Here is a 124,996-nt window from a genome sequence, read left to right as displayed (position 1 = left end):
AGGTGAAACCAAGATAGCACATGAGAAGCCAGGAACCAATACCAAAGGGATTAAGCAACTGTTAAGCCTGGAGAAGTAGTTAACTGTTAAGCCAAAAGGGTGGGACTCTGGACTTTCCTGGATGTGAAAATCCTGAATTTAAGGGACAGAAAGGCAACCAGCTGGCAAAGGGGCTAGATCCATGTAAGTTAGGTGTATATTTAGCCGTATTGTATCCTTTTGTAAAAGAAGGGATCATCTGGAGCAGAAGGGTTGCCTGGAATTGCAACTCGACAGATGAGATATTCAAGATTGAATAACTCATAGTTTGAGAAAAGTGTTGAGAACTATTAGGATTACCTTAGTCTAGCTGTGCAGTTTGCCCCTCGGCTGTGTGTGTGTGTTGTGGGATGGGAGATAAAAGCCAGGCCTTGCCTGTAGGTAATGGATGGGAGGATGGGATCTCCTCTTGAACCACATGGGGGCTGTAGGCATGCCTCAGGGAAACAGCCAGGTGAGAACTGAAGGAGCTCCTACAGCTTAGGGCTCAGGGATACTGTGGGGATGCAGGAACTACTGGCTTTTGGCAATGACAGGACATGGCAGCACCATCAGGGAGTGGGTCCTTTACTGACCTTCTAGTGATTGAAACCAGGAACAATCCTGAACTAGTACAAAACCCAGAGAGTCTGGGGGACTCTTGAATGAGGGATGCCCATCTTATCCTGGTTTGTGGGAGTTATATTCATATGAACACTAAAAGAGATGGGAATAGCAAAAACTAAAATGAAAAGAAATTTTAACAAGAAACATATACCTTTCATGTGATGCTCAGTGGCTTAGAGCAAGAATTCTGGCTTGACCACATCTGTACTCTTAGCAAGAAACTCAACTGCTCTGTGCTTTATTTAACTTTCCTCTTCTGTAAAATGGGGGATAGTATTACTGTTGTGAGGATTAAATGAGTTGGAACTGATATAATGTCAAGATGTTAGAATAGTGCCTAGAATGAATGAATGAATGAATAGCTATAGTAAAGAAAAGGGAATCTAAATGACACAAACACACTTGAGAAACAGGAGGAAAAGAAGATAAAAGTAACAAAATTGTAGAAGCTTCAAAGCAGATGGGCCAGTGGATGAGAGGAAACTGATCTGGTGGACTCCTAAAATCTGAACATTTATTCTGAAGTTAGGGATCCCAGGAAGCACACACTTCACACCATGAAAGCCTCTGAAACTAGAGACTTTGGGAATCTCCAAAAGTGGAAGTGAGGTGGGACTAAGAACAAGAAGACCAGACCCCCTTCCCACTCCCGTGCTGCTGGTGACGGCCCCTCAACACAACCCAGCTGAGGGCGGAGATGCTGTACCCAAAACCAGATTCAGAAAAACTCATATCCTTAACAGTGGGACCCTCAGAGCCCACCCTACTCAGCCATCAGACTGTTTGCAGTGAGACTTAGACCCCCAGGCAGGACTCGTAGGGAGAAAAGATCTACACACCCTAACAGGTGGGGTTCACGTGAACGGCCCAGCAAGATCCCCCTTCATTGAAGCCCCCCAGTGACAAGGCTGCCCACACACAGAAAGCTTCCAGTCACATTTTCAGGACCACTAGGGAACTCCCTGGCGGTCCAGTGGTTCGCACTCCACACTTCGACTGCAGAGGGTACGGGTTTGATCTGTGGTCTGGGAACTAAGATCCCACATGCTATGTGGTGTGGCCAAAATAAATAAGAACTTCACTAAATTTGAGTCTCTAACATAAAAGGCAGAGACCAAAACCAACAAACAAGAAGAAATGATATCTGGAGAAAACAGGCAAAATTCAGGGAGGAAAAAAAAATTTTTTTTTAACTATCATTAATGTCCTGGATGACATAATATAGCATACTGCATCACTAACATGAGAATGGGTTGTTATTTAAAAAAAAAAAAAAAGACATTAAAAGGATAAAAGAGGATCTTTGGAATTAAAAATATGAGAGTAGAAATGGAAAATAGAAAGATCAAGGGATATTGTCAAGATAAGAGAGAAAAAACTAAAAGAAACTAGAAGAAATTAAGGGCAGTATAGGAGAAACATGGTAGGCTGATGCCCCTTGAGGGGTCATGCCCCTCATGCATGCATGACCCTCCTGGCCTCACCCTCCTGCAAGTTTATTTTAGCCAGGTTTGGTTGTATTTGGATGTCTTTTGGGGGAAACAAGGGTTTTGGAGCTTCCTAGACCATTTTGCTGACATGAATAATCTTAAGTAAAGTTTGATTGCAGCAATTTTTGTTCCCCCGCTTTAAGATGTATTTTAGAAGCAGAGAATAAATTTCTTAAGGCAGATTTATACATCCTTTTAAGAAACCATGCTGTTTGGGAAAAGTATGTCAATTGGAATATTGTTGCTCTCTCATTTGAAAATACTTTAGCAGAAGAAGTACTCTAAAGACACACAGATGGGTCTGGAGCTGGCACAGGAATGAATCCTGTAGGTCAGAGGGCCCTGTCGCCTTATTCTCAGTTTTATCCCTCACCTACCCAAAGGCTACATCATCAACATCTTAACTGATAAAACTGCACTTTAGGTACCACTTTGGGTAAAGGCCGATTTTCAGATGCTAAACTTCTAACCATATCACAAGACCTAGGGACTTTCCACCCAGGGCTTCCCAACAACAGTGGGCACCCTCACTGTCTCTGGACCTCCCAAGCACCACCCCAGCCACAGCATACATCATCCATCTCTTTAGTCAGGGATGGGAGGAGCTCTCCCACTAATAATTTTTATCGCCCAGATAGGTGTGATGACTCCAAAACAGGTGATGGCATCTGTTAATGAGTATTTTAGTACAACCAATTTCTATGAAACAAAGCATGATACACATTGTATTACATAAGCGCCCACTCCTTCCCCCCAGAAATAATAATCAGGAATACATATCCCAGGGTTTACTCAAATATCTCCCTAAAATTAGCCATTTCTTTATATGTCTGCCTTGCTAAACCCTGGATGCTCGGGGAGTTGCTGGGATACAAACACCGCAGTCTTCCCCACAATATCACATACTCTTCCGTTTTCAGTGGGGATATGATCAGGGCCATGAAGTTGTGGAGCACAACACTTCTCAGAGCCATCACTTACAGTGATATAAGTCCAATCTCTCAGGTGGTCTTTGCCCCTCCATACGTCAGGATTTGTATATTCAAATGCTGTTCTGGAGCTTATCCTGGGTTCTTGACTCCCAGTCTCGATTTCCCTCCCCACCCACCTTCTTCAGAGAGCCTGGGAACATCCATAATGTCTCACATGTCCAGTAGGTACTATCAGTGCTGGAAGATCATTTGGGGATAAATTTGTGATAGGTACTTAGAAAACCAAGAAAACAAATTTTAAAAAATAGAGAAAGAGACAGAGAATTATTAAGTCAGAGAAAGACAAAGAAAATGTAATTGTAGTACATTACATGATTCAGTTCAAATGATATATAGTTTTTCAAAACAATATTACCACTAAGTATTGATTTCACTAAATATTATGCCATAACTTTATTGGGAGGATGGAAGGAGGAAAAGGTGGGGTGAGGTCTTCAAGCTAAACCTTCATCTTCAGATGAAAGAGATCAACAGACTGTATCTAAAATAAAAATAATCAAGAAAGGGCCTTATATGCCATTTAATTAGAAATTTAGGCTAATATCAGAAACAACACCTGAAAACACTGTTGTCACTGGAGAGTAGGGACAGGAAACAATTATTTTTTATGTAAATTTTATAGAATTATTTGTATTTTTAATTTCTTTCTCAATAGATACATATATTCATACGTACATAAGTTTAACTGTAAAAAGCATTAAATAAATTTTAAGCATGCCCATTAAAATAGAAAAAAGATCACTGATCTTCTACCTCTGAGAGTGGAGGAACTTATAAATATTAGGAGCATGATTTTTTTCACCTAAGAAGAGTTGGCATTTTTAAAAAATATGTAATGAAATCCAACCATAAAATAAAATTTTTTAAGATTTTAAAGTAAATCTAATCAATCACACTGGGTGTTTTTACACATAATAAAAAATTTCTGTGTTATTACAGATTCTTTAGGAGCATACTTACCATTGCTCTCTAGTTGGACACTGGAATTTTTTTTCTTGGAGAGATCCATGAGCAATGTAGTGCCTAGAACAGTGCCTGTCACATAGTGGGCACTCCATAAATGATGAATAAATGAATGAGAGATACTAATTCATTAAACACTTGTGAACATCTAGTTTTCTAGATTCAGAGTTCAGTGACTCTAACCCTATCTCTGAGTGAGAAGGAAAGAGTTCCTTGAAAGCAGAGACAGTGTAGGATCTATTTTGGGGTCCTGATCTAAATAACTAACGTTACCCACTCTGTGTCTAGTACACCCCTATTTCTACAGGGAGTTTATACTAAATAGGCAATGTAAAGTGGTATAATATAGCAATTGAAGTACAAGAAGGAGAAGAGAGAGAATGAAGCAGAAGAAATACTGGAAGAACTAATGACTGAGAATTTTTCAAAATTCATAACTCCAAAATTCACAAATCCAAAAGCTCAGAAACATCAAGCAGAAAACAAAAACATCATACCTAGATATATCATTTTCAAACTTCTGAAAATAAAAGATGAAAAGGAAATCTTGAAAACAGTCAGAGGGGGGGAAAAGGCATATTACATTCCCTGGGGAAGACGAGAGACTCTCAAAAAGTAGTCAGAAACATCATTCCAGTACCTCTTTAGAAGATCATCAATCCAAAATTTTAAAAAAGAAAAAATAGAATTGACTTCACCAAACCTGGAGCATCTGTTTTGCAGCAATCTTAACAACTTTAATAACATGACTTTTGAGCACAAGACATTAGAGAAGCGCCTTATTCAAAATAATCCAGGAGAACAACTCCCCATACACCATACACTTCTTTTACCAGTTTCTTCATCAACCTGCCTGCTCTGCCCACCGACCCTGCAGGTGACTTCTGAGCTGTTCCCCCACAAGCCCTACAGAGGGGCACTGGAGAACAGGACACCTGTAGGCACATTCAGCTTCAGGGAAGGAGACTAAACATACTGCCAGGTGGGAATGACCCACCCAAATGTCTGGAAACAGGCTGGAGGGGGCCGGACGGGGATTGATCACACCTGCTCTCACAAGAACTAGAGCGCTCACTGGTGAAGAGCCCGGGAGGTATGGCAACAGGGATGCTGGTACCAGGGCTGCTGGCGATGTTGATCAGCTTCAGCACCTGCGATCTGGTTTCCACACCCCCTAGGAGAGGGCTTCCCTCATAGCTCAGTTGGTAAAGAATCCACCTGCAATGCAGGCGACCCCAGCTCGATTCCTGGGTCAGGAAGATCCACCGGGGAAGGGATAGGTGACCCACTCCAGTATTCTTGGGCTTCTCTTGTAGCTCAGCTGGTAAAGAATCTGCCCGCAATGCAGGAGACCTGGGGTCGATCCCTGGGGTTGGGAAGATCCTCTGGAGCAGGGCATGGCAACCCACTCTAGTATTCTGGCCTGCAGAGTTCCAGGGACTGGATAGACCATGGGGTCGCAAAGAGCCAGACACGACTGAGTGACTTTCAGTTTCACTTTCACCCCTGGGAGAGAAAAACCAAAGCAACAGAAAAAAAGAAAAATTGCAATAATAGCAAACTGAGTAGAAGACACAATCAAGAGCACAGTATCAGAATAAAACAAGTATGTGTTTGCTAAAGAAAAGCTAGATGTGAGATGGTAGACCGGGGTCTCCTGTATTGCAGGCGGATAAGATGGTAGACAGGAAAGTTGAAAGATAAAATGTATACCATGACACAGAACAATTGAGTGATGGGACACAGGTATGAATGTGTGTTAGGAGGAGAAAAAAGAAATGAAGAACTGACAGGAAGAAAGCATATGTTGTTCTCGGGAAGGTGAGTGGATACTCTGGAGCAGAGCTGACTCACAAAAGCACGGGGATACATGTTGTTGAAGGAGGGGACCAAAGAGGGAAGGCAGGAAAAAGGGTGGTGATGCCCATGTACACAAGTGATTGAATTAGTCTTCTACCCCAAATCTCTTTTCACCTAAAATGCATGGAGGAAAATTATTAACGTGCTCACAATTGATCAAGAAACTGATGATTTAAATGATTTGTAGGTACTGATTAGCAGTCATAGCTTCCAATATCTTTAAAGGTGTGCAGAAGGGTTTTAAGGGCTCTCTGCTGGATCAAGGCTTCCTCACTTTGCCAAATAACTTTATTTTTAAGGACTGAGTCCAGTTCATTTTCCAAACTACCTCCAAAGCCCCAAATGGCACTGATCGTCACAGAAAGGGGACTTCCTCCCTGAAGCCATTCTCCATTCCATTTGTTCTCATGCCAAATTTTGCATCTTCAATACATTAATATTTTAGGGAAATTCATATCCCCAACATAGTGAGACAAAGGGTCTCACTTTGGCAAAAAGGACCAATTAAAATTAGGCCTGGGTTGTCAAAAATCTTTCCAAATATGGCAGGATGTGATGGCCCTGACTACCAAGTTAGCACTGGTGGGGCCTGGAGACTCTCCCAGGGGGACCAATAATGCTGGGAGACTGCATGTGCTATTAGCCTGTTTTCACTCTGAACTTAGCAGCTACTGGACAGGTGATAGTTCTCTGGAAACTACAGAGTGATTTACTGGATTCTTTTTGTCTCCATAAATCACTGGAGGAACTGGGATTCTCTCACTTACCTGAAAGATTTCTTGTTACTAATTAGAATATTAAAATCTTACGGAACAATAAGGTGACCAAAGTCTGAGTTTGAAACTCTACAGTGACTAGAAAGAGTTAGTTACTCAGAAAGAATTAGGCAAAGCATTGTTTTGAATCTTCAGATTTCAATTGTATGTGACAGAACACAGCATTGCATTAGAGTTCTATCATCCAAGTAAGAACATACAGTCCAGGTTTTATGAGACCCAAATTACGATAAACATTTACTACACATTATTAAATTTTTACTTCATATCCTCTGCATGCCTGCCCTTGTTTTTCTTTCCTGGACCAATTCCCAGTTCCCCAGTGAACTTGAGTGTCACATGTGTTGGACAAATCCATGGAGGATGCTCTGCTCAGGGTCCTGTTTTCACCTGCAGTGAGAGAAGACAAGTGGGCCTCTGCCCTGGGGAAGACAAGAACCCCCTCCCTGGGGTGAGCATCTCCACTACATTTGTGGAAAGGAAAGCACCTCTCCTGTCAGGAGCTCAGCTGGTTTCTCTAACCAACTTTAAGCATCTGATGGGAATGGTGGGCTCTCCCAGGAAGCCAGTACTTTCTGGGTTTTGGGAGCTTCCTGACCATAGTTCCAGCCTGGCAGACAAAATGCTGGCTATCAAGGTGCAGATGGGATGCCCCTCCCCCAAAGAATCATCTTTCAGGTACCAATGAATTGCACTTTCATTCACTAGTGTTTTCTTGGTGTTAGAGGTGGATTGGAGCTTTCCTGGTGGTTCAGACGGTAAAGAATCTGCCCACAGCAGGAGACCTGGGTTTGATCCCTGGGTTGGGAAGACTTCCTGGAGAAGGAAATGGCTACTCACTCCAGTATTCTTGCCTAGAGAATTCCATGGACAGAGGAGCCTGGTGGGCTACATCCCATAGGGTCACAAAGAGTTGGACGTGACTGAGTGACTAACACACACACACACACACACACACACACACACACACACACAGGTTGAACCATGTCCCTCACAACAAAATATATTGAAATCCTAACCCCTACTTCCTCAGAACATGACCTTGTTTGAGATAGGGTCTTTACAGAGGTATCAGGGTAAAGTGACATCATTAGTTCAGTTCAGCTCAGTTCAGTCGCTCAGTCGTGTCCAACTCTTTGCAACCCCATGGACTGCAGCATGCCAGGCCTCCCTGCCCATCACCAACTCCCGGAGTTTACTCAAACTCATGTCCATTGAGTTGGTGGTGCCATCCAACTATCTCATCCTCTGTCGTCCACTTCTCCTCCCACCTTCAATCTTTCCCAGTATCAGGATCTTTTCAAATGAGTCAGTTCTTTGCATCAGTTGGCCAAAGTATTGGAGCTTCAGCTTCAGCATCAGTCCTTCCAATGAATGCTCAGGACTGATTTCCTTTAGGACTGACTGGTTGGATCTCCTTGCAGTCCAAGGGACTCTCAAGGGTCTTCTCCAACACCATAGTTCAAAAGCATCAATTCTTCGGCGCTCAGCTTTCTTTATAGTCCAACTCTCACATCCATACATGACTACTGGAAAAACCATAGCCTTGACTAGACAGACCTTTGTTGGTAATGTCTCTGCTTTTTAATATGCTGTCTAGGTTTGTCATAGCTTTTCTTCCAAGGAGCAAGTGTCTTTTAATTTCATGGCTTGCAGTCACCATTTGCAGTGATTCTGGAGGCCAAAAAAATAAAGTCTTGTACTGTTTTCATTGCTTCCCCATCTATTTGCCATGAAGTGATGGGACCAGATGTCATGATCTTAGTTTTCAGAATTTTGAGTTTTAAGCCAACTTTTTCACTCTCCTCTTTCACCTTCATCAAGAGGCTTTTTAGTTCTTCTTTGCTTTCTGCCACAAGGATGGTGTTATCTACATATCTGAGGTTATTGATATTTCTCCCAGCAATCTTGATTCCAGTTTGTTTTTCATCCAATCCAGCATTTCTCGTGATGTACTCTGCATATAAGTTAAATAAGTAGGGTGACAATATACAGCCTTGATGTACTCCTTTCCCTATTTGAAACCAGTCGTTGTTCCATATCCAGTTCTAACTGTTGCTTCTTGACCTGCAAACAGATTTCTCAGGAGGCAGGTCAGGTTGTCTGGTATTCCCATCTCTTAAGAATTTTCCACAGTTTGTTGTGGTCCACACAGTCAAAGGCTTTCGTATAGTCAACAAAGCAGATGTTTTTCTGGAACTCTCTTGCTTTTTCGATGATCCAACAGATGTTGGCAATTTGATCTCTGGTTCCTCTGTCTTTTCTAAATCCAGCTTGAACATTTGGAAGTTCACAGTTCACATACTGTTGAAGCCTGGCTTGAGGAATTTTGAGCATTACTTGGTTAGCATGTGAGATGAGTGCAACTGTGCGGTAACTTGAGCATTCTTTGGCATTGACTTTCTTTGGGATTGGAATGAAAACTGACCTTTTCCAGTCCTGTGGTGACTGCTGAGTTTTCCAAATTTGCTGGCATATTGAATGCAGCACTTTCACAGTATCATCTTTTAGGATTTGAAATAGCTCAGCTGGAATTCCATCATCTCCACTAGCTTTGTCCATAGTGATGCTTCCTAAGGCCCACTTGACTTCGCATTCCAGGTTGTCTGGCTCTAGGTGAGTGATCACACCATCGTGGTTATCTGGGTCATGAAGATCTTTTTTGTACAGTTCTGTGTATTCTTGCCACCTCTTTTTTAATATCTTCTGCTTCTGTTAGGTCCATACCATTTCTGTCCTTTATTGTGTCCATCATTGCATGAAAATTTCCCTTGGTTTCTCTAATTTTCTTGAAGAGATCTCTAGTTTTTTCCATTCTATTGTTTTCTTCTATTTCTTTGCATTGGTCACTGAGGAAGGCTTTCTTATCTCTCCTTGCTATTCTTTGGAACTCTGCATTCAAATGGGTATATCTTTCCTTTCCTCCTTTGCCTTTCACTTCTCTTCTTTTCATAGCTATTTGTAAGTCCTCCTCAGACAGCCATTTTGCCTTTTTTCATTTCTTTTTCTTGGGGATGGTCTTGCTCACGGCCTCCTGGACAATGTTATGCACCTCTGTCCATAGTTCTTCAGGCATTCTGTCTATCAGACCTAACCCCTTGAATCTATTTGTCACTTCCACTGTATAATCGTAAGGGATTTGATTTAGGTCATATCAGAATGGTCAAGTGGTTTTCACTACTTTCTTCAATTTAAGTCTGAATTTGGCAATAAGGATTTCATGATCTGAGCCACAGTCAGCTCCCAGTCTTGTTTTTGCTGACTGTATAGAGCTTCTCCATATTTGGCTGCAAAGAATATAATCAATCTGATTTCGGTGTTGACCATCTGGTGATGTCTATGTGTGGAGTCTTCTCTTGTGTTGTTGGAAGAGGGTGTTTGCTATGACTAGTGCATTCTCTTGGCAAAACTACGAGCCAAGGACAGACCCTGGAGTGATCCTTTCCTCACAGCTCTCAGAAGGAACCAACTTTGCTGACAGCTTGATTTGAAAAATCAAGCTCAACAAGGGCCAAGCAGTGTTATTAGCAATTTTATAAGGGATCTGGTCCCTTATAGGGGATTGAGTCCTTTGACCCAAAATCTAAATGTAACAGACACACAGACTGTGGGTGCGTGTGTGTGTCCTATAGGATAGTGGTTGTAAAATGGTTACCCAGAAGTGAAGTCTCCAGGAGGCTTCCACCAGGCTTTGTACACAGTGGTATGTACAGGTGGCATCATGAATTGCATATTTCTGCCCCACCCAACAGTCCTGAGTAGCCTGGTCTCCAGTCAGAAAGTAAACCTCTCTGCCAAAATTACAAAGCACAAATTTGCCTATTAAAATAAGTTTACTTTGGCCATCTGATGCAAAGAGCTGACTCACTGGAAAAGATCCTGATGCTGGGAAAGACTGAGGGCAAGAGGGGAAGGGGACGACAGAGGATGAGATGGTTGGATGGCTTCACTGGTCAATGGACAAGAGTTTAAGCAAACTCGGGGAGATAGTGAAGGACAGGGATACCTGGCGCTCTGCAGTTCATGGGGTCGCAGAGTCAGACACGACTTACCAACTGAACAACAACAATATAAAAACATTAAGCTTCTCAAGCGGAAAGGCTCCCATCGACATAAAGGGGAGTAGCTTTAGCTGAATTCCATGATCTACGTGATTGGTTGTTTCTTTTTTAAATCTGTTAAGAAAGCTGATGGCTTGGGAGAAAAGTCACAGACAAAACTGTACTTGAGTTTACCTGAAACAAAACAGAGAAAAAATGTATTGAAAAAAAAAAACTATCCAGGTTTTTACAAGTGGAGTTTAAAATATATAGATAAGAAGACATTCAAAAGAACAGAAATGAGTATCTCTAGTGTTGAGAGCTTCACACATTCTTTCATTCATCTACACCTTTCCCTTCCTCCCTCCACATAAATTCATTCTTGGCTAGTTACCAGAAAAAATACAGGACATTCAGTCAAATTCAAATTTCAGAGAAATAAGAAACACACACACATATACACATATACATTTAGTATACTAAATGTATATTCCTGATACATGTATATTTATTAAAAATGTTTATACGTATTATGTAATATATTTAGCATATTCTCCTAAACACATAGTATAAAAATATATAGTTAAATACATTTCAGTATAGTTCAGTTCAGTCGCTCAGTCGTGTCCGACTCTTTGCGACCCCATGAATCGCAGCACGCCAGGCCTCCCTGTCCATCACCAACTCCCGGAGTCCACCCAAACTCATGTCCATCGAGTCGGTGATGCCATCCAGCCATCTCATCCTCTGTCGTCCCCTTCTCATCCTGCCCCCAATCCTTCCCAGCATTAGGGTCTTTTCCAGTTAGTCAACCCTTCGCATGAGGTGGCCAAAGTATTGGAGTTTCAGCTTCAACATCAGACCTTCCAATGAACAAGTGTGTACCAAATATTGCATGAGACACACATCCTAAAAAAATAATCTGTTGTCTAACAGAAATTCAAATTTACCTGGCATTCTTTTGTGTGCATGCTAGGTCTGGCAACCCTGTTCCTGGCCCCAGAGCCAGGCCCCTCACAGCTCCGAAGGAATGCATTTATCCTGGGGGGTGGCTGTATTTTCTCCCTGCTCTAGCAAGAGACCCCGAAATTCACTGGGTCACCGAGGCAATGACCGCAGGAAGCTGTCGGCCCTCAGGGTAGGGGGTCAGGGGCTGGGTCCTGGGGACAGCGGGGAGGGGGCAGACCCCCTGGGGCAGGGCGCCAGCCCTAACCATCCGAGAGACCAACAATCAAAGCGACAGTGACTCCCTTTTGCTTCCAGGGGTCCGAGGAGAAGCATCTGGGGGTGGGAAGTGGGGACGCCGTCGCGACTCCGGGCCGCCCGGACCTCGGGAGTGGCGGGGGCCTGGCCTGCGGCCGTGAGGCGCCGGCAGAGCTGCAGGACCGCAGCGGCGTTCCCGCCACAGAGGTTCGGGCAGCGGGCTCCGGAAGGGGCCCCGGATGTCCCGGCTCCTCCTCGGCCTCCTCGCGCCCCCTGGCGGCCGCAGCTGGACACGCGGCGCACACTGCACTGAGCACCTGCATTGAACGGGGAGAGTCCCGGGGGAGCCAGTGCTTCATGGGACAGGGCAGAAGAAAGTGACCCTTTCAACCGAAGGCACCTCTTTCAGGGTCTTCAGAGACAAGGGAATAACTGAGCTCCTGGTCAAAAGTCCCCCAGGGACAACCTCGCTACTTCTGAGAGCACCTTTGCCCATGACTTCTGCAGGTATTGAGAGCTTCCCTGGGGGCTCAGACGGTAAAGCGTCTGCCTACAATGTGGGAGACTCGGGTTCAATCCCTGGGTTGGGAAGATCTCCTGGAGAAGGAAATGGCACCCCACTCCAGTACTCTTGCCTGGAAAATCCCATGGACGGAGGAACCTGGTAGGCTACAGTCCATGGGGTCGCAAAGAGTCGGACACGACTGAGCGACTTCACGTTCTTTCACGTCCTGCAGGTATTAGACAGCTTAATGCTCTGCTAGCCCCACCACTCAGAATAACTCGCGTTAAATGTGATGAGGAATCCATCTTTTCAAACGCAAGACTTGCCCAAGTGTAAGAAAGATGTAAGTGGACATCTTGCTCACTCAGAATTAATAATATCCTCAGGCTCTTGCTGCAAACTCAAAAAGATCAAGGTCTTGGGCCTTGTTTTACCTGATTCACACAATGAGTCCATCCTCTCCACTTCCCACAATGCTGTGTGCAGGTTCTCGAAGTGGACAGAAAAATCAGGAGGCAGACCTTCTAGTGAGAAAACCGAAGGCAAGAAGCCCTAGCAGCCAACTGACTATCTCTCTCCTTCTCCACCCCAAGCAAGTTAATTGACAAATACTGTCAAAGTCTTCACAGTGAGTGGTAATTTTATGTGTCAATTTGGCTGGGCCAAAGGACTCATATTTCAAACACGGGTCTGGATGTTGCTGTAAAGGTAGTTTTTAAATGAGATTGCCAGTTTGATCAGTAGACTCTGAGTAAGGTAGATTACCCTCCATAATGTGAGTGGATCTCATCCAATCTGTTGAAGAGATCAAAAGGGGAAAGATTGACTTCCCCCAAGGAAGGTGGGAATTCTGCCTCCAAACTGCCTTTGGACTCAAGGCTGTACCAACCGTTCCCTGGTCTCTAAGGCTGCCAGCAGCCACCCTAGAGATTTTGGGCCTGCCCAGCCTGTACAGGGGATGAGATGGCTGGATGGCATCACCAACTCAATGGACATGAGTTTGAGTAAACTATGGGAGTTGGTGATGGACAGGGAGGCCTGGGGTGCTGCAGTCCATGGGGTCGCAAAGAGTTGGACACGACTGAGCGACTGAACTGAACTGACTGAACTGAGCCTGTACAATTGTTTGAGCCAATTCCTTAAAATGCCTGTCTGTCTCTCTCTCTGTCTCTCTCAGATACATAGATATAGAGATGTCTGTGTCTGGCTGGCACCCAGCTCAGTCCAGACCCATTCCTCTCTTGTCTTGTAAGTTTTTCCTCTCTAGTAGATGATCTCCTTCTGCATAAAACACACTGTTACTTCTCTCATCTTAAAAAATATCTTGATTTAATTTCTCTTCCAGCCACTACACTCTTTGGTCTTTTTTGTAACAATAGTCCTCTAAAAAGAGTTGCTTACACTCTTTCTTCAGTTCTCTCCTCCCATTCACTGTTTGCATTTTTTATTGTGAAATACAACACATATACAAAAAAGGGGGAGAGGAAGGTAAAAACAGAACCATACTGCTTAACAATTTATTTGAAACAAATACCTTTGCTAAAATAGCACAGAAGCCTTCCTCAGGCCCCCTCCCACTTCCCTGTCTGCCCCTAAAGGTAGCCACCATCCTGACTTTTATGACCAACACTTGCTTGATCTATTTTATTGTTTTGCCTTTTAGGCATGCATCCCTCAACACTGTAGTTTTACCTGGTTTTTGAACTTTAACAGTAGGATAATAAAAAAAATGGCTTCTGATGCTGGCTTCTTTCATGCAGTATCATGTTAGTAAAATTCACCCATGTTGACAAATGTGACTGCATTTCATTTATTTTCATTACTTTATAAAACCCCATTGCGTTAGTTATCTATTACTGTGCAGTTATCTATTGCTGTGTAAGAAATTACTCCAAGATTTAGTGGGTTGAAACTAGCATTAACTATATCACCTATGTCCTGAAAGTCAGGGATCATTTGTGGCTTAGCTGGGTATTCTGGCTTTGGGTGTCTCGCGTAGCTGCAGTTAAGCCGTCACCTGAGATTATAATCGCTGAAGACTTAGTCTGAGTTGGAAGATCCTTTCCCGCTTTCACTAACATGGCAGTTGACAAGAGTGTTGCCACATGGGCCTCTCTATAGGGCTACTCATGACATACATTCCCCAGAGCAAACAGTCCAAGAGAAAAAAATGTGATTGGAGGAGCTCCCAAGATGGAAGCTCCAATGGTTTGTGTAACCTAATCTCAGAAGTGACACACTGCTGCTCTATGCTGTTGATCACACAGATCCTCCTGGCCCAGTGTGGGAGCGGACCACCAAGGGTGTGAGCACCAGGAGGCAGGCATCGCTGGGGATCATCTTGGAGGCTGCCTACCTCAACGTTTGTATAAACACAGAAGACTTGATTTATCCATTCTATTATCAATCAATATTTGGGTTACTTCTAGTTTGGGACTGTTATGAATAGGGCTTCTGTGAACATTCTTATACACGCCTACTGGCACATATGTGCATGCGTTTCTGCTGGATAAATACCTAGAGGTGTAATTTCTGGGTCACTGTCTGTGCACGTCAAGTTCAGTGTGTGTGGGGGGGTGGTGCTCAGTCATTCAGTCGTGTCCCACTCTTTGTGACCCTATGGACTGTAGCCCACCAGGCTCCTCTGCCCATGGGATTTCCCAGGCAAGAATACCAGAGTGGGTTGCCATTTCCTCCTCCAGGGGATCTTTACCACTCAGGCACTGAACCAGCATCTCCTGCGTCTCTTGAATTGGTAAGTGGATTCTTTACCACTGAACCACCTGAAAAGCCCATCAAGTTTAATAACAAATGGAAAACTGTTTTATATAGTAATCTACAAAGTTACAAGCCTACCAGGAGTAGATGAGATTTCCGGTTGTCCTCAATATCACTTGGCATTTTCAGTCTCTTCAACTTCTGCCATTCTCATGGGTCTGTAGTGATATCTCACTGTAGTTTTCATTTGCATTCCATGATGGCTAAAGGGTTTGAGCAGCTTTTTGTGTGTCTTTTTGGACCTTGGGATACAGTGTTTTGTGAACTGTAGTAGATACGGAGACATGGTACTCATCTCCTTCTTCCAGGAAGGACTTACTGCCCAGTGGCAGGAAGTGTGGTCCCCAGACAGCCTCCAACCAGCGGCTTCTTCAGGGTCAGCCTCAACAGCAGAGAACCACCTTGTCCAAGGTCATGTTCTTCCTGGGAAGCTCACACTCTGGCTCAGCAAGGCACAGCTGCATCAACCTGACACAGGACGCAGGACACATCAATGAGCAACCTCCACTGGATTAGCCCGGGCTTTGCTGGGCCTGCCTCGAAGTTCAGCTCCTTTCTCCTCCCAGACCTGCTTCTTCTCCCTTTTGTTCACAATAAGCATCTTGATTCTTAATAAACATCTCATACCACAAACTCCTTCTCATGGTCTGCTTCTGAAGAACCCAGTCTGTGACACAAAGTGTCTTCTTAAGCCTATTGCCCATTTTCCTACCTGCCTTTTTTTCTTACCAATTTTGTCAGCATTTTTTATTTAATATGGATACAAGTCCTTTGTCAAATATATATGTGGCAAATATCTCTCCCACTATGGGGCTTGCTGTTTCATTTCTTTATTGTGTCTTTGGACAGAAGTCCTTTATTTGGATATGATTCAGTTTCTCAATTTTCTTTCCTTTTTAGACATGCTCATTGTATCCTACCCTAAGGTCATGAATATATTCTCTTATATTCCAAAAGCATTCGTTGTTTTGCCTTTCAGTTTTAGACTTACATGTAGCCTGGAATTAATTATTGTATAAAGCATGAGACAGAAGCCTTGCATCACTTTTTTTAACCAAATGGATTTCCTATTGTCCCACCACCATATTTTGAAAATGCTTTCCTTTCCCCCATTGTCTGCAGTGCCAAGCTGTCACATATATCAAGTGTGTGAGTCTATCCACACGTGTGGGATTGTTTCTGGGTTCCCACTCTGAGTCATTGGTCTTCTTGTCTGCTCTGGTCCCAATACTGCACTGTTATAATTCCCATTTGGAATTTCAAGCCTGCTTGGAATAGGGTTTTTGTCTCCATTTGTTCCACTGAAATGGCTCTTATAGAGATCAGCACCTTCTACCTTCAGAATATGCACATCCCAAATCCAAACACTGCACCCCACCTCCATATGGCTGCCAGCCCACAGCAGCCCCCACTTGGACAAGGGGAGAGCTATGCAGGCCTAGGGGCTTCCCTGGTGGCTCAGACTGTAAAGTATCTGCCTGCAATGCAGGAGACCTGGGTTCAATCCCTGGCTCAGGAAGATCCCCTGGAGAAGGGAATTGGCATCCCATGCCAGTATTCTTGCCCAGAGAATCCCACGGACTGAGGAGTGGGGCTACAGTCCATAAGGTCATAAAGAATTGGACGTCACTGAGCAACTAACATTTCCTTTCCTTCATACAGGCATACCTCGTTTTATTGTGCTTTTTTAATTTTTATAAATTGAAAGTTTATGACAACTCTGTTTCAAGAAAGTCTATCAAGACCATTTTTCTACAGAATTTGCCTACTTCATGTCTTTGTGTCACAATTTGGTAATTCTCATGATATTTCAAGCTTTTTCCCTATAATATTTGTTGTGATGATTTGTAAACGTAATCTTTGATGTTACTACTGCAAAAAGATTGAGTCACTGAAGGTTCAAATAATGGTGCTTTAGCAATAAAGTATTTTTAATTAAGGTACATATGCTTTTTAAGACATAGTGCTATTGCACACTGTTACAGTATCATGAAAATGTAAGTTTTATAAGCACTGAGAAACCAAAAAAAAAAAAAAACCTTGTGACTCACTTTATTGCGATACCTGCTTTACTGCAGTGGTCTGGAACGAGGCTGCAGTGTCTCTGAGGTCTGTCTGTATATTACCCATTGCCTCATAACACATGTAAAAATTCCAGGGAGAATTCTTCAGTAACCTTCTAATTGGTCTTCTTACTTCAACCCCTCTTTCCTTCGTTGGTTGTTTTTTTTTTTAAACACAATAGCCAGAGGAATCCTTTGAAGACATAAGCCAGATCCTGTCACTCCTCTGTTCAAAACCCAGCAGTGGCTCTTCCTTCACTCAGAGTAGAAACCGAAGTCCCAAACAAATTTCAAGGCCTTTCCTGCTGCGCCCTTGACCTTCCCTGTCTCTCTGAGCTCATCTCCTGCTGTTCTCCCCTGACTCTGCTCCAGCCACTTTGATGTCCTCTTTGCTGCTCCCCACGCTTGCCAGCTGCTTCTGTCTTACAGCCTGTGTGTCAGTTTTGCCCTCTGACTAGAACACTTCACCCAAACATCTGCATGGCTAACTTCTTCACTCCTTGACCCAAATGTCAGCTTTGAGATGAGACCCGTCTTGACCACAAAAATCAAAACCTGTCTTCCATCTGCCTGCTTTGCTTTTCTCTACTTTCTTTTTCCCATCACTCTTATCACCATCAATGTGTGCGTGCATGCTCAGTCATGTCCAACTCTTTGTGACCTCATGGACAGTAGCCCACCAGGCTCCTCTGTCCATGGGGATTCTCCAGGCAAGAATACTGAAGTGGCTTGCCACTCCCTTCTCTAAAGGATCTTCCCGACCCAGGGATTGAACGGGAGTCTCCTGAGTCTCCTGCGTTGGCCGCAGATTCTTTACCACTGAGCCACCTGGGAAGCCCTATCACCGTCAGTGATACTATATAAATGATCTATCAGTTATGTTTATTGTCCATTCTTTCTCCCCTTCTAGAATGTCCCCAGGGATCTTTGTCTGCTTTTTTTCTGTGTTGCTCTCTTTGCATCCCAAGCACCCAGAACTGTAAACCACAGTCCACTGTTCGCGTGTTTTCTGCTGCTCCCCTCTACCTCAGGAACCTGCGCCTGCAGCCCTTGAAGGAGCCCAGGCAGTGATGGGCTTCTGGTCTCTCCCTGCTATTGGAAGCAGCGGTGTAAGTTGAGACACGGGGATTGTTCAATGTAGCCTCTGTGGGGCAAGGTGCCTGGGTTCCAGCTCCAGGTCTGTCACCATCTGTGACGAGTCACTTCTCTTACCTGCATCTTCATTTCCCTGTCTCTCCCTCAGGTCAATGCCCTGCCCTCTGTGGGCGCAGATGGGAGTGCGACTTACTCCAAATCAGAGCTGCAGACAGGGGGCCTCCCAGGGCCTCAGCACGGACACTCATGCTGTACACTCAGCACATACACTGTAATGCCACCCGACGGAGGTAGCGCCAACGCTAAAATCCATGGATTTTGTTTCCATACCTATATCCCAGGCTGTTTCATTGGGCTGTGGAGGGGGTTGAGGGAGGGGAGGTGTGGGCAGGCATTTGGTTCAACTATATTGTAAGCATCTAGTACTAAATGCAAAGAAAACTTTACAAATCATACCAAGGGAGATGAATTTTTTTTTCTTGTTCTAAAAATTTTTCTTTCAACACACCGAAACAGTCACAATTCTACTCAAAATCCAAACCTAAACTCATCTGAAATGTGCTGTTCCTGAGGTGTCATTCCTGACACTCAGAGCGATATCCTGTCATTAAGTCAGAAGGCTTGAAAGGTGTGGGGGCTCAGTGTATAAAGAAATAATGCTGTGAGTCATAACACTGGTTTCATCTCCAATTCTCAAGAGCACCCTGCTGAAAATCGCATTAATCCTTATAATTTCCATGCTAATAGACCCAGATCAGCACTTGGTGAGTGGGGTAGGGTAGGTGGAGCAGGATCTCCTCCTTGGGATGGTGAAGGAACTGTGGAGTTCTGAACGGGGACTTGGTGGTGGGGAGAGCTGCAACTCCGATACTTGGAAGGGATGCCCTGCTTCCCTTCAACTGGGGGCACCTCTCTCGGTGTTCCCCTTTCTCTCACTCATATATGTGTTGTCATGCCAAAAAGAGGAACTGTAGGCTTCTGGATAAATTTGAAAAGTTGATGTACAGCATAGTCGGCAACTGGAGTTGCAAGAAAAGTGGCAGAGAATCAAGAAATTTAAAAGCTGGAGACACTGTGGATGTGATTATGAAGTAGACTAATTTTACAAAGATATAGATGTGGATTAATTCTTAAAAATAAGGGAGGCTATAGTTACCTCCGTAATATTACTGAATGTCTCCTTGGGAGTCCTCAGATGCACTTTAAATAAAAATCATGATTTTTAAAAAGTCACTCATTGAATTTTAGTCACATGCTTAATTTTTCATCGAAATAATCAGCAAATGTGACTACCCTCCCAATTTATTTGCATCATCTCTAAATACTTTTCACAGGAAAAAAATAAATATTCTTTCAAATGATCAGATGCCAGCACAACTGTTCAGAAGAATATTTCAGAGGTCCCTCGATTATTTCAATCAAAGATGCTCCAAAGACTTCTTGGACTTGGGTAGCATCTTAGGAAAAAGGAATGGCAGCCGTTCTACAACTCACTTGGAGGCACACTTTCTCTTTGTTGGGAAGAGTGTGATTTAGGAGAGAAGGTGGATGGGTGTCAGCAAAGGATACGTTTTGGGTTGAGGTTTTGGGGAAAGGCACAGAGGCAATTATCAAAAGATTTTATGGTTACAATGTATAACAACTATAGTGTCCATTTTTAGACACTCGTTTTTCCACTGTCACACTGCTCTGGATTCAATTTGGAAAATTCTGGACCTTTTTTTAGTTGGCACACATGTTAAGTAAACTGTCTTCAACTGTAACGTAAAATTATCTTTGACAGTAAAACATTTGCGAGAGGTTTATTGTCAAGGAGGATGGTCTCACTGGTCCTAATTTTCACTAAATAGAACTCATTCTGTTTGAAAATAAGTACTGCATGTGCTCAGTCACTTCAGTCATGTCTGACTCTGCGACCGCATGGATTGTAGCTCACCAGGCTCCTCTGTCCATAGGATTTTCCAGGCAAGAATACTGGAGTGGGTTGCCATCCCCTCCTCCAGGGAATCTCCCTGACCCATGGATCAAACCCAACTCTCTTGTGTCTCCTTTATTGTAGGCGGATTCTTTACCTGTTGAACCATCCGGGAAGCTCATGTCTTTGTAAATAGAGATACTATATATTTTGAATCCCAACTTTTGAGAGACAATTTTCTATAGCTATCTCATGTTTCTGCAAACCTTGTGAGCAGAGGCACATGGCTTTTGTTCCAAACTATCCTTTTATATTTGCATAAGGTACAGCCTTGGAAGAAAGAGTAACTCCCTCTTGGACAGCTTTGCTTGCATACACTTTAGAGAGGTTTCTTGAGCTCAAAATTCCTCAGCATATGCAGCATCCACCTGGCTGCTCCACATCGGCCCCATAGAACTTGGGGGACAGAGGAATAAGTAGGCAACAGGAAGCTGTGATGCCTCTGACTTGGGGGTCTCCTGTCTTCTGCCAGCATCCATGACACTGCACAGAGTGTTAGCTTGCACAGAGTCAGACCCTTTCATGGTTTTTGACACTTACCATCCAAAAACTAATTTCATACAATAAAAGGATTTCTTTGTCCCACCCGACTTCCCACTTCTCTCAGGCAAACAATCTGATACAATTCTAGCACAATCAATAAATGCGGATTGTCTTCTGGAGTTTGCTGCAAAGGGGATCAATGGATCAAGCCAGAAAATCGAGAAGTTTAATATATTAAAAGACACATATAAGAAAGAAAACACTAAGGGGGAAGGAGGTAAGCCTAGAAGGTGATGATAGAAATAAATTACACAGCATGTCTTTAATTTTGGTTGTCTCACAAGCTAAACCACTCTTTTGCTAAAGAAAATTATAGCCCTATCGCCCTCTACCAGAACCAAGCTAGAAACTACAGGAAAATGGTTTAAAGTTCTTTCTGAAATTTGCTCATCCCCTTTGTGGTATCCAGGGGTTTCCCAGGTGGCTCAGTGGTACAGAATCCTCCAGCCAATGCAGGAGACGTGGGTTTGACACCTGGGTCAGGAAGATCCGCTGGAGAAGGAAAAGGCAACCCTCTCCAGTATTCTTACCTGGAAAATCCCATGGACAGAGGAGCCTGGCAGGTTACAGACCATGGGGTCGCAAAGACAAGGACACGACTTGGCAACTTAACAACAAAGTGGTATCCACTGCAGCAGTTACACAGACTTTAAAACGTAAACTGCAGGTGTTTATGAAGGTAAAAGGTACACAGCTCCCTTTGCATACCAAGCCTGACAGGTTAGTGCTGGACCATCTAGTGCTGAAGAGTGGACAGCCCTTCTCACACTCACCTGCAATTTGTAGCAGCCACTGACTGCAGGGACCACTAACACAGCTGCAGACTTTGCTGGAAGTCCCTGGAAGCCGCACCTAGCACTTCTGCCCTCACCTGTTCCACATTCATTCCGTGGACAACAGCTGCTTAGAACCCTCTGCTCATCTATTAACCCTGTCACCACACCTACTCAGTTCCACCTCAGAAAATAACCACTTTGTTACACAGTGAATGCTGACCCTTCGACTCCAGCAAAGGAGCATCATCTTGTGAACTCAAATGGTTAGTACTAAAACCCCAAACCTTAATTTTTTGCTTAAATGGCACTATACCAACACTTTAAACGGCACTACAGCAATACTTGAAAGCAGCATATCCAAATATTTGATCAAGCATTGAAATCAGAAAAGAATGTCTAATACGCCAATAAATGTATTTATTTATAAATTATAGAAGTGTACAACTGTACAATATATTATGTACATTATAAAACACACAAAAATAGAAATTTAAAAGGTTGAGATTAAATACAAACAACCACTTTAACATTCTCCCAATAGACTGATTACTGCACACTCCTGGGAGGTACACATTCCCACCTAAAACCACAGCCCTAAAGCATGCCAATGATTGCTAGATTTGAATTTTTAGCTAGTTACAGAAAAATATACAAGATCACAGCTTTTTTAAGTTTTGCAAAATAGCCTGAGCATCTAGTTTAAATGTGAAGATGCTTGATGCTAACTTTTTAAGACATAATTGGACTAATCACTGCGCAGCTGGTAAAATGTCACATTACAGTTCACTGATAGCTGTCTCAGTTATCATAGGGCAGATTAAACTGGGGATTCTGTGAAGTTTAATATTTGGGGAGGAAATGCTTTAAAGAAACATTCAAAACCAACAAATAGCTAGCACCTAAAAAAAAAACCTCCTCTGCCTACAGTGGAAAAACAAACGGAAAAAATGCTTTCCAAACAATGGCCATTAAAAAGCAAATGGATTAAAATAGATTGCCATACATTTGCCTGCCTTAATACCTGTAAGCCATAAGAACACGAATTCTTTTTAATAGCCCCAGTGTCTGATCACAGAACTGGACACACTGAAATTCAGTAAACAGGTGGTGAACAATGAATAACTCCTTGAAAAATATGTGAGATGTGGAATTATGTTTGGAATTACAACTGTTGCTAAAGACCACTCCAGTATCTGTCTTTGCTTGGCTGAAGCAAATAACTGGATAAATGTTGTGGTCAACAACAACATGCTCAGAGCCTCTTTACATTCCTTCACACGCTTGCTCCCCTTCCCCACATCAGTCCGTTGGTGTCCGCCTGCTCTGCTTCTACCCAGGACTTGGGCTTCCTCCCTCGCGGGGGAGGCCTGCAGCCAGACAGGCTCATCCTTCTCCAGCACGCAGCGCAAGCTGGGATAAAGAGAACACAGTTATGTTCCACACAGAAAACCTTATCCATGTACTTCTTAATTTTAAAAAAATTCACAAAATTTTTTTTTTAATTTTTAAAGGATATGAACACCTGACTTTGAGATTGAGATATGCACGTAGGGCTTCAATCAAGTTGAAGTAACAAAAATCAATCAAGTAACAAAAATTTATAACTGAAAGACTTTCACTGATGGTCTCCTCTGGAGGAGTACCTTTTAATAGGTACTTCACCAATTCAAAAAGATAAAAATACTACACAATTTAAGTGGCTTAATTTCATAAAAAACCACTTTCACTTTACATACACACACTGATGGTTTTCATCTATATGTTCATCTATTCTGTTGACAAAATGTCAGTGTTTCTTGATGGGACCAAATTGAAACTACAGTTAATGAAAGTTCCATTTGATTAAATGCACACAAGGGTAAATTAGCTATTATATCGCAAAAGAAGGAAAGAAGGGATGCAGAGTTCAGAGACTTGCTGGAGAGAACAGAATGATAAAATGAAAGCTCAGTCATTTCACTATGGCAATATGGAAAGAGCTTACTTAAAGTACTCATTAGAGGAAAATGTGTTATTGGTTAAGAAGTACATATACATCACACAAATGGCAAAGCAACACAGACCAGTAGGATTTCCTAATGAGGCGATGCTATTTTTTTTTAAGCATTGTGGTGAGTTACTAGGTTGTGAAATCATCCTCTAGTCTTAAAAATTAGAAAGCAGCCAGTTGTTTGAATAACTTATAAAACCTCTTTAAGACAAAACAGCCACTAGAATAAGTACTTTTCTTGAAAAGTATCTTTCAAGAAAACCAGAACTACACTTGGTTTCATTTGCTCATTTCCCTTGCCTTCACACCACTGCGGTTTTCTCTAACCTCTCCTTTCCCTGGATGCTACTGGTTGGCTCATTCCCTTCCACCTCACTTAGGTGACCAGCAGCTTTCCAGCTAAACCTGACTTGAAAGTTAAACCTACCCTCTACTTACAAAATGAAACAAATCCTCACAAACAAATCAGTGGCACTCCTGCTTGCCAAGGAAGGGTCTCACTAACACCTTTAAAACAAAAACAGACGATGGAGGCTCCCGAGAAAAAAATCTGCTTTGACCATATTATAGGAAATAATACATCCCCAATTTAGAGCCAAAAAAAAAAAAAAAGAATTCATGCTTTGGTAAGTTTCAAATTTTATTTCAACTACTGCAGCAAGAAAATACCAGTGGTAGTTCTGCATGGCAAGTGGCAACCTGTTAAATAAACAAGGCCACAAATTAGTATTCCAACAGCATTTGGATCTATGGGGATTTTGATAGGGGAGGATTATTACCATCAGTACTATAATATAAACTTATGTTTCCTCCGTATTTAGTAACAAAAATATTCATTCTACCTCAATAATTCATCATGTACACATTTCTCCTCTTTGTAAGCATGATCCTTGCAGGCAGTACTGTGTCAGAGTGTGAGGGGGAAGTTCCTCCTAATCACAGGTTTTTCTATAGTATACAGAAATAGCAGTCACTTTAGCAGTCATGGACAGTATTACTAAATTTTTAGTTGAAAAATAAAAGAATGAGTTCTCCTATTATATCCCTTTCTGGGAGTAAAAAGACACACACCATTACAAACATAAAATGAGTCAAACTTCTATTTTATTGACAGGAGTCCAAAATGAATACAAAAAAATGCCTCCTTTGCATGTTATATTTTACCTTAAAAGGCTTCTGATAGAGTCAGGTAGATTAAAAGCTAAGAACGTATTTCAGCTTTTATAGTGACCTTTTTAAAAAGGTTTAGTAACATAAGTCACCAATATCAGAAAACGTATGGTCCCACAATCATTTTTAAATCTATAGCTTATAAAAAGAATTAGATCCTGCATTGATCTGCTAAAATAGAGGCTTAAAAATGTTTTAAGCCATTAAAAGCCATTTTTATAATCTATCTGGTAACTCTGGGCAATTAAGAAAAGGAAAATCCCAAACTGTAGCCCTCTAGATTATGTGGAATGTGACAGAATGCCAACTTATGACCAAGACAGGCAAAAATAAAATGTTTAAAGCTATGAATGGAGCTGTTATAGTCTTGTATCACTGCAAAATGTCAGTAAATGAATAATAGAGCTTATTAAGACATTAAAACTTGAGCAGATGTCACTTAAAACATTTGTGGTGTTTATCATACATACTGTAATGTTTGTTAAAACTAAAGCTAAACAAAGAAAGGTCACTCATTTATAGATTGTTTTTCATATAACTTTACTTTTACTGGGACCATAGATGATCAGATAATACATAGCCCACACTTCTGGACAGTTATAACAAAGGGTTTATTATCATTTGCAAATGAAATAAATGCACCATCCCATACCTGAAAGGCTTTCACAAACCTTAAGCATTTTTCAGACTGTACCAAGGCATCACCACTGCCTAGTTATGTAACACACCCATTTCTAGTAACACTTCCCTCAACATCAGTTCTGCACTGCTTCTGGTTTATTATACACTTCCAAACAGCAAAAATTTGCAAATATGTGCAAATATTGTGGTCCATGCGTATACTGCTTAGTCATCATCTTCCTCCTCTTCTTCCTCTTCCTCAAAGCTGTCTTCAAAGCCCTCACTGTCCTCCTGGTCTTCATCCCCCTCTATTGCTGTATCCCACTGTGGGTGATTTTCTGGCACAGGCTTAGCCTCATGAACTTCCAACTAGAAAAAAGAATTAAATGCAGACATTAGAAATCTGGGGAGGAATAATGGAAGAAATATCTGGTAAAGAAAAGGTTTTCTTTGACAGCAGCACTTGAAAAGAAAAGATTACACCTTTTAACTTTAAATTTAACACATTTAAGAACAGATACTCATCCACAAAATAAAAACGTGAATCTAGTAACATGTTAGTATAGTTAAGTTTCTAGCGTAGTTTAATAGTATGATTTTATAGGAGCTATATACTACTATTTATTCTGCGGCATGAAAGATGAATAATTCTGATTCTTCAGCAGGAACACTGAGTAATGTTCTTAGTAAGTCTTCTGTGGATGGAAAAAAAGTTCAAATGTGACTTCCAAAGGGGTATTTGCAGCCTCCAGACTACTCATTGACGTTAACATCCTATAGCCAATGGAAAGAAACACAGTGCCCTCATGGGGAAAAAAAGCCACGCCTCTGCTGGCTCCTTTCAGTTGAGTCCCCAGTACACAGTGCAACACTTCTTCAGCACAATCTCTCTAACACAATAGCATGCTTTTTATAAAAAGCTCAGGAGACTTCCCTGGTGGCTCAGCGTCTGCCTACAGTGTGGGAGACCCAGATTCAATCCCTGGGTCGGGAAGATCCCCTGGACACAGCCCACAGGGTCGCAAAGAGTCGGACACGATTGAGCGACTTCACTCACTTTCGCTTTCACAATTGAAATGGTAACATCGACGGGAATGTGGTTCAAATGATACTCGTGTCCACAAGTGTATCCTCTAAAATGAAATACATGTGCCTTTCTAAAGAAAACATAAACCATCTAGTGAGACCCTATAAAGGTATGGCATATTATAGTATACTAAAATTATCACGCTGGTAAGTTATACTTAAGGTTCTAAATCATCATACTCCTTTAACACAAGTTTATTATTGAGAGCAGTCCATCAAGTGTATTATGTTAAACTATGAGATGACCTCTTTCCCTGTTATTCTACATTTCAAAATTAGAAATGCTTCCCTAAGATGTAATATGCTTATTCAAATAGACAACCTTATTTTTTTAAGTTCCCTTTATTACCTCAAAAATTTTTTTGCATGGTTTGATTCACTCTTTTTCTCTGTGTATCTCTCTTCTTCCTTCCTTCTCAGGTATTTGAAAATTTCTCAAAAAGGAGAAAGTGGTAACTTCCATTTCCCACACAAGTATAATAATACAAATCCATACCCACCATAGATTAAAAAAAAAATCCATTTTCAAAAAAACTTTATTATTACTAGAGTATAGTTGATTGACAGGGTGTATAGCAAAAAGAATCAGTTATACATATACATAAATCCACTCTTCTTTTTTTTTAAAAAAGATTCTTTTCCCATTTAGGCATTACAGAGTATTGAGTAGAGTTACCTATGCTATACAGCATGTCCTTATTAGCTATCTATTTTATATACATAGTAGTATGCATATGATCAATCCCAATCTCCCAGTTTATCCCTGCCCCCTCACTTTATCACCCCAGTAACCTAAGTTTGTTTTCTACATCTGTGACTCTATTTCTGTTTGGTAAATAAGTTCATTTGTAGTTTTTTTAGTGTGCACATACAAACAATATCACATGGTATTTGTTTTTCTGTGTCTGACGTGCTTCACTCAGTATGACAATTTCTAGGAACAACCATATTTACTGCATAGTCATTATTCTTACCTTCAGTGGTTTAATCTGATCCAAACCCATATAGGAGTCTGATCTCAGAAACACTGTATATTGATAATTTCCAGGCTTGCCTGGTGCAGGAAACTTCAGTTCTACCTAGAAGATAAATCAGAACTTAAAATCTGTATTTTGAAGGGTGGAAGAAATAATAGCTCCCTCCTAACATATTTAGACCAGAGAGTATTTAATAGCCAGTGCTTACTCAGATGACAGACGAGGTCCTAACACATGTTACAAAAGTTCTAATGACAACAAATATATTTACATATATGACATTTGTGTCATATATATACTATGTAAAAAGGAAATAAAAATAGGCAGAATTGATGGGGGTAATTTCTATCTCCAGAATTCAAAGAAACATATTTAAAGCAACCAAGTTCTATCTTGATAACGTGAAGAAATGAAGCCGGGTATAAAAGTAAAATAAATGAAATGTTGAACTAAAACAGACTTCACCGAACAGGAATAGTTCTTGCCAAATTTTCTTATTTCTAGAACAAATGTTGAGAGAACAGAAAATACATTCATCATACATACATATATAATATGTCTCTGCCCTCAGTCACAGGCACAGGGCTCCTCAAATCCCTGTACTTCCAAAGTGACAAGAGCTTATAAGGAGCATCTTCTGTTCTAAAATTTAGTCTTTGGATCTGGTTCCTGACACTGAGATGACAGATACCTTGGAATTTCCTGGATGATAAGAATGAGGTCTCTTCTAATGAGGCAACTCTTGGTCTCCTAGATGAGGACCAGTCACCAGAAAGCCCAAGCCATGAGTAGAAGCCTGGAAATTTTAGTCCCACCCCCTACTCTCTGGAGAGAGGCTGAAAACTGAGTTAATGATCAATTGTGCCTATGTGATAAAGCCTCCATAAAAATACCCAAACAAGGGGTTCAGGGAGCTTTCAAACGGGTGAACATGCAGAAGTGCTGGAGAGCGGATTGCTCAGAAAGAGCATGGCAGCTCGATGTTCCTTCCCACATACCTTGCCCTATGTATCTCTTTCATCTGGATATTCATCTACTTCATCATACTGTTTTCATAATAAACTGATAAATATGTTACCCTGAGTTCTATGAGTGATTCTGGCAAATTACTGAACCCAAGGAGGGGATCATAGCAACCATGATTTACAGCCAGTTGATCAAAAGTACAGGTGACAACCTGGGACTTGCAACTGGCATCTAAAGATGGACAGTGAGGCAACGGCAGTCTTCTGGGACTGAACCTTAATCTGAGCTGTCTGGGGAAATAGTGTCAGCACTGAGTTAAACCACAGGACACTCAGCTGGTGTCACAGAGAAAAAGAAAGAGGTCAAAACCCATGGATGAATGGCCTATGGGGGCATGATAATATGCCTGCAACATTTTTATATATCTCACAAACTGAGAGGCAATGAACATACTATACTTGAACATTCTTTCTCCCTATGGAGAAATAAACATTTAACAACATTTATCAAAATTATAATGTACAGAGCCTCTAATTCATTAATTCTACCTCTATGAATTTATCCTATAGATGTGTTTGAATATGAGGTTACTCACTGCAGCAAAAGACAAGAAACACCTTGTAAGTCCACTAAAGAGCTGAGCACTGAATAAATAAACTTCCACACAAAAGAATATCATACAGCTGTAAAAACAAACAATGAAGCTTTTTTTCTGTATCAATATGGTACAAATTCCAAGTTTTATCACTGAGAAAAAGGTAAGGTGCAGAACATGATGTATGCTACTTTTTGTGCAAAACTGGGGAAAATATACCTATATATATGTTTGTACTTTACTACAATATGACATGAAGAATACATAAAAATTTGGTAATATTGATGGTTTCCAGGAAGTGGAATGGGTGACTGAGAGACAGGAATACAAGATGTTTCAGTGTGTGCACTTCTGTATATCTTCTGAAACACTAAGTAGGCAAATGTATTATCCATTCAAAAATGGATAAAATTTAAATTTTAAAAAATGTTAAAATTACTCTGTGAAAGAGATACCTGTAAGTTGGCACTATCGCTAAGTGTCAAACAACAGTAAACTACTTTAAACATTTACTACTTGGTTAGAAAGGTAGGAAAAAACTTTTTGGATTTAAAAATCATCATTACAGAACTCCCTTGAAATCCAAAAGCTTTGCTCTTGTCCACCAAGTCCAGGTAGACTTTCTCAAATAGTAACGTAAAAAAATCAAGAAGAAAAACAAGGAAATCCAAGGGCAAAATATGTTCATCACAATGCTATTTAAGTGATGTCACTGACAGTGGACAATGCAGGAGGTGGAAGGGGGGTTCTGGAAGGGGAAAACATGTACACTCATGGTGGATTCATGTCAATGTATGGCAAAACAAATACAATATTGTAAAGTTACAAAATAGAAAATAAACTAATTAAAAAAAATTCCACTTTAAAAAATGAATCACTAGCACTTACATTTGTTTTTAACACAAAAGCACTAATTCAATGAGGATACAAACCATAATTTCTGAGCACTAATCCAACAAGGATAAAAGTAAGTGTTTGTAGAACATAACTAAAACCTGGAGATATGGTAAGGCAAGTATTCTTAAGACAGTAACAGTGAAAACTCCCCAAAATAAGTTGAGAACAAGGTTTTAAAAGACCACCAAGTTGTCTACCTTTAACAATTTAATACTCTATAAATTTCCAATGAGCTCCCTCCAAAAGTTGTCAGAGAACAGTTATAAAATGTGTTTTAAATAAAATGCAATAAGCCGTATATGATAAATGGATTTCTATATTGTTTTCTATATCTAAATAATGTTGTTGGATACTTACCTCTTCCGTATCTTTTAGTGTACACACATGATATGGCATAGATATTAATGTCTGTTCCTTCCTATCTGCGATATAAAGCCACCACCATTCTTGCTTTTCCTGCAAAGAAAAAAAGAGAAGAGTATAAATAGCCAGAAAGAATTACAGAAATAGTTTTCCCTTATCTCATTTTAGGGGTATGGTTACTCCTTGGTACCTGAGGTGGACTGATTCCAGACAAGTTCCCCTTTCACCCCCACAATGCGGATACCAAAATCCATGAATGCTCGAATCTCTTACATAAATTGGTGTAGTATTTGCATATAACCTATGCACATACTCCTGTACACCTTATCCAGCCTCTAGATTAGATTACTTATAATATCTAATACAATGTAATTGCTATGCCAATACCCAGCAAATTCAAGTTTGCCTTTTTGGACTGTCTGGAATCCACCCCCCCCACACTTTCAATCCACAGTTGATCAAATCCATGGATGCAAAACCCACAGATGCAGAGGGCCAACTGTATTGCCCTTTGGCCACTGCTGTATCCCCAGCACAGACACCATGGTTGGTACAAAATAGATGTCAATAAACATTTACTGAATGAATAAATTGTTCTTAGAGCCACTCTCCAACAAAAGAATTTTGTATGTAATTTTGGGGTTTCAAATGGCCCCTTAAACCCTATTGATGAACCTCTTTAAAAACTCCTGATTAACCTTAAATGATAAAAGATATGCTAAAAAATAAAACAGTATAAGCTATCACGAATTCATCTAGCAAATAATTTTAGTAATCTTACCTAGTAATAAGCAAAAGTCAGAAAGTAGGGGTGGAAGGGACTTGGGTAACAATATCAGAAATCAATACATTAAAACACGTTACTTATAAGAGAGCATCTTAGATTCTAAGAATCTATTTGTACCATTTACGGTACATGATTTCAATAAGCTCAGCATTTTCAGTTGCACTACATAAAAGATTAGGAACAGAAAAAGGGCTGGGTAAAGAAATTGCCACCAGAATGCACAATAATAGCAGGAAACACTGACAGGAGGCAAAAATCTATTAAAAAAAAAAAAAAAAATTAGAAGACCAGTCTGGGAGCACCAAACTTCAGTGTGGCCAGCAACCACCACTGCATTACAGCACAGATCAGTAACTTTTTATTCATCTGCTTTGCATCCACTGTTTAAGAATGGGATAGGGAAGATACCTTTCTAAAATGGCTTAAAAAAAGTTTTGGAGCTAAAAAATAAAATAAATTGTAGGATACTCCAATTAACCAAAGCAACACTAGAGTCAATTATCCTAGAGAAGTTTAAAAAGTAACTTTTTATTGAAAATAGTTTCATAGGAAAAATGTCTGTATCTTTAAGCAAAATCATTTGTACTTTCTATTTTATTTCAATCTTAAGACATTAAAATATGGTTTATTATCTTCCTAGTAATGGTACACTAAGCTAAACTAAAAGCTTTTGTTTAAATGCCTTAAACTACAAGGCAATGCAACATTAATAAGCAGGATAACAAATCATAAGTGGATGACTAACTCAACTTCTGCTTAATCCAAGGGTTAGGACTACAACAAAAGGTATAGGTGTATACATATGTCTTTCTATGTGTGTTTTGCACACACACAATGGGTAGAAACAGACTCAAAGTGGAATACTGTTATACTCACAGGAGATTGATTCCAGGACCACCCTACCTCCAGAATACCAAAATTCATGAATGCACAAGTCTGTTACATAAAATGTCATGGTATAGTTAGCCCGCCACATTTGGAGATGCAGAACCCACAGATTCAGAGGGCCAAAGAGTCTGCTGTAACTACTCAACTCTGCCATTGTATTACAGAAAGAATGAGTGTGGCTCTGTTCCAATAAAACTTTATTTACAATAATACTTCATTTATAAAACAAGCTGGGTGGCAGATTTGTCTGCAGGCAGTAGTCTGCCAATGTCTGTTTCAAAGTCATCCAGACCCAATTATTTCACTTCTTGAAACCTCACCTTTTTTCTCTGTTAAGTGATGAATGCCTACCTCAAGTTGTATTGTGAAGATAAACTGAGATAATACAAAAAAATATCTGTTAAAATGCCTAGGACACAGAGTCCAATAAAATTACAGTTACATCAATATAGCCACTCTGGAAAACAGTATGGAAGAGCCTCAAAAAATTAAAACTACAAGTACCATATTATTCAGCAATTTTACTTCTAGCAATTTACCCCAAGAAAAAAAAAACACAGACACTAATTTGAAAAGATATGTGCACATCAATTCATTGCATCATTATTTACAATATTCAAAATACGGAAGCAACTGAAGTGTCCACTGATGGATGAATAGACAAAGAAGGTACATATAAACAATGGAATATTACTCAAGCCATAAGAAATCAAAATTTTGACATCAGAAACAACATGGATGGACCTAGAGGATATCATGTTAAGTGAAGTCAGAGAAAGACAAAATACCATGATCTCGTTTATTTGTAGAATCTAAAAAACGAAACAAAATAACATGAAAACAGGGTCATAGATACAGAGAACAAATATGCGAGAGGGGTGGAGGTGGTGGGAGAAATAATGAAGGAGATTTGGAAGTACAAACCTCCAGCTATAAGATATTAATAAATAAGTCATGGGATGTAATGTACAGCATAAGAAAGATGATCAATAATATTATAGTAACTCAGTATGGGAACAGACGGTTACCAGACTTACTATGGTGATCATCTCATAATGTGTGCAAATATCAAACTACTAGATGGTACATCTAAAACTAACACAATGTATGTCAACTATATTTCAATAACAATTTTTAAAGTTATGATTATTAATGAAATGATGTAAACATTTCTATATTTAAGAAGTCTAACATTTCATTTTCAGAAATATCATTACTAGAACATACATGTTCAAGAATGTGCATTTATTCTTTATCTCTACTTAGAGAATGCCTCCCACTTACCCCAAATCTATTTGATTAAAATGAGATTCATTCAAGAAAAATAAACATTAAGAAGCTAGTGATTATCAACCTATGGCATTGCACCCAGATTCTCTTGATGCACATGGTTAAAGTAGAAAAGAGTCTCTACCATGAGTTATTTGCACTCAACTGGTTTTTTGTTGCGTGGGATTCCCAACCATTCTTGTTAAATATATGAGTTTCAATAACATTTAAGTCAATTATTAACATAAAACTTCAAGTAATATAAGTGGTTAGTGTGGTGGGTAGGTAGGTACATGAGAAGGTAGACAGGAAGAAGTTAGGAAAATCCCAAATAAAGTCTATCTGATAAATGGTACTTCGAGATGTTTACCATGCAGATAAAATTACAAGAAGGCACTTTCACTGCTAAAATGTTCTAAGGGAGTAAATGAATGCTTTGCCTATTAACTAAGCATGGTCTAAAATGAAGCTGTCTATTATAAGGGTACAAATTATGCAGGTTACAGCACCCCATGGTACTTTTAAAACCAATCAATGAATGAAATTTATTCACTTGATTTCAGGAGCCTTGGTGTTGGCAGACTATACTGCAATGGGCGAAATGCCCCTAACAGATGGGCTATAGCTCAGGACATGCCAGAAGATCAGTGTGCATAGTAAGATGGAATCCTGGGCTGACTGCTCTCCAAGTCAAAAAACAAAAGTCTGTGCATAGCCACTCATTTATTAGGAGAGCCAAATTACTTAGGAACTTGCCTTCAGCAGCCCCCAGCAACTATAGATTGACATTCTAGAGCAGAAAGCATATTTATACATGAAATCACCCGCCAAACACAAGTAGTGAGCAGAAGGTTCTGTGGTAAAGCTGCGAAACAGTCTGTGGAACAGCTTCCCTGAACTAAGAGGCAATAGTCCTTGACCTCTAGCCACAGAGAATTATCTGCAAAAGCAATATGTCAAAATCTCAAATTGATCTCAACTTCATCTGAAAGACAAACAGCCTATCAAAGAGATCAAAAGCTGAACAGGCCACAGCCACAAGGTAAACAAGCACAGGGGAAGAAAGAACATCGCAGTGATCAGTCTGGAGCTTGGGGATCAGCTCTTACTAAACCTAGTGGGTCCCTCAGGCCTGGGCTTGCCTTCTTCCCATGGATCAGGGCAATTATCAGAACAAGTCTAGTGTCTCCAGATGGCCAGTATAGGACCCTCAGAAAAAAATCCATGAGCAGAATTTAAGAACATTTTCATCCTATTCAAAACATGGTAGAAGTATGAGACTCACAAAAGCCACACGAAGTCACAGGCAAAATATGCATTTGTCTGATTAAGACTGCCTGAACTGCAAATGAGAAATCATCAGTAAGCACAACCCTCAGTAATCCAGGCACAGAAAATACAGAAGCCCAGGACAACAACAAGTTACTTAAAAAGTTGACAATCCTCCTTTTAAATAACTCATTCACTCAAAGTAATGCATATTGAAATATATGCTTCAAAAATGTGACATATCGATAATACATCACATTTAGCGCATCTGAGTCAGTACATGCTACAGAGAGGTAACAGTCAATTCACACTACAGAAAGGATAGAGAGCAACCAAGAAATATTTGACTAGAAGAAGGAAAACACTAGGCTGTGGATGAATAACTCACCTCAGGAAAGTAAAGACTATAGACAGGATGTGTTATCTTTGATTTGGTTTCCAGTAGTGCTCTCTCCTTTCGCTGAATACTTTGTTGTAATTCTTGCCACTCCTAGTAAAGTGAAAATCAGAAATGGAAATCAAGCATGATGGCATTCCTGACAATGCTAAATACTAGAGTTCAGTCCCACAAATCTGATCACTTCCCTGCTCAAAACTTACAATGCTTCTTTTCATAAATCAAATCTAACCTGTTTAGAATGAACTACACACTGCCAATCATGACCTGGCCTGAGCCTGTCTCTCCAGTCTCCTGTCACTGCTTTCCTCTCTTCACTTTTTATTCTAGTCATTTCAAACTGCTAGACTTCCCTGACCTCACCAGCTACTTCACTCTTAAACCTTGTTTGGATTTTTGCTTTCTTTTTTCTCTACCTGGCAAATTCCTACTCATTATTTTTTCAGGAGCACCTGAAGCCTAAAGTACGAGTTCCTGGGTCCCACAGACCATCCTCTCAGAGCTGAGTTGATCACTCCTTTCTTTGTGCCATCACTGCCCCTTACACAATGTGCATGGTCTCTTTTGTACTATAATGTTTATTCACTAGTCTGCCTTCCCCTTTAGGCTACTATCATTCAAGAGCAGAAACTGTTTCACATTTGGCTTTGTACTCCTATTAATATTTGTTATTTGTATAATTATTTGTCAACTGAATGAATGAATTTTTGGTCATCTGAAGAAATCAGTTTATCAAAACCCTAAAGTCACCTCTACTAACCCTAATATAATCAGAAAGAAACATGTCAACTCTCTGTCAAAGCAAGGATGCTGTGTTTAGTCGCTCAGTTGTGTTCAACTTTTCTGCGACCCCATGGACTGCAGCCTGCCAGGCTCCTCTGTCCATAGGATTCTCCAAGCAGGAATACTGGAATGGGTTGCCATGCCCTTCTGCAGGGGAGCTTCCTAACCCAGGGATCTACTGTGTCTCCTGCACTGCAGACGAATTCCTACCCACTGAGCCATAATCAGAAAGAAATCTGTCAACTCCATCTCAAAGAAAGGGAGGGGTAATAATTTCTTTGATAGGTTTTAATTCCATGGCAACCAACTTAATTCTCAAACTGCAGAAACACTCAAGGGCCAGCAATTGCTAAAAACAGACATCCTTATTTTTCTCCCATCCCAAAGGCAAGTACTTTATCTCCTTACACTTTTATCCTTTGCCCTTTCCCTCCCTGCCCCCCCCTTTTTTTCAGCCTCTGCTTTTGCTTCAGAGGCTATTCAGGGAATCTCTTTTAAATTCCTAAACCACAGGAGTTACTTTTAGACCAATGACCCAGTCAAGAACAACACAAACATTTAAAAAAAAAAAAAATTGGCTGATCAAGTTACAGTTCATCTGCAGTGAGCATCTATGGGCCATTATTTGTTCAACAAATATTCTTTTCTGCAGCCTTTTCATAAGTCATGTGCAACTTCATGCCATGCCATGAGATTTTTTTCTATTTCCTATACCCTCACCATATTAATCCCTTAGTGACTTTCCCTTTTAGTAAATGTCTTATATACCTCTTGAAACAAGGTGGCATTCTGTAAATATTAGCTTTTCCCTTAACCAACCTCTTGACATTGGAGCCCACAGTAATGTTTCTTTACCCTAAACACTGCCTGGAACTTTTGAGAACCTCTTCTAAGTAACTGCTACCTATTTCATAACCCACCTTTCCTTCCTCATATTTCCAAAGTCATTTCCAACACAAAAAATTGCCTTAGGAGAACAAGCTGAGTTCACCTCAGACCCAGGTCTTACTCTATCTAACAATATAAGATTTAAGAAAATTAGGATTTCCAGTCCTTGTCAGAAATAATTTTTCTTCAAATTACAACTACCATCTCTCAAAAACATTGTCTGAAAGTAATGCAACAGTATAAAATATACTAGTATTGTGTAAAACAAGCAAAGAAAGTAAGCAAGCAAAAGAAAAACAATAACAAAAACCAAAACTATCATCAGAGGTATAATTCCAGTTATTTAAACCTATGTCTTACTGCTTCATCATCCTTGTTTTGTTTTTCATCTTGTTCTCTATCAGAGTCTCTGTCACTACCATCATCTTTTTCACTCTGAGAGTCTCTATTGGTTTCTTCTTCCTCAGAGTCACTGCCTTTGTCAGAAACTTCTTCTTCATCTTCCTTTACTGCAGCTTCCTAAAAGGAAAAAGCAACCACCAAAGTTCTGAATCTCTCCGTGAATACATCCTGAGTCCCTGAAACTAATCTACGGTCATTATAATTAAACTGGCTCAAGACTACAATTTCACTATTGATATAGAATTTTAAAAAATTTTTATAAACATTCTTATATGTGGGAGTCAGGCTGAAGAGGTTTAATGCTTGACTTATTTGCTTATTTGTCAGTTATTTTATTCATTCTTCATAGCTCATAAAACAAAAATTTATTTCTATTTGCAATATACTACGACAATGGCTAAGCTGGTTCATTTTTCAAAAATATCAATTATATAATATTTTACACAATACAATGAGAAGTTTACAGAAAAGTACTGCTTTGGGAATTTAATATTATCTTCAATAACTAACAGTATAATGCAGAAAGGAAAGTCAATGTCTCAGACAAAATACTTAGTCCATTTCAAGAAGCAAGAAAAAGAACAGCAAATTAAATGCAAAGAAATAAGAAGTAAATAATACAGATCAGAAATCAATTAAAGAGAAAGCAGATATAAAAAAGGGAAACTCAAACGAGACTAAACGTTGGTTCTTTAAAAAGATTAATAAAACTCATAAATTAGGAAAGACTGATAAAGGAAAAGAGACAATAAAATTACCAACATTAGGAATAAAAGATACATAACTACAGATCCAAAAGACATCAAATATAAGGATATTATGAGACATCAAAAATAAGGATATTATGAATAACTTTGTCAATAAATTTGACAAGTTAGAGGAAACAAAGTCCCTGAAAAACACAATTTACTAAAACTGATATGAGAAAAAAAGTAGACTATGTTAAAGAAATGGACTCTATAACTAAATTCTTTTTCAAACTCCAAGCCCAGATGGCTTCTCTATGTAATTCTTCCAAATAAGAAACAAATCCAATCTTACACACCCTTCCAGGAAAAAGAAAGTAATCTCTAACTAATGAGGCCAGCATAAATGTAATCCAAAACCTGGCAAGAATATTACAAGAAGAATGACAAACTGATATTCTCTCCTAGAAATAGATACAGGAATCCTAATCAAATATCATAAACCCAGATAAATAGTTTAAAAATACTATGTTATAACAAAATGAGATCTGTTTACAGAATACAATGATAATTTAACTTTTTAATTCATCAGTATAATTAACCACATAAACAGAAAGGAGAAAACTCATACAATCATTCCAATATATGGAGAGAAAGTATTTAATAAAATTCAGCACGTGCTCATAATAAGAAAACCAAACTGAGGGAAAACCTCCTTAACCTGATAAATATTATAGATAAAGTGTATCTACAACAACTCTATAGCTAACATCATACTCAGTGGTGAAATAATGTATGCTTTTTCCATGAGACCAATAAGACAAGGTGACTGCCATCTTCACTTCAAATCAACTACTGCAAGTTCTGGCTGGTACCAGTAAGGCAAAAAGGATGAAACAGTATAAAGACTAAAGGAAAGCTGTTTTCATTCCTAGATGGCATGATTGTGTATGTAAAAATCTGCAAATTGTTACAATTATTGTCAATTCATCAAGAATCCTTGATACAGGGTAAATATTTCTGTATTTCTATATACTGTATTTCTATATACCAGCAATAAACACTTAAGAATGAACTTTTTTTAATGTTGTTTGCAATAGCACTGCTGCTGCTGCTGCTGCTGCTACTAAGTCGCTTCAGTCGTGCCCAACTCTGTGCGACCCCATAGACAGCAGCCCACCAGGCTCTGCCATCCCTGGGATTCTCCAGGCAAGAATACTGGAGTGGGTTACCATTTCCTTCTCCAGTGCATGAAAGGGAAAAGTGAAAGTGAAGTTGCTCAGTCAAGTCCGACTCTTAGCGACCCCATGGACTGTAGCCTACCAGGCTCCTCCATCCATGGGATTTTCAAGGCAAGAGTACTGGAGTGGGGTGCCATTGCCTTCTCCTGCAATAGCACTAGAAAGCATCAAATACACAGGAGCAAATCTAATGAAAGGTGTGTCATTCTCTGCCAAGAGAAATCACAAAACACTGCCAAGAAAAATTAAGGGGGATAATAAAGATAAAGCATAATTATGAATAAAAACTGTCAATACTGTTAACCTGTGAATTCTCCCCATATTGCACCAAAGATTAAACACAATACCAGTCTAAGTGCCAGCAGCTTTTTTGGGGGTGGAAATTATCAAAATTATTCTAAAATTTTAGCTGAAAATGCAAGGGATCTAAAATAGTCAAGACAATTTTGAAGAAGTAAAATAAGAGTTCGAGGACTTACATTATTCCATTTTAAGACTTCAAGACACAATAATTAAGACTGTGGCATTGGCACAAGAAGAGACAAATAATCAATGGAAGGAGAGCCCATAAAGAAATTTCCACATATACAGTTAAGGTAACTCATTTTACAACAAATTATGACTGCAATTCAGAGAGCTTTCCAATAAATGGTGCTAAAATAAATGGCCCATAATCCCAATCTCACACTATTCACAAAAATTAAAGATGCATCTTAGAGCTAAATATAACAAGTAAAATACTGTAGTAACACTTATAGAAGGAAACAAAGTATCTACCTCTCCTTGTGTCCTTGGGATAGGCAGAGATGTCTTAAACAGGACACAAAAGCACTTAACCATAAAGACTGATGAAACAGACTTTATTATTAATAAGAATCATATAAAACTCCATTAAGAAAGTTAAAGAAACACTTATCCACACTACATAAAAGAATCCTACAAAACCGTCAGAAGACAAATAATCCAAAAATAATGAGGATATCCAAATAGCCAGTAGGCATGGGAAAAGGTGTTCAATACTATTAGTCATAAGGTAAATACAAAAACGGCCACACACAGAAATACCAACTACAGATCCATTACAGTGGCTAAAACAAAAAAAACTGGTAAAACCAAGTACTGGTGAGAATGTAGAACAACTGGACTCATATTTTGCTGGTAGGAGCATAATATGGTACAACTTTAGAAAATGGGCTCTTTCAGCAAGTTAGACATACCTCTATTTTATGACCCAGAAATTTTACTAATAGGCACATATCAAAGAAAAATAGATGTTCACAAAATGACATGTATCAAATCATAACACCTTTATTCATAACAGGCAAAAACTAGAAAAGCCTGTATGTCTACCAGTCACAGGACAGACAAACTGTAGTATATTCATATAATGGAATCTCTCTCTCTCTCTCTCTCACACACACACACACACACACACACACACACACACTTGGTGCTACACATAATACAGAAGAATGTCAAAGACAATGTTGAATGAAAGCAGCCAAATGACTCTACTTACATGCATTTTAAAAATAGGCAAAACTAATTTATGGTAATAATAGCATAGTGGGGAAGGGAGTGGGGTTGGATGGAGGGGTCACTGACTGAGAAGGGTACCAGGGAGCCTTCTAGGGTGCTGGTGGGTTTTATATCTTGATCTGGGATCATGGGTATATACATTTATAAAACTTCAGGAGCTGATAAGATTTGAACATTTTAGTGTACTTCAGACCTCAACAAAGATGATACTAACGACAGTCTCTACATGAGATAATAAACTTACACTCCCAACGACTCCATTAGCCTGTTTTTGTTTCTGCTGCTTTGGTTGAGATAAGGGCACAGGTGTAGGCTTTTTTTTTAAAGGTTTCTTTTTTTTTGATTTAGCCGTTTTCTTGGGTCCTTTACTCTTCTGTTGCCATCCTCCTTTTGTCTTGTTCTTGTTAGTCTCACCCTGCTATAAATCACAACACACGTACACACTCAGATGTTGTAGCAATAGTTTCATCAGGAGTCATAGGAAATTTTAGATGGAAATGGCTAAACTAATAAAATGTTTTAGTAAAGTGAATTTTCTCCCACAGCAAGATAAATCAATCAGAGAACTAAACAAAACAGTTCTTTTACCAGAAAAGATAGATAGGTAAACTCAAGTTTTTACCCCATCTTCTGCTGGCTGTTCCTCTGCAGCACAGATGGACTGCTCCTTTTCAAATACTTCCTGGAGTAGAGGGAGCAAGAAAAATAAAAACTTTGTTCAACTTATATTTAACTTTCATATAAAACAATCTTTCAATATATATTATCAGTAAGTTTATTTATTTTTGGCTGTGTTGAGTTTCGTTGCTGTGCAGGCTTTCCTCTGGTTGTGGAGAACAGAGGTTACTCTCTCGTTGCAGTGTGCAGGCTTCTTACTGCAGTGGCTTCTCTTGTTGCAGAGCACAGGCTTTAGGGCGTACAGGCTTCAGCAGTTGCCCCACGTGGGCTCAGTAGTTGTGGCTACCAGGCTCTAGAACATAGGCTCAATAGTTGTGGCACACGGAATTAGGTGCTTCATAGAATGTAGGATCTTCCCAGATTTGGCATCGAATTCCTGTCTCCTGCATTGGCAGGTGGGTTCTTTACCACTGAGCCATCAGGGAAGCCTTATCAGTAATTTATTAACTGCTGACAATTACAGGAGGTGGGGACAAAATGGCTAGACAGGAGGCTTTTAGCAATTACTAAATGATGTATGTGTGCAAATTTGGCCATCACTAAAGGACACCTTAGAAGTTAACTTCTGAAATATCTCACATCTGTCTTGAATATATTTTGAAAAGTACATTCTACTTAAATTTATAAATGCAATGCTTTAAAATATGTAAAATTATTATAAAGTCAATCATTTCATAACTTAAATTTTTACTTTTATTCTAATAGTAATCAGACATCACTATTTTAAAGTTATGAGAATCTGAATACATTACTCTAACATCATAACTTTATGAGATCAATATTAGTTTATTTATGATTGTATGCAATACTGCTAATATAACTGATATAACTTACGTATAACTAAGTAGAACACCAAGAAAATCTACATATCCAAGATATACCCACCCACCTAATAATCTATTTTGAATCAGTAGAGACACTATAAATTTAGAATTTGAAATCCGGTAAGAATTCAGTGTGACTCTATATAGAACAGGACAAGTGGGTTGTTCCATAAACTCCCCAGAATTATTAAAGCTAACAAGTGAAAACAATAACGACTGGGCTCTAAACTGTTGGCCTAATGCAGGGGCCAGCAAACTATGGCCCATTTTTTGCTTTTTAGACAAAGTTTTATTAGAATACAACCATGCCCATTTGTGAGTTCAGCCATTGCTAGAGAGACTGTATGGCCTGTAAAAACCAAAAATATTAGTATTTACTGACTGAACCTTGAGAGAAAAAGTTTGTCATCGCCTAGCCTAACTCTATCATCTCTGCTCATTTCTTCATTTGTTAGTTGAATTCTAATAATTATACTGAAATACAATCGATCCTAGAACTAGAAGATAAATACTTGATTCTTCCCCTTTCTCCAGGCCACATCTGCTTTTTCTTCTACCAATTACCAGAGAAATGTCAACAGCCCAAGGACAACTTTGTGCTCATTTCTTGGCCTGGGAATTCCAAAGCACGTAGGCAGTGTAGTTTGCATTCAAAACCTAACCCTGGCCACCGGCTTAGAGCAGCCTCATCTCCCAGGAGGCACCTCTCATCCAGAGTCCATGATACATACCAATGCTTCCTTTACCACCTGCTACCATATCAGTATCTTTGTTTTGATATGGCCTACTGTGACTCATAGAATGGCTACCCACTCCAGTATTCTTGCCTGGAGAATCCCATGGACAGAGGAGCCTGACAGGCTATAGTCCATGGGGTCCCAAAGAGTCCAACACAACTGAGCAACTAATACAACAACAACTACAAAATATGCTTTTTCTACTAGAGGTTTTAGACATGGGTTTTAAATGCAGCATATTTCCTGCAGATGCCCATAGACCTCAGAGTAGAATAGGCTAAAATCTACCACTGGTTCAATAAACTGAGCTGAAATACTATAGTTTAGTAAAAATTAGTTACAACTATACTTGCAACTTGCGAGGTGCGCTTAGCTTGGGAGGTAATATAAATATGTAGCAGAAACTGAGAAAAACAAGGTGCAGGAAACATACATGTGACTAGATTTAATGAAAAAGAATGAGAACAGTACCAGCATACATATATATGCATGTACATATATGCACTGAAAAGGTCCAGACAGTAAACATGACCATGGAAAAAGATACAAAAGGATTTACATAAGGCTGAGTTCTGGTCATCTGGGTCTGACAAGGTGGCTTCCTAAGGAAGCAGGGGTGAAATAAGGGATCCATGTTATCAACATCATTTTAATTCTGTGGGTATTCATGCATCAGGCTATCTAAAGGGATGAGCTTCAAAACTGATGATCTCAGAGTGGTAGAATTTTAGGTGATTTTAATTTCTTCCCATACTTTTCTGCATTGCCTAAATTTGTTTCCCAGACAGCATAAATTTTTTACATAATTAGGAAAAGAGCTATTTTACTGTACTTTTTAAAATAAAAAATAAAAGGGAGTAAATTCTCTCAAGAACTGATTAAAAAGGAGTAGGTAATGAAATCCTCAACAATAATCAATAATCAATCTCTGTATAACATTTTTTGGCTTAAGAAAGATACCCAGATTACATTATAATGCTTTATAGGGAATTAACAAATCATCACCTGAAGAATTCATCTATCTTCCAACTTTGTGTGTGTGGAAACAAATGAGAAAATCGAAATTAAAATTTCAAAACGGCTAACAGATTCTGCAAAATTAGATTTTCAAAACTATATAGTTTTGACTTTGAAAATGTGTAACTGAAAATGAGAAAATAAACATAAATATCTTAACATATAAATTCTCAAAGCATAAAAATACAGACTACTTACTGCCATTGTTTGCCTTGTCAATTTAACCAAAACTGTAACTAAGGATCCTACTGTGATGTTGTTGCTATCTTCATCATCCAATACTGTAAGATATAAGAAAAAATAAATAAAAATCAAGCTCTATGTCAAGACAAACAGCAAAACTTAACTTATCCAAATCAATCTGAGACTTTAGTATTTCAAACATATACAATTTTAAGGCTACTAAATAAAAAATAATTTACTATCTGCTACTGCTACTGCTAAGTCGCTTCAGTCGTGTCCGACTCTGTGCGACCCCATAGACGGCAGCCCACCAGGCTCCGCCGTCCCTGGGATTCTCCAGGCAAGAATACTGGAGTGGGTTGCCATTTCCTTCTCCAGTGCATGAAAGGGAAAAGTGAAAGTGAAGTCGCTCAGTCGTGTCTGACTCTTAGCGACCCCATGGACTGTAGCCTACCAGGCTCCTCCGTCCATGGGATTTTCCAGGCAAGAGTACTGGAGTGGGGTGCCACTGCCATTTACTATCTACTCTATATAAATTTCTCCAGAAGATGTCTTCAACAATGTACTCATTTAATCCTTAAATTAGCTCTATGAAACATTATTATTATTTCTTTAAAGAGACTGAGGTTAAGGAATAAAGTAAAATGCTCAAGGCCACAAAATGGCTATGCTGGCACTGCTAAGTTTCAAGTCCAGATCTTTTAAAATATAGTATATTGTGAGGATTACCATAGCTTTCTCTCACAGTGATATAAAAGAGTGTCTGTCACTCTATTAAACTGTACAAACTTTATACTCACAAGATTTTACCTGTATAATCAAATGCCTGCAAACTGTATTCTAAATAATGTTAAAGATATTTTTTAAGGCAAGAACTTTAAAATATTGTTTATATGAAAAAGCACCTTAAAGATGTTTTCTGCAATGTTTTTGCATTGTTTGCTTTTTTAAAACACATTTGCTACATACATCCCCAAAAGTCTTAATAATAAAATGAACTTAACTACAAGCCCTTTAAAAACAGGAACGATTCCTAACACATCCTTGTATTCTTGGTCCCACAAGAATATTCTAACAACAGCAACTTAGCAAATGCCAAAGCTCAGAATAATATCACAATGAAGGAATGGAGCAGAATAATCTCTAATCCTATCACCATTCTAAAATATCATATTCAGTTGTAAAATGGGAATTCGTAGGACAATTATGTAAGTAGAAAAATAATCTCTATCTCTTTTTCCACTCCAAGCAGACATAAAGACAAAAGTAAGTCAAGAAAAACACACGAAATGTGGCACAGAGTGTGGTGATTTCAAAGGCTTAATATGTATAAATAAGTTAGGTTTTTTAAAAAATTAATTTTAGAACTAAGCAGCTATTTTATACTAACAATAGAAATATTTCAAATATCTTCCATTACATTTGAAAATCTCTTCCATTCTTTGAAAAGTTAAGATGTTCCTTAAAGTTGAACTATAGAACAAAAGCGTTCTCAAATCAAAACTACTAACTCTACAACATCTTCCATCACAGCAAATCTGACAGGTAAACTACAATTCTACAAAGTCTAATTAAAAGCTATGAAGTGAAGTGTTTTGAGAACCTTGACCCAAATAAACAAGAGCCAGTCCACCAACAGGGAAACAACAGGAAACCTCTCACTTACCCTGTGACTTTATGTCCATAGTCACATACGGGAAACTCCCAAGGACAGCCATAACCTCCTCATATTTTTCATCTTCAAGGAAATGCAACAGATTGTGACGATCTGATTCTTTTAAACTCACCAAATCCTGGATAGTTTTAATTTTGAACTAAATTTAAAAGAAGACAGAAAATAAATCTCAAAGCCATGCAACTCTTCATAAACAGAAAATTACTAGTATGTTTACTAAAACAAAATCCAAAAGCTTTTAGAAAAATGTTAAAATTATATACATTTCAAAGCAGAAAATATAACTATACTGCATTTCACAGCCTCCAAGGAAATTTAAACAAGAATTTTTTATTACAAAGTTAATACACAGTTATTTTTTAAATTAGAAAAAATTAAAGTTGGAGGAAAAAAACAGTAACATTCATATAGACTCTTGATCCAAGCAGGAACTACTGTCATTTAATTTGTTCAGTTTGCAGACTTCTATTTTTAATTTTAAAGATAAAAACCTTTAAGAATACGAATTTATCTGCAAGTATATAGCTGCATGTACTCTTTAGGTTTTACTATGCAATATTCTTTTAATTTTCTTTTTTTAGAAGAAACTAAAAGACACTTGCTCCTTGGAAGAAAAGCTATGACCAACCTAGACAGCATATTAAAAAGCAGAGACATCACTTTACCAACAAAGGTCAGTCTAGTCAAAGCTGTGGCTTTTCCAATAGTCATGTATGGATATGAAAGTTGGACCATAAAGAAAGTTGAGAGCCGAAGAATTGAAGCTTTTGAACTGTGGTGTTGGAGAAGACTCTTGAGAGTCCCTTGCACTGCAAGATCAAACCATTCAATCCTAAAGGAAATCAGTCCTGACTATCCATTGGAAGGACTGATGCTGAAGCTGAAACTCCAATACTTTGGCCACCTCATGCAAAGAACTGACTTACTGGAAAAGACCCTGATGCTGGGAAGATTGAAGGCAGCAGGAGAAGGGGACAACAGAGGATGAGATGGTCGGATGGCATCACCGACTCGATGGACATGAGTTTGACCAAGCTCCGGGAGTTGGTGATGGACAGGGAAGCCTGGCATGCTGCAGTCTATAGGGTCGCAAAGAGTCGGACAGGATAGAGCGACTGAACTGAACTGATGCAATATTCTAATCCTTATTATTTTCTAAATATAGCTATCTGTTACTGCAGTAATACCAATCCTGGCTAAATGAATGCCAAGGAGAAGGATTTTTAATTTCTGAGTATTTGCTGCTAGTTATTAATTTTTACTTTCATAGATAGGGATTAGATCATGAGGCATGTGAAATGCCTGCTTCTGAATTCTGAAGTTTCCAATTATGACTTTAAATGTGATCAAGTTTAAAACAGCAACACACTTACTTGCGAGAAGAGTGTTCTGATACAAATTTCTAATACACATTTACTAGTTCTACCTTACTACTATCAAGTCCAATGTCTTTTTTCCTCTTTGTCTAATATATACAAAGTGATGTTTAAAATTATAGTCTCATTCCATTTTTTCCTATATTTCCTCAAGTTTTTCATTTATACACATTTTTTGCTGTGTCTTTTAAGATTCAGTCTGTGGGGTTGCAAGAGTCGGACGCGACTTAGTGACTACACTACTACTACTAAAATTCGCATTGGAGAAGGAAATGACAACCCACTCCAGTATTCTCGTCTTGAGAATTCCATGTACAGAGAAGCCTGGTGGGCTGCAGTCCATGGGGTCACAGAGAGTCAGACACAGCTGAGTGACTAACACACACACACACACACACATACACAAGATTCATTCTCATAATCTATATACAGACTATAATTTCTAAATAAGAATTATCTTTACATGATCTACTTATATATTGAATGTTTAATTTTTTGTTCATATTCAACCAATAAACTACTGCTCAAGCTTTAAGCCATTAATGAAATAAATGAAAAGTATACAGTGCATTTTTACACAGTACATTTATTTTTGGCAACATAAAGAGCAAAGTGTTAACTGCTTAAATTTTGACCCCCCCAAAGTAGTAAGATCATTTCAGTAGTATTAATAAAATGTTATAAAATAGCTACCTATTCAAGAAAGTGTTAACAGAATCACTTGAGGCATAGTTTTAGAATGCTTGAAACATTGTAAATCTAAGATGTCCATAGTAACCACTTCTAGAAAAATTTTCATTCGTGTTACCTTTAAGTGACAGAACAAACTGCTTAAAACTAATTTTAAAGTGGCAAATTACCTTTTTATGATTAGAAACTCTTCTAAGATTGTCTTCTTCAATGTGAGGGAGCTGCAGAAGGGGAGACTTAAACTGCTGAAGGCCTTGCACAGCCATCTGGGAAAGCTTCATGCAATTTTCAAGGGATGCCAAAGTTGGAGCACGAAACTCCCTTTCTTAGAAAGAATAGGAGGAAAAGCAAAAACAGGGATGGACTATTTATATGTTCAGAGTACACAATTCATAACAAACACAAATCCATGTGAACATCCTTAACACCTCAAATTTTATGACCACAGTGTTGACTTTCCTTTAAAAGTTACTGGATAAGACACAGAAAATATACAAACTTGGTCAAATGTACATCAACCAGCAACAACCATTGATTTTAATAGAAAAATTCTTTGCACCACTTCCAAAACCAGTAAATCATAAGACATTTTTGGTATTAAGAACATACCGATGTCATGCCACAAAATGACATCATCCGTAACAACAAAACACAACCACTACCTCCTTTTTTAAGGGTCTCTTTCCGTTACAGACCATAAACTCCCTTGTTCTTTTTTCCCTTCATGCAAAAAACACTACATGTCAGACAAGTCATCATTACAGCACTTAAAGAATTATTTCAAACTCATTGTTAACCTAATTCTAAAAATATTCAGAGGAAGAAAAGGATATTTTAAATCTTTGCAAACAATAAAAAAATAAACGATAAAACAATGAAAAAACTGAATTAAAAAATGTAAGTTGTGGTACTTTACATGATAGAAAATACAGGAAATTCATAAGCAACACCGGGAAAGCTGATTCAACTTACAGACAGAAATATATTAGGTTCCCTCAAATCTTAAAAGTATAATCTGTACTATACGCTTTCGAGAAAAAGTACAACATAATTATGCTTCCTCACCTTCACGGCTCCTGGCCATTATTATTAGTTGGCAGATTACATTAACCATTTCTTGAAGTAGGGCAGGGCATTTTTTCAGCATAAATTGCTGATCTGCAAAACAATAAAACACCTGAAACAAATCATTCTTCTTTTATACTAAAACAATTATTACCTGTAGTCCAAGACTAAAGCTAAATTTAAGTTGTTGAACAAATTTTTCACATGACCTCAGAATTTTATAGGCTGAACACAACTGTCTCTCCTCGGCAGCACCATGTCAAAAAATCAGTCAGAAAAACCCTAGCTCAGATTAGATGTTTTAAAGGCAAACTTTTAATATTATGGTTTTTGGCTTTATAAATTACTCCCTACCTTTTTTTCTGGTTAACAGTCTTAAACTTAATCATAACCTCATTAATTGAAGAACTTCAAAAATTTTCTTCTTGTGCATCTAAGTTTCTATAATTATGGATAAGTCCAAAGACTAAGACTGAGAATGAATGTCAACTAAATGGAGAGAGAGGATAGGAGGAGAGAGAGATTCTTTCACTTATACTGCAATAATAGTTAACCACTGAGATCACCCAGTGGGGTTGATACTCAATCTAAAATAAATTTGTTTCCTGTTCCTTATATAATTGGTAAAAATGGAGATGGTTTCATATCTGTACAGAACATTAGGAACAGAATTACTAGTTACTTTGCAACTTCAATAAACAATACCTAAGTAGTGTACCTTAATTCCATCATATGTAGCCTATGGTACTATCACTAATCACTGAGCATCAACTGACCTTGTTTTCAAAGGCATTTGATTGCATTATTGGCTTAAAGCAGGGGGAAGAGGTGTTGGTTCATTCAGAAAGAAAATTTATTCCCTAAGGATAATAACTTTCTTTTAAAACTTTCAGATGAAATAATGCAAGTGAAAAGAGATGACACTCAAATTCACAACATTTCTGGAGACACCACAGTCCTAATCCACTGCTTTTTTTAAGTAGAATAAATGGCTTCAAGTACTGATGAGGCTTTAAGTCAAGATTAAACAGACATTTTACTGGTAACTACTGCTGGAGTATGGTGGTGGTACTAGTGGTGCTGACTGAAATATCTGTTGTGAAATCCGTTTTTTCTCCCCGCAAAAAGCTTACAAAATTCTTTTTTTAAAAAAAGTCATGAGGAATTATTGAATAATCTGCAATTAACTAGACATTTTTCATAGAGTATTCTCTCACCTTGAAATACAACATTTTAACATTTGCCAAATCATCTGACTTACTAAGACCTTCAAAGTATTTGTGAAAGTTAATTATGTATGTAGCATACAGACTAGTTTTTAAAAGGTCCTTGAGTAATTATCTGATTGAGCAAAAAAGAACAGTGACAAAAACACTGCACCATGAGGCCTAATTAAATCTACTGCTTTTGTACCACTAAAACCCTACAGACAGTAGAATCAAAATACCTTCTTCAAGGGTCTCAGGAATTTTCATTCTAGCAAGATGAGACAGTAAAAGAACTCTGGCCTTCAGGCTGTAAGGGCAGGTAAGTGGAGGCTCATTCTTCTTTAAATTAATGCTGCCAATTTCTCTGATGAGCTAGGAGAAATAAAATAATTAGTCAAAAAATGTATACTTAATAAAGCATAAACTTTAACATTTAAATGTTTATCAAAGAATTTGGGAGACAGGTCTAACCTGAGGTATTAAAATATTATCTGTCGGTCTGCTTGTGGCATCTTTATTATACTGAGGATCAAATTCAGAGGCTCCAGCCAAAACCATGATAAGACCTAAAAAAACAAAAGAAATACGAAGAAAAATAAATTTACTGACCCTTAATCACCCTCCCCACACGATACCAAATTAATCCTAGAGGGAGGCAGTTTTCTAATCACACACAATGATAAAATCAATACTAACAGGTATAAATTTCTCTCACAACAAAAGAAACATCTCATTTTTAAAAACTGTTTGTAATATTACCTATCACAAGTAAATAGAAATACACATCAAATTAAGGGCCCAGAAGCAACTAGGTGCATTAAAATCACTACAAATAGCATCGGTTTCTAGATGTAATCATGTGTTCCACATAAAATTTCTTTTTTAAAAAGAATCAATTTTTATTGGAGGATAGCTGCTTTACAATGTTGTGTTAGTTTCTACTGTTTAGCAAAGTGAATCAGCTATACGTATACATATATTCCCTCTTTTTTGGGTTTCCTTCCCATTTAGGTCACCACAGAACACTGAGTAGGGTTTCCAGAGCTACACAGCAGCAGCAAGTATTCTATGTGACATAACTAACTGCTTTGTGAAAAAAGGGGGTTAAAAGGGGTTTCAGGTTTCTTCACTTCATGACTCCTCAAAGCCATGAGTAATCTAAAATATACTGCAATTTACAAAAATTTTTATTATGGAATCCTGGAGGGCTTTGTGGGAATAGTGTTCCTTGAAATACACATGATTTGAGGTCACATATATTAGTGTTACTTTTCTTAGTGTATACAAGCTCTTTAATAACTGGCACTCGAGTTATCAATCTTCACCTTAGGGCAGAAAATGCATGCAATGTTCTCACAAAATTCAGGACAGTATAGGAGTTAAGTGCATAAACCCTGAAGCTTTCAAGTCCTAGCTGAATGACCTAAAACAATATTCTTCACTTCTCTATGGGCCTCAATTTCTTCATATGTGCCTGATACACATAAGCATAGTAATGTGTGTGAGCTATTACTATTACTACCCTCAAATGTTTGAATGAAAACAACGGTTCCTAAGACAGCTCTATAAATGGTGTCAGTGCTAAAACAAATGATAACTAACCAAACAAAATTAAATAAAGCTAAACAAAGCTTTCCTGATAGAATTGTGTAAGGCTAAGTACCCTCAGAAATGAAACAGAAATCAAGATCACTGATCCAAAAAACATATTAAAACAGGTTACAAACATTAAATATTTTCATAAAGGAGAATGTTTATATATTGATATTTCAACCCAGCATAAAGAAGAGTGTGTATGTGCACAAGGGAGGGTAACATTCACTCATTCCTCAGAAATAAAAGACCTGCTCATTCTTCAGAAATATAAAATCAGCTCACACAGTCATATAATCCTGGGATTGTATGATAAATCTCTTTCTCATTACCAAGAAAGTTAATAAAACTGGCAAAAACAAAATATGACAAAGTCCACTCAGGTTTTGGAACAAAAATGCATCTACCCATGAGGCACAATTTTAAACTTGTCTTTTTTTTTTTTTTTAATGTGTAAGATTTCAACAGAGCAGTGATTCTGAAAGGTAATATAAAGTATTTCTGGGATAAATTTACAATGTTATCTTTATGGGATCAAACAAAGTATTTAAGATGTTACTTTTTATGTCATAATAAATTCTGAAATAAGCCTCTGGGAATGAAATATTTTGGCAAATTTCTTTAAACACTCCTAAGACCTCCACTTATTTTACACCATTAGCATGGTATCATGTACTGGCTTGGGAGCCACACTGCCTGAGTTCTATCCTAGCTGTCACTTACTGTGTATCCTTGAGCTCAGTTTCTTCATCTATAAAATGTGCTTAAAAACAATACTTATTTATGGGAGCATACAAAGATTAAATGACTTAATACATGCATAGTGCCTCACAATACTTGGCAACAATAAATACTCAAGAAATGTTAGCTGGAATTATTACAAAATTAGTCCACAAGGAGCTTTACCATAAAATCTCTGCAGGGAAAATATATACATGTACATATAGCTGAGTGAATGAGAATAACAGAACTACAGATCAAGAAATATGACAAAGGGTATTAGCATCTTCCTCCAGCTTTAGCTATAATGAACTGAATATCCCTAAAACTATAAAATGGAATTTCTCCAATTGAATATATATACCAATTCCACATAAATGACTCAGAAAATAATTTACTATCACAGTTACTTAAATTTACTTACGTTTCATATCCATATTTCGAGTTTTATAAACAAAGTAGGTATAAATCTGTGTTGTGCGTATTAGAATCTGGTCTCCGCTATAGCGTATTGAGCGATACCACCAAGAGCCCTAAGACACAAAATTAAACAAGAAAAAAAAGCATGAAAACCACAATAAATGTTAACTTTGATACAGAATGTTTATGGTCAAATTTTCTAAATGTTCATAAATCAATAAAAATACCTGCTCTTGAGAACAAATACCTTTACTATATATTTCAAATGATTTATCTGGCAAGTATTTATGCTGCATGATGCCTAAATATCAGACTATCTCATTACATATATATGATTAAAAGATTTAAGTTTCAACTAGAAATTGTTTACAGACAAAACAGGAATGAAACAACCCATTGCTATAAGCAACAAGTTGGTTTCTGACACATGGCATGTCTTCAATAAATGTTTGACAAATGAGTGTAAGAGCAATTTTACAGTTGATATACTACTTTCATTCACATTGTTCCATACAATTGGATTCTAAGACAATCCTATTAAGAAAGCAAGACAAGTTAATTGTTAGCCTCACTACAGGACTCATAGGAACCCTAAGATCAGTAAGAACACCACCAGTCATGAAGGTAATAAACAATAAAATCATAAACATTATGGTATCTCTATATTTGCGGTTGCAAAGAGTCAGACACGACTGAGGAACTGAATCGACTGAACTGATGCAGTTGTTTTAAAAAACGAGGTTGTTCTACATGTTGTACTTGTGTATGAAGCAAAAAAGTCACAGGACAATATATATAGTAAGATCACATTTTAAAAAATGTGTATATACATTCAATGCATAGAAAAAGATCTGAAAAGGAAATCAACAAACTTAGCAGTGATTATCTCTGACAGAGAAATGGAGTTGGGGGAGGTGGTGACGGAAGACTTTCATTTTAAATTCTAAATATATCTGTATTATCTCATTTGTGTATAACTTTTGAATCACGAGGAGACACATTTTAACATACTAAAGTGATGTCACCTTTAGAAGACCTTAAAGGATAATTGAATATAAAATTCTTAAAACTCCACAAATTATAATCTTATAAGGAGACCCCAAACCATGCCACCCATTCTCTTCCCTAAAAAATGTTAATAAAAAGAGGGAACTTACCACAACAACTGGAAGGATAACCATGAATGCCAAGCCATATACAAGTAAAACCTGGAATTGAAGAGGAGGAAAAAAAAGATCATTCCTTCATGAGGTAAATTACAACATCCATGAACACTTATTGTGAGGCTTACATGGAGGAGGCACTATTAAAAGCACATCTTATGTATTTCATTTAATCCTTACTTTCAAACTCTATGAGGAAGGTACCATTATTATTTTCTTTTTGCACATAGGGAATCTGCACCATACACCGTCATCCCTAGGTATCTGAGGGGAACTGGTTTCAAAACTCCCAACGATACCAAAATTCAGGGATGCTCAAGTCCTTTATATAAATTGGTGGTAACAGAGTATCCAGGGATGTGAAACATGCTGATAGGGAGAGCCAACTTCAGTTGACCTTGAGCAATGCTGAGGCTGGGGGACCAAACTCCTTGCAGTGGAAAATCCACATATAACTTTAGAGCTGGCCTTCCATATTGTGGCTCTGCATCCATGGATTCAACCACGGACTGTGAAGTACTGTAGTCTGTATTCATTGGGAAAAAAAATCATATATAAGTGGACCTACACAGTTCAAGCCCCTGTTGTTCAAGGGTCATCTACATCTTAGCAAGTAGTTAGTGCCTTGGAAATAAATGATAGAACCTGGCTTCTTTGCCTCAATATCAAACAGAACATATAATGCTGTTTGCAAGTAATCTCTATTGGTCTGATTTTTATCCTACTACTCAATCCCAAATCTGGTAGCTAAAAAACTTTCTCTTCTCTAGTATTCCCTCAACATGCTTATATACAGCAACTATATGCCCTGGAAGAAAACATGTAAATAAATAGCCATAAAATGACACTAAATAGCCATTTTCAAAACAAATGACAGATTGTAAGGATTGTAACAAATGTTACAAATGACAGACTGGTTTTTATGGCTTCAAAGATAGCTCCTAGATAATTATTTTCAAGAAAGGAGAAGTAGGGAATTCCTAAACAACAGGTTAAGATAATTTCTGATGTTTTAAGAGTTGCAGCCTCTCATCACTGATGGAAGTCTGATCATCCTGCTGCCCCTTAAAGTACCATATAGAATATATACCATTATGTTAGGACACATTAATAATTTAGCTTGGATAAATGTGGAATACAGGGTAACTTAAATTTTGAGTACTACTTAGCGATAAATGTCGACACCGTAAGAAACAGTAGTTCCCTAAACCAATGGTAGGACCCAATCTGAAACTACTTCCAAAAGAAATCACTACAATTTGAATGTTCTAAAACTACACTAGAGTACACTTCCCCAAATCCCAATGTAATAATAAGAACCAATTCTTTTCTCCATTACGTAAAAAGTTTCCATAATACACAGTTAAATCAGAAACAGTATACTGGGATTTTCTTTGTAATGCTTTCTTTATATTACCAAGATGTATCTAACATATTATCATATGTCTTATTAAGTGTACTCACCAATATTGAATTTTTTTGGTCAACGATCCAAGCTGGGAGGGCAATTCCAAAGCTTGTGGCTAAAACAGGAAGAGTATTATTGAAGAGTCTGCACTTCAGTTTCATTTATTTATATCCCTAAATTCTACCTCCCCTGTCACCTCCAAAAAACTTTAAGATTATCTTACTATGTGTGTCTCATACACAAAAGTTGATGTGAAATGGTATACATCTGAAACTTCAAATTTTTCCAGAAGAAAAAAAAAATCTAAGTACATGAATTCCTTCTTCTCAGAACACTTAAATCCATTTACATGTCCTGAGTTTATGTAAACACTATGAATATATGGGAAAATGTTTAGTCAGTAAAGAAAAAACAGACTTTTCATCCTATTTTTATCAACTGCTAACTGGAAATGATGAATAATGACAGTGACTACTCTTCACATCAAATCAAAGATCTATCTTTCCAACTAATCTCTAGAAAAATTAAGTAAAGGAAACTCAATTTACGTATCCATTTAACTCTGTGCAGTTGTAATTTTTCTATTCACAAACTAAGAAAAGCAAAACATTCTTTTAAATCTAACATTTTCATAATATACGCAATATCTTAACCCCAGTATTTTTTTAATCATCATTTACCACACCTTGAGGCCCATCTGGATTTCCAAACTCTTCCCAATTTTTCCGGGATTCTTCATCAGTTAAACTAGCATAAAAAGAACAAAGGCACAAAATTAGAAAACCACATCTGAAAAATAAGCACTCAACTACACAAACTCCATTAACCAACCAACTCATTTCTTAAAAGAAATAATTTCAGAGAATCAAGAAAAACTCTCTGAAATCTGAAAAAAAATAGGGACAGGTAAGGAAGGAATTCAGCACTAACAAAAAATGCTAATTAATGAGCCCAGATATAATTTCTTAGTTGGCCCAAGAGTTCTCAAGGTTAGCCAGTTCAAGACAGAATATCAAACTTTAAAGGCTATCACATTTTCTAAGGAGGCAGGGGGAATTAGAGGTGACTTTTTTAAATCTTATACACTCATTTATTTCCCAAAATTTTTTCAATGGGCATGCTTTTCATAATGAAATATACCTGTACTTTAAATATAAACTTAATACACGATTAATAATAATCCCTCCAAAACTTGCACCACATTCTCAAAGAAAAAAATAAACAACACCTATAAAATTCCACTGCTGTCATAAAGGTCATTTGCACTGTGCGAAGATCACAATTTTCTCCTAAGCCAACTTCCCAGAAGACTAGGCAAATACCTGCTAAAGCAACAGCTTCCTAATTCAGGCAATATGAGAGACAGTGATTTTTTTTAAAATACATAAACATAAATATAACCCATAACCTGGGCAATGGCTCAAGGCACGGGGTAAGAGTAGCTTTATTCCAGGTCCTGGCATAGATGTTTTTAAAAAAAAAAAAACATTAAGAGAACTCTTTCCTTCAGAAACTTTACAATGTTGTTAAAGAGACAAGGCAGTCACAAACATACAAAAATGACCAATAACATAATAAGGAAGACATTCTTGCAGACCTACTGGCAAAAGATTATGCTTATATTCAAACCTAATTTTAGCCAAAGATGGAGAAGCTCTATACAGTCAGCAAAAATGGGAGCTGACTGTGGCTCATATCATGAACTCATATCATGAACTCTGCAAAATTCAGACTTAAATTGAAGAATGTAGGGAAAACCACTAGACCATTCAGGTATGACCTAAATCAAATCCTTTACGATTATACAGTATAAGTGACAAATAAGACTCAAGGAATTAGATCTGATAGACAGAGTGCCTGAAGAACTATGGACAGAGGTTCATGACATTGTCCAGGAGGCAGTGATCAAGACCAAACCCAAGAAAAAGAAATGCAAAAAGGCAAAATGGCTGTCTGAGGAGGTCTTACAAATAGCTAAAAAAAGAAGAGAAGCTAAAGGCAAAGGAGAAAAGGAAGATATACCCATTTGAATGCAGAATTCCAAAGAATAGCAAGGAGAGGTAAGAAAGCCTTCCTCAGCGATCAATGCAAAGAAATAGAGGAAAACAATAGAATGGGAAAAACTAGAGATCTCTTCAAGAAAATGAGAGATATCCAGGGAACATTTCATGCAAAGCTGGACACAATAAAGGACAGAAATGGCATGGACCTAACAGAAGCAGAAGATACTAAGATGAGGTGGCAAGAACACACAGAAGAACTATACAGAAAATATCTTCACGACCCAGATAACCACGATGGTGTGATCAATCACCTAGAGTCAGACATCCTGGAATGTGAGGTCAAGGATGCCTTAGGAAGCATCACTATGAACAAAGCTAGTGGAGGTGATGGAATTCCAGTTGAGCTATTTCAAATCCTAAAAGATGATGCTGTGAAAGTGCTGCATTCAATATGTCAGCAAATTTGGAAAACTCAGCATTGGCCACAGGACTGGAAAAGGTCAGTTTTCATTCCAATCCCAAGGAAAGTCAATGCCAAAGAATGCTCAAATTACCACACAATTGCACTCATCTCAAATGCTAGCAAAGTAACGTTCAAAATTCTCCAAGCCAGGCTTCAACAGTACGTGAACGATGAACTTTCAGATGTTCAAGCTGGATTTAGAAAAGGCAGAGGAACCAGAGATAAAATTGCCAACATTCACTAGATCATCGAAAAAGCAAGTGAGTTTCAGAAAAACATCTACTTCTGCTTTATTGACTAAGCCAAAGACTTTGACTGTGTGAATCACAACAAACTGTGGAAAGTTCTTCAAGAGACAGGAATACCAGACCATCTACCTGTCTCCTGAGAAATCTGTATGCAGGACAAGAAGCAACAGTTAGAACTAGACATGGAACAACAGACTGCCTCCAAATTGGGAAAGGAGTACGTCAAGGCTGTATATTGTCACCCTGCTTATTTACCTTATATGCAGAGTACACCATGCAAAATGCTGGGCTGGATGAAGCACACATTGGAATCAAGATTGCTGGGAGAAATATCAATAAACTCAGATACGTAGATGACACCACCCTTATGGCAGAAACCGAAGAAGAATTCAAGAGCCTCTTGATGAAAATGAAAGAGGAGAGTGAAAAAGTTGGCTTAAAACTCAACATTCAGAAAACTAAGATCATGACATCCGGTCCCATCACTTCATGGCAAATAGATGGGGAAACAATGGAAACAGTGACAGACTTTATTTTGGGGGGCTCCAAAATCACTGCAGATGGTGACTGCAGCCATGAAATTAAAAGACGCTTGCTCCTTGGAAGAAAAGCTATGATCAACCAAGACAGCATATGAAAAAGCAGTGACATTACTTTACCAACAAAGGTCTGTCTAGTTAAAGCTATGGTTTTTCCAGTAGTCATGTACAGATGTGAGAGTTGGACTATAAAGAAAGCTGAGTGCCAAAGAATTGATGCTTTTAAACTGTGGTGTTGGAGAAGACTCTTGAGAGTCCCTTGGACTGCAAGGAAATCCAGCCAGTCAATCCTAAAGGAAATCAGTCCTGAATATTCCCTGGAAGGACTGAAGCTGAAGCTGAAACTCCAATACTTTGGCCACCTGATGTGAAGAACCGACTCACTGGAAAAGACCCTGATGTTGGGAAAGACTGAAGACAGGAGGAGAAGAGGGCAACAGAGGATTGGATGGTTGGATGGCATCACCGACGCGATGGACATGAGTTTGTGGAGGCTCTGGGAGTTGTTGATGGACAGGGAAGCCTGACATGCTGCAGTCCATGGGGTCGCAAGGAGTCAGACACAACTGAGCGACTGTACTGAATTTTAGCCATATTTTTACTTCCCAGAACATATGTACCTAAGATACAATATATTTTCTATTCATTATAGCTCCAAGTTGAGAGAAAGAATGCAGAAGTACCTTAACAAAATTGTAAAATATTTCAATGATTTGAAAATATTTTTACACTTATCAATTTAGTCACTTACAAAAATGAGCACCTTGACATCTTTAGTCCTTATTCAACTGTAACTTCACTTACACTATTTGACCTAAGGCCACAGTAAAATATAAGAGCTAAGGAAAGACATTATTAGACTGCAAGTTAATAAGGAGTGGTGCTAAGATTCTTTTCTGCTAAGGGAGGGATATTTCTCAAAAACTTTTGCCTTGGTTTCCCTGTATAATTGTCTACCTCATCAAGAGCTTTTTCTTTGAATTTCTGTCTCCTAATCAGATTCTTTTCCCCAAAATAATTATCTCTGTTCCTTTCTGCCTTTCTAATGATGGCAGCAACATAAACTGTTCTGTTCTCTATTCAATGCCCTCAGATTTGCAAAATAAAGCACAGCTTACATCAAAGCATTTGATTTTTCAACCTGCACACACATCTAATTAAAACTTCATTAACTCATTGATTAGACCAATCTGTGTACAACTGTTGTGTAACCATTCTGTATAGTCAAAGGAATTATCAATTTTTTTAAAAGTCAGTTTAAGAAAGTAACTGATTTTTTGCTACTTATTAGTGCTTCAGTATAATAGCATTTCTAAGAGTTAAAGAACTTAGAAGCTGTGTGATTTCAGTGTAATTTATATATAATAAGCTCACACAACACCACTGGTACTAATGTAATTTTTTTTTTTTAATTCAAGGAGTATGAAGTTTCCTAAACATGATTATATCCCTTGACTTTGAGGGTGGGAGGTTATATCATAAACCCTATTAGGAATCTAAATCTAATGAAATCTATGCCCCTCTTGTCCTGGAAAAAAAAATGCACATTTACAAATACACATAAATTCTGTATACTGTTTCAGGGACCTCAGATTATAAATCATAATCCAGAGAATGCCTTCACTAAATTATATATGAGCAGCCTGAGTTGGCTATACACAGCCAAGTTATGTATTCATATGTAAGAATACATGCAAACATAGGTTATAAAAGTTAAAATAGTTTTAAGGATGTTAATTCATGCTGCCCATGTGTTATAGAAAAGTTTAAATACAGATTCTACACCCAAAAGCTAAATCCCAACTGTAAAAATGAATCAGAGAATTCATAAGTTGGCCTAACTCCTCAAAAATAACCATACCTCCTTTCCTTTAAGTAACAATCTGGTCTGAATAAATAGGAATGACCCAATTATTTATTATCATGAGCAAATAAGGGAAGAGAAACTAGCTTAAATAACCAAGGCAAATTCTGAAAAACTCTGTAGATCAAAGTCTGTAACTGCATTCCACAAGTTGCTTGAAATATGTATCTTAGGGTACTAGAGTTATACATAAGACAGCAGCTTCAATTCAATCACTCAAACCTATTACATACATATTCAGTAAAATGTACCCTTTTAACTAATCTAGTTATATTTGTACAAGTTACAATAACTCAAGAGTTCTGGATCCCATAATCATTTTACTTCTTCATCTGCCTGACAGACCATCAACTATTTTAGACCTTTTACGTACAAAACACTCTACCATCATGATCATGTAACTGAGTTAAAACCAAAGGCCATATGTTATTCTTCAGTACTTTTTAGAATAGTGACCATACATAATAAAGTCAGATTTCCAGTAACCTGAGAAAAAAATCATGACCTTGAAAATGTTACAATACCTGAAAACTAAGGGGGGGGTGGGAAATAACTGCACCAAAGACACTAAAATTAAAACTACTAATTAATCTTGGCTGACTTCCTCTGGAAATCTTCAGTTCTTAAATTACCTGAAGACAGCAACTAAGGCATTTCAATACTTGTGCAACAAGGGTCAATGCGTGAAGGCGACACTGAAAAAAGGGGGAAAGAACACACCAACTGAAAGACAGCAATCTGGAGAACATGTGCTGTGTAGAAAAGAAAATGCAGAGCACACTTCAGAAGCTCCTGCAAGTACCACTTTATTACAGAATCATATTCACACAGAAAACAAGCAACCCCCAAAGGATAGGGGTGGGGGAGGGTGTAGGCAGAAAGGAGACACAGTCAATGTACTTCTACTAGGCACAAAAATGCATAAGACAGTATTTCCCAAACTGTTGTCATTCATATTCCACTTTCACAGCCTGATATCATATCTGCATATTCTATTACTTATATTTTTTCAGTTAGCTTACAAAATTGTACATCAATGAGTTTTCCTCAAAAAACAGATAACATCTTGTCTATATTTGACTCTTTAATTCAACATAAGGGTTGTGTGGGATATACCTATCTTTATTCCTGAAGAATCCAGCTACCTTTTTATCTTCTGCAATATTAACACTCAAGAAATAACTAAATTTTATACCCTCTATCCTGTTTTCCAAAAATTTAACTCATCTTTAAATAGTTTAAATGAACAAGCTATAATGCTTGTATGCTTGTCTCATTTAAAAGAACTGGATCTAGCCTAATAAAAAGCCTAGAAATGAAAGCAAGCTGTTAGTATATCCTCTTCTAATCAGTATGCTTTGAAAATAGCTCAATTAACATATCACTTATTACTTAATCAACTCACATGGCAAAAGCACTACTGTAAGTTACTTAAAATTAAGGTTTAGCTAAATTACCACTCCAGGGTTATCAGGAAGTTCCATAGAAGACTCAACATATGAGGTCAACACTTAAAAAAAAGTATATGACAATTATTTTACTGATTACTATTTTATTCCAATAGAAAACTTAAAAATGTATAACGAGTCCTAAAATACTTACGCTGCATAAGCTTTTGCTATTCTCATGAACATAACTTCATCACCTCCTTTATCTGGATGATATTTAAGAGACAGCAAACGATATTGTTTCTTAATCTCTGCTACAGTTGCCCCCTAAAAGAAAAGGCTTTCTTTTAGTAAAAATAAGCAGACTACTGTAAGGCATAATTCATTCAAATTCTGAAGCTAAAATACTGAACTACTCAATATTTTCAGAAAATAAAGTTTTCATCCTATATATCTTGTCCTATAAATTTCACCCACGTATTTTTAAGTAAAAATATTTATGCTGTCCAATATATTTTATTTTACTGAGCATCTAACTGTATGCCGTGCACATAGATGATTTGAGATTGATAATATATAAATGCCATTTAAATAAAATAAAATGACAGTGAATTTTAAATATTAAAGAATGATCAAGTTAATTAATTCTGGCTGAAAAAAAGTTCAAATCAAAGGTTAACCTCTTTTCTAAGAAATAATCTGAAGACTGTCTGGTTTCATCTGTTTGACAACAATTTAATATTAAGTAACTTAGTAAGTTTACCTTAGTTGTTTCCTAATTAGATTCAATTTCTATTAATCAATTTTTCACATTGATATTTTTATGGCATTAAATCGTCCCCAAACCTTTAAAACTTAATCTCTCTTGATGACCATGATCATCACAGTAAGAAAAATCAGATGGTATGCAAACTTTTCTTCTACAAAGCAGAAAACCAAAAGATAAATACACTCCTTACTTTGCATTATATGAATCTCTGGATCAAGCCATCTACTGAGCAGAGACAAGAAATAAAAGAAAGCAGTATGGGGGAGAAATGGAAAGAGCACTAGGTTCAACTTGTTTACTAGGAAGTTATGGGACCCCAGACAAGACACAGATTTTCCAGGCCTCATTTTCTCCATCAGAAGAAAATGCTAGATGATCTCTAGCATTCATTTCAGTTCTAACTTGCCACAGACAAATTTAAAAGAGTTAATTTTCTACTGAGACCCATCAATCAAGTTCAATTAAGAAAGTCACCTAACATACAACACTGTAAAGCAACTATACTCCAAAAAAAATTAATTTTAAAAAAATGTCAAAGAAAAAAAAGAGAAAGTCACCTAACAGATACAGTCCAGGTTAATCTGAATTTCTATGACAAAGCTACCAGTTCTTTACAAGACATAAAGACTTAACATACTGCCTTAGTGTCAACTAAAACAGGGTCCTATCCAACTAACATAAATAAACCTCTTAGTTCTAACTTTGCATTAAACTAATCTTAGAAATGTCTTTTAAAAATATACTAACTTCTCATCTCCAAATATTTTACATTTTAGCAATTACAAATCAACTCTTAATAGGATGGTAATCGACATCTGTAGCTTCAAAAACACACATATATATATATGCATTAGAATAATAATAGATTAAGTATCTTTTTTAACTGATCAGAGTCTGATTTCTTTAGGCACAACTCAATTTTTTTTAGGCTGTGGGCCTACAATATTTTCAAAGGATCATTAAACTAATGTACGTTATATACAAATATTACTTACAGGATCTAAATTTAATACTTCATAAGGATTGTATTCTTGATATTCTCGGTCTGTTTTGGAAACTTTGTATGCAAGGAATAAGAACAATGCCCATCCTGCAAGAAGAACTATTTTCCTGTTGAGAAAAAAGATAAGTGAAATATAAGTAAATACAACTCTTTGGCTTTCCTTTAGATTCTAAGGACAGTTTGGCAAGATCAAGGCATAGAACAATCTAAAGTAGTCTCACTGACTTAAGCTATTGACTTAAATTCTGTAATCACTGGGTTGTAAGACACAATAAAGACAGTGTCTTTATTCCCCTTTGAATTCTCTAGAATCTAGCAATGCCTGGCATGTAATATTCTCTCAGTTCCTATTTGCAGAATTTCAAGTAAGAAGTTAATTCAACTCTCATTTACTGGATGCATTAAATTAGATCAAATATATTAATACTTACTATTCAGTTAACCATTTAATGTAAAAATGAATTGCTCTTGACCTTGCAACTACACTTTTAGTAAGATAAACTACAAAAAATAACTGGTCAATTGTGCAAAGATAAGTAGCCTTAAGTAGTCTCGTTTACTATAACAGTAAAAATTTGGAAACAAACTTAATATCCATTTATTGGGAACTAATTATATCATTCATAGGAGACTAATTAAATAAACCAAGATAAAGCCACAAAATGGAACATTTTTAGCTAACAAATACAGAAAGACATGTGGGCTTCCCCAATGGCTCAATGGGTAAAGAATTCGCCTGCAATTCAGGAGACACTGGAGACTCAGGTTCCATCCCTGGGTTGGGAAGATCCCCTGGAGCAGGAAATGGCAAGCCACTCCAGTATTTCTGCCTGAAAAATTCCATGGACAGAAGAGCCTGGCAGGCTACAGTCAAAATGGTCACAAAGAGTCAGATGCAACTGAGCATGACAGAAAGATGTGCACTACAGGTTAAAAAAAAAAGACATAAAAGAACACATAGTTTGGGGGAAAAAAAATTTCTTGCTACTTCAATATGTTCTATTTAGTCAAAATATTTTAAAAATTGATATTACCAGTGTTGGAGAAGCTAAGGAAAAAAAGAACTCTCATACATTGTACACTCTGAAGGAATATCTGGCAATAAGGTTATCAAAAGTCCTAAAGAACTATATACCTTTTAAACTATCAATCTACTCCACTTCAAGAAATTAAGAAGCAAATAAACTAAAACTAAGTTTATAAAGTATAAGGGTGGTAACAGATATAATTAATAAGGTATTAATTATACCTGAAAACACACATAAATGTCCATCAATAGAGTACTGAACAGATCAGTAACATTACATCTATAGAGAAATGCTATCTGGACACTAAAACTACTTGCTGTGGACGATTCTCTACTTTGTAGTGTTAAAATAGAAAAACAGATTTCAAAGTTGTATGTACAATGTAATCTTATTTTTTGTAAATAAAGAAAGTTTATTATAAATAAAAATATAGAAGGTAAACCATCTTAACAGTGGTTATCTTTAAGTGATGAAATGGAATAATTTTTATTTTTTACATGTTTTGTATCACAATCTGTTATACTAGATAGGAACTGTTAAACAACACATAAATGAATCATAGAAATCCTAATCAAATAAACCGAAGTGATCTGTTTTCAAACACAAAAAGAAAACATTTCACGCATTTAAGCTCTCTTGATAGAAACATAGCTTTAAATGTGTTTATTTGGATTGAGTTTCTCGGGCCCAATTCCAACTTTTATCACCCTAGTTTTTCAAGCCACCTTCCAAAGTTCCCTAAGTTTTTCCACCATCATGCTTTTGCTCCCCTGGGTCTTTCTACCTAGAATTCCCATTCTTCATTTCTGCATATCCAAACTGTATTCATCCTTCAAGACTCAACTCAAATTATCTACCCAATCCATAACCACTGTCAAGATGATCAACAGGAAGACCATGGTTACAGTCACAAAGAAACATAAACCATGACCCTCTTCCTCTGGCTCATTGCAAACTCCTTGAGCATGTGGACAGGATCTTATACTCAGTTCTGACTAGCCTCAGAGTAACAAACACAGATGGCACTCAGATGCAAATTTCGTTCTACCTGGCCAAATCAATGTTCTAAACCTCATTAAAGGGCATAATACTGGAAGCTGCTTTCCACATGCCCAAAGACAAAGAATACCTAGAATAATTCCAGTTTTACCTGCCTATCCAGTGATAGGTAGTTAAGACCACAGGCTCTGGAACAAAACTACCTTAAGTCAAATCCCAGTTTCACTCCTTATTACCTAAGAGATCTTGGCAAGTTGCTTAGCTCAGTTTCCAATTTATAGAGTGGGTCTGAGAATTAAATAAGATTAGGTATGTAAAGAAGAAAGGGAAAGATACACCCAACTGAATACAGAGTTCCAGAGAATAACAAGAAGAGATAAGAAAGCCTTCTTAAGTGAACAATGCAAAAAATAGAATGGGAATAGAATGGGAAAGACTAAAAATCTCTTCAAGGAAATTGGAGATAACAAAGGCAACATTTCATGCAAAGATGGACACAATAAAAGACAGAAACAGCAAGGACCTAACAGAAGCAGAAGAGATTAAGAAGAGGTGGCAAGAATACACAGAACTGTACAAAAAAGGTCTCAATGACCTGGATAACCATGATAGTGTGGTCACTCATCTAGAGCCAGACATCCTGGAGTGTGAAGTCAAGTGGGCCTTAGGAAGCATTACTACAAACAAAGCTAGTGGAGGTGATGGAATTCCAGCTGAGCTATTTAACATACTAAAAGATGATGCTGTTAAAGTGCTGCACTTAATATGTCAGCAAATTTGGAAAACTCAACAAAGGCCACAGGACTGGAAAAGGTCAGTTTTCATTTCAATCCCAAAGAAAGACAATGCCAAAGAATGTTCAAACTACCGCACAACTGTGCTCCTTTCACATGCTAGCAAGGCAATGCTCAAAATCCTTCAAGCTAGGCTTCAGCAGTATGTAAACAGAGAACTTCCAGATGTATAAGCTGGATTTAGAAAAGGTAGAGGAACCAGAGATCAAACTGCCAACTTTTGTTGGATCATTGGGAAAGCAAGGGAATTCCAGAAAAACAACTACTTACGCTTCACTGACTAAGCTAAAAGCCTTTGACTGTCTGGATCACAACAAACTGTGGAAAATTCTTAAAGAGATGGGAATACTAGACCACCTTACTAGCCTCCTGAGAAACCTATATGGAGGCCAAGAAGCAACAGAACCAAACATGGAACAACAGACTGGTTCAAAATTGGAGTATACCAAAAAAAGAGTATGTCAAGTCTGTATATTGTCACCCTCCTTATTTAACTTATATGAAGAGTACATCATGTGAAATGCCGGGCTGGATGAAGCACAAGCTGGAATCAAGATAGCCAGGAGAAATATCAACAACCTCAGATATGCAGATGATACCACTCTAATGGCAGAAAGCGAAGAGGAATTAAAGAGCCTCTTGATGAAGGTGAAAGAGGAGAGATGAAAATGCTGGCTTAAAATTCAACATTCAAAAAAATAACATCATGGCATCTGGTTCCATCGCTTTATGGCAAATACAGGTGGGAGAAGTAGAAACAGTGGCATATTTTATTTTCTTGGGCTCCAAAATCACTGCAGACAGCAACTGCAACCATGCAATTAAAAGGCGCTTGCTCCTCGGAAGGAAAGCTATGACAAACCTAGACAGCATATTAAACAGCAGAGACTTCACTTTGCTAACAAAGGTCTGTATAGTCAAAGCTATGATTTTTCCAGTGGTCATGTATGGATATGAAAGTTGGACGATAAAGAAGGCTGAGTGCTGAAGAACTGATGCTTTCAAACTGTGGTGCTGGAGAAGACTCTTGAGTGTCCTTTGGACAGCAAGGAGATCAAACCAGTCAATCCTAAAGGAAATCAATCCTGAATTGGAAGGACTGCTACTGAAGCTGAAGTTTCAATACTTTGGCTACCTGATGCAAAGAGCGGATTCAGTGGAAAAGACCCCCTGTTGCTGGGAAAGATTGAGGGCAGGAGGAGAAGGGGGCAACAGAGAAAGAGATGGTAGGATGGCATTACTGACTCAATGGACATGAGTTTGAGCAAATTCCAGGAGATAGTGAAGGACAGGGAAGCCTGGCGTGCTGCAGTCCAAGGGGCTGCAAAGAGTCGGACCTGACTTAGCGACTGTACAACAACAACAGAAGTATGTAAAGCATCTAAAAGGCGCTTCACAGATGATAAACAAACAATTCATGGCAGCTCTTGCCTGTTATCACTAACTCTTGCCCATGTCTCAGCTCTCAACTAGGACCCCTCACTTACTCAAGAAAGCCTTCACTGTCTCAAGCCAGTTAAGAGCCCTCCCTCTGTTCTTTCATGGCACCCCAATCCCCCTTTACAACCCTTACTAAACTCTATTATCATCATTTGTTTACTCACCAGTATTTTGTTACTCACAATATATCAGCAGCAAGTATAATATTTGACACATACACAGCACACAGTAACTACTTATTGATTGAATAATGAAAATAATTTAAAATAGGAACTTGTGACTCAAAGGCACAGTTTGCTAATACAGTCAATATGCTAAAGAACATTTTAAATTATATTTTATTTCCACACAAACTTAGCAGCTCCACATTTTGTTTTGCCAACTTTCCCAAAAGGCTACAAAGCTCAAAAAACAAAGATAAAAGAGAAAGTGAAAACCACTAAAGTAAAATTTTTAAAGCAAAAGTTAGAAGAGAAAGGGAACAAAATACCTAAAATACACTACACCCTGTGTTAGACCAATCTGTGTGCAGCATCTGGCCCTCTGAGCCAAAGGATAAAGGGACGAGCAAAGGTTGATGAGAGAATATCCAAACTGATGAAAACTACCACAACCGATAAAAACCACCCTCTGATTTCCTGAGAGGCAAACCAAAGGAGGAAACATAACAGATTACATCATGCTCTGGGGCCAGTTTTTCAAAAGCATGTTTGGTTTCTCTGAAAAGACAAGTATTTTCCCTACATGTGGCTTCAGTAATTAATGTCCTGTATTTTTTCTTAAAGCATACCTTAAAAGTCATTTTGGAAGCAACTTCCAGAAATTAAAGTAATACATAATGACTGCTTAATTTTGAAAGAATGCTTCAGGGTTAAGTAGCAAAAAAGTTTTGATGGTTCCTGACCTTATTCATATTTTTATCAGTATTATTTAATTCTTACTTTAACATCTAATAATCTGAAGTTCAATTTAAGTAAATCTCTTTTACTAATTACTGAAGAGAACATCACAAAGTTAGGGTTTTTTCCCTTGAAAAGTGAGGTTCAGATACCCACAATGTGTTGACCAAAGCCCAAAAGAGAAGAAACTGGAAAGCCAAATATATCTGCCTTGCTGCCTCATAAGTTTAATTTAAAAAGAGAAGCAATAGCAAGGAATACATAGCAAACATGAAACTACTCTGGTAAACACTAATTTTGCCTTTTAGTTTCACACCATTAAAGCTAAGATTTCCCTTCCTCTACAAAGGAACTAAACCAGGCAAAGTCAAATCTTGCAAAGAAAACTATTTAAGTCTCCTTAAGTAATACACATATGTTGAAAACTATCATCATTTAAACCAAGATTTAAAAATAACTGGTTCTACTTTTACTAATTTCCTCTGCCAGGTCTTGCCCTCCTATCTACTAGATAGATGTATGCAGGTAATTCAGAGGGTATAGTCCTTCAATAATGGCAGCTCTTTCACTTCCCCTCAGTTTCATGTTACCTCTAAACTGATGACTTAGGGTGAAGATCCAAAGCCTAGGTGCTAACCAACAAAGCCCTGAACAATCAAAGACATCTACTCTGATTAACATGCTAATGGCCTGCTTATGTAGATGGCCTTGCAAAAATAAAGGGTAACCAGGTCCTCACTCTACCACTTCCTGCTGCAAGAACTTAGTCAAGTTTCCTCATCTTCTTAGTCTGTTTCCCCATTCGAGAAAAAGCAAAAACATCCACCTAAAAGTTAATATAAAACTAATGAGTAACATATAAAATCCTGGTACAGCACCTGGCATACAGTATGCATCAACAAACTTCAATCACTATGAAATGCAAACTTGACTATGTCACCTCCATGCTTTTGATAATCTTTTAAAGATTCCTCCATAGTCTTTGAGACAAAATTCAAATCCTGACACAAGATACATAAGGTCTTCCTTCAAAATTTGACTTCTCTTTCTCCCCTCCTCTCTCTAGTCAGAAGTACCTTCTCTCGCTTTTGAAGTTCTAAACCACTCAGTTCAGACTGTTCTCAAATTTACTAATCACATCTTACTCCTACTAAGGTTACAATTTCTTTACAGACACAGATTTTATTCATCATTAGTCGTGTCCAACTCTGCTACCTTATGGACTGCAGCCCACCAGGCCTCTCTGCCCATGGGATTCCCCAGGCAAGAATACTGGAGTGAGGTACTATTTCCTACTCCAGGCAATTCCTAACCAGGGATTGAACCTGGATCCCTTGTGTCTCTTGCATTGGCAGGATTCCTTACCACAGTGCCACCTGGGAAGCCCATTCATCATCATACCCCTATTTCACATGATATCTAGCAAAGAGTAAATACAAAGCATGTTTTGTGTTGCTTTTAATTGAAACCAATTACTTACTTTACTGTAGGAATAATATTTGGCTGGGGTTTTAATAACCGTAAACGGTACCACATACATCTTCCATATACTTTTCTGATATTCTTTAATCGATTTTGCTCTGTCAAAAAAAAAAAAGAAAAAGAAGGGGATAAGTTAAACCATTTTCACAGTGAAGGCAAAATCAGAGTTAAAACCATACTAACCCTCATTATCATGCTAGTACTTTACTGGAACATGAAAGTACTCTCTGTGCTGTGCTGTGCTTAGTTGCTCAGTCATGTCCGACTCTTTGGACCCCATGGACTGCAGCCCGCCAGGCTCCTCTGTCCATGGGGATTCTCCAGGCAAGAATACTGAGTGGGTTGCCATGCCCTCCTCAAAGTACTCTCTACTTAACGTTTTAAGACAAATTCACAAGATAAGCTCAATTTTCTACCACCTAGAACAAGTGATCTATCTGGAAAATTGTATTCAACTACCAGGCAATCATTTTTCATGTGAGAGATAATAACTTCTAATTGAAAAACTTAAAACTTGACTTGAACCCAAAATATTTAGTTACATAGTAGTTTCTAAGAAAATTCTCTCCTCCTTTTCCCTCTGCTATAGAAGTAACAAAAAGTGCAAAATAGTTGAAACACGCACTTTATTAAGGAAACCAAGCAGAAATGTTACTCTTCAAACATAAAAATAATTGTTAAATGAGAAAAATCACACAAACTCATAAGAAATTGAAACATTTAAAAGTTGTAACAAAAGGCATTATTTTAGTCTCCAGGAAAAATCTGCAATTCAATTTTAAAAGGAATTAAACCAAAGACAACATACCATATACTGTTTTACTAAGCTCACCACAATCACTTGGTTTAAATAAGTCTCCCAAGTTTAAAAAAATTTTACATTAAGTTTTAAAATAAAAATCTACCTTTTCATGAAGATGGCATACAAAAAGCAAAGAAAGAAGCCCATGTCAAACCAAAGCCAAAGACGAAAGCTTGGAAGGCCAAGAAGGCAGTGCTAAAAGGCAACCACAGCCACAGAAAGAGAGAAGGTCACATTACCCACCTTCTGGGTGGCCCATGACACTCCAAAGGCAGCCCAGTTATCCTTGGAAGAGCAATAAGCTTAATCATTATGTCATCAACAAGTACCCCCTGAGCAGGGAGCTGGTCATGAAGACGACAGAAGACAGCAACACACTTGTGTTCATTATGGATATCAAAGACAAAGTATCACGTCTATGAAGAAGCTCTACAACATTGATATGGCCAAGGTCAACACCCTGATTAGGGCTGATGGAGGCAAGGTATATGTTCAACAGGCCCCTCACTATAATGCTTTGGATGTTGCCAACAAAATTGAGATCATTAGCTGTTTAATATCAAATAAAACACTTTTCATAATATTAAAACAAACTACAAGACTTCCCTAGTGGTCCAGTAGTTAAGACTGCACTTCCATTGCTGGGTGCGCAGGTTTGAACTCTGGTCAGGGACCTAAGATCCCCAAAGGCCACGTGGCATGGCAAGAAAAATAAAAAAACACCTACAAAACCAAAGTCCTTAAACGAGATACCAGATAAGCAAATAAAAGAACTCTGCATATAACAGAATGCTCCAAAGCTGTCATCTAAGAAGTCCACCTACCCTGTTACCACCATGCTTTGAGGAAAGAATCCCCATGAGAGCTATGTGGCAAGAGTATCAGAATCAGGTGAGATGAAGAGGGATTCAGGAAGGGGGAGGAGTAGCAGAAGGAAGAGTGGTAATATGCAACGAAACTTATCAAGTAAGTTAATATAGTAAGGACAACTGGAGTCAGTTTTTCATGTCAGGGAAGTGAGTTACATGTATGATTAGAAAACATGAAATGATCTCTGCAGTATTAAGACTAGAACTGAAGGTATCAGTATGAACCAACTAATATCTTTTAATATAGAAATACAGATGTAGACCTATACACATACACACATACATACATACATATTTCCTAACTTGATTAAGTGAGCCTAGGAACAATGATATCTCAGTAGCAGTGAACACACCTAGCACCCAGATCTTGACTTCCAAATAGCATTCTCCACTAACAGGAACCAGAGATCCAAGTATCTTCCCACAAAATATTACAAAGGGAAGAGAATGATTTTACAGTGGGGAAGTGATATGCTGAATAACTGCTCCCCCTGAAGATGTCTACCACATCCTAGTACCCAGAACCAGTGAATGTATTATCTCACATGGCAAATAGGACTTCACAGATGTGACTAAATTAAACATTTGAGATGGGAAGATTATTCTGTATTATTTGGATGATCCCAATATAATCACAGGGGTCCTAATAAGGAAGCAGGAGGGTCAAAGAGAAGATGATGTAACAATGGGAGCAGAGGTTGGAGTGACATCCTTTGAAGATGGAGGAAGGGGCCACAAGCCAAAGAATACAGGCTGTCTCCAAAAGATGGAAAAGATAAGGATTCTATTCTAAACCCTCCAGAAAGAACCTGCCCTGCCAACACCATGACAAGCCAAGCAAAACCTCCCTGGGAAGTCTGGCCTTCAGAACTATAAAAGAATAAATTTGTATCATTTTAAGCCACTGAGGTTGTGGTTTGTTACAGCAACAACAGGAAACTAATACAAAAAATCTGATGGGCACCATCTTAATCAGGTGATCAGTAAACATCACCAGCAATGAGACAAATGCAATTATATGCCATCTGACAGAACGCAAAGAGAAGAACACAGAATCAGTTTTGCAAAATTCTTCTCTAAGATATATAACCTAAGTCTAATCATGAGAAAACATCAGACAACAGAACTTTGGGTCCATTCTTCAAAATAATTGGCCTAAGATCTTAAGTCAAGGAAAAACTGAAGAACTGTTCCAGCCTGAAGGACATGAAAGAAACATATCAACTAAATGTGATGTGTGATTCTGAAACAAATCATCTGAAAAGGACATCATTGAGACAAGCAACAAAACTTGTATAGGTCTGAAAATGATATGGTAATAATGTTAATTTCCTGATTTTCACAGCTAAATTATGGACACTTGAAAACACCACTGGAGATTTTTAAATCTGTATTTCATTAAATTAAGCCTCCACAGTCTCCCATTTTAAGCATAAAACCAAGGAAACATGTTACAAGAACATGCTGAAGTCTCTTTAATAACCAGATGGCTTGATCTATTCAAAGGAATGATATTCTCCCAATGTTTCTGTCCAAGAGAAAGTACACATGGTTTTCAGCCCCCAAAGTCTTGCACAATGTGTACATGCACCTTGTCTTCTTATTCTCAATCCAAAATTCACATCCTAACCTTTTAGGAGAATATTTAATCAATAAGTAGTACGGGGTTTGGCTGACACAGTAACACAGTGGCATCCAGCACAACTAAATATTCATAGCACACATTCCAAAATTCTATATGACCTCAAGTCAAAGTAACTATCAAAAGTAAAATCTTTCCACAAGGAGGGTTGGCTTGGGAGTTTGAGACCAGCAGATGCAAACTATTATATACAGAATGGATAAACAGCAAGGTCCTATTGTAATAGCACAGGGCACTGTATTCGATATCCTGTAACCGTAATGGAAAAGAAAAAAAAAGTAAAGTCCTTCGAGACGGTTTCTTTTAAAGACACTTAGAATAAAAAGAAATTCATTTATAAGCTTCTAGTTTATAGAATTACTAGTTTCACGGCCAGGTAAACCTACCTAAGTAATATCATTAACTTATACTTTTTAAAGAAATTATTCACATTTATAGAAAAGGGAAATTACAAGCTCATAAAATAATTCCGTGATTTAGAAAACAGCAGAGTAACATATGATGATTGCTCTCAGCAATCATAAAGTCTGTATGTTCATGGGAATAGTCCAGGTTTGGGGATAGGTTATTATGATTGTGATTCATAAGCTATACAGTGCCTGCACTAAAACAGTCACATCCATCTGTCCTGCAGAATGATCTGCCAGTCTGTAGTATAGAGTAAACCCTTAGCACCTTACTCCTAGAATCTGAAGAGCTAAAAGAATGTAAGCCAGATGTGATCTTCAAATCTCTGTGCCTGCTTATTACAAAAGAATTTTAAAAAATCATGTACCTTCTTGCAGAGTTCTAATTTGGCATCTAAAATTTTCACTGTATGTTTGAAGAGGTGCCAAAGATGTCATTTCCAACATAAGCTGACATTTTAAAATAAAAGTTTCATCACTTTTAGATGTACCAATGAAATCTGAAAACCACAGCAATTTCATACCCACCATCATCCATTTACAGAAATTCATGAACAAACTCTTCATCCTACCTCCCCCACATAATTTTATCCTAATTGTAGTATATTTTTATCCTAGTAAGTCATTTCTTATACTACTGACAAATACTTCTTAAAATTGATGTTTTATTCCCTGTGACTATTTTCTCCAAATTTTTATATTGAAAATTTTCAAGCCTTCAGAAAAGTTGAAAGACTATTACAATGAACAATATCCTTCACCTAAATTCACCAACTATTAATATTTTGCAACTCTTGGCTTTATCTCTAGTTCCTTGTTTCCCTCTCCCTCCCCCATTTTTTTAGAGTAAACTGAAGACATCAAGACACTTCACCTCTAAATGCTTTGGCACACATGGCCAAAGAACATTAGGAAAGTTTAACACATCCAGAAGTTTTTTTTTACATGTTTAAATTTCTGACGCTACTTTTATCTGTATGTGTGTGCATGTCTATGTGTGTTATCAAGGCAACATAAATATTATAGATTGATAAATTACTAAAACAAGAGTAAAATATCTATTATGCTTTATAAGCAACTTGTAAATTCCCATGAGACTTCCCTGGTGGCTCAATGGCAAAGAACTCGCCTGCCAATGCAGAAGTCACAGGTTCTGTTCCCTGGGTCAAGAAAATACCCTGGAGAAGGAAATGGCAACCCACTCCAGTGTTCTTGCTTGGGAAATCCCATGGACAGAGGAGTCTGGCGGCCTACAGTTCATAGGATCCCAAAGAATCGGAAGTGACTTAGCAACTAATCAACAACAATATGTATGATTATATTTCAAAACAAAACAAAAACCTGAGGTTCAGAGAGGTTAAGTAACTTACCTGAAGTTACAGATGGTTACTAAAGGAACTGCAAATAACCACTAAAGAATACAGACAGGACTTATGCCCAGGTTTAAATTCATAGGCCTGTGCCCTTAATCATTTTCCTAATCAAACAACAGTTAGATTGCCTTGACAATTCTCAAAAGCAGTTAAAATATACTGTGTCCCTATTCTCATTAATTTAACCAGAACTGACTATATTTCCTAAGCAGAAAATGTCAAAAAATTTAAGAACAAGGAGTAACTAAAAACAACCGATGAGGTGATCCTCTAGTAAAAAGTCTGGTGAAACAGAAGCTTACAGACCAAAAAAAAAAAAAAAAAAAGTACTGCAAATAAAATAACTGCAAGCACTTCAGTATTAAAGAGTGTAGGACAAGGCAAGGTAGCACATAAATTGGAAGCAAGGGAGGATGGTAAACCAGTTCTTTGTTTGTTTGTTTTAGTTCAATCTGCTATGGAAGTGTCAAGATTCAAAAGAAAAACAAACATCCATCCTTCGTATCTGTAGGACACAAGCGTTTTTATAAGCCATTTGTCTCTAAACCAGAAGATAATACTAAGGAAAGAAGGGAGGTTGCAATTGCAGAAATGATTCAGTTACATTTCTTAAACTGAACTAGAGGTGCAAGATAGTGGAAAAATCTAAACTACAGCATGCGCCAAGTGGGTCTCTGAGAAGGATGCTATGTCTCCTTAGCATGCTCTCCTTAGCATGACCCAAGATCCTACCAAAGGGTGCTCTCTGCCCCACCATGTCATCAGCCAACAACACAGTTACCCTGTCAGCTGCTTTACTCTTCATCCAACCCTCTATTAGCGCTCCAATTTTCTTTTCACCTTTATCTAAAGTGATAATCCATAGCCCCAGTCAAAGGTTACTTCTAAGACAAACCAAGAGAAAAAGAAATAGAGAAACTCAAATACTGTTAAAGATATAACAGCTTTAAAAAAAAAAAAAAGCAACTTAAAACACAAGGATGTACATCCCACTGGAACCTTAAACACTACATACCCCAAAGTAAAAACAATTCACTGAGCTGAAAGGGCCTATAGACATAAGAGGTACTGAGAATGTCTTCCTCAAGATCACAGCCGATCTAGCCAGAGATTCTTTAAATAAGCTTTTAGACATTAATATAAATCCATATAGTAAATTCAGCATATACATAAGAGCAGAAGGAAGAAAACATTCATAATTCCAACACCCAGATAATAATCACTAATAACATTTTAATATGTTTCCTTTGTAGTCCTCTTTAGGAGAACACCTGGGAAGCAGGAAGAAAGGAAAGTTGGCAAGGTGGATGGTACATACTCAGGAAAGATTTCTCTGTGAACAAGGAAATTCCAGCAACTAATTTCTAGGGACAATATGCTTCCCTCAATTGAAGGGCTGTGGGGCTGCCTCAATCAAGACTCTCAAGGACCCTCAAAACCCTCTTTTCTGCAGTAAACATGACATCTACTACTATTCCCAGTGCAGATGATGCCCGAGTGAGAGTTCCTCAGACAGTAGAACAAATAGGACATACAAAAGCTAATTTAAGGAAAGCACTGTATAATGTGTCAATGTCCAAATGGAGAGACACAAACACATAAAGCTCAAGTTTTAATTTTTTTAATTTCTAAATATTTCCATGTTTAGAAACTCATAAACTATTTAATGACTACTAATACCTAAATGAATTAAGACAGCATAATATACCTACCATCCTATATAATTAGACATATAAACTGTTTCTAATTTTTTGGTATTATGGGCATATAGGGTGTTCTTTGAGACTCAATTTCCAAAGTGAGGGTGGGGAAAGTCTCCATACCTCCAATGAGCAATTCTTGGAACACCAGCTAGGTGTCCAAGAATTCAACTCAACTCTGACACTATCTACCCAGACTGTAGGGTTGAGGGTTCTGTCCCCCAAGACTGTACACCCAAGCTCCCCTACTTTAGATGCCAGTCATTAGCCCAGATAATAGACTGCGGGTTCCAACCACCTCTTCCTTTGGTTTAGTTTGCTAAAGCAGCTCACAGAACACAGAGAAACATTTTACTTACTGTATTACCAGTTTATTATAAAAGGATACAACTCAGGAACAGACAAATACAAGAGATGCATAGAGCAGGGTTTGGAGAAAGGGAGAGGAGCTTATACATAAATGTATATAAGAAGTACATATTTGGTCATTCAGATAACCAAAATATATTTCTTTTAAGTCACAATATCACAATATCCTTCTCTAGTCCTGTATTTAGAGCTATATCCTTAGAACACTGTCCTAGAGGTAGAATTACTAAATTTAAAGTTTTTAACATTTATATAGCTCTCTTCTAAAAAAAAGAAGTAGGACTATACATTCTTTTTCAGCAGTTTGTGTGAATAGCACCACCATTCTTCAGCAGCCAGTAATAAAGTCGATTTTTATTAATCTACACTCAAACTCCTGGAAGCAGACATTGTTTGCTTATACATAATCACCCCTCCCCTTTCTAGCTGCCAAGAATATAATTGGCACTATATAAATATTTGTAAAGACTGTACAGAATTCCTTTATTTAGAAAACATTACTAAATGTCCTTCATTAAGTACATATTGGTGAGTACCTACTATGTGCCCAGATCTTTCTGGACACTGAGGACACATCAAAAACCAATATAAAAGCCCCAGCTCTCACAGACCATACATTCCAGTTCCAGAGACAGCAGTAAAAAAATTAAATAAACTTTATAGTATATTGGAAGATGATAAGTGCTGTGAAGAGAAATAAAACAGAAAAAAGGGAAGAGCTTTTTTGCAGGCAGAGAGAAACTTAACAATTTTAAATAAGGTGCTCAAAGAAGGCAACACTGAGAAGATCGCGTTTGAGCAAGGCCATAATAGAGATAAGGAAGATCTCAACAGGCTATCTAGAGAAAAAGCATTCCAGGCACAGGAAGCAGTAACTATAAAGGTTCGAAAGAAGCATGCCTCACGTGCCCTAAGAACAGCAGAGCAGCTGGTCTCACTGGAATGGAAGGAGCAAGAGAGAAAGAAACAAGAAATGAAGTCCAAAAGTTCATGAAGGATTTCACAGACCACTCTATGACTTAAGCTTCTATTGAGATTGAGATGGGAGAGCCTTAAAGGGTTCTGAGTCCAAGAGTGACATGCGCCAGCTTCAGTTAAAATGTGCTACTATTTTGAGAATAGACTGCAAGGAGCAAGGGTGGAAACAAGGAGACCAGTTTGGAGGCTAACGATAATCCAGGCAATAAAACAGGATAGTGCTGGTAGCAAAGCAACTAGGTCACACTAGATGTAATTTGAAAGTAGAGCCAACAGGACACACTAACATCTGGAAGTGGCACATAAGACAAAGAGATAAGCCAAGAGAAACTCCAAGACTGCTGGCCAGAACAGTTGAAGAAACAGTTGTGATTAACTGAAATGGAAAAGACTATAGGTCAGGAAGGTTGGGAGAATGGACAGAAATCACATTGGTTTTTTGCATATTAAGATCTCGATTAGATATGCAAATAGAAATGTGGAGAGTTCAATAATTCTAGACTGGAAATGTAAGTCTGGGAAATATAATTTTTATGAGTCACATAGATGATACCTAAAGTCATGAGACTGGGTGAGATCACCAAAGGAAGAAGTACAGATGGAAAAAAAGTCAAGGTCTCAGCCTAGACGTATTCTAATACTGAGGTCCTCACTGGCAAACTATGCTCAATAAATCATCCCACGAAAAAACAGATACTACCCTCACATCTACAGCCAACTGATTCTTGAAAAGATTGTGTTCATTCAGTGAAAAATGAACAGTCTCTTCAATAATACTGCTTGGACAACTGGATTTCCACCCGTAGGAATATACTCAAAAGAACTGAAAATAAGAACTCACAGATCTGTATACAATGTTCACTGCAGCATTACTCACAACAAAGAACAGAAATAACCCACGTGTTCATCAATAGATTAGTGAATTAAAATGTGGATATATCCATACAACAGAATATTCAGCCATAAAAAGAATTACGTTCTGATATATGCTACAACATGGATGAATCTAGAAAAATTATGCTAAATGAAATAAGCCGAACATGAAAAGGCAAATACTGTATGATTCCACTTATACGAAATATCTAGAATAGGCAAATTTATAGAGTTTTGTTGGAGAAGGCAGTGGCAACCCACTCCAGTACTCTTGCCTGGAGAATCCCATGTATGGAGGAGCCTGGTAGGCTGCAGTCCATGGCGTCGCGAAGAGTCAGACACGACTGAGAGACTTCCCTTTCACTTTTCACTTTCATGCATTGGAGAAGGAAATGGCAACCCACTCCAGTGTTCTTGCCTGGAGAATCCCAGGGACAGAGTAGCCTGGTGGGCTGCTATCTATGGGGTCGCCCAGAGTTAGACACGACTGAAGCGACTGAGCAGCAGCAGCAGCAGCAGAGTTTTGTCTATATACATGGAGTTTACCAGGGGCTGAAGGAAAGGGACAATAAGAAGCTATTGCTCAACAGGCAGAGTTTATTTGGGGTGATGAAAAATTTTGAAAACAGTGGTGATGGTTGCACCGCATTGTGAACCTAATCAATGCTACTGAACTATACACTTAAAACAGTAAAACTACAAATTTTCTCTTCTGTTTTGTGACCCCATGGACTGTAGCCCGCCAGGTCTGTCCATGGGATTTCCCAGGCAAGAATACTGAAGTAGGTTGCCATTTCCTTCTCCAGGGATTCTTCCCAACCCAGGGATCCAAACACGCATCTTTTGCCCTGGCAGGAGGGTTCTTTACCACTGAGCCACCAGGGAAATCCCTCATCTTTTAACAGTCCAGTCAAAATCAACCTAACTCTAAAGAGACTTTTCTCACCTCTAGATAATGATGACCATAACCAATTAGATGCAAATACTTTATCCAGCTAACTTCCATAGCACTTGTTTTCATTTTTTTTACATTTTCTTTGTTGTGTTTTGGATATATTAATAATAATTTGCATTTGTCTAATTCTAATTCTCCCACCCCATCCAGGTTATAAACTTTAACAAAAGACTATATTTACACTGCATGCCTCTTTGTACTGTCGGCTGTTTTTATATAGGTAAACAGTGAGTGCTCAATCAATAACTACTAGATTTAACTAAACAGGCAAAAATCTACAGCAAAAAACATCTGGAATGCACATGAGAAAATTCCTTCATCCATACTGACACAAATGTAATTCCAAAATGTAAGAACACCTTATGTTACCAGACCCAGCTTTGGGTTCACCTGCCTACCACAGCAAAGCCAATTTACTGATGCTAGCTGTGGTGAAGGACACTACAGTGTTTACTGTGGATGCCAAGCAAGGAGTAGGGGCAGCTCATGCTCAAAAGACCCAAACTCCACAACCCAAACTTCAAGGGTTTTTAAAGGCAACATCTGGGGGCTTCAGGGTTGCAGGATACAAGACTTTCTTCTGATTGGCTGGTGGTGAGGTAGAGTGGTTTCAGGAATCTCAACCATCAACCTTTCAATGTCACTTCAGGGATGCAGGTCTTAGTTCCTAAAGAACAACTCCAAGAGATCCTTCAGACTGTTCTGTATATTCCTTGAGGATGAACCAGGACTCTTTTTACCCATGAACTACTGTCATTACTTTTCTTGTTTAACTACTTTTCCTTTGTTTCTGCATTCACTCACTTCCCTACTTAAGTAACTACCTATGCCTGCTCTATGGAACTCAAGGAAGGCCCAGGAGACTGAAGTCTTTTTCTACAAACAAGAAATGGGAAACATGAAGGGGCTTTTGTACCTGGGAGAGCCCTGCAGGGTCCTGTTTGGTTTTAATCCCCCATTCCTTTGATACTCTTCACTCTTGAAAAGAACAGGTGCAGGACAAGGAAGGGAATAGTTTGGGATAGAGGTTAATCATAAACTCAGCAGGGGAACTCGGGCTCTAGGGAGACTTAGTTTCACTTATTAAGAAAGTGAACAATAATGCCTTTCAAACAAATAATGTGATGGTGAGATGGTGTAAATATATGTATTACCAACAAAGTCTGGTAACAGGAAACTTTTTTTCAAAGAAGTCCAAGTACAATATGGATACATTTGTTGTTGTTGTTGCTTAGTTGCAAGTGGTGTCCATCTCTTTTGCAACCCCATGGACTGTAGCCCGCCAGGCTTCTATGTCCATCAGATTTTCCAGGCAAGAATACTGGAGTGGGTAACCATTTCCTTTTCCAGGGAATCTTCCCCATGCAGGGACTGAACCTGCATCTCCTGCATTGGCAGGCAGATTCTTTTACCACTGAGCCATCTGGGAAGCCTGGATATGTTTGTTTGAACTTTTTTATTTCTGAAGAAAAAGTATAATTAAGGGAATGAACATATGAAAGTTTTATTTGATATGAAAATAAACATATCTTTGTCCTTCAGGTTCTCCAAGATCAAGCAAGAATGCAAGATGGCCTTTAAATAAAAACAATTTATGTAATGCATTTACTAATCCAATGTTTGTCACCATATTTATAAAACCTAAATTTGTACTGCCAACTTCTCAGCTAGTTTCCTCTACTGTGTGGAACTTAAGTGCATCTATGCTCATGTCTGGTACCCTTTCTGTCGGGACAGAACACAGAGACAATTACTTGATTTTAAAATGAGTCAAACTTTTCATCTCTCTAATACCCCTTTCAAAAACTAAAATTTTAGACAGACTGTATGTTCTAAGTGGAATATGAACATTCATAAAATATACTCCCTTGCACACAGCGCTTTCCACTTCTCATTTTAATACTTATTATAATGTGTTATACTAATTACGGAGGGAGTACAAGGTAGTGGCTAGCAAGAGACGCTTTGGCATAAGATGAATTTGGGTCCAACAACCAATCTTCCACTTAGTAGCAATATGGCTTTAAGCAAGATGGTTACCTCTTCTATGGCTCAATTTTCTCACTAATAAAATTGGGATAACACTTGAATCTAACTCAAAGTGATACAGTGAGTGCATTCAGCACTTCCCATCCTTAAAGCCAGTAAACATTCAATGAACAGCTGCAGCGCCTGACACGAGGATTACAATCATCTGTCTCAGACTGGAAGGGGATGTGGGATATCCCCCGACAAGAAAAGGGACTACACCTAAAGACATCTCAAAGGAGACGCCCACACCAAAATATTTTAATTGTTTTTGGGTGACAGAATTACAAGCAATTTTTGTTCTGTTCCTTTGATCTTTTTTGCATTGAGTATATGTAACTTATTAAGAAAAAAGCTATGAGCCCTTAAAAACCTGATCTATCACCTAGAAGCAGCATCTAGAACAAAGTCTTATATGCTCTATGTGTGTGTTCAGTCACTCTAGTCGTGTCCGACGCTTTGCAACCCTACAGACTGTAGCCTGCCAGGCTCCTCTATCCATGAGATTTTCCTGGCAAGACTACTGGAGTAGGGTGCCATTTCCTCCTCTGGGGGATCTTCCCAACCCATGGATGGAACCCAGGTCTCCTGCAATGCAGGTGGATCCTTTACCACTGAGCGCCCATTATGCTCTATAAATAACTTGCAAAATGAACAAATTTCTACAGTGCAGTTAGTTTTAAAGCAAACATGTTTATATGCATTATTTCTTTGCTTCTCATTATCACTTCTTGGTAGGTAGGGCAGTTTATTATTACTACCCCTAGAAAATGAGGATGAGAGTCCAGAAACAACTAATCAGGGACTAGGCTGAAACTTAAACCCAAAATTCCTAACTTCAAATTTCGAGTTTTTCACTTTACTACTGAGTACTAAAAGCGAACTCTTACATCCCCAAGTCAGAGAGCTAAATCACTTGTACATATCTGAAAGGCAAAGAACAAAGAATAAACACATGCAACTTTGTAAAAAAAGTTTCATTAATCCTTTCAAACAACCTGAGTATAAGAGTACCAAATCAAATTGTTCTAGAAAGTCCAAGTAACCAGCAAAAACAGCAGGCCCTAACAGCCCCAATATGTGCCAGACACTGTTCTAAACACTTTACATATACCTATTTTATGAATTTAGTTCTATAGAACATAACTACTGTCTCTATTTCACAAATGAGTACACTAAAACAGAGAAGTTAAATCACTTGCCTAAGATAACACAGTAATTGGTAGACTCAGGTTTCAAAACTAGTTTTGAAAAGTAAGGAGTCAAAAAAAAAAAACAACACCCAAATTTCGGAAAAAGTAATGATATATTTTATCTCAATTCAAATGATCCATAATCCTTAACCTATGGAAAGAATAGAAGTCCCCTCAGGATTATTTGAATTTCTAATAATTACAGCAATAATTTTCTCTTGTCAAATATCAACCTATTAAAGTTACTTTAACAAAAATATTCTGCTTTCACCTACATTATTTTATAGCACTATTTTACTCTAAGTGCTTCTTAGCTTGGTAAAACCAAAACGCTAAGACATTAGAGGCTTTTTTGTTTTTATCAACGAGCCCATATCAAAAGAAATATGCCACCTCCCAAAATGACAATTCCAGCAAAAGACCACTACCTACCTTAGCAACTCAACCTAGCTACAATTCACAATCACAGAGGGACCTTGTAAAAAACCAATACACAGCACTCACTCCAGACCAATTAGATCAGAGTACCTGGTGATGGGTCCAAGTGTTTTTAGAGGTTCCCCCAAATGATTCTAACAAAGAGTCAGGGCTAAGAACCACTATTCTAAGGAAATTCAAACCTTCCATATTATTACTTCAAACAGAACTTTTTTCGTAATGGTCAGAAAAAGTATTTAGTCATCTTATTCAGCCAATTTGCAAACAACCAAGAAAGTAAGATAAACAGGACCCTTCAAGTACTAAAAGGGGTATTAATCGTAAGTGCACTTAGCCCAACAGATTAGACAAAAGTCAAGGCAAAATGGGGCTGTCCAGGTGGCTCAGCAGGAAAGAATCCATCTGCCAATGCAGGAGACACAGGTTCAATCCCTAGGTCAGGAAGATCCCCTGGAGAAGGAAATGGCAACTCGTTCCAGTATTCTTGCCTGCGAAATCCCATGGACAGAGGAGGCTGGCAGGCTACAGTCTATGGGGGTCGCAAAAGAATCAGAGGCAACTTAGGGACTAAACAACAACAGAAAAGGGATTCCAGTGACAATGTTAACAGAGTAACTTCAATTAACATCTCAAATATGCCAATGCAAAGACCAAGCTACTTCTATTTTTCAAATCCAAGATTTTCTTGATGGACTCAAGGGCCCAACATTTCCAAAAGAGCCACACTGAAACAACCGTCAACCTGAAAACTGAAAGCCCCCAAAAGTGTTATCTTTTAAAAAAAACTAAACAAAGATTAAACTCAACTTTAAGGTTGTATAACTGCTGGCAAAGAAAATCTTTTTATACTTTCACATAGAAGATATCACTGAAAAGTCAAGATTGCTGTAAGAACTCTGAAATTCAGAATCATCATATGCCTACATATGTTTGCAGGAAAATAATTTGGTGACTTGTACTGATAGGAGGCTCTTTATAATCTTTATTCATCTCACTTAAAAAGTAGTCATATTCTGCTGTTGAAATAATCTGCTTGATTATTAGTGCTGTTGGAATAATTTGCTTGATTATTAGTGATGTTTTATACCCTTAATGGCTTGTTAGGGCAGGTACTATCTTTCTAAAATCTGAAAAATTCTGTGGTATATCTGTCCTCAAGCGTTTTGAATGAAGGGTGTGGGTCTGTAGCAGTAATTTTGAATAATACAATATGATATCTTAATATTTGAGCTTATCCAATTTTCCTGTGAAACAGTAAGCAGCCAAAAAAAAAGCACTGAATCAGTCTTAAAGCATAATAAGATCTGGGTTGATTCAATGCTTCACTGGGTAACAATGTCCCCAAAGTACAGTATATCACCTGGACAAGGTAGACCCCCAACACACCCAACTGAGAGAGTCTATTTACTCAAGTTACCAGAGCTCTTGAGAAACAGAAAACCTTCCCTAAATGTTCATATTCAAAATCTACCTGTTACTGTTAACGCACCATGAACAATCTCCATAAACAACCTATTAAGGCCTTGCAGTTCTATCAGTCTTAAGAATATCACCTGCCATATGTCCTAACAAGAGGGCAACAAATGGAATACAAACATTACCCAAACATAAAATGCCTTGACAAGAATCTATTTAATTCTATGTTCTAAACCGATGTCGTTCAAAGTGAAAAAATTTAGAACTGAAAGCAAATGGACCAACCACCTCACAACCGAATACCTACCTACAAGACTTAATCCTTCCTTCATACTTGCGCTTTTTCCGCCATAAACAGGAAACTCCAAAGGGAAGGAAATAGAGAAATGCCTAATTCTTTCTAAGGAGAATAACATCATTGCTTCCAACCCCAACGGTGTGAGTGAACAAATTAAAAGGCAACGAGGGAAAGGCATGGGGAGGTGGGGGGCGGTTGGGGAGCTCAGCTGGAGTCCTGTACATGCCACCCAACTCAGCTGGTGCCCTCAACATCTGTAACGACAGCTGCAACAGGGAAACGGGGGTGTGGGGGAAACAGGACCCCGGCTTGGGGGCTCAGAGTGGAGACTGCACGCTTGTCTTTTTCCTTTGCCAACTCTTCTCTCACCTTCCAATTCCCATCCTCGCGATCCCAGCCTGCTCCCTCCATAAAGAAAAATACCAATAAAACCCAAGGCAAAGAAGACAAAGGGGCAGGACGCGGCTGCAAGGAGCGTCCAGAACAACAGGGGAGAGGGTGCATAGCGAAACTCCTGAGGAGGACAATGAGGGGGGTGGGAGGAGCCCAGAGAGACACCCAGGGAAACACCACCAAGCCCGGGCCCCGCGGGCGGCGGACGCCTGGACGCGAGGCCCGGCCGCGCGGGCGGTATCACCCCGTGCGCGGCGGGCTGGGCTGGGTCGGAGCGATGCGGCCCGGAGGGGCCGGCGGGGCCTGCGCGGGTCCACGGACAGCTGCCGGCGGGACTCACCGGCATTCTGATCTCGGGGCCAGAGGTAGTATGTGGCCGGGATCACGATGAGCCCCACGAAGGAGGTGAGGAAGTAGAAAAAGGTGTTCCCGCTGTCATCGTACTGGAACTGCTGCCCCGCCATGGCACCCCCTCCTCCGCCTCCCTCTTCTCACCGCCGCCGCCACGACCCCGCTCTGCAATCCAGCTCCCAGCTCCCCGGCCCCGTGTGGCGTAGCTCCTACGCCGCCGCCGCCGCCGCCTCTCCTCCCCGCCCCAACGCTACTCTCAGGGACACGCCGCCGCCGCTGCCGCTGCCGTCTCCAGCTCTCGCGAGAAGAGAGAGCTCCCGCCCCGCTCGGTTTTTCCCTCCCCCCGCCCCTCGCTTCTCCCCAGCTAGCTCGCTGAAGGAGACGTGGCGCGCGCAGCCGAAGATCTCTGCGAGGTCCCGCCCTTAGCCCTGCCCGCTTAGCCTCAGCTCCGCCCCTCGAGCTCTGGTAGACCCTCCCTTAAGGCCCCGCGTCTAGCCCTAAAGTTTCTCGTCACCCCCCACTTCCGTTTCCTGGCCCAGAGTCCCACTCCAGGTCGTGAGGGTCTGTTTATTAGGTCCGAGCCAAGGCTTCCCGGCCGAGCAGTGGGCCCGGGCGGTTCACCTGCCTGCGACCGGGGTCGCACCTATTCGGAGCAGAGCTGAGTCTTCGTTGCCTACCCTGCCTTCCATCCTTACGTCACCCTGTCCTGCACTCTCTTCTATTTCCCTGGTTGATAAGAATGTTTAAGTTCCGGATCGGCTCCTCCACAGTTTGGAAACTAGAGTCTCTCAGGATAGGGCGGCGTGGGGACAAAGCGGGAGCTGCGGGGAGGTACGGTGAGGGGTTTGTAAGGGACCTTTTGCAAAGCGATGTTAGCTCTTAAAAGACCGCAATCTACGTTGCGCCCATTTTGCAGATGGAGATTTCCCACTCTGGTAGAGATGGTGACCGACATATCCCAGAGCTAAAATATTCATAGCATTTTCTTCGACACACGCGGTAGGCAAAGACCTTTATTGCTTTAAATTATGGTCGGCGAACCCCTTGGAATAAATCAAAGCATGCCCACTCTTCAGATAAAGGAAAACGAGGCTCAGAGAGATTGCCTACTGTCAAGCACAGTAAGAGAAGGTCTGGGGGTTCAAACTCAGATCACGCTGACGCCACAAAGCCAGAACCCCTGACTACCAACTCGTCGCCGACCCTCGCATTTCCCTGAGAGCAGCTGGCACTCCAGCGCAGAGCGTGGGCAGGAATCCGCGCTAGGAGGAGGGACCGCTAGGGGAGCAGACGCCCTCTGCAGCCTCTTTGTTCGCCGGCTGTGAGATCCCAGTAGCTGGTGTCAGCCAATCTGGGAGCCCAGACGGCTGATGCCCTGATCTGCGAACGAGCCCGTGTTCCCGGGGCAGTCCTGACGGGGCCCTAGCCCAACATCTCCATCTCCCCTCAGGGGACCAAAAGGAAAGGCCCACCCGACTCACTTCACAGAGCTTTTGTGAAGATTAAAGGCAGTTATAGTGAAAATTGGAAAACAATGTGATAAATATTACACTGTATTTTTAAAACTCACTTTAAGGTTATATAGTATATTTACTAGGTTCCTTTCAATATACCTTCCATTCTTAGAAGAGAAATCTGGTCACGTATCATCTTCTATTTCATGTCCTCAAAGATAGTATTTATCATGATTAGGGAAGACTTTCTTCATAACAGACTGTATGCACATGCATTCTCTCTTCCCTTTCAAATGTCCTACCTACCCATTTTGAAATGAAATTTCAAAAAATCAATTCTCTGTATTCCCATCCTCACTTTTTTCTGTATAAAGTTTTCAAAGACTGCATTTGAGGGGAAGAAGTAGAACAAGTGAGGGGAAGAGAATTGAACCATGAAATCAGCACAGCACTGTGGTCACCGAATGCTGATATGCCCAAAACAATTTACCTTGCTTCAGAAACAAATTTGTCATAAAATTGGCTCAACTGCAGTGGGTAGGATCCTGAAGTTCCTCTTGTTTGTCTTGAATTTGTAATTAAGTTTTCCCAGGTTTTAATACTGCTGAACTGGTTGTTTTTTATTACTCTGATTGTAGGTTTTACTCAACATTTGTATAAAGATAACACATCAGTTTTATAACCTTGTGTCAATATAAATTATTCATGATAGATATTCCTCTTCTGATGTTTTTTCTGCAGGAGTAATCTTTTCACTGCAGCTTTGGGTCATGCATATGAGTTGTTTGAACAGAACTGAACCATGAAACAAAATTTTTAACAAATCACATTTATTTGCTAAACTCTAGACCAATCTAAAATATGAATTTTTTTTACCAAATTAAAAGATTAAAGATTTGAAAATGTATTTTCTATTTTCAAAGGTATGAATTCACTTTGTCTTAGAACTTAATGTTGTTTATCATAGATGAACTCAGGTCACCCAAATATTCTCCAAGGCAAATCTGAGTCATACCTTTCATTAATCACAATTTTCTGACTCTAATTTTTTTAATTGTTTTTAAACAATTGTTTCTTTCAAAATATCTTTTAAATGAAATATATAATAGCAGTGAATATGGTTGAACTAGAGCTACAAATACATTTTCTTTAGCCTATAGGACACATTAAAAGACATTTTTAAAGTTTTCTCTATATGTAAATTTATTCTGTAAATGAGAATTTTCACCAATTCATTTTAATTGCTAGGTAGATATTTCCTCTCAAATGTAAAAAGCCTGGCTGTTCTTTGGTTCCTCCTAATAATTTGCTTTTTCCTTAGAGTGAATCTTTCACTCATTCATGCTTGTAACTACTGGTGTTGACTTACATTTATACATACCGAAATACATTTGTGTAGCCATAGTCAACATGACTTAATTTTCTGCTTAATGTAATTAGCCTCAAAGAGACTGGAAAGAACCAAATTAATAAGAAGATACATGCAATTATTTCCAGTCTTTTCCCCCTTCTCCACTCTAGGATAACCTTCACTATCAAACCTTAGCAAATCTTCTTTAACATTATACCTCATTACTTGGTTTCAGTCAGGATTTCCCCCATTAACAGCTGAATCTCTCTCTTCTAATATAAATTGAAGGATGTTATTTGGTCCTTTTCACCTCTGAAAAGGTGAAAAGTTATCCCCATCATGATGACAACAATAACATTAACAAAGTAACATTTGTACAACACTTTTCAAAAAATATCTATGTGTTTGGCTGTGCTGGTCTTAGTCGCAGCAGTGGGATCTTCGATCTTCACTGCAGCATGAAGGATCTTTAGTTGCCACCTGTAGGATCTAGTTTCCTAACCAGGGATGGAACCTGAGCCCCCTGCACTGGGAGCACAGAATCTTAGCTGCAGGACCACCAGGGAAGTCCCTGTACAACACATTATTTACAAAAAGCTTCCTCAACATTATAAATTTTAAAGCATGACCCACATGTTGTAACTTTGATGAGGTAAAATGTACTAACCCATTTGAGCCCTTTCATTTCATAGCTTCCCAAGGCCCTTAGGGTGCAATGAAACCTCAATCTTACACTTGGAGAGAATGTGAAGGGAAGTATGGGTTGAAAAGACATTAGAGCTGGGTTATGCACCACTCTTTATTGACTTTATTGACTACACCAAAGCCTTTGACTGTGTGAATCACAACAAACTGCGGAAAATTCTTAAAGAGATGGAAATATCAGACCACCTGACCTGCCTCCTGAGAAATCTGTATGCAGGTCAAGAAGCAACAGTTAGAACTGGACATGAAACAACGGACTGGTTCCAAATTGGGAAAGGAGTACGTTAAGGCTGTATATTGTCACCCTGCTTATTTAACTTACATGCAGAGTATATCATGAGAAATGCTGGGCTGGAAGAAGCACAAGCTGGAATCAAGATTGCCGGGAGAAATATCAATAACCTCAGATATGCAGATGACACCACCCTTATGGCAGAAAATGAAGAGGAACTAAAGAGCCTCTTGATGAAAGTGAAAGAGGAGAGTAAAAAAAGTTAGCTTAAAACTCAACATTCAAAAAACAAAGATCATGGCATCTGGTCCCATCACTTTATGGCAAATAGATGGGGAAACAGTGTTAGATTTTATTTTTTGGGGCTCCAAAATCACTGCAGATGGTGACTGCACCATGAAATTAAGACGCTTGCTCCTTGGAAGAAAAGTTATGACTGACCTAGACAGCATATTGAAAAGTAGAAATATTACTTTGACAACAAAGGTCCATCTAGGCAAGAAAAGCTTAGCGCCAAAGAATTGATGCTTTTGAACTGTGGTGTTGGAGAAGACTCTTGAAAGTCCCTTGAACTGCAAGGAGATCAAACCAGTCCATCCTAGAGGAAATCAGTCTTGACTATTCATTGGAAGGACTGATGCTAAAGGTGAAGCTCCAATACTTTGGCCACCTGATGCGAAGAACTGACTCATTGGAAAAGACCCTGATGCTGGGAAAGATTAAAGGCAAGAGAAGAAGGGGACGACAGAGTATGAGATGGTTGGATGGCATCACCGACTCAATGGACATGAGTCTGAGTAAACTCCGGGAGTGGATGATGGACAGGGAGGCCTGGCGTGGTGCAGTCCATGGGGTCTCAAAGAGTCAGACACGACTGAGCAACTGAACTGAACTGATGCTCCACTCTGAAAGCATGAAAACAATGTTAAGAAAGGAAGTGAAGGCTGTGGTTTTCTTTAGTGTTGGGAGCAGGTTTGCATTTTGGCTCCTCTCTTTTCATGAGTTTGTTGGACTTGTCAAAATTGTCCTTATTCTATCCCTACTTTTATGATTACAAAGCTGATAATTTATTGCACTAAAGCCAGTTGTCAACAATGTATCAACAAACTTAGGGTATTCCTTTATGAATTAATTGTATGCATTACCAACATATCTAAATTACTTAATGAAAAAAAAAAGATTGACATCTCACAGTAAGCCTTAAAATAGCACTTAATGAAATTTCCTACCCAGATTGAAATATAATTTGGAAGAGTGGCCAGAAATAAACAGGAGAGATCACTTCAGGCAATTTCAAGGTTGTATATTTGCATAAGAAGAAAAGTTCTCAATGGAGACTAGAACCTAAAAGGAAACGTTAATCACCTTGTTGAAAAGCAAATATTTGTGGGTCCTGAAGTTGATAAAATTGGAAAGCCTTAATTAAGAAAAATATGTAAAATTATTATTATAAATATGCTAAGTCTCTTCAATCAAGTCGGATTCTTTGCTACCCTATGCTCTGTAGCCTTCGAGGTTTCTCTATCCTTGGGATTCTCCAGGCAAGAATACTGGAGTGGGTTGCCATTTCCTCCTCCAGGGGATCTTCCTTACACAGGGATCAAACCTGCATCTCTTTCGTCTCCTGCGTTGGCAGGCAGGTTCTTTACCACTAGCTCAAAAAGTTCGTATTTACTGTGGACCTTGATGGTGACGATGTGTCAAGGTAGGTTCATTAGTTGTAACAAATGTACTGCTCTAGTGAGGGATGTTGAAAATGGAGGAGGCTTTGCATGAGAGCATGGGGGTAGAGTGGGGGGGAGAGAGTAGGAAATACATGAGAAATCTCTGTACCTTCCACTCTATTTTGCTGTGAACCTAAATATGCTCTAAAAAAATAAAGTCTACTAAAAATAGCTATTATTTGTAATAATTATAATTGCTATAGGTTTGTGTTCTACAAATGAATACTGGTAAATTCTATTTTTGCATGATTTTCACCAGGATTTTTAAAAATATGACTCATTTTCAATTGTATAAGCCACATATTGTATATATTTCTACTAAGAGAGAAACTGTGGAAAATTCTTAAAGAGATGGGAATACCAGACCACCTTACCTGCCTCCTGAGAAATCTGTTTGCAGGTGAAGAAGCAACAGTTAGAACTAGACATGGAACAATGGACTAGTTCAAAATTGGGAAAGGAGTACATCAAGGCTGTATATTTTCACCTTGTTTATTTAACTTATATGCAGAGTACGTCATGCGAAATGCCAGGCTGGATGAAGCACAAGCTGAAATCAAGATGCAGGGAAAAATATCAATAACCTCAGATATGCGGATGACACCACCCTAATGGCACAAAGGGAAGAGGAACTAAAGAGCCTCTTGATAAAAGTGAAAGAGAAGAGTGAAAAAGCTGGCTTAAAACTCAACATTCAAAAAAGGAAGATCATGGCATCTGGTCCCATCACTTCATGGCAAATAGATGGGGAAACAATGGAAACAGTGACAGACTTTATTTTGGGGGGCTCCAAAACCACTGCAGGTGGTGACTACAGCCATGAAATTAAAAGATGCTTGCTCCTTGGAAGAAAAGCTATGAACAACCTTGATAGCATATTAAAAAGCAGAGACATTACATTGCCAACAAAGGTCCATCTAGCCAAAGCTATGGTTTTTCCAGTAGTCATGTAGGAATGTGAGAGTTGGACCATAAAGAAAGCTGAGTGCCAAAGAATTGTTGCTTTTGAACTGTGGTGTTGGAGAAGACTCTTGGAAGTCCCTTGGACTACAAGGAGATCAAACCAGTCCATCCTAAAGGAAATCACTCCTGACTGTTCATTGGAAGGACTGATGCTGAAGCTGAAGCTCCAATACTTTGGCCACCTGATGCAAAGAACTGACTCACTGGAAAAGACTCTGATACTGGGAAAGATTGAGGGCAGGAAGAGAAGGGGGTGACAGAGGATGAGATGGTTGGATGGCATCATCAACTCGATGGACATGAGTTTGAACAAGCTCCAGGACTTGGTGATGGACAGGGAAGCCTGGCATGTTGCAGTTCATGGGATCACAAAGAGTCAAATATGACTGAGCGACTGAACTGAACTGAAGAGAGATTTTTCCTTTTTGACAAGGCTCCAATGACAACCAAAACTTCTGCTTACAATTTGAAAATCTCATGAGTGGAAGAATTTTCCACAGAGTAGTCTCTGACTCTGAACATTTCAAACAATATTTCCCCTCCATTACCTACATACTTCAGGTACCAGGCCAAATGGAATATACTCATATCGTGAATCAAGATGCATCACTCTTTCATGTTGCAATGATAAGTAAATTTGCCCCAGGGGAGGAGGTGGAAGAAGTATTCCTGGAAGTGCTAATAGCTACACACAGAAGTGATGATAAACTACATGAAAACATCACCCAGTGATATCATTCAGTCATTCAATATTTCAGTTCAGTTCAGTTCAGTTCAGTCGCTCAGTCGTGTCTGACTCCTCGCAACCCCATGAATTGCAGCACGCCAGGCCTCTCTGTCCATCACCAACTCCCGGAGTCTACCCAAACCCACGTCCATTGAGTCGGTGATGCCATCCAACCATCTCATCCTCTGTCGTCCCCTTCTCCTCCCGCCCCCAATCGTACCCAGCATTAGGGTCTTTTCCAATGAGTCAACCCTTCACATGAGGTGGCCAAAGTATTGCAGTTTCAGCTTCAACATCAGACCTTCCAATGAACACCCAGGATTGATCTCCTTTAGGATGGATTGATTGGATCTCCTTGCAGTCCAAGGGACTCTCAAGAGTCTTCTCCAACACCACAGTTCAAAAGCATCAATTCTTCGGCACTCAGCTTTCTTCACCGTCCCATAGCCTTGACTAGACGGACTTCTGTTGGCAAAGTAATGTCTCTGCTTTTAAATATGCTATGTAGGTTGGCCATAACCTTCCTTCCAAGGAGTAAGCGTCTTTTAATTTCATGGCTACTGTCACCATCAGCAGTGATTCTGGAGTCCAAAAAAATACAGTCTGACACTGTTTCCACTGTTTCCCCATCTATTTCCCATGAAGTGATGGGACCAGATGCCATGATCTTAGTTTTCTGAATGTTGAGCTTTAAGCCAACTTTTTCACTCTCCTCTTTCACTTTCATCAAGAGGCTCTTTAGTTCTTCTTCACTTTCTGCCATAAGGGTGGTGTCATCCGCATATCTGAGGTTATTGATATTTCTCCCAGCAATCTTGATTCCAGCTTGTGTTTCTTTCAGCCCAGCATTTCTCATGATGTACTCTGCATATAAGTTAAATAAGCAGGGTGACAATATACAGCCTTGACGTACTCCTTTCCCTATTTGGAACCAGTCTGTTGTTCCATGTCCAGTTCTAACTGTTGCTTCCTGACCTGCATACAGGTTTCTCAAGAGACAGGTCAGATGGTCTGGTATTCCCGTCTCTTTCAGAATTTTCCACAGTTTATTGTGATCCACACAGTCAAAGGCTTTGGCATAGTCAATAAAGCAGAAATAGATGTTTTTCTGGAACTCTCTTGCTTTTTCGATGATCCAGTGGATATTGGCAATTTGATCTCTGGTTCCTCTGCCTTTTCTAAAACCAGCTTGAACATCTGCAAGTTCATGGTTCACGTATTGCTGAAGCCTGGCTTGGAGAATTTTGAGCATTACTTTACTAGCATGTGAGATGAGTGCAATTGTGTGGTAGTTTGAGCATTCTTTGGCATTGCCTTTCTTTGGGATTGGAACAAAAACTGACCTTTTCCAGTCCTGTGGCCACTGCTGAGTTTTCCAAATTTGCTGGCATATCGAGTGCAGCACTTTCACAGCATCGTCTTTGAGGATTTGAAACAGCTTGACTGGAATCCCATCACCTCCACTAGCTTTCTTCGTAGTGATGCTTTCTAAGGCCCACTTGACTTCACATTCCAGGATGTCTGGCTCTAGGTGAGTGATCACACCATCGTGATTATCTGGGTTGTGAAGATCTTTTTTGTACAGTTCTTCTGTGTATTCTTGCCACCTCTTCTTAATATCTTCTGCTTCTGTTAGGTCCATACCATTTCTGTCCTTTATTGAGCCTATCTTTGCATGAAATGTTCCTTTGGTATCTCTAATTTTCTTGAAGAGATCTCTAGTCTTTCCCAATCTGTTGTTTTCCTCTATTTCTTTGCATTGATCGCTGAGGAAGGCTTTCTCATCTCTCCTCTTTGGAACTCTGCATTCAGATGGGAATATCTTTCCTTTTCTCCTTTGCTTTTCACTTCTCTTCTCTTCCCAGCTATCTGTAAAGCCTCCTCAGACAGCCATTTTGCTTTTTTGCATTTCTTTTCCATGGGGATTGTCTTGATCCCTGTCTCCTGTACAATGTCACAAACCTCTGTCCATAGTTCATCAGGCACTCTGTCTATCAGATCTAGTCCCTTAAATCTATTTGTCACTTCTACTGTATACTCATAAGGGATTTGATCTAGGTCATACCTGAATGGACTAGTGGTTTTCCCTACTTTCTTCAATTTAAGTCTGAATTTGACAATAAGCAGTTCATGATCTGAGCCACAGTCTGCTCCCGGTCTTGTTTTTGCTGACTGTATAGAGCTTCTCCATCTTTGGCTGCAAAGAATATAATCAATCTGATTTCGGTGTTGACCATCTGGTGATGTCCACGTGTAGAGTCTTCTCTTGTGTTGTTGGAATAGGGTGTTTGGTATTACCAGTGCGTTCTCGCCTCATTCAATATTTAACATGCATTGAATGGCTGATTTGGGTTGCTGTATGGCAGAAACTACCACAACATTGTAAAGCAATTTTTTCCCAATGAAAAATAAATTTTAAAAACTTCATTGAGCTCACATATACTATTAGCCAATGTGGGGAGCACAGGAATATTGTGTTTTTTTTAAACATTTGGTGGGGGCTTCGCTGGGTGTTCATTGCTGTGTGTGGGCTTCTCTAGTTGGAGCTAGCAAGGACTACTTTCTAGCAGCTAGGTGAGACAGGGTCTCTTACCTCTGGAAACTTGTCTACAGTCAGTCTAATGAGAAAGACATACTTTTCCAAAAGTAACAAAAACCAGAGAAAGGAATTGATAAATGCTTTAAGACTTCCCTGGGGGCTCAGACGGTAAAGCGTCTGCCTACAATGCTGGAGACCTGGGTTCAATCCCTGGGTTGGGAAGATTTCCTGGAGAAGGAAATGGCAACCCACTCCAGTATTCTTGCCTGGAAAATCCCATGGACGGAGAAGCCTGGTAGACTACAGTCCATGGAGTCGTAAAGAGTCGGACACGACTGAGCGACTTCACTTTCTTTCACTTTCTTTTAAGAAATATACAAATAAAATTATTTCCAAGTTCATAGTAAAGAGCTCTTTCTTTTGGCAGAGAGAATCAGAAGACTTCAAGAAGAGGTGGCAATTGAACTAGGCCTTGAAACTGAAATAGGAATTGAAGGAAAAAATCCAGCTGGAAACAGTTCAGAGAACGTTTGGAGAATCCTGTGAAGTTCAGTCTGGCTGTGAATGGGAATCACAGAGAAAGGAAAATACTTTTAAGTCCAGCTTCCAGGTTACAGGCAACATGTTAGCAATATTACCATTTAGTGAGCTTTATTAAAGGACTTCATAAGTGGGAGACATTGCATTCTCCATTGGATACCTTAAAAAAGAGAGAGAAAAATAAATGATTCTAACTAGCATAGTTTAAGTATGGGCCTACAGAATACAAGAGGGTGAACTATGTCACCATTTCTACTATTTTTTCTTTCTTCCTTTACCCACCATATAGTTTTCACTCTCCAATATCAATAGTTATGTCCCCTAAAAGACTGACATACCTCTCTCTGCTGGCTCCTATATTTCACATCCTGTTCACTCCCTACTTCCAGTCCTGCTTCCCCACCTCTGTCCTGCCTCATATCTGTTCTCTACACAGCAGCCAGGGATCCTTTTCTTCTTTTAACTTTCTATTTTGAAATAATTATAGATTCACAAGAAGCTGCAAAACTAGTAGAGACAAGATACTCAGTCTCCTCCAGTGGTAACATCTCGTATAACTATAGTACAATATCAAACTCAAAAAATTGTCTTTGGCATAATCTATAGGTCTTATTCAGATTTCACATTTTACATACAAACAGACTTGTGTGTGTGTGTGCGTATGTGTGTGATTCTTCTAAAGCCTATAAGCTGATGTAACTTTGCTTAAAATCCTCCCAAGTTTTCCTACCTCAGAGTAAAAGCCGAGGATTTGGGTCCACAGAGGTCATAAGTCACCTACCCAACCCCCCACCTCTCTGACTCCATTGCTATCACTGCCCCTTCCTTATTTCAGTCCAGTCACACTGGCCTTGTTGCTCTCCAGACCTTTACACATTTTCTTCCTCCAGTTCTCCCAGTGGAGCCCTCCCCTTCTTCCTTCAGATTTCTGGTCAAATATTGCTTCTTCAAATAGGCCTTTCCTGATCTCTTTCATTTTCTATCTCCTCATTTACTTTTACTTTTCTTCAGAGATTCTGTCACCAGATGATATATACTGTATTAGTTTGTCCATTTATAAAGTTTATTCCTTCACTAGAATGTAAACTCTACAAAATTAAAATCTTGTTTTGTTTGCTTTTGTACTCTAGGTGCTTGGAAAATAATGTCGGCATATGGAAGGTGCACATTAAATTATTTGTTTGTTGAATGAATGAATACACAATTTATACAGTCATATTGAAATTTTGGATGCACCATTTTTAACTGTTTTTAAACCTGTCACGTTCTATGTTCTAATCTTTTGGTGCTAGGTAAATTCATGTTAATTGTTATACTCTCAGAAGCTGGATTTTCTGCTTAAACTTGAAAAATCTGGTCAAAAAATCTCCCATTTAAAACAGATCTCACTGACTCTTCCCTCTTCTTCCTTCCTTTGTTTCTCCTTCATTTTCCTGATACACACTATTAAATATTAGAAGGCATAATAATGAGAAATAGGGATTTCTTATGGGATTTTTGCATCTGCATAGAGAAGTTTAGGGTTTATATAAGTTTGTCCAGTTGGTGGAGCCCAGGCCACAGCCAGCACCCTGGTTTTAAGAGAGGCTTGAAAAAGGAGTATTTAGTGTTTTTATCTTCTATGGTGAGATAAAATTTCTGCCTCATAAGCTGGACGATCCCAAACTTTGGAAAGGGTGTACATGTCACTAAGAATGCCATTGGTCCATGATAATTGTGCAGTTATATGGTGAGATCCTCTAGCCATTACTTCATGTGTTGCAGTTGGTATCTTGCTGAGATATTTAGTTGAAAAAGAATATTAGATATTTGACTTTTTTGAGTTGCTGAGGTTGTTACAATCCCACCCACAGTGGAGATGGGCTGAGTAACTTCAGAAGCAAGTGAAAGCGACATGGGAGCCCAAATCAGTCAGGGCAGGCAGCTGAACAGGGGACCTGCTTTGTTGCTGGGCTGCAGAGGGGTGAGCAGTTATGGCCACTGTGGGGTCCCTAGCTCTTATGGCTCACTTAGGTTAGCACAGACTCAGAGTAGCCATCCTAGAGCTGACTGATAGCCAGTGAGGATGTTTCAGCATCAGCAAACATTTCCAGCTCACCAAGAAGCTTGGTGTGTGCCATCCCTGCTAATGTTAACTAATCAGATCAAGGGAGGGAAACTGACCTACAGGCTGACTAGATGCAACCGTCATTTAATCTCTGATTCACTGGGCAGGTTGGCAAGAGACTGTAAGTATTGAATAAATGAATAAATTTGCCCTGCTGGTTCAATAGTTGCCTTGCTTTTTGGATAGTGAGGCAACGGCCAGATGTATCTGACAATAGAACTCTAACCCCTTACAACAAGCAGTCCACAAACCCCAAACACAATGTCTTCAGCAACTGGCCCAGAACATCAGAATAGCTTCCCAATGCTTTGCCCCCCATTTGCAAATCAGAATCAACAAGTCAAACATGCTGCCTTACTAGGAGGATACCCTACTCCTAGCCAGCCTGCCTTCAGCTTCTCCATCAGAGCACACTGAAGCCTTTCCATTTTTTACTCTAAAGCTTCCCCACTCCCCTGCCTGGCTTTGAGTCTCTCCCCAACTCAAGTGATGGTGGCAGAATCTCTTGCTGTATAGCAAGGTCTGAATCAATAACCTCTGTTTGTTCTCATTTGGATTATCTTCGCTTATTTCCACATTATGTAAATACTAAATGAATTGCTTTTAATAGTTGTTAGGTATCCATAGTATGACACACATAGTATTAATAGTAATCTAGCATAGGCATTTTAATAATTTGCTGGGTGCCTTCATCTCATCTCACTAAAACCCAGACACTCAGGAAAAAAAACCAACCAACCTAAGAAATCAAACTCGCTGCTTGAATCTGAGACAGGAGCACAGAAATAAAAAGTGTTTTTAGAACCTGAGGAATGTTCTCCCTTAGCAAGGATTACTGATTTGATCCTTAAAATTAACTCTTTTATGTGCCTGTTTACAGGTCTTTTCCTGTTGCTATGGATGAGAAGAACTACCAAACCTTGTACCATATACAGCCATGCTTTTCACATTGTTTTTGACCATTATTTATAGCAAGAGGTATATTTTACGTTATGGCTCAGTAGAAGTGTCATAAAAGAATACTTAACACTCATCATGTGCAGTGTGGTGTGATATTTTTCTATTGTACCCTATACATCTATTCATAGTAAATGTATATGTAAAAATTTATTTATGTGTTAAATGCTTTATTAAAGAAACACAACTACAATCTGGAAGATTCTGAAGATCCATTTGTTAGTCGCTCAGTCATGTCCAACTCTGTGCAACCCCATGGATGGTAGCCCACCAGGCTCCTCTGTCCATGGAATTCTCCAAGCAGGAATACTAGAGTGGGTTGCCATGCCCTTCTCCAGGGCATCTTCCCAACCCAGGGATTGAATCTGGGTCTCCTACGTTACAGGCAGATTTTTTACCATTTGAGCCACCTGGGAAGCCCCATAGAAAAAATCAATCATAGAATACAAATAAGGTCTCCTTCAACAGTGAGTATGTTCTTCAACATTCTTTTATCAGGTGGGGAGGTTCTCATTTAATCCTCTGGCACAGTAGTTCTCAAATTTCAATTGCAGGAGAATCACTTAGAAAGCTCTTTAAAATTCAGATTGCTGGGCCCCACCCCCAGAGTTTCTGAATCAGGCAGTAAAGGGCAACCTGAAAATTTGCATTTCTCACAAATGCCCAGGTGAGACTGATACTGCTAGTCTGGAAGCCACACTGTTTTAGAGAATCATTTTTGTAAATTGTCATCTTTTTGTACAATGAATAACCACTTCCTAATTTGTCCGTTTGTCATATGTCAAGTTTATTGAAACAAAACATGTTGTACTAGTTGGATGTCTGATTATAATTTGTGTCTGAGCAGGAGGTCAAAAGCCAGGAATAAGGGAGACAGTCTGCTTGCTGGCTCCTTCCTCCAGCCCTCTAGTGCTCCTTTTCAGAATCATTTAACCATTCATTCATTTACTTAAATATGGCTCAGATGATAAAGAATCTGCCTGCAATGAGAGAAACCCAGGTTCAATGCCTGGGTTGGGAAGATCCCCTGGAGAAGGGAATGGCTCCCCACTCCAGTATTCTTGCCTGGAGAATTCCATGAACAGAGGAGCCTGGCAGGCTACCATCCATGGGGTCACAAAGAGCTGGTCGGACATTCCCTTGGGGAATCTAAATAAATTGAAAGTCCTAATTCAGTATGTCCAGGGTGTGACCTTTGAGTCCACATTTCTAACAAGTCCCCAGTGATGCTTATGCTACTGAACTTCAAACTACACTTTGAGTAGCAAAGCTGTAGATCATCCCCCAAATCTAATGTCAACAAATAAAAGCAACAGGAGTATATACAGCTATACCAGATAAGCTAAGATAGAAGGGATAGGTGACTGCGGCTCTCTTGTAGGCAGGACACAATAAAGTTTATTAAACATCATAAAAAATAGTATTTGAGGAAACACAGGTGGAAACAATTGCAGACTAAATCTGAGGAGACAGAATTGAGATAGTCAAAGTTCAACTGAAAAAGATAGCTAGAGTTTAGATGGAGAAAAGCAGGGGAGAATAGAAGGTAAGAGCTTGGGCTTCCAAATCAGCTTAAAATTTAAATCCTGCTCTACCATTTACTACCTATGTGGCCTTAGGGAAATGGCTTAATTTCATCGGTGAAATGGAAAGAACTTTGTGTGTGTGTGTGCTTAGTAAATGGAAGGTGCCCAACGTAATGCCTGGCAACAGTAGGTCTTCAATAAGTGGTTGTTGTGTGTGTGTGTGCTCAGTCGTGTTGCACTCTGTGCGACCCTACAGACCATAGCCCGCCAGGCTCCTCTGTCCATGGAATTCTCCAGGCAAGAATACTGGAGTGGGTTGCCATGCTCTCCTCCAGGGGATCTTCTCAGCTGAGAGATTGTTGGGGTCCTTTAATGGACCGGAACCTGGTGGTCCCGAGTAGACGATAAGAAAGTAAAAGAGAGAAAGAGGCTAAAATTCCTTGGTTTACGCAGAGAACCAATAAAGCCCTTGACACAGGACTTGCACCGCTCACGAAGGCACGGGGTGCCCTCTCAAGGAAGTCTTGAAAGCCCGGGCAAGAAAGTGAGCTCAGCAGGCTTCCACGCTCCAGAGAACTAGCCGGAGAAAAAGAGAGAGAGAGAGAAAGAGAGAGAGAGAAAGACACAGGGACCCAAGCTCTGATGGGACAAGGGTGCTTTATTCAGCATTGTGTGAGTATATATACTGTTTTGCAAGGTAGCTTTTTCAGCAAAGGTAAAGATCAAAAGAACAGACTTACAAATTACCAAGGAAACAAGGAGTAATCGGGGTCATAAAGCTAGAAGACAATCCATATCAAAAGAAAGAGGGTAGTAAATAATCACTTTTACCATATGTCCATATCAAAAGGAAGAGGGTCGTAAATAATCACTTTCACCATATGGAAAAGCAAATGGAGGAAATGCATGCATTCCTCAGTTCTGGGAGCAGCTTTCCGCTCCACTAGCTTCTGAAGTCAGGAACTGATAAGGAACAGATGATTCATGACAGATCAAAAAGAGCACACAGGAAGCCTCCTGTTAAACGTTCCCTGACAAGGGATCAAACCTGTGTCTCCTGCTTTGCAGGCGGATTCTTTACTGCTGAGCCACCGGGGAAGCCAAATCGTTGTTACAACTCTATAAATGTAGCCCAATTGTGTAGGATTTCACCAGATTTAGGTTCACTCATCCGACCTTTTGTTGTTTTTTTTCTTTTGGAGTTTAGCTAATTCTTTCTGATCTCTAGCATCTAAAATCAAGTACATTTAATCACTTTGAAGAGTGATTTTCAAATGCTGTGTAGTCACCTTAGGATATCCATCTTTCTCCAAGTGACTGCACTCTGACTCTATCTTAAGAGCTAATGATCTGGTCTCATTCTGTTAAAAGGATGAATGTGTCTTCCCTGAGTTGAGGAATCTGAAGCCTGGATGGCTCTTCCCTAATTCCTGGAGTGGGTAAGTGAAAGTCTATCAGTGTCCAGGAATTAAAGAATAGGGGGAAAATGGGGAGGAGCAGGAAGATATCTATGAAGTGACTGGAATTGAAAATACAGAAGGGATAATTCGAAGATTTATTTAAGAGCACTAAAATGCTTTTAACTCTAATAATTAATGTAGTTATAAATATACTTGGTAAGAAAAAAGCTTACACTATTTATCATCCTAAGAGATAAAATACAAAACTTTAAAAATGTGAGTACTAGTTCTGAATATACTAACTTTGTGACCTTGGCCAAGTCACTTTACTTTGCACTTCACAATTGTGTGTGTTTGTTTTTTTCTACAGAATGATCTATTATTACACACCTTATCTCTCTCGCTGGAATACCATGGAGGTCAAATCAGATTACATTGAAATAGTTTAATTAGTTTCGTTTGCACAGTACTTTATCATCCACAAAGCACTTCTGCATATATTATTCCATTTGCATGAAAGAGCTTTGAAAAGTTAAAAAATGTTATAAAAGGACAATACTTGGGTTTAAATACCAGCTCCAGCTCCCTCTCTACTTCAGTTTTCTTATCAGTAAAAAAATGGGGATAATAGCAGTTTCTACTTCATAGGTGGTGTGTTAGTAGCTCAGTTGTATCCGACTCTTTGCAACCGCATGGGGTGCAGCCCACCAAGCTCCTCTGTCCATGGGATTTTCCAGGCAAGGATCCTGGAGTAGGTTGCCAGTTCCTTTTCCTTCATAGGTGGTGGACAAGATTAAAATTGCACCACCTCAAAAAGAAGCCCTGTACCAGTAGCAGTCACTCCTCATGCTCCCTCGTCTCCCTCCAGCCTGTGGCAACCATTAATCTACTTTCTGTGTGAATTTGCCTATTCTGAATATTTCAAATAAATAAAATCATGTGCCATGTGGTCTTTTGTGACTGGCTTCTTTCAGTTTGCATAGAATGTTTACAATGTTCAGCCACGCTTAGCCTATACCAGCACTTCATTCCTTTTTATGGCTGAATAATATTCTAGTGTATGGACATTCCACATATTATTTATCTAATCAGTTGATGGACATTTGGGTTGTTTCTACCATTTGGCTGAATAATACTGCTATTAGCAGTCATGTATAGGTTTTTGTGTGGTTGCATGTTTTCAATTCTCCTGGGTACATACCTAGGAGTGGAATTGTTAGATCACATAGTAATTCTATGTTTAACATTTTGAAGAACTGCCAAACTGTTTTCCAAAGTGTCTGCCCATTTACAATTCTGTAACGGAAAAGAACAAACCTGACTCCATATTGGATAGTCCTTTAGCTCTAGCCCTTGTGCTCTGTTGCCTGTGCTGGATCATGCTGGCCCTGCACTTCTGTAAAGGAATGTTGCCTATAGTCTGAAATATACATCATAGCCCATTCTCAAGGTTCTGCCTCCCAGGCCTTTAAAGGTATAACACTTTTCATTCATATAGAGATAAAAAGTTGTGGAACAGAGAACATTTATCTTGTTGGAAGTTTTCAGGAACTTTGTTAGCAGACCTACATGGACATATGCAAGAACAAAGGATCATCACATTCCCCTCTGGGGTCTGGCCAGCACTAAGAAGTTTGCACCAACCAGCCACCCACCTCCTCCCCTTTTAGTATAAAAGAAGTCTGAATTCTAACTCCAGTGAGATGGGTTTTGAGTATACCAATCCACAATCTTCTCAGCCTCCTGGCTTTCCAAATGAGTATTCCTTGCCTAAACACCTTATCTCTCAATTTACTGGCCTGTTGTGGGGCAAGCAGTATGAGTTTGGACTGGAAACAATCCCACAGCAATGTGTAATGGTTACAATTTCTTCACATTTATTATCATCTTTTTTTGCTTTAGTCATCCTAGTGGACATAAAATGATTATGGTTTTGATTTGCATGTCCCCTGTGAGAGTACATCATGAAAAATAGGCTGGATGAAGCACAAGCTGGAATCAAGATTGCCCAGAGAAATATGAATAACCTCAAATATGCAGATGACATCACCCTTATGGGAGGATGCAAAGACGAACTAAAGAGCCTCTTGATGAAAGTGAAAGAGGAGAGTGAAAAAGTTGGCTTAAAGCTCAACATTCAGAAAACTAAGATCATGGCATCCAGCCCCATCACTTCATGGCAAATAGATGGGGAGACAATGGAAACATTGACAGATTTTGTTTTCTTGGGCTCCAAAATCACTGCAGATGGTGACTGCAGCCATGAAATTAAAAGACGCTTACTCCTTGGAAGGAAAGTTATGACCAACCTAGACAACATATTGAAAAGCAGAAACATTACTTTGACAGCAAAGTCTGTCTAGGCAAGACTATGGTTTTTCCAGTAGTCATGTATGGAAGTGAGAGTTGGACTATAAAGAAAGCTGAACACTGAAGAATTGATGCTTTTGAACTGTGGTGTTGGAGAAGACTCTGGAGAGTCCCTTGGACTGCGAGGAGATCCAACCAATCAATCCTAAAGGAAATCAGTCCTGAATATTCATTGGAAGGACTGATGTTGAAGCTGAAACTCCAATACTTTGGCCACCTGATGGGAAAAAGTAACTCATTGGAAAAGATCTGATGCTGGGAAAGATTGAAGGCAGGAGGAGAAGGGGATGATAGGGGATGAGATGGTTGGATGGCATCACAGACTCAATGGACATGAGTTTCAGTAAACTCCAGGAGTTGGTGATGGACAGGGAAGCCTGGCCTGCTGCTGTCCATGGGGTTGCAAAGAATCTGACATGACTGAGTGACTGAACTGAACTGAACTAATGACTAATGATGTCAATCATCTTGTCATACACTTATATGCCATCTGTATGTCATCTATAGAGACAAATGTATCCAAATCTTTTGCCTTTTTTAAAATGGAGTTGTCTTATTGTTAAGTTATAAAAGTTCTTTATCTTCTCTAGTACAAGTCCCATTTTACAGATTGGACTAACAAATATTTTCTCCCATTCTGTGTGTTGTCTTTTCTCTTTTTTATGGTGTCCTTTGAAACACAAAGGTTTATAACTTTAGTGAAGTCTGGTTTATCTATTTCGATCCACTTTTGAAATTTCTTCTCTTTAAGGCCAGAGATGGTTGATCTTTGTCCTCTTGTCCCAAGAGCTGGCAAGTTATTTTTGCCAGGTGTTGCTGGGATGTAGTCAGTGTGACTTAAATTCAGTCTCTCTCTCATGTTCTGTGTCATGGCAAGTGCTGCTTTCTTACATGGAATTCCATCACTGCCTCCATCTTCTTTGCCTAGCCTGGTCTTTATTGCCCTTAAAGACTCAGTTCAGATTTTTTCTCCTTCTATTTGGGGATCCCTAGGTCTCCTTCCAGCAGAGGGAGCCAATTCAGTCTTCCCTTACGGAAGTCATGGAAGGCAGGAATTTTAATTTACTGTCTTCATTATACGGGAATGGAATCTGAACAGGCCTGCATTTTAATTTCAGCCTCTTAATTAGCTGTACAAACTTGAGCAATGTCATATTTCTGATCCTTCAAGGTTTTTATAAACTGAAAATAATTTCTAAACATAGGGTCATTGTAAGACTTGACATATAGTAATAAGTTAAACATTATTACTTTATTTAAGTAAAGTTTAACTTATTAATTAGATTCTTAGTAAGTCCAAGATATTGTTTTTAGCATTACTAATATTATTTTCTTTTTAATGTGGGAGCTAACAGTATCAGGAATATGGCAAATTCTCAAGAAATGTTAGTTTTCAGTAATGGATGTCTGGTGACAAAGAGAACCACTATAGGCCTGTCTTAGCACCTGTGTGGGCACCTCAAATATACTCCTTTCAAAGTTTCCAAAGAGCTGTTTCCTGAGGCATCTTTGAGCATCTGAGGAAAACAATGAAATATACCCCCAGAAAATGCACATTACCCTTTCAGTTCAGTTCAGTTCAGTCGCTCAGTCGTGTCTGACTCCTCGCAACCCCATGAATTGCAGCACGCCAGGTCTCTCTGTCCATCACCAACTCCTGGAGTCTACCCAAACCCATGTCCATCGAATCAGTGATGCCATCCAACCATCTCACCCTCTGTCACCCCCTTCTCCTCCTGCCCTCAATCCTACCCAGCATTAGTGTCTCTTCCAATGAGTCAACTCTTCGCATGAGGTGGCCAAAGTATTGGAGTTTCAGCCTCAACATCAGTCCTTCCAATGAACACCCAGGATTGATCTCCTTTAGGATGGATTGATTGGATCTCTTTGCAGTCCAAGGGACTCTCAAGAGTCTTCTCCAACACCACAGTTCAAAAGCATCAATTCTTTGGCCCTCAGCTTTCTTCACCGTCCAACTCTCACATCCATACATGACCACTGGAAAAACCATAGCCTTGACTAGACAGACTTTTGTTGGCAAAGTAATGTCTCTGCTTTTAAATATGCTATCTAGGTTGGCCATAACCTTCCTTCCAAGGAGTAAGCGTCTTTTAATTTCATGGCTGCAATCACCATCTGCAGTGATTTGGGAGCCCCAAAAAATAAAGTCTGACACTGTTTCCACTGTTTCCCCATCTATTTCCCATGAAGTGATGAGACCAGATGACATGATCTTAGTTTTCTGAATGTTGAGCTTTAAGCCAACTTTTTCACTCTCCTCTTTCACTTTCATCAAGAGGCTCTTTAGTTCTTCTTCACTTTCTGCCATAAGGGTGGTGTCATCTGCATATCTAAGGTTATTGATATTTCTCCCAGCAATCTTGATTCCAGCTTGTGTTTCTTCCAGCCCAGCATTTCTCATGGTGTACTCTGCATATAAGTTAAATAAGCAGGGTGACAATATACAGTCTTGACGTACTCCTTTTCCTATTTGGAACCAGTCTGTTGTTCCATGTCCAGTTCTAACTGTTGCTTCCTGACCTGCATACAGGTTTCTCAAGAGACAGGTCAGATGGTCTGGTATTCCCATCTCTTTCAGAATTTTCCACAGTTTATTGTGATCCACACAGTCAAAGGCTTTGGCATAGTCAATAAAGCTGAAATAGATGTTTTTCTGGAACTCTCTTGCTTTTTCGATGATCCAGTGGACATTGGCAATTTGATCTCTGGTTCCTCTGCCTTTTCTAAAACGAGCTTGAACATCTGGAAGTTCACGGTTCACGTATTGCTGAAGCCTGGCTTGGAGAATTTTGAGCATTACTTTACTAGCATGTGAGATGAGTGCAATTGTGTGGTAGTTTGAGCATTCTTTGGCATTGCCTTTCTTTGGGATTGGAACAAAAACTGACCTTTTCCAGTCTTGTGGCCACTGCTGAGTTTTCCAAATTTGCTGGCATATCGAGTGCAGCACTTTCACAGCATCATCTTTGAGGATTTGAAATAGCTCAACTGGAATTCCATCACCTTCACTAGCTTTGTTCGTAGTGATGCTTTCTAAGGCACACTTGACTTCACATTCCAGGATGTCTGGCTCTAGGTGAGTGATCACACCATCGTGGTTATCTGGGTCATGGAAATCTTTTTTGTACAGTTCTTCTGTGTATTCTTGCCACCTCTTCTTAATATCTTCTGCTTCTGTTAGGTCCATACCATTTCTGTCCTTTATCGAGCCTATCTTTGCATGAAATGTTCCCTTGGTATCTCTAATTTTCTTGAAGAGATCTCTAGTCTTTCCCAATCTGTTGTTTTCCTCTATTTCTTTGCATTGATCGCTGAGGGAGGCTTTCTTATCTCTCCTTGCTAATTTAGTTTGTATATTATTTTGGTGGGATTTCTGAATACTTGAAACCCATCATGGGTCTAGGGACTAAAGGTTAAGTTGATTTTAACAAATATTTATGACCAGTACTACCTGCTGCTACCTACATAATCCTTTTAAAACTGAGCAGCCAGAAACCATACCATCCATCAATGGCACTCCCTGGTATTTACCCAAATAAGTTGAACACTCACATGTATACAAAAACCTGAATGTGAATGTTTGGAGTAGCTTTATTCATAATTTGTCAAAACTTGGAAGCAACCAAGATTCAATAGATGAATGGATAAATAAACTGTGCTACATCAACACAATGGATTATTATCTAATGCTAAAAAAGAACTATCAAGCCATGAAAACACAAGGAGGAAATTCAGTTGCATATTACTAAGTGAAAGACACCAATCTGGAAAGGCTACCTGCTGTATGATTCCTACTAAGTGACATTCTGGAAAAGGCAAAACTATTGAGTAAAAAGATCCAGTGTTTGCCAGGGGTTAGGGAGGGATGAACAGATGGAACACAGGGTATTTTTAAGGCAATGAAATGATTCTGTATGATTCTGCAATGGTGGATATGGATACATGTCATCATACATTTGTCAAAATCCATAGATTGTCCAATATGAAGAGTGAGCCCTAATGTAAACTATTTATCACTTCAGAAGATAAAGACATGTCAATATAAGTCCATTGATTGTAATGAATGTACCACTCTGGTGCCAGATGTTGATAGTGGGGGAAGCTGTGCATTGTGTAGGGGCAGGGAATATATGGGAATTCTGCATTCTCCACTCAATTTTGCTGAGAACATAAAACTGCTCTAAACAATAGAGTCTTTTTTTTCTTTTTTTCGTTCTTCCTTTTAAAGTCACTGGCCCTGCAGAGTGAGTAGCTGTGCAACCATCTTCCCAGGAAACAACTACATGACATGATTCCTGAGAGGCGCGTTCTCTGGAACATTCGCACAACTCTCTGGTATCACTGTGGGCATTAAAAATACCCTTCTCATTGGGGTTTTGAGAACTACTCAAATCAAGTAATAACCAGGTTGTTGCATTTTTCCTGGGAATTTTTATTTTCTAGTATAGAGGACCACCAGCAGATGGCAATCAAAGAATACAAAACCTGAGTCTATTCAAGATTTTTGATAAATAGGTTGAAGAATGATAAATAAGATAATACATTTAAAGATAAGCAGACCACTGCTTTCCACCTCTTGAATACCGATTCTCCATGGAGCGACAGTTTCTTCCGCTCCAAACAAACAAGTCTTTCCACCAGGAACTGAAATAAATGTCTAGCCTCAAAAGAAGCACCAGGGACAAATTCCTAGATTTCATAGTTAATCAAATGGGAACTCTATGAGAAAGTGAATTAGAAAAGTTTGTTGTTTTTATTAGGCATTGTATTTACTGTAGACTTTCTGCTTACATTGTAAGCAGGGTAAATGTTCTCTGGTATGTAAAAATGAACGTTTGTGTAAATGACTTCCCAGTGATGAAAAATATACAACTGTAGTAGATCAGAACTGCAAAATCACCAGAAGGAAGGAATCTGCTCAAAACGATCCAGTGTATGCATGGGAATGGGAGTCAGGAAGGTTGGTGAGGGTGTTCTTACCAAACCTAGGATTTTACAACTGGTTTTACAAAAATAGGAATTTCTTCTTTTGCTCCTGGAGATGTTCTACTAAGTAGATTCTCCATTAAATCTTGCATTATCAATTATGTGCCTATTAAGCATAAAAGACTTCGCCCTTTTTGATAAATTCTGGTATTTATGCTTTCCTTTTGCTAAAATCACTAACAGTCCACAGAGAGAGTTGCAGTATAGTAGAACCTACAGAATATGAATATTGCTAATTTGCGTATTGAGACAAAATTTCAGTTTATAGTTTACAGTTCAGGCATATTTGATGGCATAACAAAACCTCTTTATACATGGCATGTGGATCATTATAGAAAATGATGAATCTTTTTGTTTATTGACAATATCTTTACGAAAAAGAGCTTCATAAAGCACTTGAAAAAAATTAGACCTGGAGAGTTTGGGAAATATTCAATGTTTAAGAGAAGCAATGAACAACAAATAATATTCTAGGGACTCCTACTACATGTTAGGCAATATTATCTCAAGACAGATAAATTATTTAGCCACATATTTACAGATGAGGAAACTAGTGTTCAGAGAGACTCATAACTGCCAAAGTTATGTAGCTAGTAAGTAGCTGAGCTGGCATTTGAACCCAGGCTTGTTTAGGTAAATGTAAGCACGTCCCTACATTGTAATTGTTCATTTTATTCTAACAGATGATCCCAGGTGGCCCTAGTGGTAAAGAACCTGCCTGCCAATGCAGGAGACACAAGAGATGTGGTTTGATCCCTGGATCAGAAAGACCCCGTGGAGGAGGGCATGGCAACCCACTCCAGTATTCTTGCCTGGAGAATCCCCATGGACAGAGGAGTCTGGTGGGCTACAGTCCATGGGGTCTCAAAGAATTGGACACAACTGAAGTGACTGTTGTTGATGTTAAACATTTAAAACCTAGCTCTTTCAGAAGTTTAACCAAATTGCCTGGGTAAGTTGTTTCAGATTCCAGATCATTCCCATAGAGATTCTAATTCAGAAGATGGCAGGTGGGGCCCAGGAATCTGAGTTTTTAACACTCCGTAGCTTTCCCCAGTGATTCTGCTGCAGGTAATCTTCCGACCCCAAACACTTTAAAACACAGACCCAATTCAGTGGGCTGACTTTTCATGAGCAAAGAACTCTCTGAGGACCTTGTGAAAGCTCTGGACCGTTTTTTAAGAAAAAGGTACAGTTTACATCCAAAACTGTACGTACAACTTTAGGGGGTTCATAGACACTATGAAGAAATGGACACTTGGTCTCCTACATGTCTCAGTTAAAAGTGGCCTAATAAGAAGTCCCTTCCATCTTTCCACCAAAAGATGTCACTCTTTAGCCTCAAAAAGCCATTCCAAAAGATGCTAGTGTTTTTGTATTTTTTTTCCTGGAGGAGAAGAGTTTCCTAGGAAAATGAGTTTACCTGTTGTAAACAGACCAGACTCTGGTGCAGTGCTTCAAAAAAGTAGGTTGAAACAAATGATAATGTTATCTCCCATCACAATTAATCTGATCTGGAAATTAAGGTGTTGGGATCAAAACAAACAGTGGAGACCACAGATGAGTATGGGCACAACCAGAATGAAGGATCCTGTTTACTTTCCCCAAAGCTCCTTCTCTAACTTCCTTTCAATCTCTAGGTTTTCTCTTAGGTCTCCACTTTAAAATCAACCTTTGCATTGTTAAGTAAGTAAAAACTTATGCAGCTTATCTTTTGAAATTTTTGAGGGGGGACACACCATGTAACATGCAAGATCTTCACCAGACCATTGATCAAACCTGAGCCACCTGCAGCAGAAGCATGGTATCTTAACCACTGGACCACAAGAGAAGTCCTCCAGGATATATTGAAACATGTATATAAATGATATTAACACAGAGTCTTCAAACATTTACCATTAATAGATTCTGGATTATGCAAAGTAGGAAAGGCCGAAGAAGAAAATGTAATTTTCTGTGTAGACCTGGGGTCTTGATAAACATAGGCCAGAAGTAAGAAAAGAAGTGTCTGCAAACACCCTGATTTGTACGTAAATGTCATGTTTATTATCTTTTGGAGGGAAAGAGTCCATGGCTGTCATCAAATTCTTAAAGAAATCTTTAACTAAAATTTTAAAAGTAATCATTTATAGGAGTCTTTTCTCCTAGACAAGCCAACAGGGTGACAGAGCCATACGGTGCAGTCTTGGTGAGCGTCTTCTTCAAAGGTAAAGCGATAGTTCACATTGTACAATATATGTTGTATGGACACAGCATTGTCAGAGCTCATGTCCTGATTTAGGTGCCCTTCTGGGGCATTCTACCAGAAAGTCTACTGTTTCAGAAACATATCTTCCTTGGTATGAGAATGCAAGCATGAATTTTGGATCAGAAAAACTTTTATCAGAGGCAGCACAGATTATATACATAGCTCTCTGACTGTGAATGTACTTGTAAGTCTAGAAAAGTCATCCTGACTCAGCCAGTTATTAGGAGGCAAACATGAGACTACGTGTGTAAAGCTCCTAGCACAGTGTCTGGCACAGAATGGGCACTCAGAAATGTTTGTTTTTCTCCCTTGTACAACACTGATTTCCCCCATGACAGGGATCCTGAGCACAGACTACCTGCCGCTCAGCTAGGACTGCGTCATCTGCCTGAAGGAAATCAGGTTTCCTTTAGGAGTTCCCACCTTCCAGTCTCCCCTTCATCATTACTGCAAAGATAAACAAGGACCTCAAGCACAGAACATGTGTGAGTAAGTCATGAAGGATGAAAAGACATTGCTGAACCCTAATAGGGCAGACAATATAAAAAATAAGTTAGGGGAAGCCACAGGGCATGGGATGCTAATGACATACATATAAGCACAAATATTCTACATACATGAAGGCAAGTTATAATAGAAAGGACAAAGTCACATGGAGCTGATTTAGGAAACTATCATGAAGAAAATCGGAGAAGGCAATGGCACCCCACTCCAGTACTCTTGCCTGGAAAATCCCATGGATGGTGGAGCCTGGTAGGCTACAGTCCATGGGGTCGCTGAGAGTTGGACACGGCTGAGCGACTTCACTTTCACTTTTCACTTTCACGCATTGGAGAAGGAAATGGCAACCCACTCCAGTGTTCTTGCCTGGAGAATCCCAGGGACGGAGGAGCCTGGTGGGCTGCCGTCTATGGGGTCGCACAGAATCGGCCATGACTGAAGCGACTTAGCAGCAGCAGCAGCAGCATGAAGAAAATGTTTATTGAGCAATATTTTTAAAGTGGGGAAAGATAATACTTGGGAAAAAGAAAGAAGAGGGGGGAAAGCTAAGAAAGAAGGAGAGAGTGCCATAGGGGTGGGCTTAGGAGGGAGGTGGACATGGAGCATATTTGTGGCCACAGGAGAAGCCATGCTTAAGGGCCTGTGAAAAGATGACAGCAGTTATGTGTGGGGGAAGGAAGGCAGCTAATTGGTAGAGACCCTTGAAACCCATGATTAGGAGTTTTAATTTAATTCAAGAGGCAATTGGAGCTATTGTACGTTTCTAGGAAGGGGAGTGATATGATCAAAATGATGCTTGAGGACAATGGTTCTTGCCGCTGTGAGTGTGGTGGATTAGATGAAGGAGACTCTCAGACTAGGAGGCTGATCTGAGGCTATTTGGGGAATGCAGGGTTCCAGGGGCCTGGCCTAGAGCAGGGCTCTGTGTGTGGGATGGAAGGAGCAGAACGGAAATATATTATGGAGGGTAAACGTTCTTTCATTCTTTTTAGAACCGGATACTGGGTTAGGTGCTGCACTACTACGGGGAAACAGGCACCGAGGTTGGGATGGAAAGAGACAATCAGGCCATTATAATATGGTGAGATAAGTGCCATGACCATCGAATCAGAGACATATAAGAGTACATAGCAGGAGCGGCACTTAACAGAGTCATGGGGAAGGATGAAGGTGGTCAGGAAAGCCTTTCCTGAGGAAGTGGTGTTTAACCTGACAATTTAATCAAGGGTCAGAAATTGACTGAAAAAATTACTGGGGGAAATGTTCTAGGCAGGAAGTCTCAAGATGAAAGGGTAGGAGCGGAGCCGTGTGGGAAAGGAAAGAATGGTTTCTGGAAAGGCTCAAAGAAGCAAGAAGGGTGGGACCAGACCAGGAAGGGCCTGGAGTCTGCCATGTGAACTGTGGACTTCATCATTAGGGCAATGAAAGGCCAGGAGAGAGGTATGATTCATTTCTCATTTTAGAAAAATCTCTGTGGTTATTATGGGAGAAAAAGATTGGTGATGATTAGGATAGGAGACTTGCCATAATCTAGGCAGAGATGACTGGGAAATAGAGAGCTGGAGACATGTAGATATTTCGACTACAGAATTTATGAGATGAAAAAGCGATTTGGAGGAAAAGAGTATTAGCAGGGATGTCATTAGCCCAGAGAGGGGAGGTCATTCTCTTGGGTCAAACAACAAACATGTGGAAGCAACAATATTATAATCCAAGTCTCTGGTTCTTTTTAAAATGAGATCTTTCATATCTCTCCTCATCATGCTTATGTTTTCCTTTATATTGTCAAATATAAGGGACTTCCCTGGTGGTCCAGTGGTTAGGATTCTGTGGTTCCATTGCAAGGGACCCAGGTTTGATCCCTGGTCAGGGAACTAAGATCCCACAAGCCACAACAAGGTCAAAAAAACAAACAAAAGCATTGTCAAATATACCTATATGGTTTACAATAGATGTTTTAAATTCTTTGTCTGCTAATTCCATTACCTCTGTCATTTCTGAATGTCTCTGCTGTTGATTTTTCTCTTGGGTATTGGTCATATTTTCTTGCTTCTTTGTATGGCTGATAATTTTTAGCAAATGACAGACATTGTACATTTTACTTTGTTGGACACTAGATTTTGTTGTATTGTTAAAGGGCTTTGGACATTGTTCTGACATGTAGCTAAGTTATTTGAGTTTGATCCTTTCAATGTTTTCTTTTAAACTTTTTTAGGGGAGATCTAGAGTAGCCTTTAGGACTTCTGCTTTCAGCTATGATGGAGTAACAGGAACTGGATTTACTCTCCCACTTGAAACAATAATGAACCAGATTAAATGTATGAAACATTGGTCATCAGGCAACAAAGGACAGTGATCCCTGAGAGGTAGGAAACAAATGAGGTGACTCCTATGATTGCCCCAGCTTTCTGCCTTGAAAGGTTCCCAGGGCACAGAACTCTCTAGAGCTCTCTTTCTGTTTACCTCCCTCCACTCTGATACTGTCCAACACAAATTCCCCAAACTCTGATCTTTTTTAACTTGGCAAGGTTATCAGGTTGCTTAGATTCCTTCTTCTTCATTCCTTGTTTCTTTCCCTTCTCTCAGGGATTACAATTCATGACGCACTGTCCCATGTCTGGAAACTGTTTCAAATACTTTGCCTGAAAAAAAAAAAAAACCCTTGGTATTCTAGTTGTTTATGGTTGAAAGGAAATTCCTGCAGTATTTAATCTTTCATAGTCTGAAGCAAAAATCTTTTGGGTTAATTTTAACTCTTCCAATTGTCACTGTGCTTATCACTGTCTTTGGAATTCACTCTTGGCCAAGTAAAACTCAACTGCAGTCCAGATTACAGGGGAAATTGGTGGGGGGCAGGGGGTGTTTACCTTAAATGGAGCCTAAATGAATGAGGGGCAGAAGGAAAGCAGAGAAAGAAGTCAGGATGATGTCCAGGTTTCTGACTTGGGTATTGAGGAGATGGTGGTGCTATTAAAACAACATGAATAGAATTTGTGCATGTTGATATTGAAATATTGATAGAAGATACTCAAATCTTGGGAGAAGAGATCTGGCCTGGGCTGGAAAAATAGATTCCAGTGTTCTCATTGTACAGGTGTACAAGCTTGGTAACAAATATTATTAGGAAGAGAAATTTAAAGGAATATAAAGAAAAAAAAGTAGGTCAAGGGCAGGATCTTGAGTAATGACTACATTTTGGAGGATAACAGATAAAGAAAGAGACGTACAAAAAAAGACATTGAGAAAGCTTCGGGAGAATTGGAAGAAAACCTGGAGGAAGAAAGAATGATCTGCTCTGTGAATGAAGCAAAGATGCTGCTGAAAATGAACTGTTTGCCTTAGCAGTTATAAGTTCAATGGTCTTTGCAAAAGCAATGTCAGTTAGGTGGTCTGGAATGAAGCTAGCCTGGGGCAGGTTTAGAAGTGAAAAGACACAGAGCAAGTGAAGACAATGAATGGAGGTGACTCAGAAAACTGCATGAGAAGCGAAAGAGAGAGAGACAGTCACAGCTGTAGGAGATCAAGGACCTTGAAAGGACAATTTTTTTTTCATTTTAATTAAGGAAAACTAGAGTTGTTCATGGCATCAGGGGAAGGACCCAGTAAAAAGGAGAAGTCTGGAACTGGAGAGAAAGAAGATGCATGGAGGAAGTCCTGTCAGAGTGCAAAGGAGAAGGGAATCAAGCTTTCAAGGAACCCTGTGACAACTGCTTTCTGTACAGTGAAACAATAATTTGTAAGGAAAGTAATTATGGACATTCTCTCTTCTCTCCTCTTCCTTCCCCTTTATGAAAGTTCTTTCCTGCTCTCCAAAAAAAAATGCATAATTTATATACTCTGTAAGTTTGATTGTCACACATCAGGTTTCCCTAAGGCAGTATGGCTTCTTTTTTAGACTGCAGGACCCAACATACCCATTGTGTCCCTCTGAGATGGTTGGCTAGAGCATGGCATAGACATCCAATTATCTGTTGTGAGTCAAGGAGTGTTTTCGGTCCTATTCAAATAGAATATATTCTCCCAAGAAAATCTTATGGGCACAGTCATTCAGTGCCTATTCACTGGGCACTGCACACCGCTGGGGTCAGGGAGGGTCATCCCTGACTTTGAGCTGTCTACTTTCCAGTTGTGGAGGAGACAGGCACACACAAGGGACACTAAACTGGTGATGCTAACCGTGTGTGCTGAGTGTGCACAATGTGGATGTGCTGGAGAGAAGGCAATCTCTGTTGGAGATTTCCAACAGTTTGGGTGGCTTGGGAAAGGCTCCTCAAAAAAGCAGGGCTTGAACTGGTCCTTGGAGAAGGGCTCTCATGGCTGGAACATCACATGGGCAAGTGCATAAAGGTTGTATTGTGTTGCATGTTGAATGTGGTGCATTTAAAGGGCAGTCACACATCCTGTCTGACTGTGGCTGAGGGTCCAGAAGTGGGAAGAAGTAACTCTGGAAATGTGGTCAGACCATTTCTCAAGATAGGGGCAGAAGGCAAGGCTGACTCCAATTATTAAAACACCCATACTCCTAATTCTCCTCAAAGTTGCTCCAGCACCACACAGCTGTCACTCCCAGACATCCTGGAATGCGAAGTCAAGTGGACCTTAGGAAGCATCACTATGAACAAAGCTAGTGGAGGTGATGGAATTCCAGTTGAGCTATTTCAAATCCTCAAAGATGATGCTGTGAAAGTGCTGCACTCAATATGCCAACAAATTGGAAAACTCAGCAGTGGCCACAGGACTGGAAAAGGTCAGTTTTCATTTCAATCCCAAAGAAAGTCAGTGCCAAAGAATGCTCAAACTGGCGCACAATTGCACTCATCTCACACGCTAGTAAAGTAATGCTCAAAATTCTCCAAGTCAGGCTTCAAGTGAACGATGAACTTCCAAATGTTCAAGCTGGATTTAGAAAAGGCAGAGGAACCAGAGATCAAATTGCCAACATCCGCTGGATCATCGAAAAAGCAAGAGAGTTCCAGAAAAACATCTGCTTCTGCTTTATTGACTATGCCAAAGCCTTTGACTGTGTGAATCACAGCAAACAGTAGAAAATTCTGAAAGAGATGGAAATATGAGACCACTTGACCTGCCTCTTGAGAAATCTGTATGCAGGTCAGGAAGCAATGGTTAGAATTGGACATACAACTACAGACTGGTTCCAAATAGGGAAAGGAGTACGTCAAGACTGTATATTGTCACCCTGCTTATTTAACTTATATGCAGAGTACATCATGAGAAACCCTGGGCTGGATGAAGCATAAGCTGGAATCAAGATTGCTGGGAGAAATATCAATAACCTCAGATATGCAGATGACATCACCCTTATGGCAGGAAGCAAGGAAGAACTAAAGAGCCTCTTGATGAAAGTGAAAGAGGAGAGTGAAAAAGGTGGGTTAAAACTCAGCATTCAAAAAACTGTGATCATGGCATCTGGTCTCATGGCAAATAGATGGGGAAACAGTGGAAACGGTGGCTGACTTTATTTTTGCGGGCTCCAAAATCACTGCAGATGGTGACTGCAGCCATGAAATTAAAAGATGCTTACTCCTTGAAAGGAAAGTTATGAGCAGCCTAGACAGTGTATTAAAAGGCAGAGACATTACTTTGCCAACAAAATTCCGTCTAGTCAAAGTTATGGTTTTTTCAGTAGTCGTGTATGGATGTGAGAGTTGGACCATAAGGAAAGCTGAGCACCGAAGAATTAATGCTTTTGAACTGTGGTGTTGGAGAAGACTCTTGAGAGTCCCTTGGACAGCAAGGAGATCCAACTAGTCAGTCCTAAAGGAAATCAGTCTTGAGCATTCATTGGAAGGACTGATGGTGAAGCTGAAACTCCAGTACTTTGGCTACCTGATGTGAAGAACTGACTCATTGAAAAAGACCCTGATGCTGGGAAAGATTGAAGGCTGGAGGAGACGGGGACGACAGAGGATGAGATGGTTGAATGGCATCACCGACTCAATGGACATGAGTTTGAGTAAACTCTGGGAGTGGGTGATGGACAGGGAAGTCTGGCATGCTGCAGTCCATGGGGTTGGAAAGATTCAGACACGACTGAGTGACTGAACTGAACTGAACTGATACTCCTAATTGACACCGAAAACTAAAAATGATATATTGGATAAGCACTGTCTAGCACCTACTGGAAAGAAATTTCTAAGTGATGTTTTACAAAATTATCTCAGTTTGCCCACAAAGGGAAGAATTAGGCTTTTAAAGTGAAATCTTTTAAAAATGGGTACCCTGGAAACTTTCTTTTTGTGTCAAACTGCTGCTGGGGAAATGAAGAAACTGGGGAGAATGATGGAAATGCTCTATGTCTTGATTGTGGTGGTGTTTATATAAGTGTAAATATTTGTCAAAACCCATTAAATGGCACACCTAAAATGGGTGTGTTTCATTGGATGCAAAGCATACTTCTCAAAAAAGTTTACTTTTAAAAAGAAATTTGCATAAAAATTAGTGATTCCAAAATAAGTAAACAAACAAATAACTGCCCCTGAAATTCCTTTCTTTCAGTGGATCAATACCATTTTGGAAACAGTTTAGAATTTCTTGAGTGTAAGCAGGAAAAGAAAAAAGATTCTGAGTTGCTAAGATGACTGGAAACAAAAATTTCCAATGAACTATTATGATTATTAACCAGCCAGCATGGGTTTACATAATTAATGATCCCAGAGGTTTTTATGACTTTCATTTTTTCTTTTGCCTTTAAACATTCTCTTCAATAAGCCAGTCACAGGAATGCATTGCAGGTGGTGAGAGGCATAAATTGCTGGGTGTAATTACCTCCCTTAGACATCACGTTAGGGCACAGATACACTTAAACTGGTGTTTTAGAATCTCTCTTTTCCAGCCTATAGTGTATGTGCTTGCTGTGTTATTTAAGAATATCCAGTTGTACTATAAAAGAAAGAAAAACCCATAGGTGGATAAAACCCATAATAAGGATTCAGCATAGGTAGAAAGTAAGTGAGTAAGTTTATAAAAAAGAAAACTCAGGATCTGATAAGTATGCATGAGTGAGCAAATAGCCTATGAAACATAGAATTCATAAGATGTGCTAAGTATTAGGGAGTAATTGGTAACTTGTAAAATATGTTGTATATTTAAAAAAGACAGAACAGAAAGACATGCATTCTGGCTTATACTATCTCTAGGCTGTAGATATGTCATCCCTAAAGCGGTGACTTTTCAGTGACTTCGATATCATCCTTTATGGTCCCATGCGTGCTCTGCCCCAGAAATGCAGATGAAATTCATAGGTTCAGTGAACTGATTGGCATGCTTTGACTCTGTGCATGTGTACTTGCCCTGTGTCTTTCCAATAAAGCAAGCATGGGGTAGCTCTAGGTAGCTCTTCTTACTACTAACCTCCACTACCTTGTCCAGACTCAACTCTGGTGCTCCTAATTACAACACAAGCAGAGAAGAGTGATCTTCCTTCCACGCTGCTTGCCCCTTAGGATTGGGGCCAACCCATCCCATCTATGTCCCCAATCCCTTCCCATTGTGTTTTAAATAGATTCAGTAAACAATGTTATTTCGGAAATTTAATTTGATCCATGAATCTTTTTATTCCATGACCTGTTAGAAAGCGTCCCTGAGTCTGACCTTGGAGGCTGTCATTCCTTATCACACAACCTGACTTGGTGGATAGTTAAAGAAGTCTTAAATTCATTTGATATTTTATTTTATTTTGGCCATGCCATGCAACTTGCAGGATCTTAGTCCCTCTACCAGGGATTGAAGCTGGGTTCTGGCAATGAAAGAGCTGAGTCCTAACCACTGCACCTCCATGAAATTCCCTCATTTGAAATTTTAAAACATATTCAAGAATGCAAACAAAATTTTATTCCTGAGTTTCTAAGCCAAGTCAGTGTTTATCCAATCAAATCCTTTTGTCACCTGCCCTGTGAGGTAGCATGAGTGCTTATGTGGTTACAAAGAAAGGGGACCAAAAAACCCCAAAACATTTCTGTGGAGGGAAAGGAGAGGAGGAAGAGGGATTTACAGGAAGAGGCACACCCCTCCCGGCATGCTCTTTTCAGCCTCAGGGACTTCCTGACACTGTGTTCCCTCTGCCTCTGGGGAGTGGGGGGCTTTCCTGGCCCTGGTTTCCACTTAGTTCACCGCCTCACTTCCCCCAGTGCCTACTCAGCCTTCATACAGAAGCCTTTCCCGACCAAGCCGGGATAGTGCTGGCCTTCCCTCCCCTTGCTCCAGATGCCCCACCCACTTGTTTTCTTTTCCCCGTAGCACTTATCACCATCTGACATACGATATATTAATACTCACTTGTTTGTGTGTTGTTTGTGTCCCCCACTAGAATGTCAGCTCTACAAGTGCAGGATTTTGTAGTGTTTTTCTTCATGGCTGAATTCCCAGCCCCAACACAGTGCATAGCACACAGTTTGAGCTCCTCTGTAAACATTTGGGGGATAAATGAATGAGTGAATGAAGAACTGTGGAAGGATTTTAAGCAGAGGAATCTCGTGTCCATATTTATATCTTAGAAAGATCCCTCTGAAGGTGGCTGAGACTGAAGCAGGAAGATGGACAAGAGGTATTAAGGGTCCTGCCACAGAGGACTAGAATCTAAACGTAGTTATAAAAACACCAGAGACCAAAAGAGAGTTTATAGACTGACTGAGATTAGAGCTACAAGAGGAATTTCAGTCTGACCTAACACTTATCTAGTCAGTATTGGCTATAGACAAGGGATCTTGGGAGAGAGAATGAGGTTGTAGATGGGACAGATTCTGCCCTGAGGGGTTAGAATCAGGTGAGTCATGGGCACAGGAGAGGTTTGGTGCAAATGCTGGGAGAGTGGAAGAGGGAAATATTTGATTTCCATCAGTGAGGGGAGTTAGAGAAGATGTCGTGGAGGAGGAAGTCTTTAAGCTGGTTCTTGAAAATTGGGTAGAATTTTGAAGGCAAAGACTGGAAAGAGAAGTAAGATGATAGATTTTTCCTTTCACCATCTCTACCACTACTTACACAACTTTTTTTAAAAAAACTTTAATTTTATATTGGAGTATAGCCGATTAACAATGTTATGATAGATCCAGGTGGACAGCAAAGGGACTCAGCCATACATATACAGGTATCCATCCTCCCCTAGACTCCCCTCCTATCCAGGCTGCCCACATAACATTGAGCAGAGTTCCCTGTGCTATACAGTCGGACCTTGTGGGTTATCCTTTTCACATACACAACCTTTGATGGAGTTGCTAGTGACTTGAGAAACAGTTCTGTCTATACCATAAAATAAATTTTTTCAAAAGAAGGTGTGGGGGACTTTCCTGGTGGTCCAGTGGCTAAAACTCTGTGCTCCCAATGCAGGGGGCCCGGGTTCAGTCCCTGGTCAGGGAACTAGATCCCACATGCTGCAACTTAGACCCAAGGCAGCCAAATAAATAAATAAATAAATTTGGGGGGAAAAAAAAGAGGGTGTGGAACACAGAAAAGCAGAAAGGAAGAGTCAGGATAATTTACTATCTGGATAATCTGGAGAACAAGTGAATCATGCCAATAAGATTTTAAGAAAATGGACAAAATCACTCCCTTGTTCAGATGTGTCACAAAGGGAACAAGAACAAAAACCATCCAAGCGAGTGACTCTGCTGACTCCTGGACTTGGATCTGGGAATTTTCTGTCTCTGTGGTATTGTTTTACAGGTGAGTAAATATCCTGGGTAAGCAAGATTCCTACATAAAGGCTAGCAGTCATGCTGGCTTGCAGAGCTTGCCCGCAGTTTTAATAAAACTGTCAGATTAAGCAATGCCTGGCTGTAGTATATTATTAATACAAATTCTTAACTGTCAATTAGTTAACTGGCTAGTAAAAAGAACCTGGTTTATAAGATTGCTGCTAATGAATATAATGCTTTGTTCTCAGGCAAAACATCTGCTTTGGATATGTAATTAGAAGAAGGGCGCCCTCCCTCCCTCCCTCCCCATAGGGAGAACACGTGAAGCTTTATTCAAAGGAGCTTATTATACCTGTGAGGGGTCAAAGTCTGTGGATCTGTGGCTTATGGTATTATGACAGATTACAAAATCACTCCATTATGCTATTCGATCTGTTTCCAAGCACCTAGCAGGGAGCGAGCTCTGCACTGGACGCTCAGGAACAAGATTCCCATTGGTTTTCCTCCCAAGGCCTTATGATAAGTCAGCTGTTGTTGACATCACCTGACAGCTCACATGTCAGAGCCTTTCTGTCTGACTTCTGCCTCTGTTACTGCCAAGTTCTCCTCTGAGAGTCAGCCTGTGCTTCAGGCCGCCACCAGCTCCCAAGAAGAGCTTAAGTGGATTTGAAATCCGCGGTAGCCCCATCATTTGTGCTAATGAAAGGGAAAAGGAAGCAGAACACCTAAACCCCACGTGTCCTTTGTTTCTGACTCTCCCTCTCTCCTGCCCTTCCCCCTTCCCCCCCACCACCTCTGTTTCTTTTCCATTATTTCTCTAGTTCCTCATCCCACTCCTCCCCCCATGAGCATATGCCTTTTAAAAAAACATATTTAGAGAAGAGAGCGACTAGTTCCAAAAGCCTTTGTTTTAAAGTCAGTTGTCAAGTGTACCTATAAACTCATTTCAAACTCAAGAGGTTGAAAGATGTTTGGTATTTGCCTGATACTCCAAAGAAGAGTGGTTTTAAGGAAAATCAATCTTATTTCCTCAGCACAGAGTAATAATTACTCTTAAAAGTTTTTCTCCCTCTGCTTTTCCAGCAGAGCTATGCCATGGGCTGGACAGCATGTGCAGGAAGGGAGGGGGGCATGTCTTCATTCCCGCCAACTACACCCTCCCTGTCTAGTTTCTGTGACTGTCCAAACAGTCCAGAGTTTATGAAGGGGAAATTGATTGGGGGATGTGACCTGTCAAATCATAATATTTATAAGGCTTAATGAGCTGGAAAAACCCCACAATTTTCAAGTAGTAACATCTGAAAGAAAAAAAAAAATTGAAAACTATATCCACAGAGGCTGAGAGGAATGGAATCGTTCTCCTGAGATGGAGAAAAAGTTTGGCTCCAGTGGAAAACCAGCACTTACTCTTGTCTTTCCTTGGGGAAGTCACACCCCTTGGAAGACTCAGCCTCTTGCCATCAATGAATACTTTTTTGGTGACTGTTAGGAACTGAAAATGCCTTGGCTAAGGTGACTGAGGGAAACCTGAATAGACCTAGGGGATAAATGGTGTCGCCCAGAAGGGCTCTGGCAATTACAAAAGTGGGAGCAGAAGCTGAACCAGTTAAGGGTCTTACGTCAGTCATATCTGTAATTGAGAGTTTAGTGTTTTTGCCCTGTGTCCTCCAGGTATCCTTAGAGCTCTTGCATTATTTAACAGTTCTATGAGTACAGTGTGCAATTGGACTGCACCCTCTTTGTAAAGGAGACTGCGTGGGTCTACAGGGCTTTTACCTGGTGTTTATAAGATGTTGTCTAACATGTGTAGAGAAAGGAAGTTAGGAAGAGAGCCATTGTTGGTGAAAAATGGAGAAATTGGGTCCTGGAATATTTGAAACAAGAGCCTGTGTTGTAGTGCAAGGAACATGGGCTCTGGCACTAGAAACACCTGGATTTGATTCATGGCTGTCACTTACTAGACGTGTAACCTTGAACTAGTTACTGAATTTTCCCAAGTCTCAGCATCATCATATGTAAAAATGAGTTTCATATAATTTAAACTACCTTGAGAGAAAAACAATGTAAAAAAGGCCCAGGATAGGATCTAGCACATAACAAGAGCTCAGTAATGGGCAGTTCTTTTTTTTTTTTAATTCAAAATTGGTTTTGAAACACTGGGCAATTTTGTGGAGTCCAAAGGATCTTAGGCTTCAAAGGTGAAGGATTCAGGAAATATTTCAAAATCTCATATTGTAGAACAGCACTCTTGAGACTACTTCATGTACTAATGAACTTCTTCAGGTACTAATGAAAATCCTGCGGTCTGGGCAACTTACAAAAGATAAAACTCCTTATGTCTTCAACCCATTAGAGTACAAGATGCTGCAGGAAAGGGAGGGAGACTTCCTTATCTATGTGGAACCTCACAATACTGTTTGGACATTCTCTTATTGAGAAATTTAAACTGATATGTGATGGGAAACATTACAAGAGACAGTCAGAGTGCAGCCCAAGTTTAGGAAAAGTTCCAGTTAGAAGAAATTGCCTTGGGCGAATGAGTCTATGTGTTTTCCTGCCCACATCAATGTTCTCGGAGACTTCATTCCTGGCAGGCAATTCTGAATCCAGTTAACATCATAGTTGCACAGCTCACCACTACTTGAACAATAATACACAATCCTCCATCTTGTTTTATTTGTTAGTTCATATATTCAACAAATGTTTATCAAGCATC

At 39.1% G+C, this 124,996-nt stretch overlaps 1 protein-coding gene and 1 long non-coding RNA gene across 9 annotated transcripts; both read right to left on the bottom strand.

Moving 5' to 3' along the window:
• Window positions 1–7,962: 7,962 nt before the first annotated feature.
• On the bottom strand, window positions 7,963–12,232 carry LOC145520452 (uncharacterized). The gene is made up of 2 exons (XR_014064479.1): window positions 11,717–12,232; window positions 7,963–10,961 (listed from the first exon to the last, which is right to left on the bottom strand). It is a non-coding gene; the product is annotated as an uncharacterized LOC145520452 (long non-coding RNA).
• Window positions 12,233–24,781: 12,549 nt separating this feature from the next.
• On the bottom strand, window positions 24,782–86,572 carry SEC63 (SEC63 protein translocation regulator). 8 transcript variants are annotated; one of them, XM_081526828.1, is made up of 21 exons: window positions 86,269–86,572; window positions 70,193–70,292; window positions 63,545–63,659; window positions 61,995–62,107; window positions 55,961–56,022; window positions 55,332–55,390; window positions 53,862–53,912; window positions 52,709–52,817; window positions 50,443–50,537; window positions 50,211–50,343; window positions 48,764–48,856; window positions 47,869–48,023; window positions 45,624–45,771; window positions 43,973–44,055; window positions 41,141–41,200; window positions 40,763–40,936; window positions 37,011–37,169; window positions 34,971–35,072; window positions 30,364–30,462; window positions 27,546–27,650; window positions 24,782–25,854 (listed from the first exon to the last, which is right to left on the bottom strand). In XM_081526828.1, the coding sequence occupies exons 1-21, from the start codon at window positions 86,390–86,392 to the stop codon at window positions 25,711–25,713; spliced, it is 2,283 nt and encodes a 760-aa protein (XP_081382954.1). In that variant the 5' UTR covers window positions 86,393–86,572; the 3' UTR covers window positions 24,782–25,710. The 8 variants fall into 8 exon arrangements, with proteins under 8 accessions (XP_081382954.1, XP_081382955.1, XP_081382956.1 ...); XM_081526829.1 differs by having other exon boundaries at window positions 40,763–40,933; XM_081526830.1 differs by having other exon boundaries at window positions 53,865–53,912.
• Between the last annotated feature and the right edge of the window lie 38,424 nt (window positions 86,573–124,996).

This window comes from Giraffa tippelskirchi, chromosome 9, assembly GCF_054371585.1.
Source record: "Giraffa tippelskirchi isolate mGirTip1 chromosome 9, T2T-mGirTip1v1.2.pri, whole genome shotgun sequence".
Lineage (NCBI taxonomy): Eukaryota > Metazoa > Chordata > Mammalia > Artiodactyla > Giraffidae > Giraffa > Giraffa tippelskirchi.
This window is presented reverse-complemented; position numbering and strand designations above follow the sequence as displayed.

Coding starts and splice junctions, on each gene's coding strand:
- SEC63 (XM_081526828.1), bottom strand. CDS start 86,392: ATGGCGGGGCAGCAGTTCCAGTACGATGACAGCGGGAACACCTTTTTC. Junction 70,293..86,268: donor GCCCCGAGATCAGAATGCCG/GTGAGTCCCGCC, acceptor TTTTTTTGACAG/AGCAAAATCGATTAAAGAAT. Junction 53,913..55,331: donor ACCAAAAAAATTCAATATTG/GTGAGTACACTT, acceptor CTTCAATTCCAG/GTTTTACTTGTATATGGCTT.